The sequence below is a fragment of the Melospiza georgiana genome, chromosome 1, assembly GCF_028018845.1.
Source record: "Melospiza georgiana isolate bMelGeo1 chromosome 1, bMelGeo1.pri, whole genome shotgun sequence".
Taxonomy (NCBI): domain Eukaryota; kingdom Metazoa; phylum Chordata; class Aves; order Passeriformes; family Passerellidae; genus Melospiza; species Melospiza georgiana.
The window spans coordinates 20,898,459-20,999,872 of record NC_080430.1 but is presented as its reverse complement, the minus strand read 5'-3'; the positions used below and the strand labels follow the sequence as shown (position 1 = coordinate 20,999,872).

Here is a 101,414-nt window from a genome sequence, read left to right as displayed (position 1 = left end):
TTTCATATGCTTTCCATATTTGATCCTTACAGCAAGTATGCTCAGAAATACTAATGGTTAATCATAAATGTAATTAATTTCATATATACACATACATACAATCTCTCTTGATATTTCTAGTCTGCAAATTGTCCTTCCACATAATGCAGAAGTCTTAGGGAGCCCTTTACCTTGTTTTCCGAAAGGCAGACAGTCCTGACCTTTAACCTCTGAAGTAGTGTCCCTCATCACTGGTTCAGTCACACAATTACTGGAACTGGGCTTTGTATTTTTCATGTTTCTGCAATATCCCTTTGGCCTATGGGGTATTCTTTTCACAGCACCTTGCCATTAACTTGGGATCATTGCTTTCTTACTTTATTTTCTCTTCATCAGTGATGCAGTTTCATCAAGGGAATTGGCCAGATTTCAACCCAGGAAAGAAGCACCTCTGTTCTTGGGAATCAAAGTTTGGTTCCAAGTTGTTTAATGGTGCATGCTGAAAGTTCTATCCTACTTGCTAATTTTATTCATTGCAGGATTCAGAAACAAAAATACTGTGGTATGTGTGGCAAGTTCATAATAAAATTTTATTAGTACTTTGCCACACACTGTGTGTTCCTTTCAAGATTCACAAAATCATAGAATGGTCTGGGTGGAAAGGGACCTTAAGGATTATCTAGCTCCAAACATCCTGTCATGGACAGAGACATCTTTCACTTTCTCAGAACCATGTTCAGCCTGGCCTTGAACACTTTCAGGGATGGGGCATTCTCAATTTCCATGGACGTGTTCTTAACTGTTGTTAAGAACTGTTATTGCATTGCAATTCAGTTTCACATGTAGGCAGCAGTCATGTAAAACCAGTGCTGATCTCCTACATGTTCAATTTCATTTTTATAATGTTCTATGCTGCATTAAGGAATATGATCTCCTGGCTCATCACTGCCAGACCAGTTTTTATCAGCAACACTACTGCATGTTCCATAACAGTAAATCCTGTAGGCTTAAAAATCTTTCCTATCAACAAAGTCAGAAAAAAGTCTCCCTTTCATGATTGCTTCTTAAACTCTGGGGTCCTTCAGGACAGCTGTAGCATTTACATATTCACAGAATATTTAAGCCTGCCTTGTACTCAGAGTTTACTAGAATATCAAAAATTGTCTCTATTTTCTTTTTCCCACTGGTGTTACAAAGTCCTTTGGAAAATAAAGGACTCAGCCCCTGAGGTACAATCGTCTTGGGTTAATTTCTATTAAAATAATAATCTGTTTTGCATAAGATCAGTATCTGCAGCACAAGACTGAAGAGATTGTATTTCATTTGAGAAAGTTGGTAAGAAAGGATCTTTGTCTTCTTTAGTAGGAGAATGCTGTATTCAGTATTGATACAGATGTCACCTTTTGGCATATGCTTTGCATGGACAGTAATGTTCCCCTCACTGATTTTTCAATCTTTCAGTGACTGTGACTCGCAGTGCAAAACTGTAAGGGCTGTTGTGCTGTTAAGTGGATCTTGACTACAGATTCAATCTCTCATAATTACCCAGAAATACTTTGTCTGAATTTCTCAGCTGAACTCGATTTGACAGGCTATCCATAGCTTGTTACAGGTTTTTTAAGTCTTTTCTTTTCTTTGTAAACATTTGTTTGTCTTGCAGAAAGGAACAGAAGAGGCAGCTGTTGAAGGTAACTCTAGCAAAACATGGAATGTAGTAGTCAATATTTTTGGGTAATGTTCTACTTTGGAATGACAAGCAAGAGACCATCATGAAATGGTTTTAGTTCCTATTCTTACAGATTTGCTGCAAATGTGGCTTCACTTTGAGCATGACAAGTGGGGCAGGGTATCTAGGGAATGAGAAAGGTGGAAAGGTTGAAAAGAAGCAAGAGGGAACTTGAGGTGAATAATGCAATTAGGAAAGACAAAGAAGGATAAAGACTTTGTGTAAATAAATGAGTCTTTAGCAATAAAGCTTGGTTTCTAGGAGGACACATGCTTTGTACAGAGAGGATTCATCCACAGAAACCCTCAATTTCTGTAAACCAAGCAGTATTCAAAGTCTTTAGTATTTAAAGTGTCAAAAGTAAATCAGGCCTCTGAGGGAAATCAAAGTTCTGATTGGTATGTTTTATAATTTCAAGAGATTTACAGAAGTTTTCTATGTTGAGTGCATTAGTTAAACATCTCACCCAGAAGAATTATTAAAACAAACAAAATTTAAGGATGTTTAGGACAAGCCATTTTGGACCATGTTTTGACTCCAATGGCATGCAATATCTCGAGCACTTAATGTTCACCTTCAGTTGTTTATATTTGCACTGAGTAGTTTGTAGAGAGAATCAGATTTTATGATTTATGAAGCTCTTCAGCTTTCTTCCCTCCCTATACCTATGTTTTGTTTGCTACTTGGGTTTCAGCTTTAAAAGTGTAAAGGAAGCTCAGGATGTATATGAGGAGCATGGTTTACTATATCCTGCTTTGCTGCCTGTGTGACATTTGCTGATTTGGTTTCCTGTGAAAACTGATGGATCAGCTCACTTCTGGTCATAGATAACAGGCAGGAAGAGCTGCCAGGACTCCTAAGAAGAATAGTCCGTTAAAATCCTGCATGCAGAACAGAGCTGAAGTGAGTATTTTTACTTTAGCAACAAAAAGCAAATGTCATGTTTGATACTGCAGAAGGAAGCTGTTCTCAGAAAATACAGATATTTTGTGTTCTTCATGATTTCAAACCCATTACTCTACAGAAAGCTTAGATAAGGTGACAGTGTCAGAATGAAACACGGAGAGGATGAAGCTGCTGTCTCGTGGCTGTCTGGGCTGCTTGGCAGGCTGCCACAGTGGGGCTGCCTGAGCAGCTGCACACTGCACTGGGGCAACAACAAATGGCACAGTTGCTGCTGTGCCTTCAGAAACAGATTCTGAGATTCTCTGGTACTGGACTGAATGCTGTAGATATTTAATTTCTGGTGGAGGTAAACTAGCTTATGCAGTTTACCTCCACCAGAGGTTTAAATGCAGATGGCATAGCTGGCTACTAGTCAGTGAAAATTTGGTTTGTTTTATTTAGGAGCTCTCACAGTGCCTGAAATAACAGAATTAATTTGAAATATTTAAAAGTTTCTTAAATGAAATAGTGGAGATGGAAAACTGTAGAAAAGATATTGACAAAATAAGTCTCAAAAGTGGCAAATGTCCTATCAGGAAACTATTCTTAACCTACCAGAGTAATGATTTTCATTTGATTTTTTTTCTTATTTAACTGCCATTTAATCAGTCTTGCAACTTCACATTCAGGATTAAGCTATCATCTAGGTTTCATATTTTCAGCATTATTATACCTAACTCCCACTGAAATGAGGCATCAAAATAAATTTGCCACAACTGTTGCTGATCTCTTGCCATTAGCCAAGGCACCAGGAAAGGCAGACACCAAATCCAAACTGTCTGTTTGGGATTCTTTCTATGGAAATACCAACAGAAATTGGAGTCTAGCCCACCCATGGACAGCCTGTATCTGTATGAAAACAAGAGATGAAGCTCTCCTGGTAACAGAACTGCTGCTATTTGGTCAAGGAGGAGGTACAGGACTATTTTGTAGGAGAGATGGGGAGATTGTATGAGGCTCCTCACACCTCTAGTGCTGTCAATATCCCCCATGTGTGGGGGCTGGTCTCCACTGCTGGTGCAAAAGAGAATATAATAATCACAGAAAATACTGTGAAAGTATTGTATCCTGAATAGTTTTATTGGACAGGACATTTTCCAAGTAGGATCCAGGTGCTGCTGCCTTCTGTTTTGGTCTTTGATGTGGTTTTCAGACCCACCTGGCTCCCTGCACTTCTGAAGGAAGCTTTCGTGATTGTATCCATGATTGTATTCATGATTTAATCACTCCATCTCCAAGTAAGTTTTATATGATGGAACCATCTCACCCAGGAGTCACCATCATCCTGCAAGTATTGATAGACCTTCAGAGGGCACTACACCAGCATGCCTTAAACTGGAGAGATGAGGCATGTGGTGACTGCCATGTACCATGAACATGCAGGAAAATGGAATCCGAGTCCCTTACTCAGGTGCTTCTGGCCTGAGGCATTTCAGTACTGGCTCATCCAGCACTTTTCAGGGGGCAGGTTTTTCAGGGTGGTGTAGTGCTTACATGTATGTAACGTATTTTATTAACTGTAACATTTTTTCTTAACTTTGGAGCTTAAAACAAATTCAAGGAAAGACTGGTGAATTTCACAGAAATTGTTATCTACAGACTCAGACTCACCCCTTCTATGTTACCAAAACTTCATAAGAGGAAGAGAGCAACTTAAAATTCTGTTTTCTGTTTTCTCTTTATCTAGTCCCACTAAGCCTTGTGCAGGAGACACTACATCAAGAAGAAGTGCTAAACTCTTGATCTTTTGGAGCCACACTGCCCTGAAGTTCACTTACAGAGGAGTAGATGGAGGAAAAAGTGACAAGGTTCATTATTGCAATAGCAGGCTCCTGAGATCCAGGGTAGGATTAAGCCCCCAAATATGCTTTACACCATCCCAGCTTGGTGTTTCAGCATGTGCCTTCTCCCAGCAGCAGCACAGCTCCTCCTCAGCTCCAGCAGCTCTGCTCCCTCCACCAGAGCAGGTGGTGCCAGCCTCCCTCCCTCCAGCCCTGTCTCACAGGTCACCCTCCTTCACACACAGCTCTTTAGGCTGCAATCCACAGGTTTTTACATGGCCTTTATTTCACTGGAAGTGGGTGGGGGAGAACAGTTTTGAGATTCTCATCCACTTTTTGGCTCATAAATTTCATTATATTGAGTACTCAATATACATTTCACCCCATAAGCTTCTCTAGTAAGGAGAAGGAGGTAGTAACTGTGTCGCTTGAAGGATGAGTTAAGCATGGGATTGTGAGGCTGGGTGCCTGGACTGGGCTTTATGCTCAGTGTGGGTGCTCTTGGGGCTGGTGCTGTTCCTGGGTGATGCTGCAGTGACAGGACTCGTGCTCAGGTGTGAAATGTCTGTGGGAGGCAGCCCTGGCTCTGCACTCACCTGATGCAGATGCTGAGCTCTAGAGATCACCCTGCTTGTGAAGCCAGCATGACAATCAATCTCCAAAGAAATCTGATGAGCTGCATCTGAGTGCATAAACAATATTGGACTAAACAAAGTGACATTATTTGGTGACTAAACAATGTCAAATAAAAAACATGATTGTCAATCTTGGCCATAGAAGAGACAAACCCAGCACATTTATGAGCAAAGCAGAAGGTGAGCTGTAGTGGGACAGGGTATGGTAACCAGCTCATGGTACTGGAGCTGGCCTAAGGGGAAATCACTGAGGCATGGAAATTCTATTCTCTTCTGCAGGAGATATTGCCAAAATAAAAACCCTAAACCCTGTTGTTGAACTTAGAATGAAATATAAACATGATCTCTGAAATAAAATTTAATTTCCCCTCCTACTATGCTGAATCTTCAAAAATGTGTACTCAGTGACTGTTTAGTTTATGTAATAATTCACAATATTTCAATCTTTGCTAACTTTCTGAGAAAAAAAATAATTCTGCAAAAAATTATAAAATGCAGACATTGTAAAGAATTCTTGAATCAGACATCTTTGAACATTAAATCATATACAAAACTGCAGTTATCAGTGCCTTTAATGAAATTAGGTGAATTTCCATTAAAAAATGTGATATTCTGACTATGGGTATCATGGGTAACATTTCATAAATTTAGGACTAGCAGCAATGTGTAAAATTATCTGACTGACATCAGGGATGGTATAATCTGTTTTTAAAATACATGCTTTTTAAAATTCATATTATTGTTTAATTTCATAGTTCTTTGGAAATTGCACTGAAAGCTGTTTCCTTTCTTTTAAGTCAGGTGTGTGGTATTATGAGTATTCAGGCTGGCATGGACTTAATGGCATACTGATCATGGTTGTAGACTATTATTTATAGTATGGGGTATTAAACCATTGCTCAACAACAGCTCAACAGAAGCTTTGCCAAAAGAATGATTCAAATATCTCTTGGTATCCTCTTAATACTTACAGGGATGCCTGAGTATTCCTATTCTAGTGAGACAGGATCAAATCTGTAGTTAAGGAATGTGGCTTATAGTTTCATCCAAAATTTGATAATTTGAAGTTGAAAAGCCCAAGCAAACAAAGCCCTAAGAAACTCTCCTCTCTGCAAAGAAAGCCCAGACTCTCCACCTGTTGATCCTTAATCCCCTCCCTCTCAGATGTTTCTTGTTAAATGCTTTCTCCTACTGCTTTATTTCTCTAATGAAGGTTCTTGAAGGACCTCTGTGCTCATGTCATGGCTCTATTTTAAGTTGATAATGACAGTGGGTATGAAGACAGTTGTTTCTGAATTAAACTGAATTTTCTTTGGCATATTTTCTTTGTGACATGGCAAATAGAAAATACAAATCAGCTCTGGATATTTTCCTATCATCTGATACTTTTTCCTATCATGTGTCATCTTTTACCATTCATTTCTAAAATACCTATTCCTCTTCATGCTTTAGAAAACACTGTTTCATACATTCACTGCAACACTTCCCCTTTTAAGTCATCTTTTAACCATGGTAAATAACTGGAAATGAACATACAACTCAAGGCAGTAACTGTTATAAGTAGGTTATGGCATTATTTTAATTTCAAGTGTGTCCTGCTCTACTCCCACTGAGTTCCAAATTTTAGATATTAGAAATAGTTTTTTCCCTGGAAGAGTGGTTAGACATTGGTATAATTGGCCAAGGATGTGATGGACTCTTCCACTGTCTCTGGAAGAATTCAAGAGATGTCTGGATTTGGAGATTTGGTTTAGGAGAGATTGTAGTGGTGTTACTTTGATGGCTGGACTTGATTATCTTTAAGATCTCTTCCAAACTTGATTTGGAATGATTCTCTGTGATTATTATGCCTTGGAGAAATCTTATAGACCACTGGTGCACTCACAAAGTTATGACCAGGATTAAAGATATGTTTTCATTTTGTTTAGAGAAGTAGTCTTATCAGAAGGCTTATTGTACCTGGATGAAAAAGACGTGGCAGTCCAGTATTTGTCTCTTGTGTAGGTAACAGAGCCATGGGTCCCACTATTCTAACATGTAGAACACTGTAATTAAAGAAAAATTCCCAAAGTGATAGTTAGGGGTGACTTATTACTACAGAATTAGAAAGAAAGTGGAATAGGCTGTGAAAATCAACAAATGCTTCTACAGTAGAATTCCCTTTCTGCCTTCTGGCTGTAGGGGATTTGTAGTATGGATTTCATGTAATTAAAAAAAGGAAGACATGTAGGGTTTCACAATAAAGGCTTGAGGTGTTGTCTTGAGGAAAAAAAATTAAAAAGTCATTCTGATTTAATATTTATTCTTTTGTACTACTCAGCACAATGATGTATTATTCCTGTTCAGGAATACAGGCTCAGGCTCAAGTTAGGTAAGACCATGCATTAAAGTTTGACATCTAAATTGGTCCTCTATTTTTTGCTCCTTCTTTGCTCCATCCACTGACAGCAAAGGGAGGTTAGGGTGACTGTACTCAGTTTTAGGACATGTAAGAGCTGAATATGTATGTGTATTTTCTCTTTTTTTCTTTTGTTTTTTCTTTTGGTGGGATTTGAAGTGATTATAGATTAATTTGATTTCTTGGCAGTGTATTACTGCATTATTTTTCCTTTTTATTTTCTCACCAGTGGTCACAATTTGTTGTTAAGATAATGGTATTGTAAAACCAGTGCTGGACTGGATCCTACTTGTTTTGTTCATTGTTCTCATTAGCTGTGTTGTGGGCTTGCAGAAGTCAACAAGATGAGCTTAAGCCTTGCAAAACAAGAAATTAGATGGAAAAGTTCTCAAAGTGTTAATAACTCTTCCTTCTACTAGCTCCTGTATGGAGGAAATGTGTCTGATTCAGCTTTAACTACAATTGAAATAAACTGGTGTCTGTTGATCCACACCCAGCATTCACAGGTTTGTGTCCTGGCTCTGTTAGCTTATACACAACACTCTAAGAGCTAAACATTTTTGCCTCAGCTTGGTAGATACATTTAGTTTGACTGTCATTGAAAATTCTTTGAGAAAATTTAAGACTTCTGTCCATTTTCTGTGATTTTCCTCTTAGGTTTTAACTCCTTTTGATCCTGAAAGATTCTGGTTTAAATGAAAAACAAAATCTCTCACTCCTAAATACTAATTAGAATGTGCAGAATAGTAAAGTTTTTGAAACCATGTTAATAAATAATGTTTCAATCTGTGTCTGTTGTAGTTTTACCCCAGCTGGCAGCTCAACCCCCCACAGCTGCTCACTCCCTCTCCTGCAGCAGGATGGAGAGAGAACAGAAGGGTGAAAGTGAGAAAACTCGTAGGCTGAGATAAAGATATTTTAATAGGGAGAGCAAAAGACTACATGAACAAAACAACAAAAAAAGGAATTTTTTTCCACTACATTCCAGGGGCAGACAGGTGTCCAGCTACTTCCCAAGGAAATTAGGGTCTGGGATGGCAGACACAACTCTAAATGTCCCCCCTTGTGGCAGTTTTGATGTTGGTTAGTCACTAATGCACTTCTTGTTGTGAGACAGTATTAGGAGAAAGGTAAAGCAGGCTCAAAACTTTAAAAGGATATAAAGAAAATGTTATTAAAAGTAACTAAAAGAAAGGAAAATAATAAAAACAAACCCCTCAGAATATTTCTCCCCCTACAACCTTTTATTTCCTATTGACAATGTAAAGAAACTAAACCTGAAATTTCCAGTGAGTTTACCACTTCTAAAATAGTCTTTTTTCAGCTCACTTAGGGAGAGAAGTTCCTCCTGTTAAGGTTACGGACACTTCTCCACAAGAGGAAAGAAAACAATTCTCTTGTAACTCTATTTTGTCACGAATAACAGCCACCCAAGGAACCCTATTATTGTAAAATCCTTCCCATTTCCACAAGCCTTCCCACAACTTATCAATAAACTATGTCAACTTATAAAATATTATTTTAAAGATAACTTATTTAAAAGTAAAAACTATCATTATCTATTTCTTTTTAGAAAGAAATATTCATCCCTAAAGCCAAAAGTCTTCTTCTTCTCCCAAAACCAGAAAACTACTCTTCTCTCTTTCTCGATTCAAATTTCTCATAAAATCACAATTTGAACACTTTAATCTCCCCATATCATATATTATAAGAAAAAAGTCTTTTCTCCAGAACTTACAAAAAATTTCAACCCCAAAATCTAGATATCTCCTCATTCCCTCCCATCTAAGATTTAAGTTCTTCCTCACTAACCTCAATACCTTCATATTATTCCTTTACATACTTACATCTTATTCCTTTCTCTCACTCAAAAAAAAATTAAAACACTAAAAATATTAACATCACACCTAAAGCCTACCTAACCCACCAATAATTTTTAACAAAAAGCTATAACTAGACTATATCAAAATCAACCTCATAATTCATCTTTAGTTTTCTACACAAACTACAAAAGTCTCTAATCTCAACCACACTAAAAAAAGGACCTGATGACAAAGGGCACTTCCCAACCACAACCTACCCTACTCTGACCAAGACTCCACAACCTCCCCATCTTCTTACCCAACAACTACTAAGACCCAACCCACAACAAAACAAAACCAGTGAAAGGAACCGATGAACAACCTGAAAAGAAAAAAAGGAACCCAACACGCAACAAAACCATCCAACCCAACCTAACCAAAACAAAAAAGTCAAAACCGAAACCTACCACATCCTCACCAACCAAAAAAAAAACCCGAAAATCCCCAAAGTTTTTAATCTTTAACATGTATATTTCACAAAAACATATCCAACTTCTCAATAATTCAACAAACTATCAATTACACAAAAAATTTTGCATCACTTCTCTAAATTTCCTCCCATTCCAAACTATAACACCCCTTCCTTCTCCCCAGCTTTTATGGCTGAACATGACATCCTAGAGTGTGGAATATCTCTTTGGCCCGCTGGGACCAACTGTCCTGGCTGTATCCTCTCCCAGCTTCTGCCCACCTAAGCCTGCTCACTGATGGGGTGGCATGAGAAGCAGAAAATGCCTTCAGGCTGTGCAAAACTGTTCAGAAATAACTAAAACATCCCTGTGTTATCAGCCCTGTTTTGGTCATAAACCTGAAACATATCACCATCTGAGCTGCTACAAAGAAAATTAACTCCATCCCAGCCAAAACCAGTATAGTATCTAATTTTAATTATCTTCTTACAATAGTAAAATCTTCTAGAAAGCTCTCTCTCCCAAATCATTCAGTAGTGTGAGAATGTTGTTTAAATACTCTAAGATGACTAATGAAATACAAAAATGGTTTTAGGTTTCCATTGCAGATAACCCACTGCAGCACCCATGCAAATATTAGTAATGTGTAGGTAACTATTGAATACTATCTGAGAAATACAGGTTCCCACAGGAAACATCAAAAAACATCTTGGATGCAAATGTAAAAGCATGCATAGTAATCCACTTGATTTCCTTCCACACATACAATTATTCCACACATATTATCTTTCAAATCTGGATATGATTTCATTTAGCACTGAACTTTTCATTTTCCAGTCTGCTATAAAAGTCAAGGGCCACTGTGGCTTCAGGATTTCAATGTATTTTGCCAGGAAGAATGACCTGGAGCTGGAAGTGGATGTGCCACAAGAAGGGAGGGTCTGACCTGCCTCTGAGGAATTCAAGCCTTTCTGTTCTGTGTGAATGTCAGCTGGCTTCCTACCCACAGGACAGATGAGAACATATGTCTATCTAGGACATGTACCCAGCCATTAGTTATTTACCAGATTGAGCTTTTGGTAACTTTTTGCCTTCAAATCACTACAGCCTGAGACTTTGCTGAGTACTTTTCTCTCAGAAGAGAGAAAATCTTTCCCTTTGACTACATTAGATCAGAATGCATGATTCAGGATGAAAGAGGGAGCCAGATCCAGATATAGTCACTGATGTGTGTGCTGCAGATGAGGCACAGAGGCCACGTGCATAAGCTCATCAACACCTGTGCTGCCCTAAACAGGGGCTATGTGTAGACACATGTATGCACACACATAGACATGTAGATGTGTATCACACATGTCTGTGTCAAAATGGTTTTGAACTGGTAATATCTCCAGTATAGATATCCAGTGAGTGTAAGGGACAACGAGAAAAAGGCAGTTTTAAGATCAGGAAGGGAGGCTGCAATGCTTCACTTGGAAGTAGTTCTTCTGAAGTCTCATTTTGGTTGGGAGAGACCTTGGGAGATCATCTAGAATGACCTCCTCTCTAAAGAAGGGCTGACTCGGATCAGGTTGCTCAGTATCTTGTCCAGCTCAGTTTTGAGAAACTCCAAGAATAGCCTAAAACAGTTTCTTCTGTCACTTAGAGGAATAGCTCATTCCTCACAAAGCCACTGACATCCAAAGAGGTATCACTTCTCATCTAATTAATTCCCTTTTTCTGCCTATTTCCCTTTTTCTGCCTAACACATTTATTCATTTAAGTTACATGCAGCCTTTGTTGCACGTAATCATCATACAATCAGTCTTACATAACCATGCGAAGACTTTGGTGGAAGTTTTATTTTTTTACATTGGGACTGAACTTCACGCAGCATCTCCCTTCTCTGTTTATCTTGAGCCAAAAGAATACCACAAATACCCAAACTTTCAGTGACTGTCTTAGAAATAGCAGTGTTCTGTTAGGGGAGCAGCACTTTTCTGAATCTTCTGACTTGTTCCTTTTAACACTAGATGTTTTCCTGGGCTTTTGGGTTTTGCAAGTAATTAGGGAAAAATAAATATCTCCCATACACTACAGCAAGAGATAAAGTTTCCCACATGACAATTCATCAACACAACAATACAGAACATTGCTGATTATGGCTGAAATACTTCCCACCTCCTGTCTCTGGGCCAGGCTGTTCCTGACCTTTTTGTGGTTCTACAGATGTTGAGAGGAATTATGAAGCACTTCCTCTTTACTCCCCTGATGTAGCCCCCAAGAGGACCCAGCACAGCTGAAGTGCCTGGCTGGAATCCTTTCCAATGTTAGCAGGAGCTTCACTGACTTCAAATGAGCTTGTTTTTCATCTCCATTGTTTCCTCTTCTCTTATAACAGTGTCAAAGTACCTTTTTACTTCGCTCTGCCTTTTTCCATACTCATCTCATATTGGTGTTTCCCTGGATGTGCTGTACTTTCCCACCCAGAACTTCCATCAAGGAGGATTTGGACGATTTTTAAACACTTATCAGAGTGTCCAAGTGCATGACAACACAGGGGTACAGCCTGCTGTGCAACAGGCTTTATACACATTGTAGGTTTGGTGCCTTAAGGATCATAGAATCATAGAATTTTTTAAGGTTGGAAAAGACCTCTAAGGTCATTGAGTCCAACCATTAATCCAGCTCTTCCAAAGCCCACCAATAAATCATGCCTCTAAGCACCACATCTCCACATTTTTAAACACTTCCAGGGATGGTATTCCACCATTTCCGTGGGCAGCCTGTTGCAGTGCTTGACCAATCTTTCAGCAAATAAATTTTTCCTAATACCCAATCTAAACCTCCCCTGGTGCAATTTCAGGCCATTTCCTCTTGTCCTGTCCCTTGTCACCTGGGAGAGAGACCAATCCCCACTTCACTAAGCCCTTCTTTCAGGGAGCTGTAGATGGAAGGTGCTCCCTGAGCCTCATGTATGCCCCAGCAAAATACCCAGTAAGTCCCATGTGTTACAAAAGCCTCTCTATGCAAAACAACGTAGGAATGCTGTTTTCAATCCATTTGGGACTGTACATTGATGGTGATCTCAAAGAAATAGCATGCTGCTCCATATCCAGCACAGCAAGAAATCACCAAGGCTGACTGTGCCCTAAAGGCACCTTTTCAGGAAGATAATTTAATTCCAGGCAGGTGCTTGGCTTGTGAAACTCAGCTAGCAGGCAAGGTTTTGCCCTTCCCGCACTCATTCAAGAGCAGGATTTGAGTTCTGTCAACAGCAGATAGTGTCATCACTGTCGGTAGAATAAACAAACAAACAAACAAATCGGGTGAAGTTTATTTATTGGGCTTCAGAGAATGTCTCTTAGGGTCCTCAAAGCCCCCGGTGCCCTCCTCGGCAGCCGCGCCCGCTCCCGCTGGCGCCCGGGGGAGGAGCGCTGGGCACGGGGGCGCAGCGCAGATCCCGGCGTCCCAAAGTAGGTCTCTGCTCCTTCTGCAGCCCTCTCTGCGCAGCAGCCCGGGATTTCGAGCAGGGGTTTTCCTTGAGACTTGACTTTCTTCCCCTTATCTTTCTCCTTTCCTCCTCCCAACCAGCGGGACTGGCTAATTTTCTTGGAAGACAAACCACTGACCCAGATGCAACGCTGTCAGAGTCGCAAAGGGGATAAAAGAACAAAAACGAACGCCGCGCACAACGGCAACAACAATAAAAGCAGCGCCCCTCGCAGCTATCACCGCTTTATCACCTGCACATGCCTGGAAGAAGGCTCTTTCCTCCGCTAAGGGAAAAAAATCAGCTTAGGAAAGCAAAGTTTGAACAGCGAATTCCTGTTATTTCAAACCGCCCCATGTGACAGGATATTTCCTTATCATTTGGAGCCCAGAGTTTTCCCGATCCACCGGGACGCGCTGCGCTCCCAGCCCGGGCTCGGCCATGGCTCCGTCCCCGCTGCTGCTGCTGCTGCTGCTGGGGCTGCTGCCCCGGGCTGCTCCGCGGCTGGGTAAGTGCCCCGGGCTGTGCCGAGAAACGAGGGGTCGCACGGAGCCGAACCCGCCCTGGGGCTGCGGGGGGCGTGCGGAGGAGCCGCGGGGGCAGGTGAAGCCCGCGAACATTTAAAGCCTCTCTGCGGCTGATGGAGGGATGGAGGCGGCCCCCCCTCGGGACCCCTTCCTCGCCCGCACCCAGAGGTGCCCGGCGGGCAGAGCTGCCAGGCTGGGCGGCCTTTTGGGTGCCCGTGGCGCTGGGGACGCCGAACAGGGCTGTCACTGGCGCTGCCTCGGTTTCCCCACCGCTCCGATGAGTCCCCGATTGATTTGACACCATCCCCAGCCTTCCCTCGCAGCCCTGCTCACCACAGAGGTTTGTGGAACTGCCCGGTACTGGGGCTCTGCCTGTCCTCCAGCCCTCTTGGACGGGCCCTGCCTTTCACAGGTGGCTTTCAAGGGGGAATGTTGGGGTAGCTGAGGTACTGGGATGGATAAAGGTGTGACAACAGGGAGAAGTTGTGTTGCTTGGTGATACCTGAAGTTTGTGCCCAGTTACTCTGAGATTTGCCATGATTTCCAGCTCACAGCTACGTTTCAGTGAAAGTTTTGCACTTGCACTTTCTGGAAACCTTTCAGCATCCTTTGCTCTCTGGGTTGAGATTTAGCAATGCAAATCTTTGTAACACTGCCTTGTAACCTTTCTTTGTGTAACTAGCAGCAATCAGTTTTGGCCATCTGGCAGACAAGAGCCTGTGTAGGGGAAACAGTCACCCTACCTGCATCTGCCTCCTTGCTCTTTCCTCTTTTGCTTCTGTTTCTGGGTCTGTTCTTCTGATGCTCTCCATTAGTGTTTAACAGTGGTAGCACTTCACTGGCTGCTCAAATTACTTCCTTATTTATGCTCACATAATCTGTGATGGTTTGGAAATGCTGCAGAGTGTGAAGTCAGTTTGGCATTCTGGAATCTCTACCATGAAAATGATACTGTCCAGTGAGATTCTGCAGTACTTGGCACAATTCTTAAATACAACTTGGGGCCAGAGATAGATGGGCAAATAGTCACAGTGGGTGATTAAAGAAAAATGAAAGTCTGTGAGAAAAATTCTTTGGGACCTACTTGGGACATTTGATTTAAAAGATACTAGATCTTGAACGGCTGCTTGTGCACTGGTAGTGGTGAAGTTGTTTCCTAAGCCTGTCAGGTTCTTATGCATTTTAAATACCTTCCTTCCAGGGGTAAGTTTCAAAATACGACTTACTGTTAGAAATAGGTTTAATTCAAAGTACTAACATTGTGATACTCATGAGCACACTGTGGTGGACCCTAAACTCTTCCACCCACAGTTCATCTGTGGTGAAGAACAGCGCCTGTTACAGAGCTCTGTAACAAATGTAGCTGCAGAGCAGTGAAACACAGCTAATGGTGCTATGTGTGATTCTGCTCAGCCCATTTCACAGATACAGCTCATCATGTTGGCAAGAGTCGTGTCAAGTGTTTACAGAGAGGACTTGGCAGGGCAGAGGAAGTGCTGCACAAATACCTGGCCTGTTTCTTCTAGACAATCTAATTACTCAAACAGATACTGGTATATGGGAATCCCCTTTGGTGAGCAGGATGGCAGAATAAACAGAAATAAAGCCGCAAACTTGAGCAATACAACACTAAATTACGAGTCTGCTCAATGGCCATGGATTAGAGAGGAGCAACACTGGGGGAAAGGAAATCCTGCAATTACAGCCTCAGCCACAGTTGCTCCAGCATCCTGCTCCCTCTTGTTCTATTCTCCTGGTTTGGTGTCAGCTCATTTTCATTGCCTCCTTGGCTGAGCTGGCCTTTTAGCTGCTTGCATATGCACTGCTGCCTGCATTGGGAATATGCCCTCGTGTAAGCAGTGAGTTGGGTTTACATACTTATAATCCTTTGTAAAGGCACCATTGGAATAGCAGAGAGCCTCAGTTTTGTGCCCCTCTCCATCCCCACTGGCCAGACTGCTTTGTTCAGCTTTTAAACTTCATTTTTGAATCCAAAACGCTGTACCCTCTCATGCCTGGATGCAGTAATCGAGGATATTGACTTAGGGATACTTTTTTCATGTGAAATAGCATCTTCTCTTTAACACCACAAGAACCAGAAAATAAGGGCGGTTATTTTAGGCTACAGATACAATTTTAGCAGTTTGAAAAATCAGGTAGTGTTTTCTACACATGTGAAATTGTTTGACATCTCTTTTATCCAGAAACTTTGAACAAGATTTCAGGAAAAGGAGAGTTGCAAGCACTGCATATATCAGTTTACAGTAACATTGTGCTAAATGCTAGTAGAAAATCAGAATAAAAAGAAGTTGTCACCAGGAGTGATAATTATACATTTCCTTGTATTGTCTGTGAGTAAAACAGTTTGGCAAAAGACAACAATTTCTGCCTCCAGTGCTCATCAGTTTTACATTATTTCCCAGTGAGTTGGAAGCCAAAGGACAAGAGAAGGAAGCTGAACTATAGATGAGATATGTCTAGGTCAGCTCTTTCTCTGAGAGAGAGGTTATTTGTTCCCAGATTGTTCTTCTGCAGAATGATCATTTCCACATTAGAGCCTCAGCAGAAAAGGGAAGACTCTCTGTGGTTAACCTGTTTTCCCCTTAACTATTTCTCCATTATAGAATTTATTTAGTTTGGCAATCATACACTAAAATAAACAGCATTTAAATCAGCTTCCATCCCCAGAGTCACATAAATTAATATTTCTCCTTCCTATCTCATAGCCAGTTAAAATATAGCTTTAAAATGTTGTGCATCCTGTTACCTTATATGAAAGAGCATGATAAAGTTACTGTGCCAAAAGGTATCTCAGGTGGATCAGAGAGGAGAAATTTTCAGTCTTTCAGCAAGACTGGCTCAGAAATGTTACACTCATAGCACATCCACGTGCAAAAGATGCTAAAACTTTTCAAGTGGTTACAATTTTGAAACCAACCTTGAATACGTGAAAATGCATGCTGTGAAGCACTGTTTACTGAGAGGGAGAAATAACCTGGGAAGCTATGAAGAGCTTTGCATATTTTCATAAGTCATGAAGAGACATAACTGGTGATGGCAAATCTATTGCTGTTGGTATTTCAGTCATAATGGAGAGATGCAGGAAAGAAGTAACTGATGACTGAATTAAAAAATAAATATGTTCTACAAGAAACTTGAGTATAAAGCTTAAAAACAGGTCCTTCTCCTCAGTTAATACCTTAAAGATTTTAGCAGGGCTTTTGGGAGCAGAGCTCCCCACTGTGAGGAAACGGAGCCTGAAGAACTCAGTGACTGTTGTCGTCTCCCTAAGCCTGGGAGCCAGTGCTGCTGGAGAGCTCAGTGTCAGAATCTGCTCTCTACAGTGTCCATGTATCCTCAATTCAGTAATTCCCTGGGTGCAGCTTGGATTAACACCATGAGTGTGTTTTCTCTCTTCAGTTTAACCCATGCTTTAAACCTGCAGGAGACACTTGGTCTACACCTCTGCTGCCTTGTGCCTTTGTGTGTAGATGCTTTCACTGACACAAACCAGTTGAAATGTCGTCACATCTGAGCTAGTTGCACCATACAGCCTCTTCAACAGGTGTAAGTGTAGTCCACACCTTCTTTTGCTGAACAGATAATGAGATTTGCACATCAAGAGGAGTGTCCAGATTCATACTTCATTTAGATAGCAGATAAGGTTATCTCAAACCAAATAATTCCAGTGTTTGTTTTTTTTTTTTTTTTTTTTCACAGATACTAGCATCTTCTTAATATATAATGAAGATCACAAGCGCTGTGTACTGGCTCAAAGTTCTAATTCAGTGACTACTGCTCCTTGTGTCCAAGAAAATGAGGCACAAAAATTCAGGTGGGTCTCAGATCACCAGCTCATGAGCATAGCATTCAAATTGTGCTTGGGAGTGCCTTCGAAGAAAGACTGGGTTCCCGTCACCCTGTACCCTTGTGACAAGGCTAGTGAACTTCAGCGATGGGAATGCAGAAATGAGACTCTCTTTGCAATCCAAGGGGAAGATTTGTTTTTCAACTACGGAAACAAACAGGAAAGGAATATTATGCTGTACAAGGGATCTGGTTTGTGGAGTAGGTGGAAGGTCTACGGAACCACAGACGATCTGTGTTCTCGAGGCTATGAAGGTAAAGTTCTGTAAATTAATTTCTGTATTTCAAACTCGTTTTTATGTGTAGATAATTAGAACATTTTATATGTGGAGAGGAATTTTCTTAATCTTATTAATGATCAGTGAGTGTGAATTCAGGTGAAATAAGCAATACTTGAGTGGGTGTGCCTTTCATTTTTTGAGTACTTCAGTTTGGTTTTTGTCAAATTAGTCAAAGTGCTGATAGATGATTAACCATGCATGGTAGTGATTCATTTGGAGAGAACAAAAAATTCTATGGTTATTCAAAACATGTATAACTATTACACAGCAGTTGATGATAACTTTTACTATTTACTATATGTGTACAGAAAGACATAGTGTGAGTGTTTAGTCTGTTGGTTATATTTTTTCCTTAGGATGTAAATATTAACTGACAGTAAGATATTATTTCACTCTTGATATGTTAATTTCCAGTGTATTGCAGATGTCTTCCTAGGTGTTTGAAGGGAGTCTCCGAGTTGGTGCTAAAATGTTAGACAAAGAAATGAGATATTTTAAATTGTTAAATTTGAATAAGATATTTTAAATAGTTAAATTTTAAAAAGTTACATATAATGCATCTCTATATATATGTTCATCTCCATATATATATTCATGATAAGTATCTGGAAATATATTTGACTTCCCATTTAGTATTTTATGATAAGCAGAAATGGTCACAGAGGGAGGTATGGATGCAGTTTCTGTGGTTTACACTTTGGCTGATTACAGTACTAGTCCTTGGCCAGAAGCCAGAGCCAAAGAACCCTAGCAAAGCAAATTATGTGAAAGAAGGCAGGGGGGAGATGTAATGATGTCCTGCTATTCCTTCCTCCTCTGTTTTCTAGCAGCTCTGTGAGACAGTGACCCTGGTATGTCACCTCTCCAAAAATCCTTGTCAGGTCCAGTTCCCCTGTATGTCCTTCCATCAACGAATGTACATGACAAGAGCACACACAGAAAGCTGCTTTAGTTACTGTCATAAGTTGCATTGAGTCAGGTTTCTGATAAAAGAAAAATTATTTTTACATGCAAATATAAAATTTATTTGGGCATAATATATTGGAGTCACTCCATGGCATAAATCTTTCAAGTTTACATGGACATGCTCTTCCATGTCCAAAATGATCAGCAGTTGACTGGGTTATTGACAGAACATTCAACAGTCTTTTGCACTTTAAAAAATGGCATCAGTGTGTGTGTTTTGTACTTTTGATTGTTATGCATGGGAAATTTAGCATGGGAATGTACTTGTCTTAGCTCAGTTGTGGTCTGTTGTCTCCCTTAGCAACAAAAATTTATCTCACTATGAACATGGGTATCAGCTTTGGCCTGGAGTAAAATGAGCAATGTTCCAGTTCTAGTACAGTTATATACTGAGCTAGCAAGCTTTCCTTGCTATAATATTTTAATAGGATCATAAAGACTAACTCCTATATATCTCATGCTTATTAATTTTTATGATTTTTGAATTGTTGTGTCTCCTTAGATACCTACACTGTGAAAGGAAATGACAATGGAGCCCCTTGTGTGTTTCCTTTTAAGTTTGGTGGTAAATGGTATGCTGACTGCACAAATGCTGGCAGATCAGATGGCTGGTTCTGGTGTGGAACCACCTCGGACTATGATGTTGACAGGAAGTATGGATTTTGTCCAATGAAATGTAAGATTTTACATTCACAGTTCTGCTGTGCTCTTACTCAGCTGCCTGGAAATATGCCCATAATAACATGTGCCTTATGGTTTGAAATGTCTCTGTTTAGCCTGCTTTCCTTTTAAGAGCAACATAAATATCCAAATATAGAACCCAGCATAAAAAACATTGCCCAATTATTTTTGGGTGAAAGTATTTTAATCGTATTCTGGAATCTCTGTGTACACAATTTACTTAAATAGAAAGTAAATTAGATGCTTACAGAAGCATAAGTATTATATATAAAAGGTCAAAAAGTAGAAATCTATGAAGTGGAACTGAAAGCAAGAATACAATTTAATTGAAAATTAAAATTACTTTCGAGAATGAGTTGCCTTTTAGACATGAAGGAACTTTCTTGAACTCTTTAGTACATCCCAGTGTTTCCCAAATCTGTGTACTGTATTTTACTTCTGTCTTTTAACTCAATTAGAAGTATTTGTATTCTAATTTCCCTGGTTTGCATATACTTGGTGTTTAAAATGCAGTATTATCAAAGTGCAGAACTTTATTTAGAAATGTTGATCTTACTTTAAGTAAATGGGAGTAATTTATGCCTGCATGCATTTGAATTCTTTTAAATTTTAATGAATTTTCTCTGGACCTCTGTAAAATATGTACTAAACATTTTGTCTGCGAGCTGCTTCTTCTGTCATGCTGAGAAGGGTAGCACTTTCCCCTCCTTTCTTCTTTATTATTGTGTTTTGCTGTAAAGCTCCAGCTGACTGCAAGCAGAGATAAGGAGAAAAATATGCCTTTCCTTTGATGTGAAGAAAACTGTTTGGGTTGATCTTAACTGATTTGATGACAAAATACTGGTGTCCTTTCCTGATTTCCATGAATGTTGCATTCAGTATTTCAGAAAATAAAAACGGTACCTTTTTTTTCTTCAATGCCAATATAATTTTCAGGACAATAAAAACATGCTGGGAATATCAATCCCATTAATAAAGCACATGCAAAGCTGACTTAAGAATACTCCCTGCTTAGTATTATTTGAGTACAACAAATAGGAGGCATCATTAAAATTTTGTTTAATTCTTTGGCATAATTCAAGGAAATCCATTCAGATGGCAGTGATTGTTTTTGGAAAAAGCTGCTTTATGCTGACTGCCTGCATGTTTCCTTCCTGATTCTTCAGTACTAGCTATGAAATATTCAGGTTTGGGTCATATATTTTCATGAGAGACAGGCCATAGTAGCAGAAGTTTTAGTCATCCCTATGAAAGAGAAATGAATGAGATATGAGAGTGTGATAAGTTAATAAACTTCAGCAACACCTTTAAAAATAGGATGTTTAAGTTTGTGTGTGTTAAAGTTTATTTACTAAGAATAAAGTGTTGTTTCCTAAACTGTCTTCCTAAATGGACCAAGGGTGCAAACATGAAAATATGTGATGCAAGCTCTTGCAGCTGCTCTTACTGGGAGCAGGACCTTCAGGGAAATGTCTGCGGCTGACCCAGTCACTTCTCACTGTGACCAAAACCACCTCAGGTGTTCTCCAAAATGAAGAGGGCATGAGGCTGCGCCTGTGACGATTGTAATCAATAGAGGTGGAGAAATTTTATCAGTGGAAGTGCCATAATTGTGATCGTGACCCTTTATTTGGTGATTTAGAAAGAGATGCTGGGACAGTAACAGCAGAAGTTTAATCCCAGCTAAAGGAACTGAGCAGGAGCAGAGCAAACAATTTTTAGTAGGCTAGGAAATTCTGCTTCTTTATAGGTTACACCATCTCTTTTTGAACTGTATGCTGTTCTTGAAAGAAGGTGTTGGGAAGAAAAGTTGCACAGTGTAAGCCCATCAGGACAGTGACTCAACGTGTACTTACAGCTCTATTCCAGTGGGAAAAGGTCCATTGAGGCCTCTCTTGATGGATGAAGGATTCAGAGATTCAGAAACTCTTCTGAAGGGTTTTTTATGCATTAAGCAATGCATAAAAATGCAAGTGACTAGGACAGGAACAAAACCTGCAGAAAATAAATTAATGCTGAATTGATCTGTTTAGGGATAGAGTTCAGATTTTTATTAATTTTCTACTTATGTACTGAGGGCAGGTGTGATTTAACATTATTTTAGCTTTTTTTTTAATTTTAGGCACTAAAATATATTATTCCAGGAAAATGTTTTATCTTGTTTCTCTGGGGGAACTAAGCTTTAAACAATAGCCTACAGATTTCCAAAATCCTGCTCTGCAATCCTGCATTTGAACTCTCAAAACTCAGGCATCTTAAAAGCAAATTTTCCAAGACTAAGAAATGAGTTTGATTTTTATGAAAGGCCAAAAATCTACAAGACAGCACCATATGGAAGTCAGCTATAAATTATGAGACAGGGGAACTGAGGTGGAAGGTTGGATAAATGCCCAAGACTTGTTTACCTCTTCTCTGTAATAATTACACAAGATTTATAAACCCCTTACTCTCAAGTCAGAGCCAGTTTTCTTTACTGAATTATAGATTTTACTATTTTTGCAATATTAATTTCATCCCAAGCTTGTGCACAGGGGTTTATGGTCTTTTAGAACATAGTGTAGGAAAGAAGTTTTGATTCTGACAGTTATAAAATATTTTGGACAGAAGTTGATTTGTGGATAATAATCACATGAAAGTTACCATTTTTAATGAAATGCCATTATTACAGTAGGTTATATTTTATTTCTTTTAAAAATAAAGATAATGTGAAAAGAATCACTTTATATTACCTATAGACAATCAGATTTAATACAGGAAAAAGTGGAACTGGTTAAGTGACCTCCTGGTATTTAACATGTATCATGCTTTGTTTTGAGTTTTGTTTATTGTCCCATTTCCCTCTATTTGCAGACTGAAGTATTCTGAGCACTCTGAATTTAGATAAGACCTCTTTCTCTCAGTTTTTCAGATTGCAACTTGAGAAGCTGATAAAGGCTTCAGGAATTCAGTTTTTTTTTCCTTGTTGGCAGACATGCACTGATCTCTGCTGTGTTCTGCTTGAGTCATGCAACTTTATTCCCTTTATGTGATATTTAGCTCAGTGCTGGGACTCACGTAGGTTCCATTTTTGGCAGATCGAGATCACACTGTTTTCTGTTGCTTGTTTGTGGAGAAGCAATTGAGATGAGGAGGGAGAGACTGCAGCAGTGTAAAGAGTGTGGTACCTTCTGGGGCAGCTTCTCCTGTTGGGTGCTTTTGGGTGATGCTCTCACTGGCACTGCCTGAAAGTGCCAATTCTGGTATTCAAGGAGCTCAGTCAGGCTGTGTGGCAGAGGAGAAAGTCATGCCATGTCAGACACATGCTTAAGGAATCAGGAATTGCAGGGGAATGTGAGATGGATACTGATGATGTCAGCTTTGCATTCAGCACTTGGATCTGATTACCACAATCACAGAAAGAAAAATCTATAGCCACTTTACATAGTGACCCAAATTGGTAAAAAAATTGGGGTTTATTTCAGAAAAAAGGTCAGCTTGATATACACCTTAGCTAGCATCAGCCTGAAAGTTTTTAGTCTTTTCTCCCACATTCACAAATCAACTCTTTTAGCATGTTTTTATCCACCTAAACAGCAGATTCTTTTGTACCAGAGAAAACATTGACCTTGTTTCATACCCTATCTACTGTCCTGGATCCACTATTACATTAGAGAACCTCAGGATTTCTTTCAAACCATTTGTCTATAGCAGTGTTCGGGCAATTTTTGTCTTTTGCTATGCAATTTTTTTGGGTATATTTTATCTGGCTCTGCCTTTATGATGAGTTACAGCATTTTTGTTTCTCCCTGTAGTTACTAGTAATGATTTGTGGAACACAGACCCTTTAACAAATGTCCAGTACCAGATAAACTCTGAGACAGCTCTGAAATGGCATCAGGCAAGAAAAAGCTGTCAGCAGCAGAAGGCAGAGCTATTGAGCATCACAGAGTTACATGAACAAACATACCTCACAGGTAGGTTAATATTATCCATTTTTTCCTTAAGAAAGTGTATTATTGCAACAGTGACACTAATATGGCATGTTCCATCTTGAAGATTATATTTGTTCAATTCTGGTAATTAGTAAATTGAAATAGTTATATTGAGTGATTCATCTGGAAATATAGGAGAGATAATATTTACTTTATCATTATTAAATATTGCCATAAAATAATAGTGGCATTAAAAATTACAACAATTAAATAATGTCGGCTACAAAGAATGAATGTTGGAATGTAGAAAAATGCAAAGCAGTTCGTAAACTGAAGATGTAGATACCAAGATTGCATGCTTCCTTCTTTCTTCTTGTAGTGTATATTAGTCAGCAGTTTTGCCTATTTCACTAAAGCTATTGCATCTTCAGTATATCCTAATATATGAAAAGAAAAAGAAATAATATACAAAAAGACTCATAAATATTCTCTTTTAGTTTTAATCTTCACACTTCTCCTATGAGAAAAATCTTAAATTTAAAATTTTAAGTTTTACTTGAATATATTTACATTCTACATTGAGAAAATCCTCTTTATTACCTTCTCAGCCTGTGTACAAACATGAAATAGTTCACTGATTCATCTAATAAATAGATTAGAAAATATTTTGAATATGGTACATCAGTTGAAATATAAAATATTGTATACCATAACCTATATGTTGTGCTCTCTAAATTTGTAGAATAAGAGGATTAGAGAATGGTTTGGGTAGAAAGGTGAACATCTAAAGATCGTCTAGTCCAACCTCTCTGCCATGGTATGGGACATCATGGATTCCACTAGGTTGCTCAAAGTCCCATGTAACCTGACCCTGAACACTTTCAATGATGAGGATCACAATTTCTCAGGGCAGCCTGTTCCATCAACATTATAAAAATGCCTTCATTATATCCAATCTAAATCTGCCCTCTTTAACTTTTAAACTGTTACCCCTTGTCCTGCCACTACAAGCCCGGGTAAAAAGTCTTCCTCCAAATTTATAGAAGTCCTTTGCATTTATTGAAAAGCCGTGATAAGGTCTCCGCAGAACCTTCTCCTCTGCAGGCTGAACAACCCCAGCTCTCTCAGCCTTTCTTCACAGGAGGGGTGTTTCAGCCCTCTGATGAATTTTCCTGCCTCCTCTGGACTGGCTCCATGCCTTTCTTGTACTGGGGACCCCACAGCTGAGCACAGCACTCCGAGTGGATCCCCAGAGAAGGGTGAGGGTCAGAATCCCTTCCCTGCCCTGCTGCCCACGCTGCTTTGGAGGCAGCCCAGGACACGTTTGGCTTTCGGGGCTGTGAGTGCACATGGCCTGGTCATGTCCAGCTTCTCATCCATGAAGTCCTTCTCTGCCATGCTGCTTTCAATCCATTCACCCCCTAGTCCATATTGATATTGTGAATTTCCATGACCCAGGGACAGGACCTGGTGCTTGGTCTTGTTGAACTTCAATGGGCCCACTCCTCCAGCCTGTCAGAGGCCTCTGGCTGCCATTGCTTCCCTCCATGAGCCAAACACACCTCTCAGCTGGCTGTCATCTGCCAACTTGCTGAGGGTACACCTAGTCCCACTGCTATGTGAGTGACGTAGATATTGATAATATTGGTCCCAATACAGACCCCAGAGGGACTCCACTTGTTACTGGTTTCCATTTGGATTCTAAGCCATTGGCTGTAGCTCTTCAGATACAGACATGCAGCCAATTCATTATCCATCTAGTAGTCCTTCAATCAAATCCATATTTCTCCAGTTTAGAGGATGAGAAATGTATTTTTAATGCTATGAATAATTTGTTCTGTCTAAACTTCCATTTTCAATTTAAAGATTTGGTCAAAACATGGATTGTTTTTTAAATGACTGAGAAAATTACTGTTGAAATTAGTGCTCAAGGGAGCAAACTGGTGCTGGCATAGAAGATAGTTGTTAGTTGATGTGTTTTAATTGCAAACTGATAGATATGGCTGCTAAATTTATGTGAAGATCATTTTTTCATTATACAGATACCCTGGCAGTACTAGGATTTCCTGTCATGCTCGGTTCTCAGTTCTCCCAACCACAAATTGTTTGTTCAGGAGAAGTAATAGAGCATGTTAATGTGTTGATGCAAAACCAGGTCTGAGATTCCAATTCTTTCCAGTCAACTACCTCTCCTTTTAAGTTTGCCATGCTTCAAGTGCTGCCCATCGCTGTGGTGTCAAAGGCAGCTACAAATTGAAATATCTTGGAAAGATGCCATCAGTAGAAGCAGAAACAAATGATACATATTGCACAATGATTTTCTGTGAACTATGCAGAAACACACTTAAATTAAAAAAATCAGCAGGCATCCAGCTGCTCTTCGCAGCCTTATACTGAGGGCAGAGATAGACAATGGATTAGTACTGACTACGAATAATGTTCAGCAGGGCCATACATAAGCATGATATTTCTAAGTGCTTTTCAGAGCTAGAGGAATAAATTTCAACTGATTTTTTTCAAAACCTTAACATTGGCTAACTGACTTAACATTGGCAAAAGGACTGAAATTGATCAGTCTGAAAAATGCACAAGATACGCTGTTAAAAAGATGGTGCTTGCAATGATTGCATTTTAATGTATTTTGATAAATGAGAACAGGTTTTTAGACTGCGAAACTCAAACTTGTTGATTTTATGGAACAGAAAATACACACTGGGAAACTTTATTTTCATTTTAGAAAACTGCTTTTTGGTTTTGTGACCTTTTCTGCAACTTTATTCATTTAATATTTTATAGTTCCAAAAACCACAAGTTTCATGTTTTTTATCAATGGTAGAAGAGTAATTTTGTTTTCTGTTGTAATAAAATTCCCCCAATCTAAATATGTCAAAACTCAAAAACTAAACTGATGTAGGATGACCTGTTTATCAGGTTTTGCATAACCACCTTAACTTGAATGTTAAAAATTGTTAAAACTTGTACTAGGAAAAAAGAGAAGGCTTAACAAGAGTTCAGCTCTCGAGTTTTGAGGAGTGTTTTCTCTTGCTGTGGACTTCCAGTGTCTCTCTGTGTCTCTGTTACCCAGGTCTGACTCGCACACTGAGTTCAGCTCTCTGGTTTGGCCTCAACAGTTTGAATTTCAACAGTGGATGGCAATGGGTTGGTGGTGCTCCTTTCCGGTACTTAAACTGGGTTCCAGGTAAGGTTAAATGCTTTGCTACCCAGTTCAAAAGGCACAAATTTGGTCATTGTGTAACAAATATCTTTTCTAGCACTCTATTCTCCTGCAATTATTGGCCTTGTTTTGATGCTGAAAGATTCTGGTTGTGATTATGAACACTATGAGTAATGGCCCTTATGCTAGGGATATGGCCCAGGCTTAATTTATTATTCATAACGGAAATGGTAGGCTAAAAATCCATAGGAAAGTTTTAAGTCATTTGTTGACACTTCATTTGCTTATTTTCCTGATTTATTTTATTTTTGAATGCAGAAGAAACCAAGTGCTGTAGAAGCCTTAATTTGTGAAATTAGGATGATCAACGGTGAGGCGGTTATGTTTGTTTATTCCTTTTCTTCAAATTCCTTTCCAGTTTGTTTTTGTTCAATTTTTTTTTTATTTGCTTCAAGAATAGCTTTTCATTTTCATTTAGGATTAACCTACCCTCAACAGTAACACATATCAAGCTGAACATTTGAGGCTAGACTATTTTCACAGAAGCCCAGCTACTCCACAGCTGTAGCTGCAGTGTTGAGCTCTGGTGCCATCATCAGAAAGTTTCTGTGCCATCTGTGCTTGTGGTGAAGGGCTGCATCTCTGGTTGACTATTCAGAGTGCCTATGTAATAGCGTTTTTTTGCAGGACCCTTGCCTTGTTCCTTTGCACTGGCTATTCAGGGATCTTTTGGAGACTAATTTAAAGTAGGTGTCTGAAGTTCTGCAGTGTAAATGCTCTTTATCTTCACTGAGCATTTAATCATCAGTAACTAAAAGTGCATGCTCCAGTATACCACCCAGGGCCTTCCTTGTGTAGATTAGGCCAAAAGCACGTTTTAGGTGGACAAACTTCTTGAGCAGGCAAGCTCTGAAGAGTGAATTGAACTACTTTACAAATAGCTCTCCAGTGGAGTGAGCACAGAGGCAAAGAGATGAACTGCAAGTGGCTGTGGAGGTATTTACAGGTCTGTCATCCGAGTGCACTGATGAGAATCCGCATGTAAGGAGGACGGGGGGAAACAGAGTTGTGAGATGGAGCCAAAGCAGCAAGAGGGGCTGTTCATGGTTGTTAAAACTGCAGACAACTCTCAGTTGTACTGTAAAGAATGAAATAGTTAAGATGGGGTTTGATGTAACAGAAATGGACTCCATTTATCCTTAACTCCTTACAGTCCCTAATTTCATTCAAAGGTAATACTCTACCCTTATGTCCATATAACATATCTTATATTTGTGCTATCTCCTTCATGACTTTATGTTGGCTCTGCCTCCCTGTCTCATCCCCATTACACTGAATACTTAAGAACTTTTTCTTAAGTATTTTCACTAACACATTTTAAGGGAATTTGTGGAAAGTTCAGATTTTTCTATTGCACTAGCCCTAAAGTAATAGACAAAAAATTGAACTGTTATCAGTGTTTAAACTAAACTAATTTTGCTTAGACATTTTGGGGATCTAGCTGCTGATAGCTGTACTTCTTTATGCAATAAAACAATTTAAAATTGTATTTTTGAAGTAAGCATTTTTATTTCTCCTATGGGAAAAAAATAGAACATGACTGCAAATATAAGACTATATTTAATCTAAAGTAATGAAATCATAATGATATAAGAAAATTTCAGTGAAAAATCTTGGACTTTAAAAGTATTGTTCTGTTGTGTTTATTCTGTGTAGCACCAATGCTTGTTTTGCAGAATAGCGGCGTATGGTCAGAAATTAAAGAAAAAACAAGCTAAGTTTAATAACAATATGTCAGATCTTGAAAAGTTCACCTGGTTTATTGCTGAAATTTATTTTGTTCTACAGCTTCTACTTTTCTTCTAGGTGTTTTTGTTAGTATCAATGCTAACCAACTATAACAAAAATATATCAATATCCTGATATTGTCATGTTGTTTAGACAAATGAAGTTCACATCAGCAAAATAATTGCTTATTATTTTTCTTATACTGAGTACAGAATTTGGCTAACTTATGGAACAGGTTTTTTTTACCTGAAGACAGTCCTCTGGAGCTTAGACATTCTCTATCTAGAAAAGGAAAAAAATACCGAAGAAAATAAGCATATACACTGTAACACCTTCTACCAGGACTTTGAACATTTAAGGGGCTGTTAAATTATGAATTTGCAACTTGTGGCTGCTGTGGAAAAATTTTCTCTTAAGGGAATGAACTTCCCCCTTCAGGCTAAAGGACTGCCATGTACCACAATTGTCTGTGTGTTAATGCATTTTATGGTTGAAGTATGGACCAGAAGGGAATGTGAGAGTTGGGAGGATAACCATGTTGTGCTTATACTCTGTTGCTGATGAGAATTGTGGTGGTAGTTTTTTGTTTTGTTTGCTTGTTTTGTTTTTAAGGCCATCCTTCTCCAGAACCTGGGAAAATCTGTGGTGCATTGAATCCTGGCAAAGGTGCTAAGTGGGAGAACTGGGAATGTGATAAGAAACTTGGCTATATTTGTAAACGAGGAAATGCCACTCTAGAATCTTTCATTATTCCTAGAGGTAGGTTTGGTAATAAACCCTCAACAAATTCTTTGTGACCAATGTTTTGTACCTGTAACTGGAATAGATGTTATTGCATATGGTAAAACCGAGCAAAGGACTCTGTAGACTGTGGTTTGACCAAGATTCCCTCTAAAAGTAAACAGTGTGTACTTCCTTTTTGTTCTGGTCTCCCTGTTTCCTGTGTAATAATCTTCAATCGTCTTGAGAACTCCACAATTTTGCAATCTTGAACTCTTCCAAAACCAAGCAGAACTGATTCTGATGATAATAAAAAATGAATTCAATGTTTTTAAAATAATGTAATTGTCTGAAAACTCATGTACACAATGAAAATAATCCACTTCTTCCTGGAATTTTCACTACTTATGGGTTGGTGCAAGTCAGTAGTGGAGTAGAAGACTGTTTTTAAATTCTTTCGAATTAGATATTTTTAATGTATCTACATGTCTTATAAATATAGAGAACTTTATATAGAAATATAAAAATATTCATTTGTATACATATAAAAGCATATACAATTCTTTAAGAAATTATTTAAAATATGTATTTATATACACTTTTTCAGAAGAAATGTAACGCTGAAACTTACCTCACGTACTTAAGAAAGACAGAAGAGTGATAGGATTTATTTTGACCTCTTTCTTCATTTTCTCTCTGTGTACTATAAATATCTTTAACTTACGCCTTTGTTTCATCACTCCTTCTTTCTGTTCTTTCCAAGTTCTTTTCTTTTTCCAGGTCATATCTGTATCTCTTAAATCCACTGATATTATTTTGTATAGGTTTTGGCAGCAGAAGGCTGAACTGGAATTACATTTCCAGTTAATTTATTAATATGCATCACTACTTGCAAAAAAGATGGTTTGGAAAATCAGTGTTTGATATTTGGCTTAAAGAACAGTTAATGTTTTTTAATTTTTTTTTTTTTGCTTTTGCCAATATGGAATCAGTCCTGTTAAAAACACTTAGGACAGAGAATTCTGCCTCATTATTTTTTGCTTTGTTGCAAAGAGAAAAAACCACAAGAATTAGTTGGTGTCTCACTAATTAGATATTGAAATACATATTAATTCATTAATTCAATTGATGATTTGGTGTTGAAATCAAGTACATTCATTGCTTTAGCAGAGAAAGACTTCAATGCATGTTAAAATTGTTTCCTAATTTAAGATGTAAAGTTTCGTTAGTATTTGTATACAGGTGATACTCAAATAGTTTCATTTATAGAGGTTGTTTTAGGTTGTTTAACTGGCTACTGCACACCTTTTCAGGTTTCATACACCAGTTCTGAAACACTGATGCCTATAAATATAATACCAGTTTAAGACTGGCTGCTATATTATTTATATTTATATTCAGGGGTTTTGTTTTGGAGGGAGATGTGTGTCTAATGGTCATTACTCTCTTTTGCATTCAGCTTTTGTTCCTAACCCCCACCTCCACCCTTCAGTTTACCAGAAATTTGAAGGAGGAGAAAAACGTTATCAATTAAACAGAAATTGCTGAGTAAACATTATGACAGATAAACCAGAGATTGGCAGTAGTTCAATTAATAAAATATTTTCCGAAATGTCCCATGGGGGGAAGTAATAAAAGGAGTAAGTATGGAATCATGCAAGGTGTTAGGTGCCCTCAGCTTCTAAAGGTGTAAAGGAAAACTCATGGCAGATTATGTTTTCCTGAGTTAAGAAATAAATTAATTGCAAATTCATACATGCACTTAGTTGTTCACTTGACATTAAACACAAAGAAAAGCCTTTGAAATTTTAACCCTGGAAGTTATAGTTATCTCTAACAAGGCAGTATGAGGGACAGAGGAACGTTTACAACAGAATGTAATCATGCTTGTGTTCAAAACAAAGTCGGGAAAAATCTTTACAGAATATTTGTTTTCATTACAGATGGATTTTCATAAAGCAAACACCTGCAGGATTGTTTTGGTTTTGTTTTTTTGCTTCTTGTAACAAAATATTTTTTCCAGCAGAGGGCCACATCATGTTGTGCATCAAAGTGTCTTCGGACTACAGAGCGTTTGTTCTGTAACCCAGCAAAGTATATTAATAGAAATGTATTTATTTCAAATTCAAAATGCTGAAAGGAAAGGCTGTCTATTTATCAATCACTCCACAAAGTGACTGCCAACATAGATTTCATCCCAAGCCAACAAATTGTGGTGATCCTAAAGCACTGTTTACAAGTGTTTCTTTAAATATTTGGTTAGAAGAAATAAATGCTCCTACTGTTATTGCTGAGATGCTGTGCATCTGTCTTATCAGACCACATAGGATGGGTTTAAGAGAGAAATTTGAATTTCAGAATCATGAGACTGACTTTAGCTAGTGCTTTCAGCCTTTTAGACACACAAATCAAGCACTGTGAGAGTTCTCAGACTTCAGAAAGTCAAGCTTACAAGAAAGTCAGCTTCACAAGAGTATTTGCTCTATATTTGAGGAATAACTATTGTACAGTTGCAGGCCAATACATTTATCAGCTTGATATTTGGAATAATATTGTTTGAATGTTAATGTAATATTATCTTTTACCTTTTATTCATGATCATTTGCATTGCTTCTTTTGTTTAAGTGAAATGATGTCCAGGGAGCAGTACTTGTTTCCATTAGGATGAAAAAGTGAACTGGATGGCTTTGAGTTGTCTAGTAGTCTCTTTAAAAGTAGAATGGGGAAGTACAGAGTTAATTTTTGCTGAGTAGCTGAAATGAAGAACTGAAGAGTTTCTTGTACTAAGAAATCCCCAGCAATGTAATTCAATAAGACTTACACCACAGAAACTGGACCATCAATATTTTTTTTCTTTTTTGTGGCCTGCAACAAGTTCCCTCTTGTTACTGGATCTACAAGCAAAAGTTTTGCTGTTCTGCCATAGCTGCTTTAGTGTTTAGTGGGTGATATTGTCGCAGTCTGCATCCAACTGAAAAAGAGATGCTCATGGACTCACTGAGACATAAATACCTTTGTGACTCTCTCTGGCTATGTCTGACCTGCTGATTTCTGTTCTATGCAGTGTTTGTGGTTTGCAGGAGGGTATGTTGAGTGTTCTCTGATTTATGGCAAAGCAAAGTTCAATGCATATGCTCAGAGCTGAGACCTGATATAAAATGGATTAGGCGGCTGTCTGAAGCATCAGACAAATTTCTACAACAGCATTTGTCACCTCTGTGCTCGCTCATTTCTCCCAACATCACCACCTACATTCAGTTTGTTTTCCTGGGGTTCCCCCACCCTCTATTTCACCCTTTCCTCTCCTTTGGCAGACTTGAGAACTTTCTGACCAAGCATTTCCCCTTGTCCTGGGGAAAAAAGTAGTTTTGCTCGAACTTTGTGAGAACATGCTGGCACGTTTTAGTTGCAGGTCTGAAAGAGCAGGTACTGTTTATAACAGAAATGTGTGTTTGTGTGTTATGACACTAAGTATCTATTAATCATCAGTATCATCCAGCTGAAACAGGATATGTGCCTGCAACAATGGCTTGATGGGTCATGAATTTGGGTGCCTATTTAAACATTTCTACAGGATACATCACACTGTTAAACAAACACATTGCTCCTTCTTCTGATATATACAAGTTTTTTTGCCAGCAGAATTTCTGAAAACCTGCTCTCCTTGTTCTACTCTATATATTGGTGTTTGCTAAATCCATCTGCTGATTATAAATAAAGAGCTGCAAGAATCATAATTTGTTTCTACAACAGCAATACTCTGTTTGTTACATGTTCAGGTGGCACTCCTTCTGAGGTTGAATTGTTTGCTGAGCAGTAATGTGTTTGTTGGCAATACCCTGGTGCTCTTCTACTGAGCTTCTGAAAGCAAGTTTTAAGCATAAATTGTTTACTTTGACAGCGTAATTTTCTCAGTTAAGCTTCTGAAAAGGATTCTTAAACGCAGTAGTCTTATTTGGATTCTCTTAGGATTATGTATAATCAGTTATTTCTTTCAGTAGTCTACAGATGGGCTCATCCATAAAGTGCCTAAGATTTTTGAAAAATAATTACTCTCAATATGTATTGTAATGTCAGGTTCTTAACAGATGAGCATGGGGGTTAAAGAGAAGTGCTGACATCAGTGTAGAAAAAATATAAAGCACCGTTCTGCAGACCTTACATTTTAGTCTGCATATATGCATGCATATAAAAGACAAAACTGTCTTTAATTGTCTTTTCTCAAATTGCAAGCACTTGTTTGCAACTGTAGTATTCTTTAAGTGTGTAAATTTCAACTTTCAAATATTCATGCAGATTTTTATCACTGTTTATATTTTTCAAGTCTGCAGTTCTTTGTGAAGAAAATATATAATTAAATTTTTTTGTTAAATATTTTCTGATCTGATGTTCAGTCTTTAGTTGAGAACATAATTCTGAAACTCTTCATGGCAATTTTTCTTTTCAGAGACTAATGTGCCTATTAGGTGTCCTCACCAATGGATGTCATATGCTGGTCACTGTTACATAATTCATAGGGACCCCAAAATATGGAAAGATGCCTTAACATCTTGCAGGAAAGAGGATGGAGATCTGGCAAGCATCCATAATGTTGAAGAATACAGCTTTGTTATTTCTCAGCTTGGGTACCGTGAGTATTTTTTCACAATAACATATATCTATATATACTGAGTAAAGAAGGTGTTTTGAATATGTGTTAATTGTTAATAAAATGAGGAGACTGTTTAAAAATACTAATTGTCTTGATCACAGGGTGCAGAAGGAGTTAAATTTTATATTTAAAAAATCAGAGGATAGGATGTACACAGAATAGGATATAATAATATCCTATAATTGTCCTGACCACAGAGTACAAAAGGACTTCAGTTTTAATCTAAAAAATCAGAGAAAACAAGAACACAGAATAGGAGCACAAAACCAAACAAGATTTACTACCACAAAAAAGCTGTGGTCAGTGATGCAAATTGCATTATCTTCAAACTCCTGTTTCTTAGGGTCTGCTTCTCCTTCCTTTCTCCTTCTATATAGGTTAAAGGAATTTAAAACTTTTTCATAAGATAAAAGGATTTTACAATCAATGTTCAAAAATAAATGGCGGGGAAGTGAGGCCTGCTGGTCCAAGACAGTTTGGGAAGATCTGTGTCCTTATTAACACTGCCACATCCTTAATCTTTCAAGTCATGCTGGTTGTGTTTCTCCTGAAACACAAGTCCATCTGTCCCAGTACATGGATTCAGATCCATATCTGAATACAAATCAAATGTGTCCCATACCAAATACGGTATTTATGTTCTTGGTTTGTGAGCACATATTTGAGCTGTTGCAAGGCAAGTCAGTCTGCAGGTGCAGGATGTGTTCATTAGGAGAATGCAGCCGTGCTGACTCTGAGGCAATTTCATGGTTGCTATTGCTTTGCATGAACCTGCTCTTGCACAAAGGAACACTTTACTGCTTTTGGATACAAGAAGCAGGTTCACACCTACATGTGCCTCTTGGCAGTGTCTGATCCTACGTGTGCTTTCAGTGCCAGGTAAAGATGAGTTAGTTTATCCTTCATTCAAAGTGTAGCCATGTGCTTTGAGCTGCAGCATAGCAACAGTCCTGGAGTGGAAATCCCAAAGCAGCTGATATGATTTACTTTTGTATCTTAGCTACCCTCACAGCAACTTGTGCTTATCTTCACATTCCTGAAAGAGTGACTTGGTCTCTCATGAAACTTTTACTCTTTTAAAAGATATTCTTAGGAAAGGTGGGACCTCTTGATGAGATATCAGGGCATTTGATAGAAGTTAGATTCTAAAGAAAACTAGTTGTATTTTCACGTTACATATACAAAGTAGGTTATTTCATAGTTTGATACCTCCTCCAAAGACCTTTCCTGAACTGACTGCTATTCTGTTTCTGTAAAACTGAGTGTTTTTGAAAGGCAAATAATCATGAAGGAAACCAGGCTTCTCACAAATGACATACTAGCAGCAACAGACTATGTTGAAAGTGTTCTTTTCAGAGGAGTAAAATTGGAACAACTAGAGAAGCCTTTTACGACAATTTATGACTGTGTCAGATTACCCTTGTTCACCACTGAGAGGAGAACACCATGTATTGCAACGCCTAGAAAAATCTTGTCTGCATCAGAGCACTGCTGTACAGAAAGAACAAAAGTCTATCTTTGTGCCAAACAATTCACAGTCCCATGATGAAACAAAGGAAGAAGGGGTACAGTGAGGTGAATATTGTCATGGTAGCTGAGCTTTTGTTGGCATCACCCACAAAGGAGAACTTTAGAGAGGAACATGAAGAATAAAGAAGTGCATTCTGGATGTTTACACGGAAGTCCAGCATGTGACATGGCACAAGTGTGCCCCAGAGCATGACTGAGAATGGGAAGCAGCTTTACAAACTGCTGGAAAAAAATCTCTCTTGGTATTTAGTCATACAGCTGTAGAGATGATTGCAAAAAAGAAGTGAGGAAAAAGATGTTATGTAGGAAGAGACTCCGTAGATTTACATGGCTTATTTAGATGGCTTTGATGTAGTTATTTTGTTGAAGAATGTTGTTTATTGCTCATATTACATGGTGTGAGCCCACCACTGTAGGAGCCCTGAGCATGGACAATGCCTCTGCTGTGCTAAATGCTCAGTGAACACAGACAGAAAGATTTTAACAGGTAACTGAACAAAAATAAATTAAACATCATAGATGGCAGTGAGCAAGGAGGGAATGAGAGCATGATGGGCAGTAGAACTGGATCAGCTTTCAATGTGTTAGCAGAAGCGTTTCCACAAGGATGCTGAACCATAATTTTGGGAGATTTCTGAACACAAAATTTGGTCTGCAAGAAAGGGTAAAGGAGTGTGTCTGAAAATGGAGCCTGAGAATTTGAAGTCTTAGGGGTGGAGAGATGGTAAGAAATTATGGATGAGCTATGAGGGCTGATCACACTTAGGTGTAATAAAGGCAAGAGAGTTAAAGGAGGGAAGGAGAAAGGGAAGAGAACTGACTCTGTCATTCAAGTGACTGGCTGGGAGGGTGATATTTGCAGTATCTCAGTGGGCCAGAATGGGAAACCTCTCAGAAATAGATAGTGTGAAGTAAATTCCTTGGCCAATCCGGCAGTTTCCTTCAAGCCAAAAGCCAACAGCTGACTCCTTTAACTTTAAAGTGAAAAAAAATCCAACAACCACATTAATTTCACTTTACTCTGAAATGAAATAAAATATAGGAACACATATAATGGAAAAACTTGCAAGTACTCTGGCTTTCAGCCATAAAAGACATCACTGGGTGTTTTAGCATTAGAAAATAGGACATTTCTTTCTTCACTATACTAAAAGTAGGAGGAAAAGGGGAGCTAATATCTTATTTATGTGTTTATTCATATCTTGTTAAAATAGTTATGAATCAGAAAAAAACATGAACCTTGTTATGTTGCAAAATAATTCAGAAAAGGAGTATTTTGGTTGTTTTCTGTGAAGTTGAACACCCTTATTTTATTGCCACTTTGGTGACTGGCCTGTCCTGATGACTGGAGTGGGTATATGAAAATCAGTCTGACCTCTATGAGTCTGAGAACCCTAATTTCCTGGCTGCCTTTTCAACTTCCTGAGAATAATTTTTTTTCTTTTCCACAAAGAAGAGATTTCACATTATGTGACAGGATTGTTAATTGTATGTTTCAGAGCCATCTGATGAGCTGTGGATCGGGTTGAATGACCTCAAGGTTCAGATGTATTTTGAATGGAGTGATGGAACACCTGTCACCTACACTAGGTGGCTTCGTGGAGAACCCACCCACGCAAACAACAGGCAAGAGGACTGTGTTGTTATGAAGGGAAAGGTAAAGTCACATAGCTATTGAATAAATTGTCTTAAGATTTCCTTTATATTTTGAGTTTTTTCTCTGCAAGAGTAAATAAAAACCAATTTTTAAAATGGGGATATTTCTGCTTGAAGAAGCCGATTTTGGAGTCAGAAATTAATTTTTTGAGAAAGGGTCTCTGTTTGAGTTTTCCAGAAAATTTCACCGTCGTCCCTGAGAAGCAGAAAAGTAGTGGCAACTGCCCCTCAAGATCCATAGTTGTGAATTTCAGTTTGTGAATGTGGACTTTCTTTTAAAAGAATCTTATAATTACACCAGGAAGCAGACAAACATGTAAATGTGTTTCTTCAGGAAGCTAAAAAGACACTTTGGATATGTTTGGCTTTTTTTATGTTTTGACTGAATATGGGATTCACCTTAAAAAAATTGCACTAGCAAATTTTTATTGTTGCTAGAGAGAAGTAATCTCTTCAGAGGAAAATAAAAATCTTAATTTTATTTTTCTAGGCAAAGTTATAAATCTTGGATCTAGGTGGTTTAATTGCTATGCTGTAGCTACACTGCCCATGAAGAGCTGTGAGAAAAGTGGTAAAGTACTTAGCAGTGGCATTAGTGAAAGCCTTTCCTGAAGTGACTCTATACCTACAATTTAAAGGCTGCTTTGAAAGGGCTGTCTGCTGAAATCTAGCAATGATCAGTGACCTAGGAATATTACAGGAACAGAGATAATACTAGGCATAAAAGTCAGTCTGTGTTGATGCTGTATTTTTCCTTTTTCTGAGTTAAAAATATTAAACTTACCACTTCCTTTAGAGTTTGCCTATTTTATTAGGAGGGAAAAAAGCATGTACACATACCAAAGGTATTTTCTTATTTTGCAAAATTAACAATGCATAACTATAAGTTGACCTTCTCTGTTTGCTGATATTTGCCTACCTAAGTATATTTATGTTTCCATTGCTGATGTTTTTTGGGTTGATCAGTCCTTGGTGGAAGCCATGTGAATCTATGACTTATTTTTATGGAGCAAAGCCTTGCCCTGTCTGTAACATCACCTTTTTCAAGGAGGTGTTTGGGTTTAGTTAATGAGAAAGTAAGAGAACAGAGATATAGTCACAAAAGGCAGCTCATAAGACATGGTAAGAAGTAGCTAGAAATTACTGCATGAATTTCCCACTGAAAACATAGTTATGGAAAGGCAGCAAGTGATCTTGCTGCAACTAGACACCTGTCACAGCATAGGTTGCAGCATATGTCACAGTTGAGATGGCCACGATACACAGACTATCACATACAATATCAGAAGCTTCAACCCACAGGGTAACATCACACCTTATCAGAAGGCTTCAAGCATCTGCCCATAAAGAGTAACATCAGACCACATCAGAAGGCCTCAAGCATCTGCTCTTCTTGTTCTTTAGCCCTTTTATACCCCTCGTGTTCATGCAGTGGATCTGGGTGCCCTCTATTCCCTTTGGTGGTTGGTCAGTGCCCCTGGGCACTCCCTGTGCCATTGCTGCCAGTGCTGCTCAGAGCTGTGCCCACTGGGGATGGGGCTCAGTGCCCTGGGCACTCCCTGTGCCATTGCTGCCAGTGCTGCTCACAGCTGTGCCCACTGGGGATGGGGCTCAGTGCCCTGGGCACTCCCTGTGCCATTGCTGCCAGTGCTGCTCACAGCTGTGCCCACTGGGGATGGGGCTCAGTGCCCTGGGCACTCCCTGTGCCATTGCTGCCAGTGCTGCTCACAGCTGTGCCCATGGGGATGGGGCTCAGTGCCCTGGGCACTCCCTGTGCCATTGCTGCCAGTGCTGCTCACAGCTGTGCCCACTGGGGATGGGGCTCAGTGCCCTGGGCACTCCCTGTGCCATTGCTGCCAGTGCTGCTCACAGCTGTGCCCACTGGGGATGAGGCTCCACTGCAGCCCCACTCCCAATTCCCACAAACTCTGTGCCTACAGAGACCCACAGCTTCAGGGCAGGTTCTCCTGTGTTGAGGAAGTCTGAAGGTTTTGCAAAGCTAATTTCTCCCAGACTGGGAAGGTCAGGGATTTAGGTGATTATTTGAAGGGTCTGCCTACCTTATTAGAAAGACATGGTAGGGAATGATGTGACAGCCACCAATGGACTTTCCTTGCAGTAAGCACAGGACAGACACAAGCACCAGGTGCCATCCAAGGCTTTGTTGTTGTAAGCAGAAGTGTTGAGCTTTGGGAAAGTTTTTGCTGGAAGCAGGGTTTTTGAGTGTCTTGAGAACTTGGAATATTGTGGCACAAGTGTCTGTGTATTAACATGATGATTATTTTACATTTTTGGTGGAGAGGGGGGTTTGAAAGAATAAAACAAATTAAAAAAGAAAAAAAAATTGCCACCAACCGCTATGAAATTACAGTTGTAAAGGTGTAGTCTTAAGGTACAGGTGAATGCTGCACAAGTTTCCCTTTGTCTCCTAATATCTTAGTTCATCTGTTCAGCCAAAATGTACATAAAATATTTTGGGAACATGGTGTCATGTTCCTTACTTTCAGTACAACTCCCATTGAATGTCATTGTTTCTTCTGAGACCCTGCAGTATGAGGAATAAAAATATTAATTCTAACTTTGACAAAGAACTTTTCGCATCTTCAAAGTTTTGTGTAAGTATTAACTAAGGGATGCAGTCTTCTGGTGTTGTTTTTTTGCTGTTAGAGCTGAATTTCTCTGGGGATAGCTGATATCTCCCTTTCCTCCAACATAACTATTAAATCAGCAGTCTTTGTAAAGATGGTGTATTGCAGTCACTCTCAAGGGATTGCTTCTCAGAAGGGCAGATAATCAAAGAAAGTCTACGTCAATGGTAAATCATCTCCAAAAGAAATGAGATAGGAATAAGATGTTGCAATTAAGTATTGAACTTAGGTGAAGGATTTTCTCCATTGAAAGCTAGCAAAAAATAATTAAATACTTAGAAGCATAAACCAGCTTTTTTTGAAGATTAAAGCCCAGTTGACTGAGGTTCTGTTTGTATGTTCAGGACGGATTTTGGGCAGACCATTCTTGTGAAAAGAAAATTGGCTACATCTGTAAAAGGAAACCTATGTCAGATGCTCCTACGGAAGAGGAAACTACTGACATGGGCTGCCAGAGAGTAAGTGAAGAAAAGCTGTCTGATCTGAATAGGCTGCTAAGAATGATAAAAAAGAGAAACTGTCACCTAGGTGGCAGAAAACCCATGAAAAATATGGTCTGTTTCATCATAATCAGAAGAGCTTGCCTTCTCATTTCTATGGCAGAATGACTAAATATGACTGAATCTAATATATGACTGTCATTTGGCTCTTAATACTCACTTTCTTTTTGCAGAACTTAAACCAAATCTCAAACCTGTTATCCCTGCAGTAGACCATTTATCCTTGATTGGCATTCAAGCTTCCCTAAAGAGTTTGCCTGTGCCATCAGCTGCACTTCAGCTCTGGCTACATTTTTCTACATAATTGTCCATAGCAGGAAGCGTGTCCCTGTCCCAGTACTGTTCTCAGGGCTTTGCTGTGGACTCTGGCAGTTCTCTCTACTTTGAATAACTTATTACCACTAAATAAAATTAATCTATTGTGATTCTTCTGAATTGTCAGCAGATCTATTTTTTACTTGCTTGCTTTCTAATGACATAACACCCAGTAATTACAAAAAAACTACTGAAATTTATTATGTCATAGGAAATCTTATTGAGTGTTTGTTTTCCTTGAAGAAATTGCCTTTTCTTCCAAGTCTGCTTTACACAACTTCAGGAAAAGTCTTTGATGATTATTCCCAGTATTTTTAAAGAATACCTGGAATCCTTACAAGTGTTGGAGGAAATAAAGAGTTCCTCATACTTATGGATGTTACCATTGCCTACAGAACGAAGGATGCTTGTAGAGAAAAAAGTCTCTCAAAATTGTGAAATTAAAAACCATCAGAAGAATTTTTTTGTGAACTGTCATTGATCACATCATCCTTCTCTGAGAGCATGTTCCTCAGTAAATGATATTTGAATGACAAAACTTTGGGAGTGAGTTTTAATGTTAGCTAAGAATTAACAAACTTGTTTGAGGTGTCATTCCCTTTCTGAAATTTCAAGCTGAAGTTCGCTTTTCAAGACTGTCCTTGTGATTTCATAATGCCTATATGCTGGTTATAATCCTGTTCTGAGCACAAAAGGTGCACAGCAAAGCCTCTCATCCCTTTGTGAGTGGAATTCATTGATTGAAAATTAATTAGATATGAAAAATTGTTTTATAAAGCAAAATTCTAAAAAACTCTGGTCCTGTCTGCTTCCACTCTGACTTTTTCAATTACATTGTTCCTTTGACTAGTGGTTAGGTAATGGTGGTATAAATCAGTTCTCTGTTTTGTTGGTTCCCTTTCCCTTTCCTTTTCCCTTTCCCTTTGTGATCACTTCATATTTATTTTGACAGGGCTGGAAAAGACATGGTTTTTATTGTTACTTCATTGGAAACACATTTTTAACATTTCCTCAAGCAAATCAAACCTGTGGAAGGTATCAAGCTTTTTTAGCAACAGTTGAAGACAGGTATGTAAGTGTCAAATTGTCTGAGGGGGTCACATGAGGATTCAACTTCTAGCATCACCTGCATATCAGAATAAATATTGATTGGACAAACATCTACTTCAGAGGACAGCTATCTGTCAATACAGAACTTCTCACCGTTTTTACCTGTAAATTCAAATCCAAGAATCTGGTTTATAATGAAAGCAGGTCATGCTGTGAAATCAGTATTGATATAGATGGTTTTGTCAAACAAAAAGTAGAATTTTATCTTCTACTTCTTAATTGTGGTGGCTTACTTGAGTAAGGAGTACAGAATCAAATTTTGAGTATTAAATGAAGAGATATGGCTCTGAATTCGTTGCAAAAGGTAGTACAAAAGAGCAAGAGGATATAATTTTCAGCTATCTGGACTTTAAATTGAGGTACTTCCTAAAAATTAAGTGAGAAACCAAATGATGTAAAGCGCTTGGTACCTGAAAATCTGTCGCAATGCAGCCAAGGTTCAGTGAGTGCAGAATTTCTGGAGAAGTGGTGCACATTAGTTTATGTGAAATATAGGAAAAATAACAAGTTTAAGAAACAAAATATTTTTTATTGCAAATGACTTGTTGCTTTACACAATCTCTTATTTGCTTCTATACAATCAAAATGGGTATATTCTACTGTGAAAGCCCCAGCTGTCACAAATGGTAGCTCTATAAACACAACACTGCAGCAGCCATAAAAATGTTTTAACATTAATAGTGGCCTTCTGACTACACCTTGTTAGGAGGAGACTTTTTTTATTTGTTCTGATTGCTTAAGAGCTGTTTGTTTAACCACCATAGTGAACGATGACAGGCTTTACCTCTACATAGGTTTCTTTGCTAAATATAACTTGTCTTGCCCAATCATTGGATCTAATTTACAGTGTTCCTTAGTTTTATGATTTAGTATCATACTACTTTAGCCTCTACTTTTTGTAACTTCAGTAACACTGAGATTCCTTTTTCAGTTTTGGATTTGTCTGAAACAAGAAGTAATAAAATACAAGAGTACTAGAAACTCACTGAATAAATGGTATAAAACATAAGGCAATGTCAGGTTTCTTCTTTACCATCAATTTCCTGTCAGTCCAAGATTAGGCCCGTCTTATTCACTGAGAGATCTGTGAAAAAGCAAAATACTCTGATATCAAAGCTCACAAAATATCTATTATTTAATGGTTTTGTTATATTCTTTGCTAAAGAAAATCCTTTCAAGCTTTGCTTTCCAGAAGGTGGAGTTCCAATTCTGAGATAATAACAAACCTTTTGCAACTTTTAAAAAAGAAATTTAACAGTATTAATTTATTGACGGATTTCTTTTTAACAGATATGAACAAGCCTATCTGACCAGCCTGGTTGGGCTGAAAACAGAAAGATACTTTTGGATTGGACTTTCAGATGTAGAAGAGAAGGGAACGTTCAAGTGGTCTAATGGTGAATCTGTCTTATTTACACACTGGAATTCTGAAATGCCTGGTAGGTATGACTCTGTGCTCTTTAATTGGTCCAAGGCCCAAAATAAGTCACTCACTGCTTGAAGATTTTTCCTTAACTGTCTCTTGATGACATAATGGCTAATGGCTTTCAAATGCATCAGGCTGCTCTCCCCAAGAACCCAGCATGGCTGGAAAGTTCCTGCCTAGCGCTGAAATGAGTTTTTAGTATAAGTTTGGGAAGAAACTTTTCATTGAGACCAAGTTCCTGATTTACAACTCTTCTGGGAAGTCTGTGCGTGTATGGCTCTGGAGGAGCAATCTCTGCAGGCCCAGTGACCCTCCTTGCAAGTCCTGCCTGTTGGGCCATATCTCATTTCACACTTGTTCACTGCACGTTCTGAGTGTGTGGGATATCAGCATGTATCAAGCATCTCTGAGCCCTAGAGAAAATGGGATTGTAAGGCCAAAGAGGGCCAAAATATAACAGTGGGAGGTCATTTAATCTGACACGATCACATCAGAAAGGGAATGGTTATTGGTTCAGTGTTCTGTTATGTTGCATATGCCTTTCAGGAAGTCCTCTGATTCTGTTTAATTTCAGTACCTAATCTAATTGCTGATTTGAATGTGTCAGGTGAAGTGGCAAGACTATGTAGGCTTATATATACCTAGTTAGTTCTTGAAAATTTTAAGTCAAAATAGAAAAAATTGAGAAACTAGCTCTAACCACATTCAGTTTTAGGGGAGAATTTCTTGAATCTAAGGTTATGATCTAGCTAGAGTCAGCCACTGCAGGTGATTTGGTGTTAAGCATAATTAAGTATTTCAGCATGGATGAACTACAGATTTTTTTGCCTTTTTTTGTCTTCATGAATTAGAATCATACAATCACAGAGTGGTATCTAGTCCCCACCTACTGCCATAGACACCTTTCACTAGACCAGGTTGCTCAAATTCAAGTCCAACCTGAACTTGATATCTTTCATGAATGGGGCATACAACTTCTCCAGGGAACCTGTTCCACTTGCTCACTACTTTCATAATAAAAAAAATTCATTCCTTATGCCCAATCTGAATCTACCTTCTTTAATTTTAAAATTATTGTCTCTTCTTCTGTCACTATAAAATCTGGTAAAAAGTCTTTCTTCACCTTAGAAGCACTCTTTAGGTATTGAGTGGTCAAGGTAATGTTTCCCTGGAGTCTTCTGTTCTCCAGGCTGAACTGCCCCACCCCTAAGCCTCTCTTTGTAGGAGAGATGTTCCAACCTTCTGATCACTTTTGTGGTCCTCCCGGGGACCTGCTCTAAGATTAGAAATATTTTTGACTCTGTAAAATGACTTTATTTTTACCAGGATAGAATATGAAATTTTCTAACTTCTTATAACACCCTAAATGGCACTTTCGTGCATTCCTGTTTACAATCAGGAAGAAAGCCAGGCTGTGTTGCCATGAGGACTGGAATAGCAGGTGGATTATGGGATGTAATAAAATGTGAAGAAAAGGCAAAGTTCATATGCAAAGTGTGGGCAGAAGGAGTGACACTTCCACCTGTTCCCACAACAACTCCCATTCCCCGGTGCCCAGAAGGCTGGGACTCAAGCAATCGTATTAGCTTCTGTTTCAAAGTAAGTATGTTGGCTATTTCTGCATTAAGGTAGTTTCTGTTTGCTTCACCTACATGTGATTAGCTCAGTTTGCCAGAGTATAATGCTAATAATGCCAAGGTTCCAGGTTTGATCCCATTATGGGTCAATCACTTGGGAGCTGGACTTGATAATCCCTGTGGGTCTCATACAACTCAGACTATTCTGCGATCCCAATAAAAATTGGCATATGTGTGTCCTATTGTTTCATACTGTTTTTTCCAGATTATATGTAGAAGTCTTCTTCCTTTCTACTGAAATGCTCATGGTTTTGTTTATTCTGTTAAAGACTAATCTACAGGTTTTGACCTTCTGTTCTTAAATTCCAGTTCTGGTAAGTTTGTGGTCTGGTGTTTTCTTGCAGTAGACACTCTTATCAGCAATGCGGTGTGCTAACTTGACTTAAAGAGCTCATTCCAAGCCTGTGTTTCACAGAGAGCACTCGTACTCAAAGTTTCTGTAACCCCCACAGAAGATAACTGTAAATCAACTGCTTTGGGGTAGTTAATATTCCTTGATCTTTTGCTCTATGTGGTCTGTTTTATCTGATGGCACCATGGTCTCCACAGCCCTTTTCCAGAGCAGAGCACAAGAAGACGTGGCTGGAATCGCAGGCGTTTTGCCGCTCCATCGGAGGTGACCTGGCCTCCATTAACGGCAAGGAGGAGCAGTTTGTGATCTGGCGCTCCATCGCGTGAGTGTCCGTGGGGACAGCGCCTCGCTCACCCCTGCCACCCCTGGCGCTTCCTGAAACAGTTCTCCTTAGCTGTTGTTGGGTTTGCTTCTGTGTGAGCCAGTCTGCAGTCCCTGTCCGTGTCAAACGCACAGCAAAAGCGTAGGGCTGATGAAACAGTTGTATGACTAGCAGCAATAACCTCAGAAGGTAGTGCTGAAACGGCATTGGCCAGATGTCTAGTTAAGGCTGCACTTATCATCTGAAGTAAAGCTATTTACTGTGGAGTTGTTGATATTATAAAACCACTACAGATGCCAGCTATTTTCCCGTAAGTAAACGAATATCCAGTTTAATAAATCTGGATAATATCTTGATTTTTGGCCACTTTCATGAACTCATAAAAAAGCAGAGGCAACTTCAGTTTATTTTTTTTTTTTTACATAAGGAAGGGTAAATAAGGTTAGTAAGTCCCTGAACTGCAAAAAAACAGGTGTGAGATTTCTAAATAAGATGAAAAGCTAATACTTGCAATACGACCAGAGCAAATCAGGCTCAAGGATCTTGTACATCCCTGGCTAACCAAGAAGCAAGACTGAAGTATCAAGGCCCTGCATAATGCTAGGACCATATTAAAATCCCAGTTGTGTATTTACAGTAAGGAAGAAGTCATAGATGCATCTTTGCCACAAATTAACTGAATATATTCAGATTAATCAGTAAAGTGTGTCTGCTTGCAGGCAAGGATTAGTTGAAGGTGATATTTTTAAAATGTGATTCAACTGCAGAAAGTAACTCTCTGTTTGAAAGCTGTAAGTGCCTTTACAGAGAAAATGAGAAGTTGAGAAACGGAGCAACAGTAGCCAGTGAACCATTACACAAAGGCATTAAGCCACTTTATTTACAGGAGTTGTATCTGGTAATTTTCTTGATCTGTATTTCAGTCTGACTTAATGCTTAATGATAACAGCTAGAAGCAGCTGCATTTTAATTTATTTCCACCTTGGTTTTTATTTTTTTTTAACAGCATTACATTATCCTTAGAGAACCCTTAACTGTAGTAAATGGTAGATTGTTAAAAATATTGTAATGCTCTTACTAGTATTGGTACTTTTTTTTTTTTTTTTAGAAACAATGGCTATTACCACCAGAATTTCTGGATAGGTTTATATTACTTGAATCCTGATGATGGCTTTGCTTGGAGTGATGGATCTCCAGTGAGTAATTTAAATTTCCACAGCTGTTATTTTGCATTCCCTGTGCTTCTTATTTATGTGTAGTGTATGTGTTTCTGTGTATTTTTTATGCTTTATCATAACCCTCTGTATTGTGCACTCTTTAAGAAAGCTAATGAATAGCAATTTTATGGCTTGATATTTTTGGCTAAAACATACTGATTTTTGATAAGAAGATACATATTGAATCAACAAGGAAAGTAAATACATACAGACTAAAAGGATATTCTTATGAATGCAAGGATTTTTTGTGTAAAATAGTCTTTCTTTAGTTGTTATTTTCTTTGCTCGTTATCTGCAATGGCTTACATGCTATGGAGATGAAGACACTTTTTTAATGCCAGTTTGACTTACTGCACTTTAAACTAAGATATAAAACTGTAGAAATGAAAGTGATTTTGGAGATGTAGGTGTACTTGATACAAGGTTGGTCAAGATATATTGATGGGGATTGTCAGTACAGAAACCTGAAACTGGATTTTATATAGGAAAATTAGAATAGAAGTAATACCTCTTTTGAGGCAAATGCCAACATTTTTATTGCATCCTAATAGCATCCTATTCTACTCATATTGTATATTTAACTAGTTTAATATCAAGACGTAGCATGCCCCAACATTGTTATTAAATGTATTTTAAAGAATTTAGGTCCCATAAAAGATGTTTATATTCTTCCAAGTATGTACGAAAACAACTGTTACCTAAACTGCAATCCATTTGCCGTCTGGAAAGTTTGAAGTGTCAGCATTTGCACAGGAGGATCCTCGTTTCATGCTCAGTTTTTAACCTGACAATAGGAACAATTTGTAGGTCTGTGCTTTGATGCTGTCTCCTCCCTCTCTCCCTTACTTTATTTCCATATAACAGAATCTTCACAAAACTTCTTCTGTCATAGGTGAGGTATGAAAACTGGGGCTTTGGAGAACCAAATAATTATCAAGGAGTTGAACTTTGTACAGAGATCGGTGGTGAATCCAGCATGCTTTGGAATGACAGGCACTGTGATTATATGTATGGATGGATTTGCCAAATAAGAAAAGGTATTGCTCACTCCTGCCTATTAGTGTAATAAGATGTTCTTGTTTGACTTTTTCTTGTAAAAAACAAAAATTTTCAAAACCTCTTTATAATAATAGTTCCCTCCTTTACTTGCTTTAGGTGCTGTTTTGTTTGATAAGAATGTGTAGTTTGAGGATGGAGCTTGGTTTCAAGATACTTGACTTCTATATTCACATGTTGATTACTTGCTAAATTCTCATGAAATATGTGTTTGGATGCTTTTTATTTACTGAAGATATCAAGACAATATCTATGATTTAGGGAGAACTTGAGTTTCGCTAGCAGCGCATGTATTTGCATTTGAGCTTTTTAGAAATTGCAGCACATTTAAGTGATTTACTGCACTCTTATAGTGGGACAGAGAGCAGCAAAATAAAGATGTTACATTATATTATTGACAATAAATATCAGCTCTGCCTTTTATTGGTAACATAATTTCTTAGGCATAGATTTTCTTAATAAACATCATTACTACTGAGATTTTAGTAAAAAACTAATTGGTAAGCCTAAACAGACAGAGGTTTTCTGTATAATAAATTCATTTCCTGGGACACTAAGGATGACGTCCAAGATCCCATCTCCATGATGTCATAGCAAAAAAAAAAGGGAATTTTTCCGGTGAGATTTTATCTGGGGAGATTTGTAAGATTAAGGTAGAAGTTACTCTCAACCAGAATTCAAGTATTTGTGGCCAGGGGAAGAGAGAGAGATGGAGATCCAGGACAATTGTCTCAATAGAGTTAATGCTTTGGGACATAGGGTTTACTGCTTTCAAAGAGTAAAAAATTACTTGATTCAAGTAAAGTTCAAGGTACTTATAATACTTTGCATGTAAGGAATATCCTCAGGGAACAAGACTACATATTTAAAATTGAATATTATATAAAAAATGAGAGATTTAGATTAGTTAGTTCCTTTTGCATTTTGGTGTTAAATCCATTGCTAACTGTGAAAGTCAATATCAGTATTAAAACATGCCTTTCAGACACAGTAAATAGCTTCTCTTCAGACAGAAAGTATACAATCATAATAAATATTTTTTGTCACAGGGGCAAGTGTGAAGCCTGAACCAACAGAATCTCCTACACCGGGTAAGTGTTACTGCTATTGCTCTTTGTGTGTGTTTGTGTTCTAAAGCACTAAAATTTTATTAAGGAGGACTCTTGCATCTCAGAAGCAGAATAGTTAGCTTGGCAATTCTCTTACAGAATTCAAGACCACTGAGGATGGATGGATCATACATGAAGACAAACAGTACTATTTCAGCACAGAGACTGTCCCTATGGAGGAGGGTCGTGAGTTCTGCAAGAAGAACTTTGGAGACCTTTCTGTCATCGAGAGTGAAAGTGAAAGGAAGTTCCTCTGGCGATATGTAAGAAAAATCATTAATACTATGGAATAAACCATCCAAAACAATTGAGCATGGGCACAGATCCCTTTCACCATGGTGTTCTCCCTACAAGTTTTGATAGTGAAGTTGCGGTTACACTAAGCCAGATTGGTATGAAGAACAAACTAATGCTAACTTTTAAGGGATCTGTGGCTTCATTTTAGCAAAAAGTATTACACTGATGAGTTATGATTGTGTAGGATATCTTAAGTACTGTGGATCAAAGCATCAGCTGACTTACATGCAGCACTCAGAACATTGGATTTAGATCTTACCTGTTTAGCTAAGCTATAGTCTACCTAGTCTCTTTTTGGTCCTCAAGTTTGCTCCTTTGCCTCCTTCTTCTGAGAATATAATTATGGAGAGAGAAGAAACTGGAACATAGATTATGCCATGAGAAAGAGCTTTGAAATCCTATTTCCTATATAATTGGAATTGTTTGCTTTTTATGCTGGCTGAGGTCAACTTATTTTTAATCAGCAATGTGCTTAAAAGTTATATTTGAACTACATAGAACATTTCCTGAGCTGGCTGAAGAGTGACAGTGAGAGGACACAAGGACATGTATCAATTTATATCCAAAATGTAGGAAGGGGCTTATCCTTGCAAGAAATTAGTCAGATAATGTCTGCTGCAGAGACTGTGCGATAGGTGCTGATTTCAGTGCCTTCCAAGTAAAATGTGAGAAGTGTTGATAGTGACCACACCTTTTGGCCAATGGTGAAGTTTGACTGTGGGCTGTCAGCTGTGAGCTGCTTTAACTTAAATGTTGTGGCTAGAGAATATATCCAGTTCATATCCTCTGTCAGTTAGAGGTATTTTACTCATCAGTAATATAATAGGTTTATATGACAATAGAGGGCATTTGTACAATTTTAATTTTTGCATTCTAGATGTTGAAAAATGGCAAAGAGGATGCATATTTCATTGGTTTACAACTGAGTATTGACCAGCGTACGAGGTAGGACATACCCAGTTTTGAGTCATAATTTAAAAATTATTGTATTCTCAAGTGATTTAATTACATCTCAATTTAGCTCTAGATATCCAGAAGAAATGCTGCATGTTTCCTAAATAGAATGTGCTCAAAGCTGGACAAAAAATTACACAGCAGCTAATGTATTTTGAATTTTTATTCAGGAAATCTACTTTCCTTTATTATGCGATTTACACTGAAAATATACGTAGATGTTCTAGCTGTAAATATATAAGACTTTTTGTGGGTAAAAATGCTCTTTTACCCCATCCTTAACCATTGAGAACGGTTCCTAATAAAGGAACAAATGTAACCTATTTTCTTTTTCTAGAACAATGATAGCTGTTGCACTGTGAGGTCAGGCAGGTTTTCTGCAAGCCTCTCTGAATGTCAGCATGCAGCACCATATTGATTTTGACATGTGATGTTTATTTAGGCCTGGATTCAGTTCAGTCTGTGTTTGAGGTGCCTGGATAGATGGTTAGTAGTTCTCAGTTCTCCTTATAGTCCAAATAACAATGAGGGACCTCCAGAGGACAATTAGGAAGTTAGGTGAGCCTCTGAAAATGGTGTGTTTCTGCCCTGTGGTTTCATAGGCACCCTAAGATGAATATACTTTTAAGTACCTTGTGCATGGGTCTGAAGGATGAGCCTGGGCACCTCTGTCACTTGCAGACCACTAGAAAGATGTATCCTAATAATTTTCCTGGTTATAATTTTGTTTTTCATTGCCTAATCTACATGGATGTTCATCTTTTCCAATGTTTGTATTTTATGTTGTATGTCTTTGAGCAGAGTAAGTTTAATGCAACTAGTAAAGAGGCAAAAAAACTCTGTACATTTTACTATGAGCACCTATATTAAGCATATTAAAAAGTTACTTTTTTAGCACGGAAGAAGTTCTATTTTATGTTAAAGAAGCATTTTGTTGGATTGTTTTTCTGAAGCTGGATGGATGGCACTCCAGTGAATTATTTGGCATGGGCACCACATGAACCTAACTTTGCAAATAATGATGAAAACTGTGTTGTTATGTATAAGAATTTAGGTGAGTTTTGTATGTTTTTTCAGGAATTTCATTATTTGTGTGTTTGCGTCACAACTTTTTTTTCTTCTGTGAAGCATCCTTTCTTCCTGTTTTTCTTTTTTGTTCCTCTTTTACAAAAAGTTATTTAAGTAAACCATACTATTACTTACTTAACTTAATAATTTCATACTCTTGTGCTTACCTGAAGCCTAACAAGGGGAAGCTCTGATAGAGGTCTGCGGCCAGAGGTCTATGGTTGTGATTGCTGGTTTATATTTTTTATTAAAATTCACCTAATGTGTCACTATGAAATTTCTAGTACCTGTTTCTACAAAGCTTTTAACTTTATGTAATTACAGCTAAAAAGTGACATATTTTTCCTAGATACTGATATTGAATGATAATAAACTGAGAGACAGCTTTGATCTTATCTTTCACCTAAAAGCACTGTACGTGAGAATGAGTGAAACAGATTTCATTAACCAACTTGAGATGTGGTGTCATACAGTTCTCCATTTATCTTACACCCAGGGTTTTGGAATGATATAAACTGTGGCTATCCAAATCCCTACATATGTGAAAGGCACAACAGTTCCATTAATTCAACTGTTCCTCCAACAACAATTCCAAGTCCAAGAGGATGTCGTCCAACCTGGCTTTCTTTTCGTAACAAGGTACCATAACAAACACAGTCTATGCTGGATGTTTGGCAAAGCATATAATAGAGAACAAGGGAATTTTTAAATCATACCATTTCTTATTAAAACAGACTGTTGTTATTTTTATGCAGAGGGCTATGACACATGCATGCTTTTGTTTGTTTGCCTATCTGTTGTTTTGCAGGAAAAGTGCTTTTCTGATGCTTCTGATGAAGCAAATTTGTTGCAGTTGATGAAACACAATTCTCTAGTCAACTCTTCAAATGTTTTGATGCACATTTAGTCAGAATTCCTGAAGTATTGATGCCTTGACCTTGGTGTTTTTTAACCAAACTGTAATCCTTTCTACTGACTACATTTTGTCTTCCTTAACTTTACTAACATGGTACGTGTTATAGAGTAAAATTAATAATAAGGCAGACTAAGATCAGTCATGCATAACTTAGCACTGTTAGCTGTCTATAGAAAAGTCAGGATTTGTTTATTTTCTAGGGATTTCAGATCAGATCTAGTTGCTGAGCAAAATGCTTTAGTGAGACTTCTAATTTTATATTGAACTAGAACCAACACAAAAGCTCATTGAAAGTTGAATGTATTTTTTCAGATAAATGCATTATTTTACTGCCTTTTTTCATCCTGCTCTGTTTAAAACAGTGATTATCAATTGAGGGATTTTGGAGTGAAGATAATATATAGAGAATTTGTTCATATTTTAGTGTTACAAAATATTTGGATCTACAGAAGAGGAGCGTGTTACTTGGCATGCTGCACGAACAGCTTGCATGAATTTAGGAGGAAACCTGGCCTCGATCCCTAATGAACAAGTGCAAGGTACTGTGCACAGTTTTGTAGCAGCTAGATGAGACGACATTTAATCCTTACAGGCTGGCTGGGGTTTTGTCTGAATATGAGCAGATTTGAATAATAATTGCATATTTGATTTTTTTGTTCCAAAACATATAATTTTTAGAAATCTATAATGAAATCTTCACTTGAATCTACCAAATTTTAGTGTTGGCTCAGAGAGATATATATGTGTGTACTGTCCTGCCAGCCAAAGTAGTGTTTTTTTCTGCTTGCGTATGATGCCAGCTGGACCCTGCAATTTCCAACCAAACAATGTGTTTTCACTAGGTGGCATTAACTTGCTGCATGGCTTTCCTTTTAAATCAAGTAGAACACCTTTGGGATGAGAACCTGTCTGTGGGCATCTTGAAACAGGCTGAGTTCTCACACCCATACCCAGAGCTCTCCCCACAGAAGTGCCTCTCTTTTCTCTGGAGGAAATTGTTCCAGTGAACCAAGAGCTGCATCCGTGCCTCAGGGAGATGAGAGGGATAAAGCTACCCTATGCTTGAATAAACAAGGCGCACACCCTAGCTAAATACAGGGGAAGACCTTGATAGATGTTAGACTGACTTTGATAGATAGACCCTTTTTTAGGCATACTGTTCTATCCTACATGTGAATGTGATGAAAAAAAATACTGCAAAACATACTGTCTGTGAACTCAAGAGAGCGCATTGAAAACTTAACCATTTTAAAAGAATGCATTGAAATATGAGCAATTAAATAGTTTTAATTTAAACTGCTGATAAGAACTTAGCACTAATTATGTTTTCTATGTGTGAAGAGCTGAAGAATCAAAATTTCCTGTTTCAAACAATTATATTCTTATTTTACATAATTTCTGCAGTGGTTAATTCATGCACAGGACTTGAATTCTAGGTAAAATATAAATGAGGAATGCATTAGCAAAAAACTATTCTCGTTGCAGGAAGTGCAGGCATAAAGGCCTGAGTTCCTGTTACAGTTTTTGGCAGAACAGCAATGATAATATTTGGCAAAAAAATCTGCAGGTTTCATTCCTGGAGGAATAAATTGCATACATTTAAAAATGCTGAAGGAAGGTGAATGATTAATAGAGCAGGCAGAAATTATTCTATTCTTTTTCAGAGGAAAAAACATTCATAACCATGACTGCAGTGGTTGGCAAAAGCCGTGGTATATTAATTTGATCACCACATTCAATGCATCATGGATTAGCAGATTGAATATAATTCATAATGTTCATGATGGATGAATATCAGCTGACCTGGCCTGCTCTGTTTGTGAGCTTGCCACCTTAGCTAAGACACATCAGCACCCACCTGGACTGTGCAAAGCAGTGATAATTGATTTGCTTGTGTTCAACAGTTCTGTTAAGTCTCATTTGGAGCATGTTTCTTGTGCATTTTGCTCCCTGCCAAGGCAGTGCAGGCTGTTGCCCAGCTGTCCAGGGAGGGAAGGAACACTTTGGTGGCTCTGGAGCAGCACAGCTTATGCAGATACACAAATGGCAGGAGCTCGGTGGTGCTGTTGTGTCACTGGGGGGCAACATCTCTTGTGGGATTATCAAAAATTGTGTGTGATCCCCACAGCTGTTAATGTCTTCAACTAGGATTCAAAAGTGTCTTGGGACATTATAAAAACAATTTCTGTCATGTTTTTGGGGTTCATTCCAGTACCAGCTTATATGCTTAGATGAAGTATTTTGCCCAAAGCCACAGTTATATATCTACTTACCCATTTATCAACTCAGCATTCATCTCCTTTTCATCTCACCTGCTTGTGTTATCAGCACTGGAGTGCTCTGTATTTCAGAAAAAGTATTTAATATCACCAATCTCAGTGAGGCCAAATATTGCAACTGTTCTATATTGAAATTATTCCTCTTTTTCTTTGCATTTTGTTTTATTCTAGCTTTCCTTACCTTCCATTTAAAAGATTTTGCCACTGAGACATGGATTGGATTAAATGATATAAATCATGAAATGAGGTTCCTCTGGACAGATGGAACAGGGGTTTACTTTACAAACTGGGCCAAAGGCTTCCCGTCGGGCCATACGGGTTTATATGCGTACAGCGGCCAGGTAAACAGCAATCACAAATTGTTCACTGAAATTTGATTTTATAGAATTATTTAGGCTGGAAAAGGCTTCTAAGATTGTTTAGTTCAACCATTAATATAGCACTGCCAAGGCCACCATACTAAACCATGACCCCAAGTGCGGCATCTACATATCTTTTAAATACCTCGAGGGATGGTGACTTAAACACTTTTCCCTGGGCAGCCTTTTCCAATGCCTGAAAACTCTTTTGGTGATGAAACCCCTCCTCATATCTAATCCTGTTGTGTCAACTTTGGGCCATTTCCTCTTGTCCTGTCACTTGTTATCCAAGGGAAAAGAGATCAGTACCCACCTTGCCTAGGATTGAATTCATGCATTTGTGGGGATTTTAGGTATGTCACTGCTTGACTTACTACTTTCATACTTGTATACATATTGGATGTAAATCCAGCTAGAGTGAAGCTTTTGAGCCCCTGTGCAATTGCTGTATCAGCTGGTGAAAGGATCCATGGAGTGCTCATACACAGACTTGTTTCAGTTTCCAGTTCGTGAAGACTTCACAGCTTTTGTGTTCAGCCTGTGTTCTCTCATGGGCTGTGTAAAGAGGGCAGTGATTCTCCTGCCCTGTGGCATTTTCCCAAAAGCACAACAGTGGGAGCATCCTCCCAGTCCTCTGGTGACAGCTGTGCCTGAGCTTGGCAGGCTTCCCAGCTGGCATGTAGCTCACAAGGGGCATTCACAAACATTCCCCTGACACAGGTGTCTTACAGCAAAGAGGCAAGTTCTGCTGGTCAGTTACAGAAAGAACACAAGTCTGTAAAAAGACAGACATTCAATTTTTACAAGGGAAAGCCCCCCAAACCACCAGAAAATAACTTTCTCTATTTCTCTGTCAAACAAACTGATCTGATAGGTCACAGAGTTCCTTTCTCTCTGATCATGTGTATGTACTCCAGAACTACAGCACTTTATAGTGTTAACTCTATTTCTCCTGAATGATGTTTTTAGTGTAGAAATTTGATTTTTATGTATAATATCCTTTTCCGTGTCTTTGAAAGGGGCACCTGTGAATTTCTTATCTCTAAAGGACGAAAAATATTAGGTAGAATTTGGAGTACTAAAGGAAAATATTTCAAAAATGCTACTTCTGAAAAAAATATATGTTTGTATCTTTTTTATGTGAAGTAATAGGATTTTATTAAGTCTTATGTGACAACTTTTAAAGTCCCTTTTTCATAAATTTTATATTTGTTTTTAATTCTACTTGATCCTACCAAAAATTATTATCATAGTTAGTAAAAATTAGTATGAAATTGTTCAATTGGAAAGATTTAAATCCAAATGGTTTTCACCCAAAAAAATGAAGTAATTATCTGAACATCTTTCAGATGGAACAGAAAAAACCCTAAACAAGTAAACAATAAAATAAATATAGGTGTTTCATTGTACAGAGCCACTTGTAACCCTGCAGGCTTTTGCAGTAATCACTGTTTATTTAATATGTGCTAATCTAATTTCTAGTTATTGTGTCCATGTCAGAGAAGTTGAAATGTCACAGCAAGGCTGGAACTGACAGACCAGTGTCTGCCTTTGGGCTGGAGCTGTTCTAACTTTGCTGTGTGTACTATTACAGCCTGAAACAATAAATTGTTGCATTGCACTTTAAGGGTTCTGTTTTATTTCTGGGGCAAAGTTATCCAGTCTTTTCTGCAATGATTGATCTGATTTCTCTTTAAATTTCCTGTGACTCCTCTCCATGCTGTATGCCTAGGGATTGAGAATACTGGAATTCCTCTGGTCCTCTTACTCACCCCAGTGTTGTGCAATAGAAAGTACCAAAGAAATTTGTGAAGTGTAAGAGGAATAGAACTTCCACATCACTTGTGTAAGCTTGTGCTCTTAAATGTTACAAAGATATGAGACTAAAATGACAACATTACTTGTGTCCAAAGATGCAAATGGGAGTCAAAAGTTTCATATTTGCTTATTCTAGCTATTTTTAACTGGTGTTGTATCTCATTGCCTCGAGGCTGATTGTGTTGCCATGAAAAATAAATCTGTTAAGGAAGCAGGGAAGTGGGCTGATCAGAGTTGTGATAACAGCAGAGGATATATATGCCAAATTAATGCAGGTAATTCTCTTTTTAGTTAAAACCAAACCCTTTTCTTCTTCTTTTTTTTTTTCCCCACCAGGAAATTGCTTAAATATGTGGATTTAAACATGATTTTGCTTCCAATAAAGATAAATGCATGAATTGTTCTTCAGGCAGGAAGAAAAGGGTCAAATAGTCACATGTGTCAAAAGTCCAATTAGTCACTGCTCTCATCTGACCCTTCCCAGCAAATGCTGTGTTGCTATTTTCCTGAGCTGGAATTTGTATCTGCATCTTTGTGTCTAGCATGACCCTTGATATGACATTTGTTCCATACTATTTTAATTTTCTGAGTACATTGGCTTTCAAGACATGTTATGGAAAATGCTGGTTTGTACATGTAGCATAAACTGTCTGGAGTGAGACTGTAACCTGTCTGCACTGAACTTGAGCAAAATTGCCTCCAAAAAAGAGATTAAAAATATTTAAATCCATCTTCTGTTTAAATATCTGCATAATCTTTAAGGACTGGTCTGTTGTGACCATTTTATTTCTAGGAAAAAAATCTTTGGAAACCAAACAGCTTCTGCAAACCATTTCATTTTATGAAAAAAGATTTTATGAAAAAATTCACGACCTAATCTTAAGTAATTTTAGTAATACTATTCTTGATGATTACACAAAATGTTCCTTTACTCTTTATCAGAAGTTGCTTTAAGCAGCTCTTTTCCTTTCTACAGCTTTGTAATTGAATTTTACTACCATTGCTGGCTTAAAACATAGTGCATCTTACCCATGCTGATAATAAACCAGGGAATATCAAATAAGGAAGACTTTTGTTTTGTTCTGTATGCAACCACAGTGAAATCATACCCCCCTTTTGAACAAGTATATGGGTCTTTTCTCATCCTTTATTTTACAGATGCTGAATTTCTGCCTTCTACAACTTCATCCCCATTCAACATTATCCGTTATGGGAATAGTAGCTACTTGTTCATCCACACCAAAATGACATGGGAGGATGCACGGAAAAACTGCAAACAAAATCAGTTTGACCTTTCCAGTGTCTTAGACCCCTACAGTCATTCCTTCCTGTGGCTGAATATATTGAAGTATGGGGTGCCTGTGTGGATTGGTCTTAACAGTAATGTGGTAAGAACATTAAACTGATTGAATATGATGCTGCTTTTCTCGTGGACATGTCAGGAACTGAAAAGTCTTATAATTTCTCTTTATTTTAGCTTATTTGCTTGCATCTTGGACCTAAATACTTTGTGCTGTCAGAGGAATCTATCCTCTGTTAATCTGATTAAATTGTATATATTGCATGTGCTTTTCACACTTTTTCTATGATATTCCACTCTGTACACTTCCAAATAAGGTATTTTAGTCTAGCATCTTGGAATATCTCTTTATATATTTCAGGTATAAGTGTGATAGAAACTCCTAATATTTTAGAATTTACAGAAGAAAACATCTATTTTAATAACAATACCTAATTTTGAGATGTATAAGAAAGTGCTATTACTGTAAATATTTTAACATTTTTTGAGGTTATTTAGCAAAAATAATTAATTAGTTTACTTAGTTTAATTGTATTTGTCTCCCCTTTCTCAGTTGTTTGGTATTTTAATACTTTCTGCAATTTAAATAAGATATCTTTTTCTTCTTGGCACAGACACTTGTCCCACACACTCCATTTGGCTGAGCAAATGAAAAGAACCCCCAAATATATGAACTTAGCACACCACTTCCCAAAAATCAAAAGATGCCTCTAACATTAATCAGCAGGATAAATGAGTTAACCAGCTTTGGTGGGAAATGATTTCTCATTTAAATGTATTTCAAGTTAAAATAATCTACATGTCTTGAAACTTCTGGGGAAAGAGGTAGTGCAAAAATTAGTCATCAGAATTTCACTCCCACAATTTATTTTTAATGAAATTATTATTAGTTTCAAATTAAAGATATTAAGTTCAACATTAACTCAATGCCACTTTGCATTTCCTTTTGCTGAAAAGCACTTGTTGCACTGCTGTATTTCCCAATAAATATCTGTTTGTCACAATAAAAATTTCAAAGTGTCAACTATTTGTATTTGTTAGTGGTTTCTAAGAAAAGCCTCAATCCTTTTAGGACAAAGTACTATGTAGACAGAGTAGATTGATAGAGTTTAATCATTCCAGCTGATGCTTTTTTTCCTTAGACCAACGGACATTATGAATGGATTGATAACTGGAGAATGAAGTACACGAAATGGGCTGAAGGGGAGCCAAAGCTAAAACTAGGCTGTGTCTATCTTGACATTACTGGAGTCTGGAAGACAGGATTCTGCAATGAAAGTTACTTTTCAGTTTGCAAAAAATCTGATGGTAAGAACTTGAAATCTGACCATTGTAATTTAACAAACATCTCATTAGAGATGTTGGGGTTTTTTTCCAGAGCTAAATAGATTAAATCGTTAGAATTTACTTAGGTTGAATTGGGCCACTTTAAAGTTAGGGCAAACACATAGTAAGAAAGAGCTAGTGTGACTGTGAATAGCCATCACTTTATATCAAGTGTTAGTTATCGCTTTATTTCAAGAGTGTTAGACAAATTTTGCAAAGCTAAGACTTACACTACTCTGCTATTTATTCTCCTATTGAATAAACTTGCAGTGTCAAAACCTGCAAAAATCAGAAGGCATTGAAGTAAGGAAGTAGTAACATGGTTTTTTTAAAACTATTTTTAATCAGTTCAAGCTCCCACTGAGCCCCCTCAGCTTCCAGGAAAGTGTCCTGAGTCAGAAGGACACAGATCTTGGATCCCTTTCCGAGGCCATTGCTACTACATTGAATCTTCATCTTCTAGAAACTGGGCCCAGGCATCTTTAGAATGCCTTCGACTAGGTGAGTATCCTACTTTTCCTAAAACAAGTATCAAAAGTATCAAGTAACAAAACCTACTTGTTTTCCTAACTGTGGAAAGCTGAACATGTGAGATGTGTTTTTGTGAGTTCAAGGATGATCCAAGTGTTGGACAAGACAGTTGCATCCAATTATTACCTTAATTGGAGAGATAATGGAAAACCTATGGCCCGCACTGCCTTGTGCATGTGGGACCAGGCGTGAGAGGAGCTGTGCGGCCTGGAGTGAGGATCATGAAAATAGAAACCTTGTGCTTTGACCCTGATAGGAGATAAACGGCTTCATTCACAGCAGCCGCTAAAGCTTAATGGAATTTTTATCTTTTGAATTCTTGATCTAATTTCTCCCTTAATTATTGCAGTTTTATACCACTGGAGTGAAAACTGTTTAGTTTGGATAATATATGAGTAAACTAGTGCTGTTGTGCAGCTTCATTCTCTCAACTTCCTTCTTTGGGAAACAGATGAATATTGATTATGATGGACTTCATATGTCTGCAGCATTGTTGTTTATGGAATTGGTGGCAATGTGATATAGGTGCCTGGTCTCCCATCAGATTATGCAGAGATCTCAGTCACTCTCACACTAGCAGAATTTATTATAGCTGTATCTTCACTGGAAGTATATATTGTCATGTGCTCAATAAGAATCTACCAGTGAAATCCATGGCAAATGTAGATGCCTGGTACTGGGTGAGAAGATTCCCTCTCTCTTTTCTGATACTCAGGTTGAAGCATTTTGTTGAAGCAGTTTGTTGACAGGGCAATGAGAACGTTTTCCCCTGTGAAACATCTCTAAGAGACTTTTCTCTCCCTGTGTCTTCCAGGTGCCTCTTTGGTCTCAGTTGAAGACTCAGCTGAAGCCAACTTTCTGACCTATAACCTTGAACCACTTGAAGGCAAAACATCAACGTTTTGGACAGGAATGTACAGAAATGTGGATGGTACTTTCTCTACTTTTAATGTCTTTTTTTAGTGAATAATTACTGCAAGCTTTTTGACATGAGTGTTGAAAATTTCACATAGTAATTCTGTAATAAGGAAGATAAAGCCAGACAGAATAGGAAGGAGGCTGCTTTAATTAAATCCTATATTTGATGATTATTGCTTTCACATTAATGCAATTAAAATTCAATTAGATAGATATTTCTATTCTTATGATAGACTTTAATGTACAGTCTTGTACTGTTCAGGTAAAAAATACCTGTATAACTCTCAGTGGCAGGGTTGCAAAATAATTCAAGTGACTTCAGGTGGGATTTTCTTGAGTTTTGGAAGATTATTTTTGCAATTGCCTACCCAAGCACTTGAATGACAAACTTCTTAGGGATAAGACAACTTTTCAATTACATTGCTTGAATCTTAACCAGGAATAGTGAAAATTATTGGTAAAGGAAGAATTCGAGGGTAGTCATTTATATGCATGACACATAGAGGAAAGCTGAGGTTTCCTCATGCGGTCAGTTGACACAAAAAGGGTTTCTTGAAGTGGCTCTAGAGCAGTGTAGAGCAGCACACTTCTCACAGTGATCATAAACACAACAATTCTTCAGCTCTTCATTATTGCTCTAGGTAGTGATTATAGCAATTTCAGCATAACTGCATAACTAAATTTCATACCTTTATTTGTGTATCCAGGATGTATTCAGTTGCCATGTCCTTACAGAAAGGGTGTCAGGAATTTTTAAGAAAAAACAAAAACAAAAAAAAGGCAAAACATATAGAATCTTACAAAAATCAAAATACAATTTTCATGCTGAGTCTAAGAATTTGCTTGAGTACAACTTACAGTCACAAGGAGTACATTTATTCTAAATAAATAGCACTATTAAAAGAAAGAAAGAAAAAAGGAACCGGAAGGAAGAAGCAGAAAGTCCCAAGCATAGCTGAGCAAGAGTGATCACAAGATTTTGGAAGGAGATCTATAAAAAGGAAGATTGTCTGTGTAAAGCTTGCGGAAAGGAGTAGAAACTGGAAAACAAATGAAATAAAATTGGACCTAGAGAGACTTCAGTGTGGGATTTGAAAAAAGTAACACAAAACCTTCCTACAAATTACTGAAATAAAGAGTATTCTGGTGAAGTTATATTTTAGCTTCACTTATTCCTATAAATGGAATAAATAATTGACACTGGACCATTACTGTCACTTGTGGGAGATTATTCTTGGAACTATCTTGCCTTTGCACCACCATAAGCCAGATTTGTCTGCCATTTTCCAGATACTGATATTACATCATTTACATAAAAACTCAGGGACAACATGTGTCAAAAGTAAATAGCTTAGTGGTCCGTCTCCAAAAGTGGTGACAAGTAAATTTCTCAGAAAGGCAATAAATATGGAGCATGTGAAAGTATGGAAATTAAGATGATCTTTTTTTCCCCCTATTCAATGTTTTTTTCAATCAGGGCTATGGTTGTGGCTAGACGGCAGTGCAGTGAATTTTGTCAACTGGAATGTAGGAGAACCTTCTTCTCAGCAAAATGAGCACTGTGTTGAAATGTATGCAGACTCTGGGTATTGGAATAATTTCTATTGCTCTTCCTACAAAGGATATATTTGTAAAAAGCCAAAAAGTAAGTGCTGCATTTATGAATTTGTTTTATATATGGAATATGCTCTCTGTAAGCTTGTGGCTGTTACACACAATGCATTTCATCTGGATGTTCTGAGTTTTTGTAAATGCCAAAGGATGCACATTTCCATGACAACAAAAAGATAGAATGACTCTTCAGAAAGTAGTTCTGCACAGTAGTCAAGTCCCTAAAGAATTGCTTTTAGAAGACAGTGTTCATATCTCAGCTGTACCTGGTGTATGCACTTGACGAGTTTGTGTGTTTTCTATCAACGGTTGTTGAGAAATCACAATGTGAGGATCATGCCTTGTGTACAAAAATCTGTCTCAAAAATATGCAAACATACTCCTCAGGGTATCCCCTCTGCTCTGCCCATTGTTTGTTTCCCTCTGCGAGTCTTATGTGCGCGTGTTTTCTGAGTATGATGTAGTGTTTCTATTAATTGAGTATTTGTGAAGTGTGACTTATTTAACAGCTTGGGATCTTTTGTCTCTGTGTCCTCCTGCTGTGAAAAGATGAATGAATGAAAAGCAAAGCAAATAACATAGTTTGAATGTACTAAACTGAAGGCATCCTGAAATAACTGAATGTGCAAATTTGATAGTAGGGACATCTAGTATATATGTATTCCTAAAAGTCATCATAATAATTTCTTTCAGCATACATTGCAATACCAAAATCTCTTACTTATGCTTCCTAAGAAGGTTGAAATGTGTAGTTGCAATACACTGACTTCCTCTACAGTACTGGAAGTGGGAGAAATTCTGCTGTCCTTTCTGTAAATTTGTTCTCATGCAAAATTATTCTCACTTACTCAAATGCTTGTAACGATGACTGTGTCTTTTACAGGAAGCACTGCAACGTCTCAGTAAATCCACCCTTTCAGAATCCATTTCTCAATCATTTTGTATTGTCATTGACAAAAATTCATAGACATGGGTACCAAGTGTTAAAATAAATCCCCACTGCTCCTTTTTGACCATTCAGTTCAATTATTTGTGCTACTATTGGCATTCACCTGTTTTGATGCTGACCAAAGAGCTGAAAGCTCTCAGATGAAAGCATGTTACTTGTTTCTACAATTAGCTTTAGCCCAGTCTAGTCTACTAATCTGGAATGCCACAGATTCAACCTAATTCCAGTGTCAATGCAAGGATTATATATTCACTCACCCCAAAACAGGACACAGTCTAGTCCTACATTGTTATAGAAATGCAGCTTTTCTTGGCATAGTTTTTCAGAACTGTGACAATGCTCCATGTGCAGAATTTAAACAATTATAGCTGCAGAAAAGTAAATGGAGCATTAGAAGCATGGTTTTACCAAATTGCACTGGGTATTGCCGGCTGTGTTTGTTGTTTTCTGAAGAGACTGAAAGAAAAACATGATGGAAGTTTTCCATCATGTAGATGATGAAATAGATGTTGTTTTCTGTTTCATTTCATGTAGAATAGATGTTGTTTTCTGTTTCATTTGTTGAGCTAATTTTTACCACAGTAATTTGAGAGTTCTGTAGCAGGTCTATTCCACAAAGTATCTAACTATTTCTTAAGTGAGGAGATGCTCAGTCTGGAGAAGACAAGACTCTAGGGAGACCTTAGAGCACCTAAAGGGGGCTCACAAGACAGCTGGAGAGGGACTTCTTATAAAGGCTAGTGACCATCCCAAGATGGAAATTCACAACCTCCCTGGGCAGCCTGTGCCAGTGCTCAGTCACCCTCACAGTGAAAAAGTGTTTCCTGATATTTAGAGGGAGCATCTTTGTGTTGCACAGTGGTGGTGCCCACACCCTCTCTTCTGTCACTGGGCAGCACTATGGAAAAGATATAAGGGGGGACTGGAAAAATAATTTAAATTCCTGAGCTCACCTTTTTCAAAATGAAACATGATGCATTGATTTAAGATTTAATAATAAACTGTTTTGATATCCACCTGGCGAAATAAATATCTTCATCTTAAATGATGGCTTATTTACCCAGCAAGCTAGATTTCATGACCTGATGTTAAAATTTAAACGAGCTATAAACCTTTTAGTTCAGATGTGATACCTGCTAGGGCACTGTGAATTTCATGAGTGACTTCAAATGTCTATGGAGGTAAGCCATCAATGTCTATTGGAAAGCCTAATTTATTACATTTTCTATGTTTATATAACAGGTACTGGAAGAATTTTTATTACATTGAGGATTATGTTTGACCATGTCTATCCTCAAGATACTGTATAGATTTTCTTTTGGTTTCATTCTGATGTCTGGATCAGTCTTCATGGGGCTTTTTTGATATTCTTTTTTTGCTAGTTTTTCTAAATAGCTACCTATGAGACCAGAATACACTAGAGTGCTGTGCTATGTCTTAGGTGTATATAATTTTGTATGAAATAAATCCAAGTGTTTTCAGTATTTAGTGGTTTGTATTACCATATATTTATCTGAGCACGATTTTCAGTATGCTCCAAGATATAAAAATAAATAATGTAGAAATAAATACTAATACAAAAATATAATTATTTTTTAATGTTTTCAAGTTCCAGCAACTGAAATGCCACCGGCATCTGAAATGCCACCAGCTGAAATACCTACAATGGGTAAGAATATTGTCTTTCAAGTAGAAAAAACTAGTCTCACATAAGATCATAAACCAAAAATATTTAGTATTATGTCTCTTAAATTTTCTGTTATATGGAAGTACTGTACCTGTTTCCTAGGATGACACTGTTTTCTAGTAATACACAATATAGTCTATTTGGGTGCATCTCCAAATGCAGATTTAACAAAATAATAGTTTGTGATATGGCATGCAATATTAATGATTTAAAATCAAGTTATTTTATGTTGCTGCCTCTTCTTCTCATTACATCAAAACAAATTAACCCCTTTTTCTCAGAAGATCATGCATACTAAAGAACTTGCTTTCAGTAATCAGATAAAGACTTCTGTAGCATTCTCTTGATTTCTTCCTATTTATTTTCAGCAATGACAAAAGATGAGAAGGCTTCTACCCTAAACCACAGCAAAACAGGAGTTATAGTTATTGTTGGTATCATCATCCTAGTTGGAAGTGGCCTTGCAGGATATCTCTTCTACAAAAGAAAAAAGAATTGTTTGCCGGCAAATGACAGCTTTGAGAATAATTTGTATTTTAATGGTGATGCAGTTCCTGGAATTAGTGACACAAAGGATCTTGTGACCAACATAGAGCAGAATGAACATGCAACACTGTAATGTAACAAAAGGAAATGTAATGTAATATGTAATATAAAATGTAATGTAATAAAATGTGCCTTGTTTTATTAAAATTATGCAATTAGAATGAAGCCAAAGGTATTTTCTCATGTGCAATTACTGTACTAGTCTGTTTCTGTGTGTGTGTAATGTCATATACTGCATTAATTTTATTTTGTAGCCATTATATAAAGTGAAAGATTTCAGATCTCAGGACTTGGTGATCGCACTGGTGAATGAGGTTCTTAAGAAAAGTGTGGTTCTTAAATGGAACAGTAGAAATGGATAAAATAAAGAAAGCAAAATTGAAGAGCACCTTGAATAACACACACAAGATTTGAGGTTTCCTCATCAGATTTGTTTCAAACCATGCTATTGAACTCAAAGCTATTTATTAAGCATATTCTAATTTTACCATCTTTCAAGTATTCCCATGGATTTAAGTACAGGCATAGTCACTAGAGAATAAGACTGTATTTGGGCACATTTCCCCTTTGAACCACATGGGCAGAAAGACCTTTGTGATATTTCAGTTCCACAAGTTCGTATAACACAGAAAACCAAGATTGTAGTACTTGCAGTTCATATATTCCAGGATTTTATCAGGTGAAATCTGGGGGCAGACATCTGAAGTGGAAAATTGTGGTTGATAGTAGCTGCCAGTTTTGGCTGGCCACAAGTGGGTTTGTGGGTGAGGGGTGATGGAGGTCATGGCAAAACTTCCTTCTTACCAGGCAGCAGTTCCTGGGGAGAGGGAGGAAGATTGCCTGTGCGTGTTCTGGAGGTTTCTAGGAGCAGAAGGTTTCTGCAGAGCTGTTATGGTGATCACATGTTGGTACTGCTCTCTACAGCTTCTCAATAAGCAGCATAGCTTTGTGGGAAGTGGGCTGCAAGTAAAGAACAATTTAGCTTTACCAATATAATAGTTACTACTGATTTTATTTGCTTTCTAAAATGGTTAAATCGGCGACTATTTATGGACATCTTCTATTCCCCGAGGAGTTTATATTCCTAATTTTTGTAGATCCTGTAAAATGTAAATCATGCATGTTTCCTCACTTGCTTACAAAGATTTGCAAGAATTGATTTCATGGTTTCAGATTTTGCTCTGTGAAATAAAAATAACTATGCTTGATTTTTAAAATAGGTTTTTATTTTATAGTCTCATCTAAATAAGACACTGTAACATGACAAAGTGAAAAAGTAGATATTACCACAGGGGTAACATCATAATTCCAGAAGAAGTTGTTAACAAGTATTATATTAACCATATTTTCCTGAATCTGTCCCAGGATTAAATATGCTTAAAGACAAAACAAAAACGTGAGTTGAGGGATTTAGTAAAAGTCTTAAATTGCATACATATGTAGGTAAGATGGGAAAATTTGTCCAGGAACTCCTTTTCTCTGGCTCTGCTCTCTTTCTCCCAGCTGTTTCCTTGCACTGTTCCTACTGCTGTTTCCATTTTTAATATACAATTGTTTAAGCATGTTTTTTCAAGGATCAGCACCTCTAATGGTTTTTTATGCCATCTGATGTGGCTCCTGACTGATTAATGATACTAAGGGCCATGTTGTTTCAGTTATAGGGAGGAGTGGTGCCAGGCAGAAATTTATGTGAAACAGACAGTGAAAGACCAAGGGAGCCTGACTGAAATCCCAGCCTCACTGTGCTGGCTGTTGAGCAAACAGCAAACAGGTGCAGTCCCACCTAAAAGAAGCTCAGTCCTCTTCTGGGCCCTGCACAGTCTTAAAATGGTGTGTGTACACTGAGTCATTCTTCCAGATAACCTTTATTGCCATGCACATGTGCAAAGGTATGGTTGCAAAGAAGACAAAAATAGAGGAGATATCTCATTTCTGGTTCTTTGCCATACTTATAAAGTACATCACTGAAAGGAGTCAAGGAGGGAATCTAGCCATTGGAGCCTGGATAATTCTGAGCTCATTCATTCATTTATTTTTCCTGAAATCCAGCATCACCTCTGAGTTGAGGAGAATTAAAAATGTCATGCACGTTCATAGCTGGCAGTAGATGTAGGTGTTTCTGTGTCAGTTCTGCTCTCCTGTCCAAACAGGTATAGAAAAATAGAGAAGGTTCCAAATAAGAAGCCCTACTTTGAAGGTGGAGCTACTTAGCCTGCTTATTTTATAAAGAGTATAAGTTAAAAAGACGTAAGATTTTCAGAAGAGGGGGAAATTTAAACTGCATGGCTTACAGTGTTTCCTATTTAAAGACAATGGAATTGAAGCAAATTTCCCATTAAAGAGATTGATACAGAAACAGTAGCATTTACAGCACAGGAAATCCTTACAGTTCCATGTCATAAGCAGAAAGTGAGCACTGATGCTTTATACACAAACTATAACAGAAAGTTTTGAATAGAAGATAGAGAAACAAACAAACTTGAACACTTTAAACAGTATCTAATTAATATAAGATCAAATGAAAAGCTTTTACTTAGGAACATTGATAAGTAAAATGTGCTTCTCTATTTGACTGGAAAAAAGAAATGTGTCTTACTGGAAATGAGTCATGTTCGTATGGACACACCCTAATTTTATATTTTACATGTTCTGATCCTTCACCAAATCTTTCAAGCAATTTCTACTACTGACTGCTATTCATATTGGGGCTAGTTCAGGCGCCTTAGAATCAAATTGTTGCTCTTGTGATCTCTTACCTTGTCACCCAAGTAGATGACACTACGTAGGGGAGGTCTCAGGCTATATTTTGCATACACACACAGACACACACACACACATATATATATTCACAGAGGAATTGGGTTCTTGCTTTTCTGAAACATACTTGCTGTAAAAACAAGGAAAATAATTCCTTGGAAAACAAGATGATGAATAGTATGAACAAGGGAATATGAACAGAAAAGCAAATAAATGTTTTGACAGATCCCTAAGAGTTTATATCTATAACCCTCTGATGCTGCCAAGATTTCTTACATTTGATCAGGTGGTTTAGGAAAATGAAAGGAAAAAATGTTATTCATTATGTAACATGAGAACAGAAAAATAGAAAGGTTGTTCCCTTTTTTTTTTTTTAGGCTAGAATGTTCCTACTGAGGTTTAGAGTGATTTTTTTGAAAAAAATAAATGTTTATAACTGGGAAACTGTGATTGTCCTATGTGTGGGGATTCTGGATTGAAATCTTATATCAACTTATCGCAGGCTAAATGATCACAAAATTACTTTCATATTTTAATATAAGTGGATTTTTTAAAAGTGAATGTAGGGAAGCATCCAGTTGAATCCAGCTGGCCTCACCCATCCATTTCTGTGAGCACCTGAGGAATGACTTGATGGCAATATTCAATAGCGTGTAAGGTTTTGCCTCTTCACATTGCGGTGTTTCTTGGTACACTTGTGTTTAATTCTCATTTCCCCTTTTCTCTGAAAAAGTTTGGACTTTAGAAGAAAGGTGGTGAATCTGCACACTGCGAGTGTAACTTCCTGCCTGGGAGCAGAGGCTGCCAGAGGAACAATGCTGACTCAACACAAACCCCAGCAGCTTTTGTTCCTCGCCACTTTTAAAGCGTCAGGCTGTGCCTTGCCAAATGGCAGGTCCTGGAGCACATCTTCCCAGCCCTCTGGTTTGCTTTCCCGCTTTGTGGGCTGTGATGCAATCTGCTCAAACACACAAACACTGAGGTAAAGCTGACTTTAGTATGTTTTACACTTGTTCAGCCTCTCTCAACAGATTAGCAGTACCAGTCCCTCACCAAACACTGATCCTTGTTCAGAACAGAACCAGCTTCCTTTTTCCTGTTGCAATTATCCTTGTTACACCCTCGTAGATTTGGATATTCTGAGATGTTTTATACAGCAGAACCACAAGACATATTTGTCTTGCTCCTGAACAAGGAAGGAAGGAAAATTGGAAAATTGAGTTTGCATGTTCAAACAATCTGCTTGACTGCAGCCATCCTTCCGTATGGATCATAACTTAATGAGTAATTGGATTCTGCTGCTTTGTGGAGCAGCCCTCATTTCTTCCTCTTTGCTCAGGTGTCTGTATCCTTTCCAGGCTCCCTTCTTCGCATGGCTTTGTTCTAACTGTGTCTGCTGGCCTTGAGGTCCCACCATTCTCCTCACTGTTGTGGCTTTGTTGTACTCCAATTCCCTGCATACATTATCAGACCCAGTTGTTCATCTACATCTGAGTCAGAGTAACAGCAGCAAAGTCCCACAACTCCATGTGGGTGTCCAGGGTTTTCACTACCTGCAACAGAAGCAATTTTGCTGCAGATGCAATATTGGGGAAGGAATGCCATACCAGCCTCTCCTGGAGGTATGAGAAATGAAATTTTTCAAAGTCCGTGTGCAAAAACTGATTCAAAACTTCCACCAAAGTCCCTTTTCTTGTCCCTGTGCTCTAAGATGTTTGAGCTCTTTAGACTATCATGGAGAAAACTTTATCAAAGTAAACATCAGAATTTGGTCAGAATGCCTGTAGGGTGTATACTTTATGAGGTGCAAACTTTCACAAACTAGTGGCACTAAAAATGAGGCCATATTCCTCATCAGTTTAGGTTTCCTCACTAGCAATAATTGAAAATCCAGTATTTCCCAGTTACAGGTTCTTTTCTTCCTAGAATTGTGTATTTTCTTTCCCAATTTTTTTCAGCTGTTGCTGTCAGTTGGGTAATAATTCCTGCATATAGTCAAGAATGGAGCAAAAGAAAGAATAGGTGTCTCCTGAAGAACACAGATCTCACTTTCTATAGATTTTTTGTTCCTGTGGAATTTCAGGCATGGAAAATTCTGTTTCTCTCTGACTCCAAGGTCATAGTTACTTCATTTGCATGGTGTCCCAGCAGATTTTTTACATTACTGCAGTGCACTCTGTTTTTTTTCATCATGTATTAATACAGACAAATCTTTTTCTTCTTTTTTTACTTCTTTTATTTATTTCTGCAAATGAGACAGTAATCTCACTTTTTGTTAAAAATAATTATTCTGAGATATAAGGTACGTCTTAAAAAATCCTCACTAAAATCTTACCTGTTAGATCTTATACTTCCATGGCAGACGTATACACTAGAAAAACTAGCTTAGGAAGCAAAGTTTGCTCATTAATGTATTATTTCAAAATTACTCATGTGACATGAGACAGTTCCTTATTTGAAGCTCAGAACTTCCCTCTATCTGTTGGGTCTTAAAAAGGGTTTGTTAATCCACTTCAGTGCAGTGGGGTTTTCTTGCAAGGCACTGATTTGGTCTTTAGCATCAATACGAGGTGAAGGGAAGAAAGGAGGGAAATATTTGCCATGTCTCTCTACTTGTCCCTGATTTTTCTTCTCTCCATTAGTACATCTCTTCAAATGTCTGGTAAGTCTTTGTCCTCTGCTTAGTGTGGAGGTTTTCAAGTTCTTTAGCATGCATTCAATTATCTCTCTTAGTGGGCAGTGAATTTAGATCTAGTCGCAGCATATGATTTGAAAATGTTATGTTCAGCTTGAAGTTTGGTAATATCTGCATAGGCATTCTCTTTCCTTAACCCAGGTTTCAATGTGGTGTATGAGTGAAAGGAATATGCCAACAGATGTGGCCATAACCTCGGCAGTGCGGATTCTTGAGACAGCAGACAAAATCTGATTTCACTTTACTCCATCGGAGGCTAGAAGGGTTCAGTACAGAGCAGTGAACTCAGCATGCACAGACTACTGGCTGATGTGTGCTTTGAGGTTTTTGGCAGCTCATATGGACCATAGCATACTGATCAGTGCATATTGAAAACTCGTTTGCAAGCTGGGAGCTTTAGGAAGGACCTCAAAATCTCCCATCCATTAGATCTTGCACCCTCCTACTGCTGAGATGAAAAAGAAATGACACTGTGTCTTTTCCATGGCAAGTTCCCAGCTAGAGAACTCTGGAAGTCGAGTGCTATTGCTTGAATGGCAGCAGGGACCACCCAATGCACCAATGATCTAATCCACCACAGGCAATTTCTTTGGGGCATGCTTTTGGGTGAGACCAAGCCAGCTCTAACCCATCCTCTGCTAATCTGCCCAAGCACCACTGCAGCCAGAGAGCTCTGTCAGGGAAAATATTACCTGGCTTGCTCTGGTCCATAGCCTTTCAGAGCAACAATACCAAGGCTGTTCAACCATTCCCTGTCAGCTTTGGGGTGGGAGGGTTATGAAGACACAGTTAAATACTCTGGCCTTGGCAAGAACCCTTGGGTAAAAGTCGATGGCACCGCCGAGTGAGTTGGGTGATGTTGCCTGTCACCTAGAAGGGAGAAAAGGGATGCAAGCTGAGATGCAAAAAGAGTGAAGATTTGCAGGAGGCTTTTTGTTGAAGCTGATCTTAAGAAACAAAACCCTGATGTTCAGTGTCTCACATTTCTATTTACAAATGTAGTTATTAATAGCACTTAGGATACTGGCGTAGTTTAGCTGTTCTTAGAACTGATGATGCTGCAAGTTGTGGCTTCCCTCCTGAGAAACTTACAAATAAAACTTTGGGAAGAAATGAATTTTTGCACAGCTGCTAAAAATTTCCAAGATAATTAACCAAAAATGAAAAATACACCATTTTCTTGGTGAGCTGACAGCTACAGTGTTTTTCTGGGCCAAATATAAATTTTTTAAAATTTAGAGTATGTAAATGATTTTTAATAAAGCAAAAAAGTACTCTTACTTGCAGAATTTAGGCCCATTTAAATATGATTTTGTGTAACTTTGAAGAAAGGATAAAATGTAGTGAAGGTCAATTTTCACATGCATTTTGAGACCACTGTGGTTTCAGGAGGGCTATGAAGAAGAGCAATTTCTCTTGAAAGAGCTCTATTTTCAGTTCTTGTGTTTTTTCATTTCAAGAATATTTTCATAATTGTCCTTCATACCAATGATTAACTTCCCTTGATTTCTCTCTCTATGAGCTACATATGCTATTTTGGGTTTTTTGTTTGTTTGGTTGGTTTGGTTGTTTTTTTTTTTTTTTTTTTTTTTTGGTTTTGGTGTTTGGATCGTTTTGGTTTTTTTGGGTAGCAGACTGTCATATAGCAACTAATAGCCTTTATCTCCTAAGAAACGTCTCCTCAAATGTTTGCATTATGATTTTATTTTATAGGTAGGGAAATATTTTCAATCTATAATGAAGATAACAAGCTGTGTGCCCAAGCTCAGAACTCCAGCTCAGTCATCACCACCACTTGCGATGAGCATGATGAGTTCCAGAAGTTCAGGTGGGTCTCTCCCACGCAGCTGCTGAGCATGGCGCTCAAGCTGTGCCTGGGAGTGCTCGCCAAGGACGACGAGGCTGCCATCACCTTGGAATCCTGCAACAGGACAAACCAGCTCCAGTGGTGGGAGTGCAGAAATGAGACACTTGCAACCCATGGCAAGGATTTATTTCTCAACTATGGCAAGGGGAAGGGGAAGAAAATGAGGCTGTCCAAAGTATCCAGCAAAGGGAGCAGGTGGAAAATCCATGGAAGTGCAGACAGCGTGTGCTCTCAGCGCTATGAGGGTGAGTACTGAAATTCCATCTCTATTTCTTGGTAACTTGACTGCCCCTTCCTACAAAGCCTGGACAGGCAGCAACCATTTTCTTAGGGTGACATCAGCAGAGGAGCTATTTATAAATAGGATGTAGAAATGAAAGGTGAATATATCTGTATGATTTTCAACAAATATAGCTGTATACATTTCTGCATAACTTAAAAAATGCAGTTCTTTCGAATGATAGAATAAAATTACAAAGGCCCATGATGCAAACATAAAGAAGAATGGCAATTCTGTTTGTACAACAATAGCAAAAGGAAACCTTTGACTGTTTTAAAATATATCTGAGCAACTTGTAGAAGATATGATTGTTTTATATGTAGGTTTTGTTGTTGCTTTTATTTGGTTTGACCACCCACAATCTGTAAGTGAATTTCTAGTTTAGATGGATGGAATTCACAATTAACATTATCTACCTAGTGTTTCCCAGGCCTAGTAAAAAAGAAAAAATAGAAGAAACAAAAGGAAAAATGCTGCATAATGGTTTAGGATGCAATGTTTTATTACGCTGAAAAAAGACCCCTAGAGAGTAAGATCTTTTCCTACAATTTTATGGCTCTTGGGCTATGTAGTGGGGGCATTCAGGATCAAGTAATCAATGTCCTTTTTGTTGTGACACTGGTATACTGGGAATTTAAATAAAAATAGAATAAATTTTTGTTGTACACTACAGCTGTTGCACTGGAATGATGTTCTTCATAATTTTGTACAGACAGCAGCAAATTAGAGTGGAGAATGATGGGTCACTTCCTAGCAAAATCCTTGCAAATTTAAGATACAGCTTCCTCTCATGAAGACTAACAAAAATGTTGTGATACCTCCTTTCCAAGTTTTTTCAACAATGAAGAGGAAAAAAAAAGAATAAATATATATATATTATCTAAGGACAGAAGTATGTATGTCATGGGAAAAGCTGAGTCACAGGGACCTCTGACACAATAGTCCAGAAAGCAATGGCATGACAAAGTTATACAGAAATTAGTTTGAGGCCCAATTAAGTGTTTGAGAGTCTAAGTTCTGAATATTTTGCCATAGCCATACCTGACTGGCACTACCTTTAGAGGCTCAGGGTGTGTTGAGCCCTGCATGACTCAGTTTGTCCATGGAAAACTGGCTATGAGTGTCACTGTGGTGAGCATCTGATGGCAGCTGACTGTGAGTACTGATCTCTGCTTTTCTCCATAGACATCTATACCCTGGGAGGAAATGCCTTTGGTGCACCCTGTGTGTTCCCTTTTAAGCACCAGGGGAAGTGGTATGCCAAATGCATCCCTCGGAGGGGCGACACAGACTCTCTCTGGTGTGCAACTTCTACGGATTTTGATAAAGACCAGTTGTTTGGAAACTGCCCACTTAAAGGTAATTTATTTATGAAAATCTCCAGAAAGCTGTTAAGGAAAAGTGTCACGCACTGTCATGGTCAAGATGCTCTTGGATGTGGAAGTAGCATTGGACAGTGAGCTGAATTCTGGCTTGCCCAGTTCCCTGGTGAGCTGTGCCACAAGGACATTAGGCATCTGCTCTGCACTGCCACTGTCCTACAGTGTCCCCCAAAACTGGTGCTTACAGGGAGTGTTCTCAGGGTGGTGACTGGGACTGATGGATAAAGGAAGAGGAAACCCCTAGGACTGGGTTTCAAGGCAAAAGGAAGTGCGGTGGAATGAGGAAGGTGAGATTTATCAGGAGACTGTGGGGTATTATAGGATGGAGGAGAGACAGGAGGGCTTTAGTGAAGGGAAGGGTGCAGGACACGCTGAATGCAGTGATCTTCACCTGCCTTCAGTGCTTCCATACACAAATTCCCTGCCCCTTCTTCCTGACTTCACATGTAATTGAGTGGAAATGGCAATTTCTGTTATATTGACTGGTCTGGAAGAGCATAAGAGGGATCTGAAGGTAAGAAATGTGTGTGGAGACCAAAACTTCTGTATGGTGAAGAGAGAAATACTTGTAGAGGTAGAATTTATCAGTGAGTGGGTTAATGTGGACTGAAATGTGAAAGAAGTAGATGAATTACATAAATAACAAGGAACAGGGTCAATGTAGAAAACTTAGGTTTGTAAGGATAAATAATTCCTTATGTGATTGAAATATTTTTAACACTGAATGGACAAAATATATACATATGTGAGGCAAAAGCTACTTAAAAAGTATCAAATTACAGTTATATAGTTTTAGTCTTCATCAAAGATTTATTTTCTGGGTTAGTAAACATGATTATCTTGTCAAGTTGCTGGTATCTTTTTTTATAGACACCACCCACAATAACTTCTGGAAAACAAATCCTGTGACAGAAACACGCTATCAGATAAACTCAGAGTCACTTTTGACATGGCACCAAGCAAGAAAAAGCTGCCAGCAGCAGGATGCAGAATTATTGAGCATCACAGACCTTCGTGAAGAAATGTATTTACTAGGTAAGGTAAAAATACCCTATAATAATAATAATAATAATAATAATAATAATAATAATAATAATAATAATAATAGTAAATGCACTGCTTAAAATGTAAGTCATATCCAAGACTTTAGCATGGATACTTATATTTATCCCATAAAATAGGTCTCAGTGACATTCTTATAAGAGTTGTCTTTCTCACAAAACCCTGTATTAAAATAATGGAAATAATCTAACTTGCACTAAAAAAAAATATTACTCATGCTTTAAAATATTATTTCCAGTTTTACTGAATAACTTTAAAAAACAGAGTCATTTAAAAACCTGACTATTTGTTTTGGCCATTTAGGGCTCACTAGTGACCTGGGCATCAATGCAAAGCTCTGGATTGGTCTCTATGGTGCACTTGACAGTGGCTGGAAGTGGACTGGGGGAAGTCCTTTCAGATACCTCAACTGGGCCCCAGGTAAGTGCACTTTTCTTAAATGATGATCAACATCTGGGCCAAAATTTCCTCCCCTTCTCTCTCCTCCTCTCCCCTCCTCATCACAGTGATGCTCCCTTATCACACCTCTTGGGATTTTTCACTCTAAAGAATAATACCCCTGTGGCTTTGCAGCTGCAAAGGTCTTGCACATTCCCTCCTGTGAAGAGGTGAAAATTTTCACTGTTAACAGAGGGATTCTGTTGCTTTTTTGAAAAGGAAATCCCTCTGTGGAATCTGGAAAAATATGTGGGACCTTCCAAGGTAGGAATGGCAAATGGGAAAACCAGCTGTGTGATCGGAAACTGGGATATATCTGCCAGAAGAGAAACACCTCTTTGGATTCTCTCACCATTGCCTCAGGTACACTGTCAAAAGTTAAAGCTGTTTTTACAGTCAGTGAGAAATATTGGGAGGATGTCACACATGAAAAGGCAACATATTATCAAAACAAAAGGCTTACACTTGTTGACCTGGGTCAAATATTGAGATGATTTTAATTTTCTGGCTCATTTTAAAGATGAGCCAGAGAATTAAAATCTGGCTCATGTTGTTCTAAATATTGTTCATCATCTGGAAAAGAGCCCAGGGTACTGAAAAAGGCAATTAGGAGTTTAGCCATGTTATCCAGACAATGAAATATTGATAAATATCCTCTGCTCTGATATACACTCTAAACATATGTTCTAATAAAAGATGTGAGCAGAGTTCATGCTCCCCTGCTCTCTGTGACACTTTTTTTGTTCTATTCTGAAAGGAAAAAATCAGACTATGCATCAGGAACCTTTCCCCTGCTGAGCTCTCTTTTTTACTTGAGGCAGACTGGGTCTTAGCTATGTGAAGAAATGGGTGTGCAGTTGCTTACCTGGGAATTCCCAGCGTGTAACTGACTTCACAGTACCTCCCTCCCCTTACATATATGAGTATCTGAGATTGTACACCTCAGGGGAGCATGCATATCCTGTACTCTCTGGCTGTATCCAGGCAGATCACTTGGAAAGGTTTCTGACCCTGCTAACCATCAAACCACGTCTGGATGTTGCTCAGGGTTGCAATTTGCCCAGGCCCAAACCATGTCCAGGGAGCATCAGACAAAGCAGGACCACACACCAATTCTGGGCACACGTCCCCCACACATCCTCCCCTCTTCAGTTTGCTCTGTAGGTGCAGAGCATGGGAGCTTTCCAAGCAATGGAAGATGGGCTGGCCATACTGAATTCATGCCAGGAAATCAGTGTTGAACAAAGTGTGTGGCATTTCTGTGCAGCTGGAATGCCTGCTATAACATTTCTGGTATAACGTGGCTGTGTCTGGACTCTCTGATATGTGGTTTGGGCTGTGTAGGAACTCCAACCAGCTCCTGAGCACCTGCTGTTTCCAGAAAAAAAATATAAAAAGCTACAAAATTCACCAAGATATAGTCCCTGTGTGGAAAAAGAGGCTCTTTTATATAGAACTTGGCTGTATCCAGAGCCTCACTGAGAAGGATTTCATGTGGAGTTGTGCCCTGTACATTTGCATGCCAAATTACTCAGTATTTACTTAATCCTGTAAAACAGTTTTTTTGGGAGCTCCAAGCACAAATAGGAGGGAAAAATTTGTTTGTTAATCTTTGTACCCTCAGACCTTGGCTTCTCTTTCAGTATGTGCTCCAATACTTCAAATTCCTATTGGCACAGGTAATTTTATTTTTGATGTGAATAAAACACTGAATATAATGTCTCATTAATAACATAATTTTTTTTAGGTGATTCAAAGCATTTTAAATGCCCCAGGGAATGGGTGGCCTATGCAGGTCATTGCTACAGAATTTATAGAACACCAAAAATATGGAAAGAAGCCCAGTCTTCCTGCAGAAAAGAGGATGGAGAGCTGGCAAGCATTCATAATATTGAAGAGTACAGTTTTACAGTGTCACAGCTCGGGTACAGTGAGTATTCCTGAAGATCACTTTCTTTTTTTTTTTTTTAATCTGGGATTATGCTGTTGCTATTATTCATTTAATCATTATAATCGTGGTCTTATTTTTTTTTTTTTAAGTTCTTCAGTCAAAAGTGGATGTGAGATGTAATTATTCCATTATAAGATATATCCATACCTACAATTAATTTTGTGTTCCCAGGGCCAGATGATGAACTCTGGATTGGTCTAAATGACTTCAGGATTCAAATGTACTTTGAATGGAGTGATGGCACACCTGTGACTTACACCAAATGGCACCATGGAGAGCCAACCCACACCTGGAATAAGGCAGACTGCGTCCTTATGAAGGGACAGGTAAAAATCCCTTCCCCACTCTCATGCTTTCTTCTGGCCTTCTTCTGGCCTAAAATGAAAACATTCATGATTTAAAAAAAAATAAATCTTAAACTGATTTAATTTAGGATATCTTACTGTGGAGGGATATTCAAGCAAGACCAGGTCTAGGAAGCTGTGTGATGCTCCAGAAGCAGTGCAATGCCTGGAGACTTTGTCTTCTCTGATGCAATTCCCATCTGAAATTGGTTGAAATCACTCATCCTCCACATGCAACGTGACTGATCATAAACAAATAGATCCTTGGAGCATGGACTTTCTCATTTTTTCTCTACAACTACTCAAATATATGGTTTTTAGAGTTACTTTGGAGGCACAAACCCAGATTTTATTTTGTTTTCTATTCATTATAAAAAGAAAAGGGTAATGTTGTGGAAAAAGACTTCACAAGGCATTTTTTCATATTTTCTGTTTGGTTTATCAAGCATTTACTTGCCATAGTCATCTATTATGGTTATATGACCATAATAGATGCTATGCTGGTGAGAATAAAGAGGAACCTAATGTTTCTTTCCTGCTTTCATTAGTCCCTGAATCTTTAATGGATACATTCTCACATCTCTAAGGAAATGTGGCCCTTACTGTATGTATTTGGGAGTTTTGGAGAAAAAAACAAGGCAAGGAAGAGAGTGAAGCAGTCTCAACCATAGGAAGACAGAAGAGTTCTTTCTGAGGATGGATATTCTTGTTGGACCTGAATTGTCTCAAGCTTTCACTTCTCTTTGTGGTTTCTTCTTACAATACTTAGGATGGATCCTGGGTTGACAGTGCTTGTGATGTGAAAATTGGCTACATCTGTAAAAGGAAACCCTTGGCTGAAGAACCAGGGGAAGCTGAAGTTACTTACCCAGGCTGCCCGAAAGTAAGTGTAAAAGGTGATTGTGTATTACTTTCACTCCCATGATAATAACTACGACAGAAGTAAATTATTTTGACTGTTCTTGGTGGAGCCTAGAAAGCTGTTAATTTCATAGGCATTGATACTTCTTAGACCAATAGGGAAACTTTTGCTTTATTAAATAAAATGTAGATTGACTTATTTTTTGTATTTCCTTATGAGCGTATTTAAACTCAGCTCTCTCCTCCTGCAGAACTGATCACTGCCCCCATAAAAGCCACTCTCTGCTGAGCAATCTTTTCAGGGTGTAACACACATGTCAAGGGCTGCATGCCTCCTCAGTTCCGTCAGTCTGCCACAGGAATCAGGAATATTTGAGCTGACTGTTTTGCAGGCTGTAAGCTCTTGTGACAGCTACTAATGCAATGAGGAGGCAGAGCAAGCTTTACACAGGGAGCTGCAAAGTGGCTGTGGCTGCCAGCCCCAAGGCATAACCATGGCTCACTGTTTGCAAAGACCCTTGGAGTGTGCTGTATCCAGGGACAAGACATGGAGTTATTGTCCCAAAGGCTATGTTTGATTATCCTCTTGGTTCCTTTCATGGCCTTTGGGATTAGTTATGACTTGGGTGTGGTACTAGTGTGGCTTTTGGAAGTGCTCAAAGCCGTGGAATCTGACAGCCTCTCTGCACATCTCTGTTCTACACTGACAGGGCTGGATGAAGCATGGCTTTTACTGCTACTCCTTGGTGCAGCTGCCAACAACATTTTCAGGTGCAAAAAAAGTTTGTGAAGAAAACAAAGGTTACCTGGCTACTGTAAGAGACAGGTATGGAAACATAATTCTTGTCCTGTAACATGTGTAACCAGGATGGAAGAATTAAATAGAAATTTCTTCTTACGTAGAAGGTATTCATAATGTCTGTTTAGTGTAACACCTCTCTTTTCCAGGAAAATTTAAGGTAGAGCTGATCAAGTATTACATAATACATCAGGGTCTTTAGGGTCATCAATACAAACATTCAGGCTACTGCTACTACACTTACACTGTTGTTGCCTATGGGAATTAAAAAATTGGGTCACCTGCACAACAACCCCAGACTGACAGATTGTTTTCAAACTTTTTGAATTAAAATAGACAGATAAACATGGAACTATTTATTTCTCTTGGGTTCAAGCTTTTCAGCCTTTTATTTATTTCTTTGCAACAGCCAGATCTGGAAGAATTTTAGAATAAAAATAGATTTTTTTCCCCACAGTTACAAGATTTAAAGATCTAGAACTTGTCATACAGCTCAGTAAAATACTGTAGCTCTTATTTGTACAGAATGAGAAATATATGCATTACCTTAAGTATTATTTGTCTTGTGTTCATTGCACAGTATAAAAGGTAAATAGAATCATCTTAAATTCTAGATATAGTTTACACTGGAAAATATAAGGGAAAAATTATTTTGTATGATAATTAAAACTATAAAATGAAGACAATTACCCTTGCTTCATTTCGTATATATTGACAAGTCACCTTAAATTTACCAGATTTGCTACCATGTACTGTTTGAACATCCAATGTCCAACAACATCCCCTCTGCTGTTTTCAATGAATAAATTCTGATAAAATGTGATACAACAGTTTGGTGCTTACTCTTTGCAGATATGAACAAGCTTTTCTGACCTCCATAATTGGATTCAAACCAGAAAAATACTTCTGGATTGGTCTTTCAGATGTGGAAGAACAGGGGACATTCAAGTGGGATAATGGAGATCCCGTCAGCTTCACTCACTGGAATGTGGGAATGCCTGGTAAGTGCCATAGGGGCCATTGAGGTCCTGCTCTGGGGAATGACAAGGTGAGGGTTTGAAAGCTAAAAAGCGGTTTAGAAACTCTCTGTCATAAAGCAGCAGAAAGGGTAATGCTGCTTTCTATTTATGCTAAAGAGATAGATCAGGGATTGTGGTAACTCTTGCTAGAAGATCACTTGGGACTGCATGTCTGTTGGTATCATTAGGTTTTTTGTTGTTTGATGGGTATTTTTAAGTAACTCCTAGCATAACATAAAATAAAGTTACATTACAAAAATCTTTTAATGATTAATAAGAAGGAATATGAGCTATTGTGAACTACTGGTATCCAAACACAGCGGGAACAGGTTACTCTTAAATAAGCAGCAGATATTTTGAGAAGATGTAGTCATCAATAAGATTTAACAACTTTATGTCTCATGAAGGAGAGGAGACAGGCTGCGTGGCCATGGCAACAGGACGTTCAGCTGGATTATGGGATATTTTGAACTGTGAAGAGACAAACACATTTCTCTGCAAGCAGCTGGTGGAGGGAATCACTCCCCCTCCTCCTCCTCCAACAACATCCCCTCTCCTGTTTTGCCCAGAGGGATGGCAGTCTGTTTCTAAGAGCAGCTTCTGCTTCAAAGTAGGTGTTTCATTTCTGAATGCAAGTGTTTGCCATTTAAATAAGAATATATTTTGTTCATGCATGGAAGGTAGATTTTACCCTGCCTATTTGACAGTCTGTGGTAACATGTCTCCAGCCATCCCCAAGAGGTATGGCTGGGAAATGTTGGAAAACGTTGTATGTGTATGAAGTTTGAAATCACAGGAACTCTGCGATGACAGGAAAAGCAATAATCAAATTTGATAGACAACCATAGGTCAAATGGTTAAACAATTAAATAGTCAGTAATAGAATGAGACCAGAAAAGCAGAAGCAAGACAGAAGAGCATATTTGTGTTTTTAAATATCTGTAATATCCAATACAGTATATAATTGCCCACTTTCTATAGATTTTTCATGGAGGAAGGGAAAAAATGCAAACATGGTTTGAAGCAAGAGATTTTTGCAGAACTATTGGAGGAGATCTTGCATGCATCCACAGTGAAGAAGAACAAAACCTGATAGCTAGACTGTAAGTATCTGCAAAGTCCATCATTTGAGTAGAAGAAGAAAAAATTTTAAAAATGCCGCTCTTAAAGACATGAAGGATTTCTGATGATCAGTTTCTGTTTTACAAAGATGGTGTAAATGGTGGCAGGAAAAAAATGGGTAAAAAGAGGTGAGTAAAAAAGTTTTTTTGACACACCTCTGGGAAGCTGGTGCTATGCACTGAAGTTGCTTAAACATAGACAAAATTGAAAGAAGAATCATCAAAATTGATTTTAACTGAAGTTAATTCAAAGAGATAAAACAGATTATCTTATCTCATTTGTAGCTGATAAGTAGATAAAATACTCTTGATTAAAAGAATGTTTTGTGCTGGTTTCCTACCTTAAGTAAGGGGGAAAATTGGAAGACTAAGAAAAGTCTGACCTATTGATATGCTTGTATACATGTTTAAATCAAATCCATGAATGCAGGCAGGTCTGAATTTGAATGCCTAAGCTAGTTAGTGGAACCAAGACTTTTAAATATATTTTCTTTTAACTCAGTTTTTGTGCACTCATGGCTTTTGTGATCTTTCCCATAAAGTTCTGTGTTTCACTGCTTCCTGGCACATGTGGTGCCAGGCTGTTTTTCCCCCCATGGCAATTGAATGATTACTTTATATGATTGTCTCAAATTATACTTAGAGTATCATGTGTGCTGACAATAATATAAAGCTGTACATTACCCTTCTCTGTTTCATGGTGTGTCTGATTCTCTCTATTTGTAATCATTCAGAGACAGAGGTTATATTCACTATTCTTACTGGATGGGTTTAAGTGCCTTGGACTCTGACAGTGGATTTACATGGAGTGATGGCTCACCAGTGAGTAAATAATTTGTTATTCTAGCTTTTTGACTCTTTCTTTTTTGTCTCTCTTGGTAGAAAGCTCTCATAATTCCTATATAAAATACAGGTAACCTTAAGTCTTTAGCACCGGATTCCTTTTTAGGAATTAGTGTAAAATCTTCTAATAGTTCATAGTTGTAGATAAAAGTACAGCATTTACAGTAATGAAAGGTGATGGAGTCTAGCGCCTGTTTCAAGCAAGTCTGATTGGTCTAATCTCTATATTCCCATTCATCATTTGATGTAATAAATAATTTTGTACATCTACACCAGCTCAGCTTTGCTGCCCTCTTTGTCTTAAATGAATCAAGATCTGCCAGGCCCAAGGCCATGGCAGCACCAATGGATTGTCTTGGGTTGGAACCAATGGATTGTCTTGGGTTGGAACATCTGAGCAGGACAAACAACCCAGAAATCAGAGCACAGGTTCCTTTTTAGAGCTTGACAGGAGAACATCAACTCTCCTGGTAACAAATGGGGCAAGAACTTATGATTTACTAACATGGCTTATAAACACATAGATTAATGATTGTTCTATTCAAGTGTCATGCACTTCTCCTTAAAAGGTCTGGCATTACAAAACAAGATGAACCATGAAATCAAATGAAGTACATCCTTCTTTAACAGAATGATTGTATCCTCTTAAAAAGAAAATAGTAACAAAGCTGTGTTTTCCCTACAGGTAAATTTTGAGAAATGGTCACATGGAGAACCAAACAATTATGATGGGAATGAAAAATGTGGTGTGTTTACTGGCTATCTCAATATGAACTGGAATGATTTATTTTGTGAACACATGCTGGACTTTGCTTGCCAAATTAAAAAAGGTAAGATAACTTAGTCTGTTTAGCAACTTTTAGAGGTAGATGAGAACATCCTTCCCAGGTCAGATCACACTGTCTACATGTGTTAGAGACAGCTGTGCCATCAATCACAATAAAACAGTTTATATATATAATTTCAGTTTAGGCAGTTGAAAACTATTGATTAATCCATGAAATATACTGGCAGGTTTAGAAGGTATATACAGTATGTTGGGGAAGAGAAACACAACAGCCTAAAGTTGGGCAGTTTCTGTAAGCTTAACTTATGATGAGCTCTAACATGTTGTTTGCTGAATGTAGCCCTTTTTTTACAGCTATTCTGAGAAATTCTGTGACAAAAATAAGCATATACTGAGTAATCCTTAGGATTATTTGTAATTAAAATGCTGATTACTGTGTAAATATAATTGAGAGAGAGCTGAGAAACATACTAAAATATTGATTTATATTGCAGGAACCTCACCGAAACCAGAGCCTAATTCCACATTCAGTAAGTCTCGTGCATCCAATGAAAACAATTTAATTAACATGTAATGAAGTTAATTTCTATTACAGGTAATATATGTTTTCATTTGCAGATCATGAATATACTGTTGGTGAAGATGACTGGATAATGTACAAACACAAGGAATACTACTTCAGCAGAGAAGCGAAGTCTATGGAAAGAGCCAGAGACTTTTGCAAGAAGAATGGTGGTGACCTTGTTGTTATTGAGAGTGAAACTGAAAAAAATTTTCTTTGGAAATATGTAAGAAACATGTTGGTTTGAAAAATGCACCATTTTCGATGAACTGAGGCACATTTTTTTATCTGGTTTGGGAAATATTAGAAAGTTGTCCCCATCATAAAAAAAAAAAAAAAATCAGTCCACCTTTCATCCTTTCATCGGCTTGTCTACTTAAAAGCTTTATTATAATAATTATTTTAATAACTTGCTATACATAGACAAATTCTCAGGGTGCAACTTTCGAAGACTTTGCTCTGTTTAACTGAAAGCTGCAATTACTAATTATGGTTTTTTTAACTCATTCTTTTCACAGAATTCAATAACAGCTCTTTGTCAAAGTAGATCTCATATTGGCAGCAAAAGGTTTAAGTTAGGATATTGTCTTATAGCAAAGGAATGGCCTGGTGATGATATACTGCTTTGGAATAAAATAAAATCAAATTTTATTACATTCTTTCCCCACACGACTAAGTACAAACCCCCATGATTAACTGGGAGCCTTTCAGCAAATTCTCACAATGTTTTCCTGAAACTCTCAAAATATTACTATAAGCCTGCTTAAGAGGTCATTCTCGCCTTCTTAACGTAGCCTTTTCTCTCCATTTCTAAGAGAATTTGCACTTTTTTTTTTGTTTGTTTGTTTGTTTTGTTTGTTTTTTTTTTTTTTTTAATTTCCCCTAGTTATATACTGAAAATTAGCGGAAAATTTTGCATTTTGCAGTTTGGGCACATAATTCCAGCAAATCCCTGCACATTACATACTATGCAATTGAGCAACAGAAACTACAGCATTTTTGGAACTTTTTTAAAATTTTATTTGAAATCTGTTTTATTACAGCTAAATAAATTTGTTTGTTTGTTTTAGATTTTCTATAAAGACTGGGGGAACAATTTCTACATTGGCTTAAGTGTGAGCCTTGACAGAACATTCCGGTAAGCAAAAACAAATTAATTTTGTCAGACTCATAATGTATTCACATTTAACAAGGTTGGCTCTAGCAGACAATTGAAATCCAATGACTAACACAACCTGTAGAAAGGTTTATGTCCTCACATAAGGTTTTCAAATGGGATTCTGCTCCTCAGCAAAGCACTTCACGCAGCATATTTCCACTATCAATTTTTACCTCTTTTGGTTCTTTACCCTGCTTTCATGTTCTGAGGCTGAGTTGTTGTATCATGGTAAGTGAGGCTTCATCCTCTTTTATTTGGTTGGAGGTCTTCAGCATATTCCAGACAGTACTTGTAGGCATTACTTAACATTGAAATGATCAAAGAAAAAGAACCCTAGAAACCTGCAGTGAGAAGCACCAAAGTGGTTTTTAGAGGTGAAATATCAATCCTGGAGAGCTCTTGTTTGGTTTTTCAGATGGTTTTACTCCCAGAGTTCAGGGCAGGACAGCTTCAGGTGACATGGAGTCGCTACTCCTCTACAAATGTTTTTGGAAACAAAGTGCGCTGGAATTATCTTAAACGTCCCCTGGAGCCTTGGATGTGTTGCAGACATGTCTCCTGTGGCATTCTTCTCTTCCACTGCAACTTTTTCTAGTGCATTATTCTGGGATTCAAAGCTTGGTCAGATGAGTCTCAGCCTCTTCATTTTAGTCTTTCTTCTGTTGTCACAGGTTGTCTTTGTTGGCAAACCAACTCTTTAGTCTCAGCTCCTGGAGATTCTGCTTTCTACATCACATTCACTGCTCAGATGATTGTTGTTTTCCAGTCCTCCCTTGTTCCCTCACTAGTTTCATTCTCTTCCCTGTTGGATGAAGGTGCCACTATTTGCTGTGTATTCTTTCTCCTGGTTTTTCTAATTTGACTCAGGAGGTTTGCAAGCAGCTAGGCATCCAGGTGGACTCCTAATCTGTAATTTACTTCCAAAAGCATGCAAGTACTTACTCAGTCTCCAAAATTGGAAAAACATTGAATTGTCCGGAGGTGTTACTGCCTGAAGATTGTCAGTCTTGTCTGATTCATCACTTGACTTCCAGCACACTGAGGCCTTTTCACTTTTTTCTTGGCCGCTTTTTGTAAATAAACTTGTGAATCATCAAACTAAGAATCAATTGATGCATAATTGGAAAAAAGAGCAAATAGGTAAATAACAATAAAGATTTCCTATGCTTAACAAAATGCTTCCAAGGGACTCCCAGTATATGGTTCAAGACCCTTTCTTATCCTACAAGAATTTATATTATTGCTTTTCACCCAGGAAAATAAGCTCAAGTGTCTGTTTCTGTGCTCCAGAGAAATCCAGATCAAGTCCTTGACTTGTGCATTTCCAGCACTCTATCAGTGTTTAGAGACCAAGACAAGTTGGGACCACCAGTGAAGATGATTTGTTCAGACCTGGTCTGAGTCAACACTGTAGGCAGTTGATATGAAAATATTGGAAGGTCTTGGTTTCCTTTTAACAGAGAAAAACATGTGTTTTTAAGCTATGATACACAAAACTTACAATACAAAACTCAAATGTATCCTTTGCAAAGAAATATTGACTAATTCAACTTCGAATTATAATTCCCTCAAATTACTTCTTTCAGGTGGATGGATGGAACATCAGTGAACTATGTTGCCTGGGCTCCAAATGAACCCAACTTTGCAAATAATGATGAAAACTGTGTGGTCATGTATACCCATACAGGTGGGTGCTGTAACAACATTCAATCTGCAGAATGTGCCTTAGGCCTGGGAGGGCTGTGTGGGCAGGGCTGGGTGGGTTATCATACTGAGCAGGCTGATGTTTCATAATGTTCAAAAAGCAAAGGAACATGATTGTAGTCTCTTCATTATATAGATACTTAAAAAAAATGGAACTCTATGTAGCTAACACCTGCAATTTTGTAAGAAAATTTCTAAGTTAATAAATCAGGTAAGTATCAGACAATTGGCAGATAGAGTCAGTATTTTTCTCCTCTTATCTCTGTCCATTTTATGCCCACCTCCCCAGGATATTAACTATCTGCTTTCATTTGTGCAGTTCCTAAAAATTGAGGGTTTGGCCATGGCTTGGATTATTATTTTTAAGCAATGTTATACAAGATTTTAACTAAAAGAAAATTTAATATTCTTTAATATCCATTAATACAGAGAACTGGAAGCAATTGTGTTTATACTAGCCAAGAACTTAGTCTTTTTTTTGGATCAGTAAATCTCTTCTACTTTTAAACATTTCTGGTCTTAAAATCTATAGCTGAGGTGATTTTCCAAGGTTCTCTTAGAGGTGAATGGAAGGATATGGACACTTTTGGGGAGTAAATATTATGTCCTGTTTTGGAAACCTTCTTTCAGATATGATGAGTCATATCCTTAACTTTTCTGAATTAAAATGGCAATATCTCCATTAAACATTAGGGGTGGAAAATTCTGCTGTAGGTAGTTACTTGTAAACGTCTGCAGCCAATGAAACATATCTAATTTTCTTATTCATTCCTGATCTGTAAAATGGGGATGATGATGTTAATGTTATCGTCTTAAACCTCACTCCAATAGGCAGAAAATATACCAGAAAACTCTAGGGGTGTGAGAAGCTCAGGTAGGAAGGTACCCTGGACTGAGTGCCTTACATATAGACAGAGCGATTCCAGAGACTTTACAGATCTCAAAGGATTTAAGCATTTGACCTAAAACTCCCCTCTGTTAATGCAAAACTCCCCTCTGTTAATGCAAGACAAATTATTTATATTCTAAATTTTGTTGGAAACGTGAATATTTTGAAGAAACAGACATACAACAAGTTATTGTTCCTCGGGGAGAGAAACACAAATGCTGCAACCAGTTTTGCTTCCTACAATAGATTTTCTTTAGGAAAGGACACTTTTAATTTCAGTCTTGTTTGCATTTTGTTTTGTTTTGTTCTAATTCTAATTTGCTTTCAGGTACATGGAATGATATCAACTGTGGCAGTGTTGAGTTATTCATCTGTGAAAGGCTTAACAACACTGTTCGTCCAACTGTTGCTCCCACCTCACCACCACCAAAGGGTGGGTGTACGGAAGACTGGCTCCTCTTTGATAACAAGGTGCAGTATGAAATGCCAATATATTGCATTTTTAACAGAGCAGAATAAAAAAAATCTTTGAATCAATTTTTCAATTTTAGCAGGGTTTTTAGTTATCACAAATTTGGTTGAGCAAAAATATTTCAGCTTGATAGAGATCCTTTGTTTGAGATCACTGGCTGTTGTCTTCCTTTCCCTTCTCTCTCCCAGTCCTGAGGAAAGGTCACAAATGCAGTGTCTTCCATTTCATGCTGCTATCTCAAGCTAAAATCTCTCTCTGGTCCTCTTCTCCTGGAAGAGGAGCTTCATGGTCTTTTTCTCTGGACTCTTCACTAAGTATTTATATACCACTTCTGCCCACCTTCCATTTTCCACAGTTTTCCACAAACTAACTGCTTGACTTTTCAGTTGCATGCTTTAGGTAGCACATTTGGGTTGCATGACTGACAAAGCTGTCTAATGACTTAAACCTCATAAGATCATATTACAAGAAATGATAAATTCATGGTTTTCTTTACAATGTCAGAATAATTTTCTTTCTGTGATTTTTGTGTGAGAACCAAATCCTGTTTGACAAATAGGACAACAGAAGATGAGATACTTTGCTTCAATAACACATCTTATCCTTTTTCTTTTCTGAACTCTTCTTCAATATTCTTCTCATGGTCACATGCCAGAATTATGCTCAGAAGTTTTAATGCAATTTCCGCTGAGATCAGTAGACTGACATATCCCTTCTTTTAAATATATGACAAAATATTGGGTTTTATACTCATTTTCTAGTACAGGTCTTCTCTGTCATTTAAACCTAAAGACACGCTAGAAAGTACTGCTAAATTAGCTAACCTCCCCTTTTACATAAAATATCCAGTTTATTTTGTTTGCTACAAACAGAGATGTTTTCATCAGAAATTAAAACAAAATTAAAACAGCATCTAGATTCAGATTTGGCACACTTCTCTTTTTCAGTGTTTTCAAGTCTTTGGCTTTAATGAAAATGAGACATTGACATGGCATGCTGCACGAAACAACTGCATTGATCTTGGAGGAAATCTGGCTACTATATCAAAAAAGGAAGAGCAAGGTATAATGTACCAATGTTTTGACAATGATGACACATCAATAATTTCTGATAAAAAGATTTAAAAATATGTAAGAGCTTCTGCCATATATGCAGTTATTTATTCCATATCAATACAAATTTATGCTGAATGAGAAATTGCACCTTTGGAAAAATGCTTGCACAGGTTTTAGTGTCTTGATTAAATCCTAAGGTCATAGTTTGGAGGTTAATATAGGACATACTCCTGAAATATTATTTTTTTTTTTAATTAGAATCTTGTCATATAATTAAATGTCCCCCCCTTTTTTTTTAAAGAAACTAGCTGATCCTTGAGGTGACATCCATCTCTGGCGGAACGTCACCTCATAGATTCCACCTCTGGTAGAATCTATGATTCTATGATTCTAAGCCCAAATGGCACAGAAAAGGAGTAATATCCAAACCCAAATCACTGGGCACGTAGCTGCTGAGCAGATGCTGTGGGTGCCAGTGGAGGACACATCCTCAGGCAGCAGAGGGCTCTGGTGCTGGAGTCCCAGCCTCCCACTGTTCCCCTTGTTCTCCGCACCTCAGCACCTGCTGCTCTTGCTGCTCAGCATGTTGCAAATGTTTTAAGAGGCCTCATGTTTGCTTGGGAGATGTGCTGCCTCAGGTCCTGAGGGATGCACGTGGATCTCCTACCTCACTCCATCAGTGCTAGTGTTTTAAATGTCTTTTTTTGTAGCAGAGGAGGGAGATTATTTCAGTGGAAAGACAGTCTTGGTAGGAATTAAGGAGAGCAGCATCTGGTGTTCCACAAATTCATACATACTTGGTAAATACATATTTGGTTACTAAGTAAGGTTTATTTTGTGTTATGCCTGTTTAGAAATAAAGTTATTACGTCAGGATAAAAAAGAATTAACCAAAGAAGGAGAGGGAGTGCACACTCAGTGGACTCAATTTCTATGTGCCAAAGCTTAGTGTACTCATGTTAATTTCTGTAATATATTAGAACATTTTCCATGCTTCCTCAGATGAGGAGCAACATAGAGGAGTGTACAAATAAATTCCCGTTTCATTAAAAATTTGCCGATCCTTGAATTTGTATACACTTTTTTCCAATTTTAACTTCATATGACTGATGTTAAATATCCGTTAATATATATAAATTTATTTTTTGTCATGAGATTGGCACCTTATAATTAAGAAAAAAACTCATCATCCTGGTTTCAGGCACTCCAAAGTGTGTAGCACTGGGGAAAAGTGCATCCAGTTTCCTTCCTTATACCATTTTTCTTTTTTCCCTTCAGCTTTCCTTATGTCCCTCTTAAAAAATGCTGCAACTGATGCTTGGATTGGGCTGAACGACATAAATCAGGAGCACACATACTTGTGGACAGATGGAAGCCCAGTAGACTATACAAACTGGGCCAAAGGTTCTCGAAGTTATTATAGCATGGTAAGCATCAATTTCTGTTTGTCACTTAAACATTACAGCTTTGGTAGATGAGCAAAATGTATACAGCTACAATTGTATATCTGTCTTTTCCTTTATGAAGATTTATACTTGTCTCATTGCTTTTTAAAAGCAGAGTATCAGTGTAGAAGATGTATATGCACACTTTTTTTCAGCTTCTGTATTTGTCCTGGCTTTGGATGAGCCCAGACAGAGGTTTGGAACCCCCACACAGGCACACACATTCAGGGCCACGCCCAGAGCCATGTACACCCAGGAGGCCCAGACACATCCTCCTGCCTCTGTGCTCTGCTTTGCAACTCCCTCCATCATCCAAGGGCAGACTTGCCTGGGGCTGAGTTGCATAGGCTTATTGCCATACAATGTGTCTGACCATTGGTTTATGAGTTTTATGAACTTCATATTATTCCTCTGTATGTGCTTGTATGTGATGCATGAGTCTGTGTATCCAGAAGCAGGAATGCTTCCTACCTACCCACATTTTTTTCTTGTTAATCTCACCTGTCTTGGAGGATGATTGCGTCTTTTTGATGAAGAACCCTATTGAACAGGCAGGGAAATGGAAGGATGAAGGGTGTAAAGCAAGCAAAAGTTACATCTGCCAAAAAAGTTCTGGTAAGTTTTCTTTCACACTATCTAATAGACCTGATTTATTGTGGTAATTTCAAACTGATGCTAAAAGTGACTTTCCTGTAATTCTGCCCTAACCTAATTGAAATTAATGACAGTATCACATGCATTATGGGCCGTTTTAACAAGATGATCACACATTTTATTTCTTTGGAGAAAATCTCTTAATTTTTTTCTATTTCAAAAACTAGACCAGCAAATAACAACATCAAGAACAACAACAAAATAGAATTATGTATCATCATGTAGTTTACTACTTTTAGCAATCAAAGGTGGCTGAGTGAATTGTCTTTACATCCTCAAAACTGGAATTTTTAATGGTATACTAAAAGCACTGCAAGTTCTTTATTTTTTTAAAATTGCCCTGCTTGATTTCCTTTACATTCTTGCTCAGACAATTTCAGCAGCAGCAGTCACATCCCTCTGCTTGCTCATGCTGTGTTTATCATACCCTGTTCCTTGTAAGAAATACAACAAATGCCAATATATAATGGAAAAATTGAAGGAATTGTTCCCTTTAATGCCCTGCATATGGTACAATATGATTTAGGTAGGTCTGTGCTTAAAAGGTGTATTTCTGGGCATGATGATAGTGGTAAAAAGTGATTCTGACAAGTATTAGAAAATTTTGTCACAGTTCATGAACATGTGGCTTTCATCACTGCAGGGATTTTTGGATATATTTTAATTTGTTATTGCAGTTTCACTTAATTCCAGTATACTAGATCTTCTCTCAGGGTTATGAGTCTGAGCCAATACAGATTTTTGGGTTCTTTTGCTTGTTACAGACCCCAAACTGCCACACTCGCAACCCACAGATCCGGCGTTTGGCTTTAACAATTATGGTGATGACCGCTACGAAGTCATCAACTACAAAATGAGCTGGGAAAAAGCAGAGAAGAACTGCAGGGACCAGTCTGCAGAACTGGCCAGTATCCTGGATCCTTATGCTGAATCTTTCCTGTGGTTACAAATACTAAAGCACGGGGAGCCTGTATGGATTGGCCTTAACAGCAACATAGTGAGTCCAACCCAATTGCTTGCGACAGTCACAGCATTGCCTTAGATGAACTATTGGTCAGATCCACGGATGTGTGACAGGAATCAAAATCTTGCAGAGGTTCCTGACTTCCCTCCACTTGAGGGGTGTTACACATCTAGATGTTTGTCCATTGTGTAAACAAGAACTGCCACAGCCCACACTTCAAAGACCTGAGTGGCTTCAGTGATAAAAGCAGCAATGAAGCTCTCACTTCCTCTTCCATGGTCTACCACATGTTCCTGTGGTGGAGCGGTGCTTTCTGAAGGTACACTGTGGAGCACACCAAAGGAAGAAAATGGGATAAAAATAGTTCTTTCTTTGTGAGTTCAAGTTTTTGTTTCAATTCACAGCCCAGCAGTACAAGAGTTCATGCTGAGCAATAGTGGAAAGAGCAGGGCTCTGGCAATGAGGACTCCTTAGGCTGGCTTTTGGAGCTGCAGCCTTGTGTAAAACTGCAGAAAAGCAGCCTTGTGTAAAACTGCCAACAAACTCAGCTAAGAGTGGAAAGATCTGAAATGGGAAGCATCAACAGAGGCATGTAAAAAAAGAACACAGATAAATAAAGTGTAGCTAGATATTTTTGGAATTGAAGCTGAGCAGAAATCATGTGGAGAGAGGTAGAGCAAGAGCTTGGTGGGACACAGGTCTGAGATAGGACACAGGTGCTGCACCTTAGTGAGAGCACTGGGGAACTGGGATTAGTCAGGAATCTGGAATGAAACATGGCCAAGGGTCTCAAAGCAGACAGGAAAGGAAATGGCACAAAGAACATGATGGTGGGAAGGATCTAGGATGCACAGGATGGGGTAGCAGAAGCCATGGGTGTGACTAATGTCAGTTATCCTCCGCAAACACTGTGAAATCCACTGACAAAATACATGCTTAGCTCATCTCTGGTAGCTGGCCCATGCAAGACCCACAAACTGACCACAAGCCCTGTTAATATGGGTGGCAGAGTTCTGTGGTTCAGCCCCAAGGAAAGCCTCATTAGTTTTCTCTCTTCAGTGAAACCTCAGATTTTCTTCTTTGCTTTCTAAATACCTAGAGAAGCCTGTGTTAGAGGAATAGTTTCTCTGCAATCTTTATTTGATCTGTATGTATATGTGGACTCATTTGAAGAAATCTTCATCTGTATATTCACATTTATTACCTCAAGACCCTTTGCCCACTTAGGGCATGAGACCAATGGTGAGAATTGAATAATGTAGGCTGCATGCTAAACATCTGTAGGACCACAGATGTGGCTCACCTACCACCTGCTGTGGAGAGTGGGAGTATGGAACAGTTTCTTATATATTCATTACATAATCTTGTGCAAGAAACCATGATTCTCATTTTTTCCCCAAGTTTTGCATGCATTCAAGTGCAATCTTAATGTTCTTCCAATCTAATTCTTGTATGTGACATAATCATAATTTTGATTTGCTTTTAGACTGGTGGCCAATATGTATGGTCAGATAGAAGGAGGAGCAGGTATCTTAACTGGGGCAGTGGAGAACCAAATAAAAACAAGGCCTGTGTCTATTTAGATGTGGATGGTTTTTGGAAGACAGCATCTTGCAATGAAACATTTCCATCCCTCTGTAAGCAATCCAATGGTAAGTTCTGAATTGGACAAATGTGTTTTGGGAGGTTGGAATTTGAGTTAATGTCTTTATTTGGATTTAGATTTTCCACATATGCAAAGGTTGTAATAAACAGTGTATGCCTTGTGATAAACTCTTACTTTTTAAAGGAGTAGATCCAGTCTGATCCAGTCTGTCTTGTGTGATTTCCAGACACATCATTTCACAGACCAGCCAACAAATGCACATCATAAAAACAGCTGCAATATTTCATGCCACATGCCATAGGGCATCCATGATTTGTCAAGAACTACAGAATCAATCAACTTTAGCCTAACTATAAATATATTAACGATATACTTTCACATTTAAAAGTATCTTTTGAAATATTGTGAGTTAAGAAACTTCTGCCAGTGTAGGATCCAAATGAATTAGTTTGTTGTTTCTGCCCAAATACATCAGTGCTCAAATATTGCATGTAATTTTCAAACATGTTACAAATTATATATGAAAATAATAATTTCTGCATCATAATTCACAACAAATTTTATTCTAATTTAAGCTCTGTTTTGGCTTTAATCAGGTGATGAAGTAGGCTATAAATTCTGCTTTTATGTTGATTAGGCTGTATAATGCACAAGGGCATGAATAGACAACTTCTCTGACTTTTCTAGAAACTGGCTAGACACAAGCCACAGAGTTGTGTTGAGATCCCTTATGTATGCTGACTCATTCCTCATTCTGTTTCACAAATTTTAGGTAAAAATTGGAGTGTTGAAGACAATTGCAATTATGTAAGCCTCCTTTAGCAGACTGGAGAACCAGCTCCAACCAGGATAGTTTATTACTAGTTTGTCAAGCTTAATTCAATATTTTATAATGAGTTGAATCTATGGGATATTCCTTTTCCTGGAATAAATGTCATATTTGTAGGGCTGATGTGTGGTCCAGGAGTAAATATTTCCCTTAGGTTTTAAAACTCCACTGAACTTGTGTTTCTTCCTAACAGAGTTAATCCCTAGCGAGCCACCTCAACTTCCTGGGAAGTGCCCTGAACCGAAGCGTGGTAGGTCCTGGATTCCCTTCCGTGGGCACTGTTACTATGTTCACACCACTTCTGAGGAAAGTTGGCCTGATGCTTCCATGATGTGTATTCAAATGGGTACGTGCTCTTTTTTAATAAGGATATTTTACAGTTTGTATGTTTGTTTTTTTAATCCAGAACCAAATTATAACACTTAATATGTGCATCAATTATAAGTTGCAACTAGTTTAAATTTATTATCAAGCATTTTTACTATATGGCAATGCTGATCATGAAGCATGTAATGATTTTTTACTGAGATAATTAATTTATAATGAAAAATCTCACTGAAATTATATGTAATCTTTAATTGAATTTTTAGGTGCCTCTCTGGTTTCCATAGAAGATTCGGCTGAAATGAATTTTCTCTTACTTTACTTGTCTCCACTTGCAAGTGACTTCAGAAAGTTTTGGATAGGATTGTTCAAAAATATTGAAGGTAATTATTTCACAATGCATACTGAGATGAAAATAGATACTGAGTAAACAGAGAGAATACTGAGCACTACTAACACACTGGGAGGGACGTGCAGCTGCAGGAGAGGGACAGAGGAAGCAGCACTGAGGCAGCTGGATATACCAGGATATGCTGCCACAAAAACACGTGCAGAGGCAGGGAAGATAGCTATTATTCCTAATTGATGAGAGATGCATGACAGTGAGCAGATGAGATGATTAAAGAGAGAGCTGATTCAATTTGCAAAGATAATGAATTAATCCTGCTCTAATAAAGTAGTTATTTGCTGATCTTGAATATGCACATAAAGAAACTCTCCTGAGCATTCTGTATGCTGGCACTGCTGATACTGGCTTTACAGGTGCTCTGCTTTCCTTAAGGTTCCCAGGCACAGTCCTGGGTGCAGGCTCCAGCTAAAGGTCCCTGGGAAGCTGGACAGGTCGTCCATACATCAGTGACAGCTGTGAACACTAATGAAGTAAATTTTGTGAGCATTTGCATTTGGTACACTCCCACCTGAAAAGTGCTGGGTGTTAAAAGAGTGAGAAATAGGTGCTCTGTGATACCAATTTAATAAATTAAAAAATCCCAAATCTGATCTGATCTGTCATTGTGAGCAGTAGACTAGGAGTTATTCTCCACTTCATTCACTCACTAGGTAATACATTTGATTTTAGGAGAATGGATATGGATGGACAGAAGTGCAGTAGAATATGTCAACTGGGAGAAAGGAGAGCCTACAGTACTTTTTGATGAACACTGTGTTGACATGGATGTCTCAAGTGGAACCTGGAGGACCTATTACTGCTCTGTTGACCAGAATTTTATTTGCAAAATCCCCAAAAGTAAGTTTTGAATTTCTGTGCTTTGAGTTATTTACAAAGAAGTGGTTGATGCACATCAGGCCGTCAGTGTTTAGGCAGTGAGTACACTTCATGCATTGATGCTGATGCATGTGCATCTGAATGAAAGACAAGAGTAGTTTCTGTTTAAAATGGTGAGAAGTAATGTTGGAGAATAATCTGAGTCACTGTTCCCTCCCCTCAGTTTAAAAGCATTGACTTCTGGGCATTTACTGGGCCCTGGGGTAGGGAAGGACAAGTAATCTGCTGAGAATGCAGAGAAGATCCATGGATATTATGGTTAGAGTGCAAGGAGCAGTAGATGATGAGTAAATGGTTAAACTAGAGAGTGCTGAGAAGAAAAGCAGATACTCTCCTGATGGGTAAGCTCAGGGGAAGCAGTGCAAAGTCACTGAGCTCCTGCAGAGAGAAGGTGGGTGCTGCTGGTGGGGACAGTTCTACCATGGGGAATTGTGCTGGGATCTGCTGGATGAGCAAGAAGAAAGCATCAGAGGGTGGGCAGTGGGGCCCAATTCCTTTCTCTGCTGACAGGGGCACAGTGAGACATGTCAGGACAATCAAACAGCGTGGTATGCTTCATTGTAATGGGTACTTGTGGCCCTGTGGTGTTTTAGATGACAGCTGATAAGGAATCTGGATGTCACAGGCTGGGACGAGTACTTCCCCAGCAGTACTGCATAAAATGTGGAGGATGTAAATCTGCACACATGCAGCTGTCATGGTCAATGCTTGCACACAACAGCTGGGAGACAGTGTGGAATAGGTCACATTTGCTACTGGCAAACAGATCCACCACACAAATGAAATTCTGCCTATGGATCTTCACATGTTGGTGGGTTGGCAATGGAGTCAACCATGAACTTCTTAGGGCCCAGCCAGTCAGATCAACAGGCAATTAACTGAATCATACCCTCCAAGCAATGGAGGGAGGAAAAGGAATCTGCCTAAAAATACAGCTAAAGTGCTGAGTACAACTGTGCTTTTCATTTTTGCTAATGTTAAAACTGGAATTCTTTAGTGTGAAGTGTTAAGTCTTACACTGTGGAAAAGTAAAAACTTTGAACACAATCTACCTTACATAAAAAGTGGTCAAAGCAATGAATGATGACAGTTAGTCTTGAGGTTTTCTTCTCTTACAAATGTTTTTAGTGAGTATATTTCATGGATTCAGCATCATTTGTCAAAACACATTTTCATATATTTTTTCATGTTCACATACTTTGTTCAGCTCTGGGGCCCCCAGCACAAGAAAAACTCAACTAGATTATTTTTAAAACATTTGAAATAACCTACTTTTAAAATAGCCTACTCAGCTTGGTACAGAGAAGGACTTTGAAGGTGATGTGAGGGCTGGAGCATCTCCCATATGAGCAGAGGCTGGGGGAGCGGGGGTTGTTTAGTCTGGAGTGGAGAAGAGTCCAGGAAAACTCTTTATAGGTACATAAATTATAGCACTTTCCAGTTCCTAATGGGGGCCCACAAGAGAGCTGGAGAGGGACTTTTTCAAGAGCGTGTAGTGACAAGACAAGGGACTTTAAAATAAAAATGAGTATGTTCGCATTGCATATTAGGAGGAAATTCTTTAATGTGAAGGTGATGAGCAACTGGGACAGGTTGTCTAGAGAAGTTGTAGATACCCAGCTCTGGAAAGGTTGGGTAGGGGTTGGTGAGAAACTTGGTGTCTGGAAGGTGTCCCTGTCCAGGGCAGGGGCTTGGAATTCAATGATCTTTAAAGCTCTTTCCAACCCAAACCGTTCTATGATTCTATGATTATTTAAAAGTAAAAATTTAAAAATTTTAACTTTGTGTTATGAACAAAAAGCAAAAATTATGTATGCCGAATTTATTTCATTGAACTCTTGCTTTCAAACTGTATAATATACATATTTCTTAATTTTGAAGTTGCTGAAGTTGAGCCAACCCATGATTCATCTGGCAATAATGGTAAGTTGGTTTCTTTTGAGCCAAATAAACAGAAATTTCAATAGGTTTATAGGCATTCATTATTTATAAGTGGAATTTCCTCCAGAAATTTTCATTTAAATACCCACTTAACTGTTATGATTATTTTATTTTAAATCTGTTTAAAATCAGAGCACTTCTCTCAAACTGGATGTCTTCTTTGTTTCCTGACAAGTTGTATATGTAGTACAACATAACGTTCCTTAGAAGAGATTGAGCCAAATTTTGCATTATTTAGATGGAACATGCATCAATTTTAACTGCTATTATGATTGTTCAGGACTTTTGTTTTAACTCAGCTTCTTACTTAGAGAGATATTTGTTGTATGCAACAGCACTCTCTGGGCATCTGTAGCAATTGTTGTGTTTTGTCTTCTACAGCATCCAGAAACGAAGCTCCTGCTGCTTCATCATCCAGTGGTTTAGGTGGGATGATTTTTGTACTGGTCTTCCTTCTGCTGGCTGGCACTGGCCTCACATTGTATTGTTTCTATAAAAGAAGACGTGATCGACAAATGTTTACAGCTGGGTTTGACAATGCCATATACCGTGGTGACATTGGAACTCATGAATCAAATTGTCTTGTGACCAATATTGAAGAAAATGAGCAGGCAACAATTTAATAGGCGGGGTAATCTTGGGCTTGATTTTGAAAAGAATTAAAGTGTTGGCATACATAAGAATCCTTAAGGAAAAGGAAAGCAATTTTCTCCTGTGTAAATTCTATTTAATTTTGCATGGGGTGCTTCTTGCTTTCTCTACTAGCAGGAACAAGCAAACTTGCCAGCCAGACACAGAGATCTGCTCACAAACTTTAGTACCTGGGAGGGTTGCTGAGCTTTCACACAGACCTGGAGCTCTGTTGTGTCAGCCAACACCCAGGCAGCTCCAGCCACCACGCACATCCAGCATCATCTGTAGGCACAAGAACTGTGTTCATCATATTCAGTTGTGAGAATATAGTCCTTAGCATGTTCCAAAAAGTTTATCCAGACCTGTAGGTACCCTGAAAGTGTCCTGTTGATGTCCAGCACAGACTGGCAGAATTGCACAGGTAGGACAGGATGTCCAGGCTCTCCTGGCGCAGATCCCTGTTTGAAGCAAGACCAGGTCCTGGCCTCAGCCAGGCAACTGCTCCAGAGCTGCGGGTCCATGTCTTCTCTTTGCTACTGAGGCACCACAGAAACTCTTTGTGTTGCCCATAATATCAGAATTAACATAATTTCCTCCTCTGTTTATGACTGATGAAAGCACAGTGTAAATTGTATTTCTCCTGCTGTAGTTCTGTAACATATGCATTGAAAGAACAACTGTGATGAGAGGTGGGAATGTATTGTGAATATAGTTGTTTGTCATAAACAGTCAAGTAGTTTAAACAGTCAAGTAGGGATCCCAAAGGATGCTGCAAAAGGGCAGGAAGGAAAGAGAAATTATACTTAATTCACACCTGAACATTGGCATAAAAAGTATTCTTGATATCTCCAATGCCAATGTAGATTTCATAAATTTTCAGGCCATTTTGTCAACGCCTAATGAAACTTACCTTTAGAAAGTATTTTCTAATTTCTAACCAAATTCACCCTGTGCAAGTCTGTTTTAAACCTTTGAGTCTCATTCTAGACTTCCATCATGATGGAGCTTATGGCATTGCATCTTATACTGGTCTACTGGTATAATTCTCAGGCTTCATAAACCTTAAAATAGGCTTGCATACAGGTGTTTTTAATTTTCACCTTCCAAGCATCTTTCATGCCAAATGCAAACAACCAAATGGCTCAAAGCTCTTAGTGCAGTGGATGGCCTTATTTAATTTGATACTTTTTGATATTTTAATCTTTTTACAGGTTTTAATTGTGTTTAAGTTAAAATATTTTGTGGGTGTATGAAAAATATGTAAATAAGTTTTTATTCTGCGTTGGTTCACTAAATGGGAATTAAAAGGCTGATTCTAAGTAAAAGTGTGTGTCTCTTCTTAAACAGAAAAATTTATTGTGACAGTGTTCACAGGAGTTCTTGGATGAGGGGAGAGACGAGAATGTTGACTCCATGTTCAGAAGGCTTGATTTATTATTTTATGATATATGTATTACATTATAACTATACTAAAAAGAAATAGCAGGAAAGGTTTCCTCTTATGGCTAGCTAAGAATAGAAAAGAAAAGAATGATAACAAAAGGCAGCTCTCTCAGTCTCTGTCCAAGATAGCTCAGTCCTTGATTCACCATTAATTATAAACATCCAAGATGGGCCAATCATAGGTGGACCTGTTGCATTCCACAGCAGCAGATAATCATTGTTTACATTTTGTTGCTGAAAATTCTCAGCTTTAGCAGGAAAAATCCTAAGCAAGGATTTTCACAAAAATATGCCTGCAACAATTTATCGTAACAGAAAAAAAGAGAAAGGAGGGATGGAGCTCTTAAATTTTTATGCAAAAATGAGCATCCACTTTTCCTAGTCTACCACAGTCTTAAATGTTCCTTACCAATCTGTGAAACTGTCTCATTGCTTCTTTATCTGTAACATTTGAAGGTTTTACTTGTCTAATAAAAGTGTTGTAATTTAAGCTGGTCTGCACTAGTAGTTTCTGAGATGGATTTTATATATTGATAGCCCTTTCATATCTCCTCTCAATATTTGCTGATAGCAACTCTGGCTCTTCCTTCTGCATTTCACTGACTACATCTTCCAGGTCTCTCATCCCTTCTGCTGTTCCCTTCTGGACTCCATGCTGTGGTATGTAGGTCCTTCTGATAGTGCCCTGCCCCAGTAGATAAGATATTTCAGCTGAGATCCTTGCAGCACTGAGCAGATTAAAAAGATTTAATCTATCCTAGTAACACCTTTGATAAAGGAGCCTTTTGTCTGGCTTGTCTGAATTGGTTCCACAGGATGCGTAATTTTGGATAAAGTGGCTACCAGAAAACAATAGGCCAAACCCAGGAAATATGCCTAATGAGAATTTAATTAGTGAAAGTTTCCAAGGACTGATAAGCCTTAGCAGTCCTATTGCATTTGTGAGAATTTAACCCAGAGTTCACCAGGTCTGTACAGAGTTTCTAGTGCCCATGAGCATCAGCAGAGAGAGGATTCTGTATCTTGGACCA

At 38.1% G+C, this 101,414-nt stretch overlaps 2 protein-coding genes across 2 annotated transcripts; both read left to right on the top strand.

The window, feature by feature from the left end:
- Positions 1 to 13,216: 13,216 nt before the first annotated feature.
- Positions 13,217 to 66,424, top strand: LOC131088192 (macrophage mannose receptor 1-like). Its single transcript, XM_058032044.1, has 30 exons — positions 13,217 to 13,716; positions 17,456 to 17,857; positions 19,352 to 19,525; positions 23,322 to 23,483; positions 26,527 to 26,640; positions 29,017 to 29,163; positions 33,572 to 33,754; positions 36,805 to 36,962; positions 39,954 to 40,067; positions 41,377 to 41,492; positions 42,825 to 42,973; positions 44,360 to 44,559; positions 45,147 to 45,271; positions 46,380 to 46,467; positions 47,381 to 47,525; positions 48,594 to 48,635; positions 48,753 to 48,916; positions 49,828 to 49,895; positions 50,858 to 50,958; positions 51,469 to 51,611; positions 52,313 to 52,427; positions 54,339 to 54,508; positions 56,517 to 56,619; positions 57,503 to 57,732; positions 58,787 to 58,952; positions 59,319 to 59,471; positions 60,316 to 60,432; positions 61,897 to 62,064; positions 64,589 to 64,648; positions 65,035 to 66,424. The coding sequence occupies exons 1-30, from the start codon at positions 13,650 to 13,652 to the stop codon at positions 65,283 to 65,285; spliced, it is 4,395 nt and encodes a 1,464-aa protein (XP_057888027.1). The 5' UTR covers positions 13,217 to 13,649; the 3' UTR covers positions 65,286 to 66,424.
- A 4,080-nt stretch (positions 66,425 to 70,504) lies between these two features.
- LOC131088197 (macrophage mannose receptor 1-like) lies at positions 70,505 to 100,255 on the top strand. The gene is made up of 30 exons (XM_058032057.1): positions 70,505 to 70,631; positions 72,378 to 72,776; positions 73,997 to 74,170; positions 75,064 to 75,228; positions 75,559 to 75,675; positions 75,913 to 76,056; positions 77,441 to 77,623; positions 77,816 to 77,970; positions 78,758 to 78,871; positions 79,560 to 79,675; positions 80,501 to 80,649; positions 81,075 to 81,277; positions 81,649 to 81,770; positions 82,523 to 82,610; positions 83,317 to 83,461; positions 83,913 to 83,948; positions 84,037 to 84,206; positions 85,051 to 85,118; positions 86,726 to 86,826; positions 88,061 to 88,203; positions 89,152 to 89,266; positions 90,538 to 90,686; positions 91,217 to 91,319; positions 92,123 to 92,355; positions 93,809 to 93,974; positions 94,951 to 95,103; positions 95,348 to 95,464; positions 96,160 to 96,327; positions 98,248 to 98,289; positions 98,689 to 100,255. Exons 1-30 carry the CDS (start codon positions 70,571 to 70,573, stop codon positions 98,928 to 98,930), a joined length of 4,341 nt encoding a protein of 1,446 aa, XP_057888040.1. The 5' UTR covers positions 70,505 to 70,570; the 3' UTR covers positions 98,931 to 100,255.
- The last annotated feature ends 1,159 nt before the right edge of the window (positions 100,256 to 101,414 follow it).

Excerpts from the sequence above, each read along its gene's own strand:
- LOC131088192 (XM_058032044.1), top strand. The coding sequence starts at position 13,650 with ATGGCTCCGTCCCCGCTGCTGCTGCTGCTGCTGCTGGGGCTGCTGCCC. Across the intron at positions 50,959-51,468 it reads TGTTATGTATAAGAATTTAG|GGTTTTGGAATGATATAAAC; the intron begins GTGAGTTTTGTA and ends TCTTACACCCAG. Across the intron at positions 57,733-58,786 it reads TTGGTCTTAACAGTAATGTG|ACCAACGGACATTATGAATG; the intron begins GTAAGAACATTA and ends TTTTTTCCTTAG.
- LOC131088197 (XM_058032057.1), top strand. The coding sequence starts at position 70,571 with ATGTCTCTCTACTTGTCCCTGATTTTTCTTCTCTCCATTAGTACATCT. Across the intron at positions 81,771-82,522 it reads CAAAACCTGATAGCTAGACT|AGACAGAGGTTATATTCACT; the intron begins GTAAGTATCTGC and ends GTAATCATTCAG. Across the intron at positions 95,465-96,159 it reads ATTGTTCAAAAATATTGAAG|GAGAATGGATATGGATGGAC; the intron begins GTAATTATTTCA and ends ATTTGATTTTAG.